The sequence below is a fragment of the Oenanthe melanoleuca genome, chromosome 1 (genome assembly GCF_029582105.1).
Source record: "Oenanthe melanoleuca isolate GR-GAL-2019-014 chromosome 1, OMel1.0, whole genome shotgun sequence".
NCBI classification, from domain to species: Eukaryota; Metazoa; Chordata; class Aves; order Passeriformes; family Muscicapidae; genus Oenanthe; species Oenanthe melanoleuca.
In genome coordinates, this window is record NC_079333.1 from 87,785,670 (window position 1) to 87,929,848 (window position 144,179).

General features: G+C 39.7%; 1 protein-coding gene across 5 annotated transcripts; it reads right to left on the bottom strand.

The window, feature by feature from the left end:
• Positions 1 to 5,918: 5,918 nt before the first annotated feature.
• ARHGEF7 (Rho guanine nucleotide exchange factor 7) lies at positions 5,919 to 117,412 on the bottom strand. Of its 5 annotated transcripts, XM_056488536.1 has the most exons (22): positions 117,065 to 117,412; positions 101,528 to 101,614; positions 71,908 to 71,992; positions 69,398 to 69,528; positions 66,799 to 67,000; positions 57,904 to 57,992; positions 52,236 to 52,330; positions 51,863 to 51,958; positions 46,621 to 46,743; positions 37,199 to 37,337; positions 36,265 to 36,324; positions 34,965 to 35,111; positions 33,051 to 33,137; positions 29,499 to 29,577; positions 28,189 to 28,328; positions 27,337 to 27,561; positions 26,251 to 26,344; positions 23,362 to 23,451; positions 19,990 to 20,166; positions 10,784 to 10,883; positions 10,105 to 10,159; positions 5,919 to 7,012 (listed from the first exon to the last, which is right to left on the bottom strand). In XM_056488536.1, exons 1-22 carry the CDS (start codon positions 117,227 to 117,229, stop codon positions 6,890 to 6,892), a joined length of 2,589 nt encoding a protein of 862 aa, XP_056344511.1. In that variant the 5' UTR covers positions 117,230 to 117,412; the 3' UTR covers positions 5,919 to 6,889. The 5 variants fall into 5 exon arrangements, with proteins under 5 accessions (XP_056344511.1, XP_056344519.1, XP_056344547.1 ...); XM_056488544.1 differs by lacking the exon at positions 19,990 to 20,166; XM_056488572.1 differs by lacking the exons at positions 19,990 to 20,166; positions 117,065 to 117,412 and adding an exon at positions 101,702 to 101,952.
• Positions 117,413 to 144,179: the final 26,767 nt, after the last annotated feature.

The window sequence follows — 144,179 nt, forward strand, 5'->3', positions numbered from 1 at the left end:
TTTAGCAAAGCCTTTGAAACTGTCTCCTGCAGCATTTTCCTGGAGAAATTGGCTGCTCATGGCACAGATGGCTGCACTGTTCCAGGGGTAAAAAATTGGCTGGATGGCCAGGCCCAGAGAATGGTGATGAATGGAGTTAGATCCAGCTGCTGGATGGTCACAGGTGGTGTTCCCCAGGGCTCAGCACTGGGGCCACTTGTGTTTAATATCTTCAACAACCGGGATGAGAGGATCAAGTGCACCCTCAGTCAGTTTGTAGACAACCAGGTTGGGCAGGATATCGATCTGCTGGAGGGCAGGAAGGCTCTGCAGAGAGATCTAGACAGGCTGGCTTGATGGGTCAAGGCCAAGGGTATGAGGTTCTACAAAGCCAAGTGTCAGGTCCTGCCTTTGGGTCACAACAACCCCAGGCAGTGCTACAGGGCAGAGAGGCTGGAAAGGGCCTGGAAGAAAAGGACTGGGAGGGGCTGGTCAACAGCAGCTGAACATGGTCCAGAGTGTGCCCAGGTGGCCAAGAAGGCCAATGGCAGCCTGGCCTGTGTCAGCAATAGTGTGGCCAGCAGGACCAGGGCAGGGATTGTCCCCCTGTACTCAGCACTGATGAGGCCACACCTCAAATCCTGTGTTCAGTTCTGGGCCCCTCACTGCAAGACATTGTGGCACTGGAGCATGTCCAGAGAAGGGCAGTGGAGCTGGTGAAGGGTCTGGAGGATGAATCATAGGAGTGGCTGAGGGAGCTGGAACTGATTAGCCTGGCAAAGAAGGCTCAGTGGGGACCTGACAAGCAAAGATGAGACAGACAGCAGAAGATGCAGGCAGGTCTGGATGCATGGCAGAAATCCTGCTGAAAATCTGGTCATGGCAGGGCAGGGGCACTTTCTTGAACCTATATTTTCAAATGCTTATCTTCAAGCACAGGGAAGTCACCATGCTCCCTCAATGCACAGCTCTTTGCCCTTCCCAGCACTGTTAATAGTCCTGTATCATAAATTCCCAGCAGTGATGAAATCAAATGCAGTGGATGGAGCATGCACTGCATCATCCCAGTGTTTTCTCAGTTCAGTCTCAGAATGAACATTTCATGTATTAGGTGTTGTAGCAGTACATTTTTCTCAGTTCCTCTGAAATTCTGCCTGTTGTAGACAAGACCAGAGGTTCAAATGAGTTAGTGATCACAGACACAGACAGTGATTCCTTGCTTAGTTCTGCCTGACAATAAACCTGATCCTGTGTTACCTCCACATTGCATTATGCTGAAAGAGCCCTTGTGATGCTGAATGTACAGATGCTATAGGAAGTCACATGTGCCATGGGAAAGTGCCAAAAACCCCACACAAATCCCATGGGCACCGCTCTGTCAAATGGTACATAAGCACTTTCAACTCTGTCTGTCTACCTCTGTACTACAGAACAAAAGGTATTTAATAATAGACTGTACTTCCTGGAGCTTGAAAAACTGCTCCAAAATATGCAAAAACCTGATTCCATTTGGTTATAAAAGCATACAAATGTAGAAGTATTAACAAATTCAGGGAAAAGGAGTAGTTTCTGACATAGCAGAAGCTAACACAGTCCCCTGCTGGAAAAATGTTGCAAAAACAAGCTATTTCTGTATTGTTCATATCTGTCTACTGCAAACATACAACTATCATAGGCTGCTTGACTGACAGGAGGTGGCTAGCAATACACTAAGAAAAACAAATTGTTCACACAGAGAAAGGGAATGAGATCAGTGAGAATGTCCAGAACTAATGGGAGCACCTGAGCAAATTCTGGACTGTGAAAATCTGCACTATGTAATTGGTGCCACAGTTATAACTACTCCTGGTATCTTGCAGAACTGTAGCTCTCCTTTCTTCCTAAGGACACAAGAATTAGATTTAGGCCTGGACAGTGGCTTTAAGGCAGCCATCCAAATTATTGGAGAGTTCAGGAGGTTAATTTAGTTCCAAATCCAGGCTCAGCTCCCCTTCCAAGACAGTATTTAACTCATGTATTAAAGAAAACGCTCAAGTGCTGAGCACACAAGGTAAAATATGGCAAGTCTCCATCCCTTTTCCAGATAATGAAACATGTCTTGCAGAGCAAATTCATCTCAAATTTCATCTCAGCATTTTTCCAAAGTGTGAACTCCCCTTTTCTGGGACCCTTCAGCATCAGTAGTGTGGGACTTATGGAGTATCTACAGAGTGACACACACATTAACCCACATCACCCCTGACTATTGTAGGCTTCTCACTCCCATAATCAAGGGTTACATGCTCCTTTTCCCTTCTCATGACCTATCACAGTGAGTGAAGGTGTTCACTGAAAGTGGGTAATGGTAAGTTCTGCACCTGAATTTCTGAGCCTGGTAGGTGTACCAGGTCCAACAAAATGTAATTGAGACATCTCTTGAACAAGCAGGACACAGCTAAGGCCCAGACAGCCTTGAGGAACACCTATTTTAGAGTGCAGCAGTGAGGGAAAATGCAGCACAAAGTCCTATGAACACTGGGGTTGGAGAAGGAGGGGAAAAAGGTGCCCCAGGGGCTGGAGAAGGCTCCCCTGCAGCCTGTGAACACCACAGTGAAGCAGTTTTCCCCTACAGCCCATGGAGGACTCCATACTGCAGCAGATGCACTGAAGGCATCTGCAGTCCATAGTGAGCCCTCAGTGGGGCAGGCTCATTGGCAATGAACTGATGAACCCACCTGGGAGCACATCTATCCTTGCAGGACTGCCAGCCATGGAGAAGACCAACACTGGAGCAGGGGGAGAATGAAGGGGGAGCAGGAAAGAGGAATTTTTATAGACAGACCAAAATCTCCATTCCCACACTCCTGCACTGCTTGGTGGGGGGAGAGGGGAAGACAGAGGCAACAGAAATGGAAGAGTCAAGTTCACCTAAGAAGTGGGGTAAGGGAAAGGTGGCTTAGTTTTTCTGTTTGTTACTGATAAGAAATTAGTGGTTTTTATCTCAATGCACAAGCTCTCCCGTCTTATATCTTCCCCTGTCTCCTGCTGAGGGAGAGGAATAAGAGAGCAGCTTGAGAGTCTGGCAGCCAGCAATGGTCAACCCACCACAATAAAAATCATTCAAAAAGAAAAAAATCCCCATAACACTTCAGGTGACAAGAAAATGACCATTTCAAACTGTGTAAAATACCCATCTTTATACTGACAAACCCAGAGAAAAGCTGGAAAATAAAACTTCTGAGAATAATTACAAACTGCTGCAATTGAAGTCCTCTGTTCTAAGTATATCTCCTTGCTGAACTAAACTGGAATAAATATATCATTTCACACACCCAAGATGTTACTAATCCCTTCAAATGCCTTGTCCAAAGACTGAAACCATCTTTTCAAACAAATGTCTCCCTGCACTTTCCTTAATCCATCCCACCATCTGGCATAAAGCCATACTGATGATTCTGTGACCATAAAAATCATCCCTCTCCCCTTTTTCAGGCAGCACCAACCACAAAAAGTCTCCATGACACACACATCACAAATTTCTGTCTATTGAGATAAATCATCCATATAGACATATTTTACACAACTGATGCAGTTTCTAGTGTTTCTTGCTTTCTTTCCTTTCATTATTTTTTGTCTTTGATCTCCTCCATTTCTTACATTACCTGAGCAGGTCAGGTTGCCAAAGAAAGTGAACATTTCTCAATGTAAGACAGTTAAGATGCTCCTTCTCACCCCTCTAAACAACCCTTGCTTTGTTTGGGTTTTTTTCCAGGCATCAATTTATATTATAAAAGACCATGAAAAAGCTCTTTCAAGATAGTATAGCAGCTACTAAATTGGAGAGGTAGTTATTTATATGAAAGGCAAAAAAAAAAAGAAGAAAAAAAAAAAGAAAAGCAATTTCCCTTCTTTATCTCATAGCCCACATATTAGATGACACTTCACTGGGTAGGGGGAAAAAAAATCATGGTTTAATTACAATGTAGCATAAATGCTTTAGTAGTGGATACCAGGATATTATTATGACATCTAAACTATAGTTCTCCACAGACACTGTAAACAGATACTCTAAATTCCCTAAATGATTTGCATTAAAAAGTTTTATACAAAGGCAGTCAGTTATTCAATCTTTAGGATGTCATGACATGGTGAGACAAACACACATACATCTGTAAGTACAGAGAAACGTTATGCTACATTTTGGACAGTTCAGAACTGAAAGTGCTTCACATCTATAGGATAAGAAATGGCTTCATCTCCTCATCCCTAAATGATGAGAGCAAACAAACAACCCTTTAATAGGTTAAATAAACAGTGCCCCATTTATCCATGCTTATATAAAGTTTCCAACAATTCAGAAGGTCCATGGACATTTACAATCTATATACACTGTAACAAACTGTCAATAAAAACAAGTTCAGGTACTTCTTGGTTCCCAAAAGTCAGAAGCTGCTCTCTGCACTAGAGACAAAAGCTATCTACAACATTAGCTCAGTTTTCCTTTTTGCTTCTTTTTTTCGTGTGTGTGTGTTTGTGCAAAAATTAGTCCTCCCAATCCACCTTGAACAAAATCAGTCTCTAAGTCCTGATCATATTTAACAACTGCTTCATCCCAGTGTTTAAGGCATGTTCATTAGATGTCAATGTAGGAGTACTGCCAGAAATTATAATATCACAGGTACTAAGAGTCAGCAGATTTACATAGCAACACCACTTTTAACAATATAATGGAAAACAAATTGTTATGATGGAAATTGTTCCTGAGTTAAAATTTGCTAAATACTGCTAAGGTTAATGTTTTCCTTTTATACTTCTTCCTCTGGAATGTCCTTTCACATATGCTCAATTGAAAATTAAAAATCACTATGAAAATATCCTGAATGTCAGAAAGTGAAAATGTTAGCAAAATTCTAGTTATAGTGGCTTTCCCAAGTCTAAATTTGGCCATGATAGTATGCATTTGCAGGGGTTAGTATCACTTAGTTTTTAGCAAGGATATTTTCTAAATGCGAAGATAAATACAATGTCAGTCCACAATTCTGTGCAACGGCAAACATCAAGGAAAGATTTTCATATCAAGAATTCACAAATTTAAAGTTCTGTGAATATATATAACTGTGGTAATGTAGATGTTTTAAATTTTTTCCTCCTTTAGAATTAAAGGAAAACATTTTTAAGTTGCAGGAACACAGACACCTACAAATATATTCAGCTTTCTGAAAGAGACAACTTGTCTACTCAGGTTATGAAACATTCATTCTCAGAGAATTGTTTCTCAAATATGTAATCATTGACAGAATTTCCTATTTTAAAAATGCTGTTCTTGACTGAAAAAAGTGGGTAGCCTTAGAAGTAGATCTTCCATTAGATTCAAGATGCAATTTTGACAATTCTTACAACCCAAATCATCCTGGCTCCAACTCACTAAGGTTTGTACAAACATTTGCTTAAATCTGAGCATTACATTTAGCAGGAGTTAAAGGGCAGTAGAAAATCAGAATGACAAAAGCTGTGACTCAAGTTTGTGCTATACCTGCACTTCTGACTCAGCTGAATACAAACCCCTCAGAAAGCTGCACTGTCTGGAATTGAATCCCAAGTTTGATGAAATCCATGAAAACAATGAGCTTTAATGGGATTAGTATTTTAAGTGCTCCATCTGAAGCTCACTGTTTGCAGTGATGTATCATCTCCTATCTTAAATACAAGAAACTGCAGTGATTGCACCTATCAGACTAGGGAATTAATGTTCCTTGATGTATTTAAAAATCTGTCAGCAGTGCAAATTATGAATTACAGTACGATTAAAAAAAATCATCTTACTTCCACATTTCTTTCCATTTAAATCCTAGTAGGACAGAAATCAGCAACATGCAAAGAAAGAGGGTGGGAAAGGAATGACTGCTTCCACAGTATGGGAACCCCAAACAGAGTCTTATATAGTGGTATAGAAACAAAGCTCTGAATGAAGTTTGGCTTAGCCCATGTGTCTTATGCACAAAGGTTAGCCAAAATTTAATTGCTGTGACCATAAAATATAAATAGCAACAATTTATTCACAAAATTCTGGATTAGATTGATTTTTCCTTTAACAAACTGTATGCTCTGTTATTAGCCAGCTGTATGTTTAAGCACAACAATAGAAAATGTAGTACATAAACACCTAAAAATCACAGTCATAAAAAGCAGGCAAGTACATCAGTCTTTTGGTGGCCAAACACAATAGATTAGTCTGCCAAACAAGTGTATGTGAAGGTAAATTGTGGGCATTAGATTTGTTAAAAATTGTTTCTACTGTCAATAAACAAATTCTTGTATTTTAATACTGTTCTTAAGGAACTGTAAACTGTTTAAACTAACAGGTAACAGTAAAGGATTTAAATATAGTGGTAAATAGGAAAAATAGGGGCTTAAATTTGCATGTGTGGTGAGTAGGTAATTTGGAACTAATTCATAATTATCCACAAAGAACTCTGACCTCTCTTAGGTAAGACAGTACTGCCATCATTTCTAACACTTGTGACCATTATAATAACAGAAGAAAAAAACCCCAGAATATCAACCCTGATACATCAATCACATATGCATTCTAAATTACAGCTATTTACATGAAAAATACATATTTAATTAAAAAGCCACTGAAAATCATGGACTTTTAGTCAGGTGCTGCACTTTCTGCAAAATGAGGTAATTTGGATGCAAACAAATTAAGTTTAGTAGAGTTCAGGATCCACAGTCTCCATGCTTAAAGTACAGATTGCTTCAGTAAATGGCTTGACTCTTTCTGTATGTTCAGAACAAGAAATCACTAGATCCAGTTAAATCCTGTTTTATAGTGCTCTTGATGCAACACTGACTAATGTCAGAAGGCTTCCCAGCTCAGTTGTACAACTGGTCTTTCAATAGAAAGAAGAAGGGGGGGAAAAAGTGGTTATAAGTTGGTTTCATCCCAAGATGGATCATTCATGTTCTTTAAAACTTTTCTAACAAGCTTCTCCAAGTCCTTGCGAGCTCTTTGTTCCTCTTCTAATGATTTCTTCATCTTTTTGTTATCCTGTTTAACAGAGACAGAGATATTACTGGTTTGTTTGGGGGGCTTTGAACAGACCTGACTACACACACACTGTCAGTCACAAACTCTGAAGGCTCTTCCCAGTAAAATTGGTATTAGCTGCTCAAAAGCAAAGCTTCTATTAAATCTTCACAATTTACACACAGTTATTTCACACAGTACAAAGGGACACTGAGCTACTTCTTATTTGCACTTTGGGGGCCTTTATACAGCAAGTGCTAGTAACAGATGGCCACTAATCTTGAATTCTTCTGCTCAAATCTGATCAATGAGGGGTAGAATATATTTGTTGCTAATGGAGAAGGGAAATGGAGCAGTAAGCAGACTAAATATCCCCTGTAAGAACCTCCTGTGATTTTAACTGGTTTCAACCTCCAAAAAGCTTCTTAAAATTTAATGCAAATTAACTTGCTTCATTAGGAATGTAAACAGTTGAAAGGAGTATCCTGAAAACCATTACATTCTCTGAAAAGTGTTTTGTGACTAAATTTTAAACTAGACTAATAGCTACCAGCAGTCTAAGAGAAGTCTGAATTTCAAGGAACACCATTTCTCCACATGTATATTAACAAGAGAGTTCTCACTGTTTAGTGCCATCAGGCAATATTGAAATAAATGAACGACAGGACCATAAGGATGACAGGGACCAATCCATAGGAATGCTTACACTACTTAATTCTGTTCAAGTCAAGGTGATGCTGGGAACAGTAGGGAAGCAACCAGAAGGTAAAATAACATTGAAATAAGGCCCCAAGTTAAGTCTAATGGTGTTCAACAAACACAGGCCTTCAATCCAAGGGTCAACTGAACTCCCATTCACTGTCATTTACAGACATTTCAGAAATATGATGGGATCATAAAATCATAGAATATGAGTTGAGTTGGGAGGGACTCATCAAGATCATTAAGTCCATCTCCTGACCTTGCACAGGACACCCAAGAATCACACCATATGCCTGAAAGCATTGTCCAAATGTTTTGTGAATTCAGACAGGCTGGTGTTGCGGCCTGGGGTGCTGGCCTCCCTGGGGAACCTGTTCCAGAGCCCAACTACCCCCTAGTTGAAAAACCTTTTCCTAATACCCAACCTAAACCTTCCCTGACTCAGCTTCATGCTGTTTCCTTGGGTTCTGTCACTGGTCACCAGAGGAGATTGGTACCTCTTACCCTCACAAGGATGTTGTAGACCACAATGGGGTCTCCCCTCAGCCTCCTCTTGTCCAGGCTGAACAAACCAGGTGGCCACAGCCCATACAACTTCCCCTCAAGGCCCTTCACACTCTCCAATAGTTAAAATATCTTTTTATATTGTGTCCCGCAGAGCTGCCCCCAGCCCTGGAGGTGAGGCTGCCCCAGCTCAGAGCAGAGCAGGACAATCCCTCCCTTGCCCAGCTGGCCATGCTGTGCCTGATGCCCCCAGGACAGGGTTGGCTCTCCTGGCTCATGTTCAACTTGCCCCTGACCAGGACCCCCAGGTCCCTTTCCCCCAGGTCCCTTTCCTGCTTTGCAGCTTCTTGTTCCCTAGCCTATACAAAAACCACAGTCTGACACCTCACTAACTCCACTCCCTCCTCAAGTCTGTTGAGAAACTCAGAAAGTTCACTATTTAATGTAAGAACAAATTTAAGTTAATAACTCTGCCAATTCAGGACCATCCAAGTGGAACACCAGCTATGAATAACCAATGGAAGCTGCCATAGGAAGGACCCCACTCTGCAGTCTGGTGTCTCCACCAACCAGGACACTACGTACTCCCAGAAAGCCTTTATCCAAAAAGCCCTTGCCAGCTCAGAGATTATTTCTGCCACTTCTCTGGTTGGCAGCATCGCAGCAGCAGACCAATAAATGCTTTTAAGATGAGATTCCTGAATTCCTGATATGTAAGAAAATGAAATCAGGCTTTAATATGTCTTGGCTTGGAGATGTAAGATTGTGCAGAACATCTATTTGGAAAGGCACCAGAAAAGAGAGCTGTTGCATGAAGCTCAGGAGAAGGTGACTTTTTGTTTAAGGGTCATGGAGATGTGCAGAGCCTCAGTAAGGCTGCACATCTATTCTTTGTACAAGAGCAGGAGGCCACAGGGGTATTAGGGGCTATTACTGCTGCTTTTGTTACATGAATTGTACTTTTTAAAAGACTGCCAAATTCAGATCTAATCTGAGATACTCATTCTTTATATACTGAACATAGCAGAATTTAAGTATGCAACACATCAACTGTCCTATTTCAAGGTATATGCACGGCATCCTTAGAAATACTAGGCATGCTTACAGATGGCAAAAAAAAAAAAAAAAATCACATTTATAGCCCCAGACCTGAAAAAATTTGAATACAAATCCTTTTTACATTAACACAAGATATTTTATCCAACTTCTAGAGTCAGACTGGCAATCAAATTCACACCTTGCATAGTGAGGAAAATCCAATGCTTCTTTTCACCTATACATTAAGCAAAGACTACATGCAGCATCATTAATATGGTTAAAACAAGCTATGTCCTGATAAGATGATATTTTTATTTATTCATGGTGGATATTTAGAACAAGTGACAAAAAAGCACCCAGAGCTACTGTGAAGCCCTCATTTAACAAAAGCCATGTGATAGGCACTGAAAAGGACTCTTGTCTCTGGAAATGAGTAGTTTTAGGAACTGATCCATAAGATGTGTTCAGGTTACTTAAAGATTGTATCATTTTAGAACTATAAATATCTGGTTCTCTTTAAGGCTTTATTAGCATTCTTGAGCAACTACTAATTCTCAGTCTCTGTAAGCTTACTTGTGGTGATACAGCACAACTGAATTTGCTTAACACTTCCACCATTTCAGAAGCTGCAGCATCCAAAACCAGCTTAGTAACTCACTTCAGAGAAGCAATCCTCAATGCTATTCTTAGAAGACTGATGACAATAAGGGAGTGCTTTTTGGCAAATGATATTTGACTTTTAAAAGTAAATCTAGTCCAAAATTCAAGTTCATGACTGTCAAAGTGAACTTGCAAGCCATATTTAGTTTTATAACACGCCTTCCATCTTCTCTTTCTCCATGTTGTTATAAATGTAGCAAGTTACCAACCTGTCTTAACTCCTGTACTTCATCCTTTAGTGCATATACTGTGTCAACAAGGCTTCTAAAATGAAAAAAGAAGGTCATCTGTAACAACAGTTTTCAGAATACACATCTAAATCTATTATTAGACAAAACTGTTTAATGAAATGCAATTAAATAAAAACCACCCCACACCTAATAGCTAAATTCAAACCTGTGTTTAAAAAAAACCTGTCTCTAATCCTGATTTATATTCAGTAAGGCAAGGACCTGTTAACAGCTTCTGTGACAAGAAACACCTCTCAAGCACTTAGGTGCCTCTACTGGTATTTGTATTAGAGCTTTCTACAGCAGAACTGTAGTTTCATTTCCAACATACACTTTACCAAAAAAGTAGAATGACTCCACAGACTAACTAGAAGGATGACACCAACTTAATACTGAAATGTGACAGCACTTGGAAAAATTATTTGTAAGTGAAGCACATCACTTCTTGGCACAGGTGGAGTAGGGTGCACAGCATATAGAAGGAAACCAGACATTCAAATGAAGGCCAACTGCACTCAGAGGACTGGCAGCACACTCCAAATGGCTCTATTCCAACTACAAACACACCATACACATCCTACTATAATGGGAGACAGGAGGAGGAAGAAGGGTGCAAAGTTTACTACTTTAATTCATCATTCATTAAACATTTTCTTACTTCTCTTCTATAACAGTCTGACCATTACTTTTAGTTTCTTCTACAATAATTTTTTCTTCTTCTGGAAGCAGGACTTGAGGAGCTGATTCTTTACGGGAACCTGTTGTAAAAATAAATTACAAAATGAGCAACTTACAAATACCACTGGAGCATTTTAAAGATTATTCATTCATTCACCACATGATACATCCCCATGACCAAGGTATACAACTTTCCATTTCCCCCTTCCCTCCACACATGAGTTACTGACACATTTTTTACTTTTGAAACCACAGCCTTACAATAACAAAAGGTTGTCAGACACCCCTATCCCACTGGTGACATAACTCCTGAGTCACTGACAGGGATGTTACACTGTTCAAGGAACAGTACACTATTCAACCAACAGTAAAAGCTGTGCAAATTCCCAACAGCAGACTGAGAAAGACTTAGCTTGTTTAAGTTACAGCAATTTAAATGTCAAGGACAGATTCTGATCTCACACTGATACAAATCCAAGATGTAATTCTGCTCTAAACCCATTACTCTGTCAGTAAGGAGCAGAATAGTGATTTCAAATGAAACAGCAATTAAAGACAAAAGTAAAAGCCCTTTCCTCCAAAACACTGTTAGCACCACACTTTGTGTGTGCACACATATACATGCAAATACTCTCACAGATAGTATTTAGTCCTACCAAATGACACATGCTCTTTGTATTTAACAGATGTTTTAAAATGTACTTCACGGTTTGATGATAAAAACTCAAAACATTCCAACATCTTCAGAACTTTTTCCACACATTAACAATTTATAACATCAAGATAAATAACATAAGATTATAAAAACGTAGTTCTGACTAAAAAAGCTACTCAGAAATGTGCATCCACCCATAAGTAGGTATTCTATAAACATTATTCAGGCTGCAAGAAATTACAAGGCTGTTTTTTTTTTTTTAAGAAGGTCTGTAAATAAATTAGTGTCTAAACATACATTCAGAATTCAAACACTGCAGATAAAGCACTTAAGTTCTCACATTTTTAACTAAGATGCCTGTTTTAAAAAACAAGGAACATCTGCCCACCAATTCACTGCAGTGAACTTTCATTAACCAGGAATTTCTCAAGTCTCATACAGTTCAAACTGATAACTTGGTACTACAGAGCACATGCCTGTCCAGAGAAATTAGTTACTGAACAGCTGCTTTTGTGCTAACAGTGCTTTTCTCTTATGGTTCATGGTAAAATACATAATATAAACAAATAAATAAAAATGTTGAATAAATCACACTCATTACAAAATACTAACTTCCCAAAGAGCTGCAGTCTTGAGTTCTGAACAGTGAGCTTGTAAGGACCAATCTTAGCTCTACATGTTTAGCTATTTAAACTATCTTAGCAAACAATGACAAATGTCTTTAATGAAGAAAAAAGTTTCCTTAAGCTTACAGTAAAGATCTAACATATCAGTATGTGATTGTCAAAGTTATATAGAATAAAGAGAACAGCAGATTTGAGAAATAATCTTGTTCTTGAAAGCTGTAAGTTCTTCTTACGGAGTGAAGAAATCTTTTAAGGGTTAATACACTTCCACTTATTTTCCAGGAGGAACAACCTATAAAACAAACACATCCAAATTCTGTAGGGAGCTGAAGGACACTTTGTCAATTTCTAACTGTAAAATGCTCTCATGTTTATTTCAGTAAATTTCTTACTGCTCTGCTTTATCAGCCTTGCAGCTAACGCAGAACTGAATTAAATGTTGTGTTAGGAATTAGCTGGCAGCAGCTGCTACCAGATCACTGCATTTTGGGCCTCTGTACTGGTGTGGAGCACAGCTCAAACCAGCCCAGGCCAAGGGAGACACTGACCAAGGGGAGAGAACTGCCAGATGTTTGTCACCCATGACTCCCTCCACCCAAATGGAGCACGTGTTATTTTTCCCTTTGTATGGAGCTGCATCCACCTGTCCGCTGGGCAGGGTAACACAAGTCCTTGCAAAGCACAAATAGCATGGAGGAGACAGCTTGACAGCAAATGTCCCAGCTGTTCATCTATACACACACATGCATGTGATGCAGATGTCTACAGCAGCACATCCTGAGAAATGTACAGCACACAACACTGCAGAGACACAAAGCACTTCAACATTATACAAACAAGGAGACCTCATGCTACACAAACACACACATGGAAATGGAAAACTGCTGCTGTGAACACTGACCTTCCTGTGCAACAGGACAGTAACTACTGTGGAACACAAGATTCACTCTTGCCTTCACTGCTCCAATGCCCTTGGGTCATACAAACTCTTACTTGTATGGTCAGAACTCTTCCTGTTCTTATAGTCTGGACTTATGCAAGACCCCCCACACTTTTTCCTTGATTGTGGTTTGGGTTTTGTGAGCTTTGGAGGGTTTTTCTTTACTATAGATTGTTTTAGATCTAAGTCCCAGAAGGACTTGCTGAGTATCAAAGGTACAAACACACAGCACATCTATCCTGCCACAAAGGATCTGGTCATCAAATGAATACGTGCACAGTAACATCAGACATGAGGTGCCAAGTTCCAAAGGCAAAAGGAAGGGATTTCAAAATGCTGGTTTTCTGCACCATTTATGCCAGCAGCGGTCCCTTTTTCTTTTTTTTTTTTTTAAAGGTGATTTTTTTTGTAATTACATATCTGAAAGTAACTTCAGGCAGAGTCATCACTGGCACTCAGCAATACCCCCTAAGTTCCACCTTGTGCCTTCATCAAGTTCTTTATGCCTACCCTGTGTGTAACTATTTCCTTTTGCAAAAGCTACATCTTTAGGACATGAAAAGAGGGTTGTGTTACAGTACAGTGAGCACTTCCCACTGAATTATTACTGAAAGGACAGTCTAGGACGTTCATACAGCTCAGATAACCCTAAGTACCTTTGAGACATACTCCACATTTTCATGAAATAGGGTGGAAGAACCAAGTTACTTTAGTTTGCCATATCTGCTATTCCTCAATCCTAAGCATGCAAATTTCACACAATGCTATTACAAGACACTATTCCAAGCCAAAAGGGCCAAATGATTGTATTTAAATTGATGTCAAACAACTGCCTAATTCACCTTAAGAAAGCACAGCCACAAGTACTAGTCAGTTAATTTGTTGGGCTTTTTCATGTGGAGATTTGTTGTCGTCATCATTTCTTGTTTTGTTGATTGGTTGGTTTTAGGTGTTTTATTTTTTTTTCTTTAGGACGGACACCCCACGCCCCAAGTTACAGAAAATTGGGTTTCATTTGGTTTGGGTTTTTTTTTGTAGAGGATAGGTATTGAGGGAAGCAGGTAGATGAGACGAGAAAGTTATGTTGGACAAAACCAAATAATTACTTCAAGACTAGCAAACAAATATTAATGCCAAGTAAGTTGCCATAACTTCTCAACAGGAAACTCTTAAATCCAAGGTCTTGGAAGAATGACCCCACTGTTTAGAAGTCTGTTGAATAATTAAGGCAAACAACTGATCACTACAATCAAGATTCAACTAAGTTTCCATAAATTCCATGAAAAAAATAAAAGTATCTATTCACTGTCAATACCTCTGAGCCCTAGAGTGGAGAATCAAGAATTACAATGCTTTTTGACAAAACCACACTCTAAATTACAGGTTTAGCAAGTTTAGCCTCTAGAGTAAAGCCACTAACAACACAGCCCACCTGAAATTCAGACCAGGGCTACAGGCCTTAGCAATACCCCCTACGTAATGTAGAAGAACACCTGAAATACAAGAATATGCCTGGTTTTTGGTTTCAGTGCCTGATCCCCTTCCAGCTAAATCAGTCAGTGAAAAACAAGCAAGCAGTTCTGAGCATTTCCAGAAATAAGGAAAGTTGAAACCTGTTTGGGTATTTACAAGGTTGAAAGTCTTCATAACAAAGGTTCACTTTATACCTGCCTAAAACAGGCAGAGAGTCACTCGTCACCCTGGAGTATGATCTGAACACCAAACTAGTAATATACTATAGCAGAGACTGAAAAGTCACAGAGGTTCTCACTGATGTCTACTTGCAATCCTAACTCACAACCTCAGCCCTTTATTCACTCTCCCCCAAAAGGAGAATGACACCTTACAAAATGGTTGACACAGAGCCAACCCCCTCTGCCCAGCCAGAGACACCTTCCCCCCTAGACCAGGCTGTCCAAAGCCTCACCCAAACAAAATCCTGTTTGGACTGAGCACTCCCAGGGATGGGGCATCCACAACTTCTCTGAGCAACATGCTATTTTTATATGGCACCATCCTGGTTCCTGACAGAAGCCAGGTTTCAGAAAGAGCTGTACTAGTAAATAGTCTGGCCCTTTGTTTTGAATCATTTAGCAGACAAATATGAAGGGAGCTCAGAAGTTTCGCAGGAGGGAAGTCAGAAAAGGGGGATGAAATTCAGAAACCTTTCTACTTTAACTGAATATTAAAACTATGTTCATAGGTCTGTCTGTCCAGGAACCATTTAAGCCAAGAGTAAAATGGATGTGGATATTCACATCATCTGCTTAAAGTAACTAATTTCAGGGCATCAACTCTCCCCAGTCAACCAAGAACAGCTTCCTGGAGCTGGTGAATGGGAGAAGGCTCATAGTCATAGAAGACTATGAGTGTCCTAATTTGAGCTATGGAAGTCAGATATGTGGGGATGGTGGTAATTTCAAGAAGTGCACAGCATTATCTGAGGCCATGAGCAAAGACTCTGTTGCACAGCTTTAAAGTATTGCTGTTTTCTTCACTTCCTAATCACCTTTACTGTGATTAGAAGAGGTAAAGAGGAGAACAAGGCAGGGATAAAGGTCAAAATTTGAAACAGTACTTTTAAATATACAATTCTGTTTTTCACCAACTTTATGAGCTAAGAAGTTCTCAGAAATTAAATTTACTAGAGTTTCAATGAAAGGAGTGTGAAAAACAAGTGTGTACACAAGTGTGTCTAAACACACTGTTTAAATCTACCATTAACCACTGGCATGAACAGACATGTACATTTCCTAGTGAAACAAGTATTAGACAAAAAAATTACTTGTCATTTTAAATACAATTTTAAATATTCAGTGTTTCATTGCATTTGTTATATTAAATATGTTAAAGCAGATGAGGAGACGTGCCAAATTAACGTTCTCCTTTTTAGTAAATTTTTCACAAGGTCCTAATACAAAGAATTTAAAAAAAGGGTATCCTTTGCTATCTTTGTAAAGAAAACACACACCAGAACTCAATTATATCAGCTAAACTTTAGTTCACTGTATAAGATACACCATTGCTTGTAAATTATTAGGAATAATAAAAAACGTTTAGGCATGAAGTTGGTTTCTTTCTTTTTTTTTCTAATAGAGATACACAAACAGGAATAAAACCCCACATGACTCAGATGTGACTGATTTAGGCAGTTTACAGCAATATGCTTAGATGAGTAAAATGGAAACAAAGTGGACTGAAATATAACTTCATATGTAAGTGTTAGTCATGTAAGAACAGGATGAATAGTTTGAAAAGACAGATACACCATCTGAAGACATGGGAGATTCCTAAGACATTTGGAAAGAGCTACTCCACCAAACTGCCTTTTTTTTTTTCTTTCTGCTAACCAATACAAAAGCTTCCAAGCAGATGGCTGCAGGACTAGAGTTGCTACAATCATAACAAAAGAAAGGTTATGACCTTTCAATAGAGAGGGATCATTATTAAATTTATTCTGATGTAAACATTTTAGGATGTATATTAGCTTATTGATTTGCTTAAATTCACTCATATGTAAGAATCTTTTAGTAGAAACACTAAAGATACCTCTTACTTTAAAAAGAAAAATGTTGCAATATTAAATCATGAAAACACATAAGGTTATATATATCCTTAGGATATTCATAAAATTTCTCAGGCAATAGGACCTGCAGAAGTAGGTTTTAGATCATTCCAACAATTCAGCCCATGCTTTTACTGAGAATATACCATTTAAAAAAACAAACAAAAACAAATAAACAAAACAAACAAACAAACCCCCCAACCAAGAAACTCAAAAATTAAAAGGAAGAAAATAAAATTAATTTAACAGAAGAGGAGGGCAACAGAAAAACAATCTATAGATGGCAATGTCTCTGAAATTATTTTTACAAAAAAGAGGATATAGAAGAATACATACTTCACATTACATTGAATTTCCTGTAGATGTCAACTACATTAAACAAAGATTACACACTTATGTCAAAAAAGGTCTTTCACATCAGCATTTGATTCCTCTGGGAAGAAAGGAGAAAGAGAAAGGAGGCATAGGGAGAAGAGGATGTGTTAAGTTACAAGTTCTGCTGTCCTTTTCCCCTGTGTAATAATTAAATATTAAAGTCACAGTCTAGCAAATGCAAAATTTATTTCAACTGTACATAACAGATGTCCTTTTCATATAAAACAAAACACTTAATTGATATATGCAACCACAAACAATATGCATACTGTACAGTACAATGAAACATTCAGATATACATCCATTTTGCATTTTCCAAAGGCAGTCACCTACTAAAGATGGCTTCTCCCATTCACAAATGAAGTGCACAATATATATTATTCTTTCTATGTGTTACGTCACTATATACACATTACTGTGTTTTGGCAAGATTATGCAAAACACCCAATCAATATTGGCTGGCTTCAGTCTATGGTGAGTACTAATTTATATGGAAACACTGCATAAGCCATGAGAAGAGGGCCTGACAATGGCTTGAACCTACCTTCCAATTCAGCTTCTCCATCCTTCCAGTGTATTTGTTACTGTACACATACAATTTACAGAATTGCATAAACAAAAGGTACTGTTATTACCATGACTAAAGTTCCACAAAAATAGAAACACTGAACCTTTGGACTGAATACCACCATTTCCACATTTGCCTTTTTTTTTTCGTTTGTTTCAAGCATTTTGCATTAATACTCCTGATCAGTTCACAATAGTTTACAGCCTGTAACACTGAAGACGTAGAACGGTTTTAAATGTGCTGTGATGTTAATATGAGAATACACAATATGAAAGATAATAATTATGATAGTATTTAATGACTTAAATGCTACAATAATTAATGGTGGTAAACTGTCAAAGCTTTGGTGCATAGAAAGTCAAAATCTTCGGATTGGATAACAAAACTTTCTGTGTGATAAGGAAAGTTCAAATGCAACAACGGTATTACAAACTCATATTTACACTATATAACATGAAACAGACATAAAGGAATTATCATTTATCCAGTGCAGAAAACATTATTCAACTAGAACACCACAGCATAAGAAACAGGGCAATAAACAATCCATACCTTCCATATATGTTAAAAAAACAAACAAAAGAGCTGACTGAAAAGAAGAAGGGAGTGAAGTGGGTTACAAATATGCCGTGAAATGATATGGAGCACATATACTTATCTCGTTTCTCTAAGCAAGACTCCTCCATTTGCATAAGGTTCAACATACACAAGTTCCTGGTCATTACATTAATATTATATGACCAGCAGTGAGATGTACCCCTGAAAACCCTCCTTGGTAAGCACTACTGCTTTTGTTAGTCACATTATAGAACGCCAACAACAGTGAGAGGATAAAGCAGGGGATCAAACAACACTGAATGTAAATTGAAGACATGAACTGCCTTGAAACATCTTCTCCACACTAACCACCTTCTGCAATCATGCGCATCTAGCAATTGCAGCTTTCTGTTCATGTAATCTGCAGAAAGGTATTGATTACCTTTTAAACTGTGTGATCAAGTTCCCAGGCTGCAGTTAAATTTCAGCATGATTACTCTGAACTTGTTCACAGTGAACACTGAACACTGGATAACATGCTTATATGAAAAGTGATAAGGGTGTTGCACTTGGGAACCCCTGCAAAACTGAGATCTGTTTCTGTCCTCAAAACTGAGATCTGTTTCTGTCCTTTCATCACACTTTTCCCTAATGCTCACAAAGATTTCGAAAACATGCCTCTTGTTTTGATGCCAATTACTTTAGCAACAAGACAGAACACACACACACAGTTCACCCCAGCAGTGCCCCAGGTGCAGGTTTGAGACCTTCAGCTGTGCACAGCATGTCACAGTTCTCTGAAAAAGCCAACATGACTGTAAGTGAAGAGCTGCTGCAGAAAACAAACCTGCTTATGAGAGAAGTTACAAGACACAATAAAATCTGTCACAGACATGCTCCAAACAATACAACCCAAAAGCCAAGCATTCTATTATTCAGAACAAGCCAATTTGATCACAGTTGTACCTAGAGTTTCAGATGCTGAACACTGGAGCCTCCATCAGGGGAATCATTTTCCTCTTGTCTTTTCAAGAAGAATGGTCAATTGAGAGTTGACAGTTGTGTATTTTAACAGGCAAGTAAACATCTAAACCCTGCTTTCTGCCACACTACTGCATACAGTAAAGTGACAGTATGACCACAGATAACATGAGAGTACCAAAACACTGCATGTAATGAGCATGGACTGCCAGGTTTTCATGACAATTGCCAGACTGGGGTGGGGAAAGAGCAGTGAGGTCCTTCATATAAACGTTTCAAGCAATAAGCAAAAGACACCAGCATAAAACCAGAAATCTTTATGGATTGCAAATGCTCTTCTAAACAAACAGGCCAGATTCGTGAATACCTGAATGATTGTACAGCTCTTGTACTGCTTATTTTTAAGCTGCATTTCACTTACTCTACCAGCTATGTATTTTGTTAATAATATGTAGAAAATCCAACCACTACCACTAAGGTATTTCCATAGAGCTGGCACTCAGCTTACAAACCAGTATGGTTTCAGTACAAAATATAAAAATGTGCTTATCCCAAATAAAAAAAAAAAAAAAACCCAAAAAAAAGAAAGTAAAGGACCTGTTACTACACTGACCAAGTCGAAAGAAAAAAAGACCATTCAGAGCTACAAATTAACATCTGTCAGTTAAAAAAACCCTCAAGAAGTATCATCCTTAACAGGATATACACTTTTTAGAATGACTTATTTGTATGTGTACTGAATTGACAATAGAGCCTTCCACCAGGTATAACTGAAGTTTCAGGAGTTCCCTCAGAAGTTGTTAAAATACCACATTAAAGAGACAAGGAACAGCAAGAAAACATCTAAGAAAAGCAGGCTGTGATACAACAAGCATTTGTTAAGAAAAAGCTCAGAAGTGCATTAGTTCTGGTGAGAGATATATGAGCAACAGCTCTTACGAGATGTAGACCCCATTCTGTAACTATGGGCTGTCCATATACTGTCATAGTCAGAGTCTTCTGAGAGGTCTGAAGGCTCCAAACGAGAAAGACTACTGCGACGACCCAAGGAGTCTAGACTTGATTGGTCATCATCAGCCAAGACGTGATTATGCATCAGGTCAGTGCCTTGCCATGCTAAGGATGTATAGGTGAAATGAAATGGTGGATGTGGATAGGCAGAGGTGGGATGAGGAGGAGAACGTAAGGAATAGCCACAACCAAACACATGAAATAAAAGCAAAAAGGTGATGGGAAGAGAAGGAAAAGAGAAAATATTGTTAAAAAGGCACCAACGTTGGGTTTTTAAATTTTTTTTAATTTTTTTTTTTTCAAATTTGTTTGGTGTTTAGGTATAAATTACACTCAGCACATAATAATGTTTGAACGGTTACAATACAATTTTGAAGTGGCTTTTAAGTTTCTAGGCAGTCTCAGGTGAGAATTTTGAGTAACAAAATATTGTTTGAAAGTAGAATTTTTTTGAAGAGGAAGTCAGGTTCTTTTGAAATACAAAGTCAGTTTTGGTTTGGGGAGGATTTGACTGGGCACAGAGCAGTAAACAAACACAGTAAGCCAGCATGATCCAGCACCAATGTGAAAAGCAACAGCCCCTTCCCCATCACATATCTGTACCTCATCCTTTCCCTCCCTTGTAATGACACAGTCTTTTGTACAGCTGCTTCATGAGCCAGGTCAGGAAACAGCTTCAGATGAAAAAATCTTTTGTAGGGTTAGTTTTTTATAGCAGGTAATTTTCCCACCAGCTCACAACACAGTCAACAGAAGTGCTTGTGTCACCACTGTGAAGAGGAAAATGAAGGGGGAAAAAGAAAAGCAAAGGTTCTCATGCAGAGCAGGGCTGCTGATTGCTAAATCAGCAGTAACATCTTACACCCATTGAAGGAGGTTGTCAAAGTACATTTTTTTCTGTGCCATACCCCTTGTTATTTATTAAACCATGTGGTAAATTAACTCACAGAAAAACATGGCCAAGAGCCTAACAGGGACAGAACCTAGCCCATTCTGACCCCTCACACACCTCTTCCTACACACCTGAGTCCATTCTCTTATTAAATACTTCCAGATCTCTAGGACAGTAGGTCAAACATAGTGAGGACAGTTTAATTTTTCAAGGACTGAAGTAATGTAAGTGGCCATGTTATGAGTTACCATACACTTGACATTGCAGAGGATTTTAAGTCTTCATTTGAAGCAGGAATGTAAAATAAGCTCAGTGTTCAAAAAGCATGAGAAAGTCAGACTCTGCCCTTTCATTTCCATCTATCTATCTATCTATCCATCCATCCAAATTAAGTCCCATTTCTTTCCCACCCAAACAACTGATAAAAAGCTGCTCTGCTACCTCTAATGCCACACCTTACCAGTCTGCACTGGTGCCATAGGTCTGCTGAACTGACACTGCCAAAAGCAGCAGATTAAAGTGCAGGTAGGGGAATTGCCCAGTGAGTGCTGTGAGGGACAGGCAGAATATTAACAGGGAGGTAAGGATGGAATATGTAAAAAACCAGCATACTTCACAGATGACAGGCAGCTCTCATTCTGTTATTCTATACTGACTATTGCTTCAACAGAAGCAATTCCAGCTTTATTGGTTTTTTCTCCATTTCCAATTCTAGTTTAAAAATGGACCTTCTGAAACCTAGTCTTAGGTGACAACACTACACTTTCCAAAAAAAGCAGCTGCATGCCTAACCAATAAAAAATTGTTTCTTGCTGCAATTAAGAGCAAATAAAAGCTGCTGACTTCTGATGTATGCAATGATACCCACAGCACTATGTATATTTCTTAAATATACATAGACACAAAAAATAGGCAAGCAAAAAAAAATTGTATCCACTTCATATCTGCACACACACAAAGTATTGTGCAAGTGCAAATGTTTTCCCAACCATTTCTTGTCACGTTTTCCTTGGAAATAACGGATCACAGTTGAGGTGTTTAAACAGCAATCATCTCATTTGATTTTGTTTGGAACAACAGTATATCTTCAGAACTTTGAGCTCATTCATTCCCTTTACCCAGTTAAACATACTACTGTAATGACTGTAGGGCTATAAAAAAGACTAGCATTAATAAAAAAATAATAGTAGAAGCTGATTTCATGATCTTGGAGATCTATAGTTCATTAAGCCAGAAAAATTAAAATTAAGACTTTTGTGGTTACTTGAGAAGCTTTTTTTGCAGTCCAATATAAACTGCCATATTCCCATTGTAAGTTACATAGGAATACAAAGTAGCTGTGTTTTTTCCAAGGTGGCAATAGCAAATGAACATGTATTAGCAAAATTCAAGAACTAAGCCTGCAATTGCATTTTAAGACTTCAACTGTCAGCATGAAGTGCTTTTGCTTGGAAGCAAAACAGGCCTAGAGCACTGTAAGCAGCAGTAAAAGTGATTCATATTGAAAATTTAAATAGCTTTAGAGGACAAGAAGTTATGATGTCCAGTCTTCTAGTTCCAGCAAAACCAGCCAAGTACTTCAAGATCGTTATACTGTGTTCCAAGGATCTCCAAATTAAATTTGTATTCAACAGTGCAAAAAGGAACAAACGCAACAGCATTTTCTCCTTCCTTGTGTAAATGGAACACATGCTGGTGGACTCCCCTGCTTTGAGCAATGTTTTACTTACAATACAGAGGAACTCCACATGGCAACCTTGATTTGGATTAAATGAAGTAGGACCCCAGAGGCACGTTACAGGTTTTCAATATGCTAGGTATTGATCTGAGAAACTAAAAATGGCTTTAAGCAACACACATCTGAGAACAATTTCTCCTGAAATTATGAGATGGGATTAAAATTTGTAATTAATATTAAAAACAAATAGTGGCAATGAAATTAAAGAAATTTTTATAGGTCTAAGTTACTTTTCCATGGAAAAAATCTTTGTTGAACAGAACACAACAAAAATACAGTCCTCCAAAATTACAATGACCTCTTCATTCCTCCTACTTACCAGCTTCTTGAAATTTATCCAAAAGCATACTGATTAGCTGTTATATTCAGTTTAGATATCTCTTTTTCATTGGTGAAACTTTAGCACAATTTTAAACCATGACGAGTGGTCACATTTCGGTTTTTGTTGCTTTGGATTTTTTTCAAAATACTGAAAAAATGATAGTTTCTAACCATTGTCCTTGGCATCCAATACATAAACACATGGCACTGATGCTAAACCAGAAACAAGTTATTTTCAGGTCCAAGTTGCTATTTGCAAAGGCTTGAGAATATACAGCACTCTTTTGCAAACTATCTTATTTGTGTTTTAGTTAGCCATTTCTACCCATTTCAGTACTTTCTAACTTACTTGAATTTAGTGTTTGACGTGTTTTGGCACTTGTGCAATATGCTTCAATTACTTTAAGAATCTGAGCATCTTCTTCTAAAGCAGCTGTACCTAGAATCAATGGGAAAAATTGAATTTTAAACATGGCCATTTTCTTAATATAGAAAAGCCTTTACAAGTCAGTACAGTTTGAGTCCAAAGTCCAGCCTAATCAACCCTTTAAAGTTATTTTAATCATACCATTTTAAGAATCAAACTTCAATGAACAAAAGTAACAGTTTAAAAAGACAAACACTATTTTGAAATGCTTAGAAAAAAATGCAATTCAGGGTAACCACCCACATATTCAAAAAATTTTCTGAGCATCTCACGATGTACAGAATGTATTTTGAAGTGTAAAGATTCTGATTCTAATGCAGTCATTTTACTGAAAAACCTTATATACTCAAGTTATTATATAAATATACAATTCAATATGCATACTATTCCATTATTTAATCAAAGAAATCAAGAAACAGAATACTAATTCACAGAAAGCATCTTGAAACCTTTTTGCATTTGTGCATATGTGTATATATATAAAATCAGACTTACCCCTTTCAACAGCACACAATTGAAAATAAAACTCAGAATTAACAGCATTATTTCAGTCCATCATGCAGAAGGAAGGACACTACTATCATGTAAATATACCTGTGAAAAGTGACTACTCTAAACTACTCAGATTTCAACATAGAAACAGCAATACTGAACAAGTTTAACTATTCAAGCTTAACATGGCAACATTTTCCAAACGGTAAAGCTCACTGGGTGACTCAGTGAAAATACTGTCAAATTGTTCACTCAGTGTGAAATTCCAGTCAGAAATCTAGATGTGCCTCTACCATTATTAGTTTAGATGAAACCAGAAGTCTGTGTGCAAGGCAAGACAATTTGTTGTCTTGCATTTTACCTCTTTTCCTCCATGAATAACTAGGTTTGAAGATTTCCTGCTACATGAATCTGAGCAGCCTTCAATAACAAAATGCAGTTGTATTTTCTGCCAGCCAATGCATCCTGTTGGGTTTTGTGATTTATTATTACCAGAACAAAGCCAACTTTCCAAACATTCTTTGGGACCAGCTAGCTACTGCAGAAATTATCTTGACCCAATATAATTTTCCTACAGTTGAAGAGAGCAGGAACTCCAAAGTATGGGTTATCCCTCTTTCAAGGCAGGAAAACAATTGGATTCTGTAGTTAGAATGCAGCACCATATTATTACAGTAGCAGGACAAATACTACACTTGTGAAATAGCATTTTGAGGGCACTCAATTGAAACATCTCCATTGTTATGTCTGTTGAAATGCCAATCTGACACAGCAGCTCTCAAAACATAGCCCACAAATCCTCTGGATTCCTGAGGAGGGAAGTAACAAAGCCCAGACCACTCTCTCAATATGCTTTCAGTTCAATGGAAGTGGGAAACTTTCACAGTTCCACAAACAAGTTGAGAAAGTCGAAGGAACACTAACTGAAGCTTCTATTTACTGATTAGGGAAGATGAATACCAAGAATCTGTAAGAAACACTCTTTGACTAAAAGCTACCAAAAATACCTTTCTATAAAAGTTCTAGAATCAGGAGTAGAACAATGTATTTACAAGCTACAGACCTCTTCTTTCCTCCAAGTAAGAACCCTTAACTCCTCCCATGGAGTTCTCTAATGATTGCTAAACCTGCAAGTTGCTTCACCATCATCATTACAACTATTGAATCTCCATTCTTCAACACCTCAAATGATACTGTATTACAGTACTTCCATTTTTCCAATCTTCCTGTAAGGATAAAATATCCTGAACTACAATATCCACCTGCATATCCATAAATAGAGAAATCACTCTACTCACAACCTTGACCTTTGCCATATGAAATTCACAGAACATTCAGAAGGACTAACACCTCAGACAAACCAAGAGCACCCTGAGGAAAAGTTTTTTCTCTCTAACTCTATATAAGCCTGTGAGAGACAACTGCCACAATAACACACCTCATGCACTGAACCCTCATAGCACAGACTATCTTAAAAAGCCCATAAACAAAGGACAGACACAGAGAAGCAAAAGCTACAGCCAAAGCTGTCCTATAAAGCACCCTGTCTTTTATTGATACAAATAATCAGATTATTCATTCACACGAATTTCTAAGGAAGAATTACAGCAACACTGGCAACTAAGTGAATACTGTGTTTGCTTGATAACAGTAATGCTCCCTCCTTCAAATTATCCCAACATCCAGATTTTGACCTCTCTCTTTCTGTATATTACTCAGTCTCTCTCACACCACTGTTTTTCTTCAGAAAAGGCTTCAGGCAGCCTAAGTATCTGCAATTTATTCACATACAGACACGTGCAAGTGACTTTATTTACAGGAGATAAGAGAAAACTGTTGGATCCTAGAAGGAATGATTGTGGAAGCAACTTGTCTTCAAATCAGCAGCAATAACCAGCTTTCCAACACCTAGGACAACAGAAGCTCCTACAAAAACTAACTTAGGAACATAGCTACAAAGTATTCTGCAAAATTAGTTCAGTATCTTCACCTTGTTCTTTACAGTACTAAAAGACAGGTTTACCTAACTAAACTTCACATGGCTGTCCAGTTAACCTCCCTTCCTTCCATAACAAACAGAAGCAGGAACTTCACAAGCAGACATCCCCTGCAGCAATCAGTACAGCACTACAAAGCAACTAATGCCAACATTGCATAAGATGAATACAACAAATTTTCCTCTGGAGATACCTATCCCTCTCCACTGACATGAGAGAGGAAACCAGGTGACTTGCTATCACTGTACATCTAACTCTTACAGAACTTAAACTGATGTTAATTCCACCCTTTGTATTATGCAGGTATTTAAGTCTCTCTTACTTTTTCTCAGTGCAAACTCTTCATCTGATGGTTTCCGCTCTGGCTTGCGTTTGGGAAGCAGCTTTTTCATGGTTTTAGGGCTTTTACTGAGATCCTGTATAGGAAAAATTAAAAAAATTAGCTCCTAGACAGTATTTCAAGAATTTAACTTCTAAGATGCATACTGGCATTACTAACTAAAAACCTTTTAACAGCACCAATATTCAGATTAGTAATATTTTTTGCCAAGTTCAATTTGCCTGAATTGGCTGATTTCCTCTCTACCCTTCCTCCAGCTATACACACAGCCAAGTATTTTACTGTTCTATTAACAGAAATATACATAAAACCTGTTGCAAAGGCATTCAGCCTGATTGGGAGCTAGAGTGAAGAGGCAGGAATACATTAGCAGGTCCTTTTCCTGAACAGTTGAAGAGAACTCATTTCACTTGTCTACTGGGAAGCAAGTAAAAAAGGACTTAACAAGGAAACTTGGCAGGTATTGTATGCTTCAAAGCCACATTTTTTAAAAGTTTAGGTTTGCTTTAACACAGGTCTACAGGAATAACACAACAAATAAACAAAAACTACAAACAAACAACAAACCCAGCAGGATTTCTGCTCAAAATATGGTCATGGTAATTTACAGGAACAATACTAAGTTTCAGGAACAAAAGGAAGATGCTGGTCTATCCTTTACCTTGAGGATACAATACATCCTCTGTGAAAATACAGAACAAGAAACTAAAAAGGTGACTGAGCAGGACCTATCGAAGGTGATCAAGATAGGTTTTGAACATTGTTTGCTAAACACTATAAAGATAAGTCAAATTTTAATACACTGGAGAAATTAGTGACCTACACATGAAAACAAAAGGATTTTAAGTTCAATTACAAAATAAGCATCCAGTACAGCCTAGTATAAGAACCTCTTACAGCAGCTTAGTCTCAATACAAATCTTGCACTGCAGATCAACCCTCACTTTTTTCCATTGTTGAGATTTACAAAACTAAAGGAAACTCACATACACACACACCACAAAAAGATTTACAGCTTCCTGCTGAAGGCCTGGCACCCTGTTTTTTGCCTTGGCTGCTGCACCTCACCTCTTTGTAGCAGAGAGCTGCCGAGGGCCGCAGGGGAGGCGCGGGCCGCAGGCAGCTCAGGCTCCAGGGCTTGGGCGTCTTGGGGGGCTCCAGCGGCCCCCAGTTTATCGTGGTGTGTGGAGTCCCATGATGGGATGGATGAGGGAGAGTGTGGTAGGCAGGAGTCAGTGGTATTGGCTTGCTGTCTGAATGCTTGCTGGAGGGAGTCACTGGGTGGGAAGGAAGCTGTCAAACGTGATGAGAAAGGAAAGAAAGCATATTATCATAGCTGAGACACTGTCATCAAGGACTGGTGAAATAATCCCACTTGCTATAGCATTTCCATTTATTACAGCTGGCCTTTGAAAAATTGTACACTGAAATATTTCTTGGAAAAAAGGAGCTTAAATTTTTTTTTATTTTCTACCACAGACAGAGCACCAACTAACAGCTACAAGCAGCCCTGCTCCCACTTCTCTCACCACTAAGGGTGGAGTTAAATTTAGAATCATTCATATCCAACAATTCAAATGCAGAACCAAAAGAAATTACTGTTTCTCCACAGCCTGTCAAGTACATCACCAATTACAACCTACTATTCTAAGTATACTTAAAAGAGGGCGGTGTGTGCACTTGGTCAAAACAGAAAAAGTAATGATAATGAACTTTTTTTCACCCCATTAAATTGTTACACTGACTTTTAGGCATTCTATTCTTCACACAATTAAAAACAGAATTATCTTTTTACCTATTAGCCTACAGTGACAAAATTCAGTTCTTATTACTAATGGGTAAAAAAAGCTTTCAATGGTGTTATATTTGCCAGACAACCTAATTCTGCTCATTCACTTGAGTCCAGAAGCTCTTTCTTACCGTGTGAGATGGCACAGAGTGAGGTTTAATGGTGGGATTCCCAACAGTTGTGACTTTGGTTTGCTTCTGCAGGTGATCCACCCATTCATGCAAATCTTGTTGGTTGTTACAAGATACTAATATCCTTTCAATCATATTTCCTAGGTGATAGATACCAGAAAGACATAGGAAAGGAAAAAAGAACAGTTTAGTCGATCTGGCATGATTGAAAAAGACACTAATTTCCTAAAACATTATACCCTCTCAATACTAAGCAAAAATTTAAATCATATTTTCAGTTCAACAGCATCCCACTTTTCCAGGTTGTAACACACATCACCTCCATGTGTTTATTCTTAGGTAGCACAGGAGTTCTACTTTTCCCCCTAGCTCTAGTAATTCAGCACAACCTTAAATGACAAGAGTGGGAGATAGGCCCATCTACCAGCCTTATGCTTCTCCATCTTTCCCAGTAAAGCCAGCACATAACCCTAAAATGTCATTCTTGAGTCTGTACACTACAACACAGGAAAAGTTATAAAATAAAAGTTCACCAGTCTTCTCTCAGAAGAAGGCATAAAATTAAAGCTAAGGCAAAAGTCACTCAGGAATGTAATCTCAATCAAAGATAACTTTCATTCCTGCACTTAACACCATTTAACCCATGACATTCCCCTTGAGGTCAGCTTCATAGCTCTTATTGCAAAAATACCATTTTTTTCCTCAACATAAACAATTTCTTCCCCTGTGACTCACAGCATTGATATCATACTTGAGATAGTTAAAATTAGTTTATTTAAATGCAACCTGCTCTGAGGTAGAACTGACCCAGGAAATGAATGAAGATATGAAACTCCAGCATGGGGACCCTGCACTTTCCTTTAAATTGTCTCAGGACAATGAATGACTAAACAGATAGAAATTACCCAATATAAGCATAATAGCAACAATCATTAACATCAGAAATGCTAAAGGAGCATCTCATTTTCTCAGGAAAGAAGTGGAAAAATTTAAGAAGAAAACTCTTGCTCAAAGCTCTTCCCAAGCCTCTCGAATTCCTATTTTTTCAGTAAATAGTGTACTTTGAACTGCTTCATCACAAAAGATCTTCTCCAAGGCTACTGCCTCCATTCACTAAGATACAGAAATTCCTGGATGAATCCCATGCTTTCTAGTACCTCCAAGGACATCCACTTCACCAGGCACCCTGTGCCAATGCTTGGTCACCCTCACAATGAAAAAGGTTTTTTTCTCTGATCAGAGTGAGCATTTGATGTTTGAAACAGTATATCCTGGAATAACTAGTAAATAAAAATACTAATGGGCAATACCTGATATTTCAAATGCATTTTTATGGTTTTCACTGTCTTCTAGCTTTGTAATAGTCATTCCCGTCATAGGCAGTTTTCCCTTAAAACAAAAACAAAACAAAAAAAAAGATGGTAACCTTGACATTAAATACAAAACACATGAAAACACTACCAATTAAAGAAAATACTAACTTTATAAGGTCTGAAAAATGACATTTATAGTAAAATGGCACATATATCCCGATGGGTTTAAAAATATTTAAAAATCCATACAGATATCTCACAATGGGAGTTTTTCATATGCCCAACTTCTACAAATGACATCTGTGATGCCAGTAAGTCTACCTGATACCTGTTCAGGCTACAAAATCCATACAAATACAAGAGTGATCATTGCTCAGTCTCAGGTTCTTGAAATTGAGACCTTCAGGATCATCTATTTTACATGACTGGAAGCAATAGTGACTCTTCTTTAAACAGATTTGTTTGCAAACTGTTTGATTAGCTCCCAGAATAAGGTCTGTAGAACAAGTACATTTATAAAGCAGTATTTCACTAAATAAATGCATCAGTTATTTACTGAAGATTTATTTCTCTAATAATGCCACTACTAAATTCCCTCATGGAAATACTTTGGGGAGGGGAGGGAGGGGAAGAAAATGGTGAACACCTTCAAATTTGTAAATTTTCTTCAGAAGAACATACTAATTTTGCAGAAGGTCCCATTTTAAACTCAGTCAAGCAGTAAAAAAAAAAAAAAAAAAGCCAGTTTAGGATAACGTTTTGGCCCTTTAAAAACACAGAAGAATAAATAAAATGGAGAATTTTTGGGATGAAAGGCTTTACCGAAAATGAAACTTCAATAAAAGTTCTTTAAGACAGATCCTGTATTCTCCTGCACAGAAACACTATTCAGCAAATACTGGCAAAAGCACAAATACTATGTACTGTGGAATTTTGGCTCTATCAGAGCAAAAAGAATGAAAACCAACTTTATGTTTTCCTCTTTCCTAAAGACAGCAGAATGGACAAAGGTTTCTTAGAAGCCTGAAAACAAAAAAATCACTTGGTATTCTGTAGGCACAGAGCATGCTCAGGAACCAAAATACCAAAGAGAAAGGAGTTCTCTTGTGGCAACTTCCCCACTGAAGGAAAGATGGTGGTCATGCACACTACCCAATGCAGCTAAAATTTGTTCTTTTCCCTTTTTCCCATGTTTGCTGGCTCATGAATAACACAGCATACAACCACAAGAGCAGTGTGCAAGAATTGCTGGCACAGGTGGCGAGGCAATACAGGGGTAGACTGGTGACAGATCACCTGAACACAGCAAGAAAAGTACAAAGTCAGCAATACAGAGACCTGAAGTGAACTTATGGATCACTTATATTTCCCTTCTTTTAACAAACAATTGTGTAGCCCTCCTAAGAAGTATGGTCCTTGCTCCTTGTGACTTCAGCTTACCACTGCTAGAAGTTCTTCCCCATTAGCTCATGTGGTAGATTATCAGCATTATCAACCAGAAAATCTGAATTCTGACAACAGTTGGGCTATTCAGGAATACAGGGAAGGTGTTATGTTGGATGATGCCTGCAGTGGCATAGTTTCCCTGAGAATGACTGAGGGAACTGCATCATCATCTGCCCACATCCATCCCAGTTCTGAGATGGGAACCTTGGAAAAAATACCTAGCAGGCCCATGGAATGCACTCTAGACATGGGCTCTGAGCAACTGTCTTAGACACAAACAGTGATGAAGTAATTTCACCTTGCTGTGAACAGGTAGTCATTAAAATCTGAGACATCCTCAACGGTGGGACTATCACACATGAGACTAAGGGGAAATTAAGAGTTTTGCTTTCAAGAGATGGTTGGATAGTGAACACTAAGAGAGGGCTGTGGCCATTCTCAGTAGAAGCTGAAGACAAATCACAGAAAATTGCTTATTTATTGAGCAATGCTGTGCACCTAGGAGATAAAGTGGATGGGAAGAAGAAATACAAGTGATAGGAGAGGGGAAATAAGGCTTGATGGACTGTTTAATTTCATGTTACTTGTTAAGATACTAAATTTCCAGTCAGCTGCCTTTGTAACCAGTAGAGAAGAATCTATCATCACCAGAAATTCTGAATCTGCCACCTGGAACACAGAACTAACTTGCCTTTTCTAGTATATTTTTCACCAACACTGGCACAAAGTTAAACTTGACTGTCCACTTGAATCACCTAATGCAGCAGCATTTCAGACAAATCCACCTACAATCGTGGCAGGTAAAGTATGAATCCAAACAAATTTTGGAATTTAATCGCTCTTAATTAAAAAAGAAAAAAAGTCAATTTGTGACTGATCATGGTTGATCACACAGGAACACCAAATAACCAACCTTCACCATTCCTCTGAAGCAGGCAAATCACTGCACAGGAGAAAGGAATTAACTATCCAAGTGTCTGTTTTACAGAAGCATTTCTAGTAGGTGAAATCTGACATCTTTTAGAACTTTGTTGCAGTTTTCCCCTGTCTTTTGGTATTTTACTGTGATGCCCCAAGCCTGCACAGCATTACTTGAACATTTATAAGACTTTGGAAGTCATGGATTGCACATTCACCTCTCTCAGGAGTCTTTAACAATATATACCCAAGATGCAAGTGCTTCTCTGAAACAGACACTTGAATGGCTCTAGAATAGCCTAGAGCTACAGGGGAGCCAAACAAATGGCACTGCTGCACTACAGCAGTTGTTCCACCTCTGGAAAAGGCCTGTGGGGCAACAGGCACAAGTACCCAGCCAGGAAACTTGGGAGAGAGCTCAAAAACTGTGTCTACTGGCTGTGAGCAGAGGATTTGAGAAGTGGAACACCTGGTGCTAAGGTCCCTAGGGTCACACTGCATGCATTTCAGGTGGTGCTACACTGGGGAGTCCAAGGCTGGGGCCAGGGACTGAATGTCAGTCCATGTACTTGATCTTTTCCCATAGTAAGAGTATATCAATAATAAATTTGGAGCATGCCTTCCACTTCAGAGGGAATCTAGTTTGTCAGCCCCAAAACAACTCCTACTCTGTGACTCAGTGCTCATTAAAGAGAAAAAACTAAAAGATGAATTTTTAAAATGTGCCACTGATTCCAAGATAAATCACTAATGTGGATGCATCTAAACAAGCTGATGCTAACAGCCTGATTCACACTAACAAAAGCTTGAGGGGGCTGTGCAATTTTGTTAAGTCTCAAGCACCAGATAAAGAGCACTAACAAACCTATGCTGCAACACTGGTTTCCCACAAAGATCTAAAAAGCTACCAATACTTCCTCTCATCAGCTAACTACTAACAAGGTCAAAAAACCATTGTTTCCTTGGTGAGACAACTCTCCTTTTACACAGCTACAAGGAAAATCAAACCCTGGGCTTATAGGCCAGAATTCTATAAGACAGATGACCACTTCTTATTGCAGTTAATAACTTTTATCTTTATAAATGTAGAAGTTTAATAACCCTCCCAAGTTTCCTATGAAATATCATTTGGAAAGAATACAACCCCCAACACATTTTTACACATATGTAAATGTATTACTTTACCTGATAGATAAACCCACTCATTCTTGGGCTGGCAGACAACATAAGCAAAATGTTAGGGAAGAGAAGAAGATACCTTTCATTCTTTTCCTTGTTAAAAGAAGAAAATGAAAAAGTAAATACACCATCACAAGTCCACTCTCCCATTTTTCTATTTCTAAAAGCTATCAACATTACAACTGGATGATTACTCCACAAATATTTGCTCAATGTAAAACTATCTCTCCATTGTATTCAGAAAAAAATTCAAAAGGAAAAAAAGGAAAAAGAAGACAGAATTACTTCTTTTCCATTTGAAAAGTGCTACTAAAACATGCCTATACTTTTTCCAGGAGAGTACAGCCTTGTATTTTAAAACAGGAATTTTTACAGTCTGGGTAAAATACTTGTTTAATATGATAACAACTGTTTGGCCAATTTCAGTAAAACCAAAATTACGTACTGGAGCTATTTCTTCCTATAATTTAGATAGATACTGTTACAGTTGTATCAAGACAGTGGTCTCTCAAATTGGAGATCAGATTTTTAAACACTGGATTATGCCCAGCAGTAGAAAAAGCAAAGGAATAATTACTATAGTCACAACAACAGCACTCATTACTTTTAATTTTCTGGTTCTGTGTCTAAGTTATCCACTGTGGTTTTGTTTTGGGGTATTTTTATGGAAGGAGGAATGAATTTACTCTGAATCTACTGCTATAGACAACAAAAGGGAAAAGCATTAAAGTCTAATATTTTAATGGCAAAGTAAGTGTATCAACTGACAAAGCCTAATTTCAAGCATCTTGGCAAAATTACAAGTCCTAAGCAAGTTTTAATGTTTTTAACTAAACATTTGCAAGTGTCTGTATCATTTTTAGAAAGGCAAAACCAAACCCAGCTGCTGTTGCACAAATGAAGCTGTCCTGTATCTCGCCAAAAAGCTAAAATGCTAAACTGAAACTTCTAAAAGTCCATTATACCTGACATTTTACTTCATGATGAGAGTGGGGGATGGTGATTTGTTTTGCTGGCTTCAAAAAAAGACATGACTGCAGAAGATGCACTATCAGTTCTACTGAATCTTATTTATTTACTTGAACACCTAATAAAATATCTGAGAGGAAAAATATCAAGTGACTAACTTTCAAATATTCAGTTGCATAAACATTTTTCTTTTTCTTTGTATTTATGGAACTCGTTGTTCTAAGGGGGGAAATGGACTGAATGAGGTTGCAAATCAAAAACCCTCAGGTTCAAAGCCTCATTGATTTTTCAGGAGAACAACAAGCAATAAAAACATGTCAGTAACCTGTATAATGTTGCCTGTTAGTGCTTGCTTTTAAGATTATTTTAACATCATTTCTGGCAGGACAAGTTTTTCTTTATGTTTTATTTGCTTCTTTGGTAAAAAAAAAAAATATCAACCCAGTTTGTCACTTTTACCTTTCTAATGTATCATCTTACTCTATTTCTCAAAGAGCATTTGGTACTCAAGCTTGTATTTCAAAATTTATTACTTGATCAATGTGCCCATAACAGCCAAAAAAAAAGTGTGTCTCTGAACACATTACAACATAGAAGTTTAAACCTTTTGCTATTTAAAACACACCATAATAACTGCTATGCACAATGCTCCTGTAACAACACACGGAAAATCTTGTTGAATAATGCACTTTGAAAAAAAGCCCTGCAAAAATCATCTTACAATTTTTATAACTGCTGTATTCAGTCACTTTTCAGTAAATTTTACAGATGAGACCATCTGTCTTCAAGGATTTTTATTTCAGGTTTTGTAAAAAATGCCTTAAATCAACAGAGAAATACTTAAGCTTAGACTACCATCTCTGAATCACTCTCTTTATTTCTGTTATATAATGATTATAACGTATTTTTATTCAAAATTGGAAGTGACAGTAAAGATGAGAAGGACATTACCTCACTTCCAGCACACTGAATCATGACTTGGGACATGTAAATCACATTGCCAAGTGTTTTGATATCCTCTCCCTCCCAACAACGAATAGCTTCTGTCAGTATTTGCAGTTCAAGTTCTTTCCGTTTCCGTACTTCTTGACATTGTGCCTGACAAACAGAGGGAAAAACCTCATTTCTATAAATTCCACCAATTTGGAATGGGTTAAGGGCAGAAATACCACTACAGTTGTATTTACTGCTGCTGTACAAGGAGACAGCACACTACTTGAAGCATTCACATTTAGATGGCTATTACCAATATTTTTTATAAACTAGTTTTACTAAATTAAATATTATGGCTTTTTCATACATTGACTTCAGTTACCATTCCAAATTCAGTCATAGCTCTGTTACTCAATTTTCTCTTTCCTTTATACTTCAAATTTTGGTATGACTAACCAAAAATGGACATGCTCAGCAGCAAAGAGTAACATAGCTGTCAGAAATACACATCTATACAACAAAGCATCATCTTTCAGTAAATAGAGACATGCCACCTGTGCAAACCATGAGTGTTTATAACCTTGTGTTTCTACTTTTAAGTAACTCCAACCTGCTCTACTTTTATTCATTTGAATTTTTCTCAACAGAATTGTTTCCTCTTGTTTGTATTGCACCCAACAGGATGTAATCCACAAACCTCCTCTGAACAATGATAACACAATCTCTGATTTAAAAAATAAAAAGGCGTCAGGTTATCCTCAGCACACATTCCAAATAGGAAGCACAACACATGAAGTTTCGTGAGACTAAATTAATCATTGCTTGCTGAAGTTGAGGAATATTTTTTCATATTCTTTTGTAAAGACAGTAGCAGACAGCTTATCTGTTGAAATTAGCCTCCTGTTCCAATTATTACTACAAGTTTTGCATCTTCACTAGCACTTTCCTCTTCAACCTCTCTCAAATCCAACACCATTCCCTGAGATGGAATGCACATAAAATAAAAATCAGAACATGCACTCATTTGTAAAGAAGCCCTTCTTCAGGACACTAGTCATGCAAGCACTAGTAGAAAGGGAGAGGAAGTATGATGAGAGGGCAGACAAAGGTGCAGAATACTTTGCACAACTCTTACACCAATAGTCTACTTACTACAACTCCCCAGCAAATTACCATCTTCACCTCTGCCCACATACAGCATTGATACCCAGGCTTTTAAAAATTTATGAAAAAGCTTCATTTTTTTAAGCATTAGAGGGAGATACAATTAGAAAACATTCTACTGAAAATATATAATCTATTCTTTCATCACTCTTACAGAAAGATTTTTGAAGGCAGTCATGGACTTCTGAATATCTGGACGATCCGGATGATAATCCTAAAAAACAATGGAGAAAACATAAATAAAAACTTCAGTTCTATCAAAATTAATTTTCAAAAGTGTTACAGGCTTAACTAAAAACAAATAAACAATTCTGCAAAATTGGAGTTGTAGACTGATTTGGTCTCTTCATGGCCTTCCTATATTAAACATTGGTGGGTCTGCCTCATAGTAAAACTGCATCTACTTAGCACAATCCTAGTTATACTTAAAATAGAGCCAAAGAAGTTTTACAAGACCTAGTGGATAAGAGATTTTGAAATCCCAAGAGGAAAGTATTTACAGAGTTTTGTCTGACAGGTTTCCTTTGTCACAAAGATGATTCCATACAGGCTAACTAGCACATTCTGCTGTCACTGGCTGACAAACTAATCTGTGTGACAAGACCCTCACAATTTCTATTTCTCTCTTTTTTCCCCCCCACCTCCAAATATCTACCCTATGAAATGTAAAGGGGAAAAGAGTAGATCCTCAAACACCTTCTCATCCTGTGAAGATCACTTTTGGACAGTGTTCACTAGAAGTCAGAGGGACTCTTTAGCCAATGTGTTTGGCATGCTGAGGTGAAAAGCAGCACTCCCTTCACAAGATAAAATGGTCTCAAATAGTGTGCAGTAGACACATTCAATGTCAAGTCAACTAGAGACTCAGGTAAGACTATTGTAGGAATTAACTTCTCTGAATAGTTTTACTTTAAATGTTTAGCTTTTACTACACTGACTTTTACATAAAGCACTGCAGCCTGTAGTTTAAAGGCTGACAGAAGAGCAAACAAATGCAATTTTGGGTCCCATCATGTTTGACATGTACCTTTAAAATAATTGTTGTCAAATCATCATTAAGCTGGAACATAAATGCTGATAAGATATACCTCCATGTGCCTTTCAAGTTCTTTGAGTAACGTGGGGTATTTATCCAGACGCATAAAAGGTTTGCTGAGGCCCGTGGTCAGTACAAGGATCCCAGGACTGTTTGCACCTTTCATCTCCATGAATTCTCCTAGTTCCTCACTGTGTACACAAGACATTTAAGCAAATTAGGATTAAATTATCAAAACAAATAAATTACATTGGATTCATGATTCAGTCTTTCATCTGCAATGAAGTATGCCAATATAACAGGAGGCCAAATAAAAATGAATCCATGTACAACTTAAGAGCTGTGACCAGTTTGTGTATTGAATAAAATACAGGAACATAGCAATGTGCAGACTTGGAGTCCAACTAGATCACACCCACTGTTCTGGACAACCAGTGCTCAAAGACAGTTCCTAAATCTTGCACCATTCAAGCAACAGTTACAGAATAAAGCTGTATTTTATTACTCAGCTCTTTATTCTAGTAAAATTACATATGACCCTAGAGGTGGTTTACACAAGTAATACACAAGCAGCAGTCAAATGTTTTATATAAAATTTAAAAATAGGTATTTTTATGTTGTCAGAAACTAATGAGAAGTCAGAATATTTCAGAAGCTTTTTCTCTCCCACACTTACATATTTAACGACCTCATCACACATCCAAGGTGTTAATGCCAAAAAAATTACCAACATCCATACAAATGGTAGAAATAATCACAGTGCAGTCTATTCTCTAATGAGCTAGGGTTTCCTTAAGTGTGGACTTATACAACACACTTCTCACAGCAAAGCCACTAAGAAATCCATTTCCATATATCATGGATTGCTGCTTCCCCTCTCCAGATATTTGTTGATATTTAAGTAATTCAGAACTGGCCAGCCCTTCAACTTTTACAGCAAGTCAGTTAAAACATCTAATCTGAGAAATTCAGCTCCCTTTGCTATCAAGGAAACAAAATTGCTACATCTTCTGCTTATAATGCAGAGATTTTAGAGGACTATGGTGGAGGAGTTATCAAGAGTTTTAAGTCACCAGGAACAAAAGAAGCCCTCTCCATTCGGAATGGAAGATATGGCAGTATCTGGGCTGATTGCCAGGCTTCATAAAATACAAGTTGCCAAAGAACATAGAATTCTAAAAGCAAAATTCTAAATAAAAGAAATACACAAAGTCATTTATTAAAAATGTAACATCTTACTGCATTCAAGACACACACACACACTTCTTCCCATTTCAGAACAAGTGACACTGCATATTAGTGCCATTTGTCCAAATAGATAAAGACAACACAACAAGAACACAAATATGGTGCCTAGGGGCGTGGCTTAGTGGTGGACTTAGCAGTGCTGGGTTAACAGTTGGATTCTATCCTGAAGTCTTTTTCAACCTAAATGATTTTACAGTTCTATGAACTGTGACCTTCCCATATATAAGTGTTCTACCCACCATCCCACCTGGATCATTCACCTCCCAGATACCAGTTTCCCCCAGTTCACACAAAAGAAGGTACTTTTCCATACAGTTTACTCCTAGTTTACTTGTCTTCAGATTAGTTAATTGGAATTAACTTACACTACTTTGCTTATGCATATCCAGCACAGTTTCTGAATTGTCAGGTCCAGCATCATTTTGCATCACCCCTTTCAAAAGCTTTCTGTCCCCACACTAAGGAGGCCCAGGCTCCCCTTAGTGTATGTATTTGTGCCATTTTAGCTGCATTTAACTACAGAGTGGAGAAAGAGGGTGAGAGGATTTCTCAACATCTGCTGTGCATTTTAAAGATGCAAAGAGAAGGGCTGGGCACACTTGGGAAAGACCTTGCATTGTTCTTAAGCAGGATGTATCAGCAACTCCAGGCTTTCTAAATCAGCTTGTGACACAAACAGGTTTTAGCTAAAATTGAAACACCTTGAAAAACTTGCTACAATATCTTGCATGAATGGTTATAATAATACAACACAGATGAATCCGAGGACTTTGATCTTAAATTTAAAATTAAGTAAAGCTGGCCAGTTCTGAACACCTAGAGTCTGAAGACCTACTTTGCCTAACACTTGCTTAATCACAGCCAGCCCTTGTTTAGCAAAAAAATCACACCACTTCAGAACCTGACAGCTGACTGCAGTGGCACCCTGAACAAGACTAAAGATTCTGATTTGTAACTAAACTTGGGTTTATCAGTGTTTATGGTGTTATCAGCTACTTTGAGGTCAAGTATTCAGGTAATTCACGGAAATTCAGGACGCATGGCTACAGTGTGGGCACCTCCTCTCCTCCTGACTCAGTTAAAAGGAAAGAAACTGCTTCCAGTAAGTAATAAAGGTATGACACCCACTTTACACAGGAAGCTTTACCAAAGTTCACGCCGTCTGTGGAAGGAAGTCAATGGTTTTAAATTTCAATTCCCTGTGCATATGGCACTGATCACATGGCAAGTCCTTGCTTTTTTCTTTTATCCATTTGTTGCACCTGTAATCACTTCCATCCATTTCAGCATCATAAACTAGCAGGTTACACACAGTACTTGATAATTCATCATACTTCATCTTATTAAAGACATTTCCTACAAGAACCAAGAGGAAGTAGCTGTTTAAACTCATTCTTTCCATTTTGTTTGCTTCAGTCCGACAGAGCCCCCGCTGCCTCATTGTACCAACTCTGCCCTTTTACAGTATCTACTACTCTCCTCCATTTTGGGCAGCACAATCCATAAGTGTATTACACAGATTCTCTTTCATCCCTATGTAGCTGCATTTTCCACAGGACGTGCCAATCTCAAATACCACAGGCCACTCAATTTAACACTGTTCTGAACTGTCCTTATTTTTGCCCTTGGATTGCTAAGGGCCAAAACCCCACATTCCTAATTACTTCAGCCATCTCCATACTGTTGGGTGCATACAAGTACATTATACAAATAATATTTGTCAAGCTATCCACCCAGACAATGCTTGCACTTGCCCATCCCCATTTTTTTTATTTTAATGCTTTTAGTGTAGGAGAAACTGGTTACCATTTCGCCCATATTCACATTTCTAATTTTCATTATCATTGTTCCATTTCTCCAACTTCAGCATTACACAAGAGGTGTGAAAAAACAGGGGAAAATTCACTACAGCTTGAATTAAAATTGACTTCCTGGAAAGCTGGTATTATCTTGTTTTCACTCTCTACTCTGCAATCCCTTTAACCAAACATATTCTGTGCTTATGCCATTCTCTGCTCTAGTGACACTTAGTGTTGATCATCACTTTTTTTTACTTTATCACAATATAGGAATCTATAGAGCAAGTTTAAACCTCAGCTCACTTGAAACCCTGAAAAACAGGCTTAGCAATGGCATCATCAGGAAGCCTTTAACAGGGAGCAGTGTTAATAGGTGCAATTAAAACTGAATGATGTAGTTTTCCTCCCAACATTCCCAGGAGGACAATGTTTTCTTTCATACACTTTATGCTTCCCTCTGACAAGTTTTGACATGCCTGCTTGCTCAAGCTCTAGTCTGAACACAAGCACACATTTCTTTAATGCAATAATACCCAAAATTCTGTCTGAGCAGTTCCATCACGCAGACCACCTCAGCATTCTGGTCATGGCACCTGGCACCTCTGCAGCTTTGTGGACATAAAATATCCATCAAAATGTGGATGCAACTTTTGCTCAATTTGTGTGTCTCTCATCTAGTCACAAAAGACAAATGACAGTACAGGACATAATGGAAGGGTTTACTTTCAAAAACATGTGAGCAGGTTAAAATACTGTTTGAACATAACAACAGCTCACAACTGTTTTTTAATTAATTGCAACATTAAAAAGAGTCTGTGTCAGCTGCTTTGCCAAAGACAATGGCTCTTTCATGTCATAATTTCAATTGATGCCTGTAAGTACCACAGTCTCTTTGGCTGTATATGCTAAATGAAACTCCAGCTAACAGCTAAGAGTATGCTTTAATAAAAAGCTATCATTTAGCTGAACAGGAAAATCTTTTGAACAGTTAAATCAGCAACTCAGTCACAACTGCCTAAGCAAGTAGCTTTTCAGAAAGAGGCAGATGAGACTTTAATTCACTACTTGCGTCACTTGACACAATAAAATGCACAGAAGCATACATAAGTGCTGTGCTTCATTTATTCTGAAATCTCAAGCTGAAAAGTTCTCCCCACTCCAGACTAGAGTTAGTTCACAGCTTGAGAGATTTTAAAGGTCACCATGAAAAGTGTCTTTAAGCCCTAATAATATATTCAAATCTTTCTCAGTACAGCTGCCTCAAAAGCTGCAAATCACACTGAAAGAGAGAAGAACACAAAGTTCAGATGTGCCTACAAGTTACAGAAGGAAAAAAAAAAAAGGCCATTGAACCTTGAGGAAAGCAGATCCAGGATCTAAAAATGCATACATTTAAAATCACAACTTACACTTCTGAAGGAGGTCTCTGTTTGCCATAGATGGAGCACGAGCTGTCGCTGCTGAGGGGTCTGAGGACTGCACACAGGCACCGCATTCTGAGAGCGTTGTGACACAGCCCAGCTCAGCTCAGCACCCCTCAGCTGCAGCTTCTCATTTCCTAGGGCTAAACTTCCCAGGCAAGCTCCTCTCCCAGGGACTGCTGCTCAGCGTATGACATCAGCCTGCACACTTGCAGGCTCAGGGAATCCACCAAAGTGGGGAAGGCACAAAGAGTTTTCTGACTCAAGCTGATCTGTATTCATGCTCCAGTTACTCAGAGTAATTGTGATGTTCCAGCTCCACAAATTTTATCCAGACTGCTAGGTCTGTGATGCAAGTGTAGAATATGTTTGGGACATGTTATCTAAGCAAATAGAAGAATCTAGCAAAATTAATGTTTCAACAAGTAAAGATTTGTGAATACCTTCCATGCTGCTGAGAACTGGCTTGATATTTGCCACTTTGCAAAAAAAAAAAAGCAGGGGTGTGTCAGTAATTTTCAACTGCCTTTTCATCAAATTTAATTTTCTTCTGGTAAGATTTTTCTTCTGTCTGTTTTAAAATATATTGCTGTTTAAACAAAGCAAAAAAGTTTAACACTCCACTCTACCTCTCCTGATGCTGGTTACATTGGGTCTGTACTGTCCATATTTCCTCAAAAGAATTTTTTGTCTACTGACCAGTGGGGCCTGTTGCATATGCTTTTTTAAATTATGTTATCCAACCTTCAGTAAATCCTATACACAAATATCTTTCATCTTCTAATTTTTGGGCACAGTCCATAGGAAGTCCCAGTCCTAGCTTCTGCCTGCTCTTTTGTTTTTTTTTTGCTAGACTTTCTTGTTGAACTGAACTTTGTTGCTTGTGATCTTTCCCAGCTAGGTAACATTTCACATTCCTGGCACTCCTTATCCTGCTGCAATTACCCATTTCTGTACTTTGTATCCAACTGGGTTTGTTAATCTGCAGGAAATTCACTATTTCACGCCTTAGGTTGCTCACTCTGTTCCCTACTGGAAGGCAAGCATATGTTTATGATCAGAAGCAGATACAGGAAAAGTGCTAGTTTGACTAAACTCTACACCCTCAAGGCAGTACTAGTCTCACCAGCAAGCAAAATTAACTCCTAAAATAAGACCATATATAGGAACACCTACCTGTAGACCTGAACTGGGACCTTCAAGCAAAACTGTAAATAGTGGAACCAACCCTGATACAATGAAACCAAAAAGCTGGGACTATTGTGGAATAAAGTAGGTAAAATAGGGAAGGTATACAATGGCACTACAATGAGAACAGATCATGCAAAACTCTGAGCTCTGCCAGAGCACCACCCAACCGTACCCAGAAAACTCCACCTCTTCAGCTCTAGCCAGCAGCTTAAGAAACAATTACAAGATACAATGACAGATCTGAGGAAAAATTACTTAATCCTTTAAAAACCTTGATTCATTAAGCAGAAGGAATTTAAACTCTGGAAAAAAGTATGCAATAGCTCCAAAACAACTCCTGAGACAAAAAGATACCTATCAAATTTGAAGACAGTATAAAAATGGAGACATTATGTTATACACCAACTTTAACACCTGGACAGAACTTTTAAAGCCACAACTGGAACCAATAAAAGAATCTGTTCCCAAACTTAACAGAAAGATTTTGTTGTCACTGTGATTATTAGAGGCAAATAGACCTTCAGAAATACAGCTCTGGAATCTGAACTCATGTATGGGCTGCATTAGGCTCTATTTCCATTTATTCATGTTCACATACACTTATGTGACTTTAACAGTCTTTTAATAGTCTGACTATTAATAATTTAATTTAATGAAATTAAAGATGTTTGTGGCTTTGAAGATTTGAACATGATAAACATCTTATTCTTTAAGTAATGTAACTGACCCCCTTTGGCCCAGACTGTGTATCTAAATAAACATGCACATACATGGACATACATGCATACACAAACCAAACCCTTATTCTGTATTAATTCAATAAAAGCCCCCAGGTTGCTGCTGCATGTGATCAAGAAACAAATGACAAAAGAAAGTGGAATCAGATTTGCAGTCATACTGGATGGCATTTAAAAGAAAGGAAAAAAAAAAAAAAGACAGCCACATTACAATGAAATGCTCCTTTTAAATCTCCAACTCCATCCTTAGGACTGCTATTTAGAATCTACTTCACAAGAATGTTATTCAAAGAAAGCTTTTATCTAGAAGTGCACAATAATTCTGAGCACATTAATATCATGTTTTACCTATATGTACACACAGAGCCTTTACAAGGTGTCAACACCATTTCAACAGTTCTTACAACACTGCTTGAAGAGCACCCTTGATAGCTCAGAAAATTACATATGAAACTCCCATGTGCAATGCTCCACCAAACCAGGCAACTGCTTACAATTTCAATGTAAGTGATCCAATCACTCTGAAGAAAGAATACAGTTAATGCTTCAGCCAATTTCCTTAAAGCACTTTTTTAGCCAGTGACAGTAAAAAAAATAATAGAAGTAGTATATTTCATAATTTTTTAAAAAAATCTTCATCTAGAGCAATTATCTTGATGCTTTTGTTGGTATGAGTTTCCAAAAAAACTAGTAGCCTAATCAACTGAGAAGAATATACTAATTTTGTGATAGAAGAATTTGATATTTACTAGGTCTTTTTATAAAAAGGCTTTCAGAGGTACAGTTATTGTAAATGTGTTCAGTTTATGAACTGCACAGAGCTCATGACAAGAAATAATCTTCTGTATACAATAAGAATTTGTGTTCCAAATCAAACTGCTCCAGAGAATTCCCTTCTCTAAAATGCTACTGAATAAAACAGATGCTACAAACATGACATTAAAGCCCAAGTTTTCCACATACACTTATTTCATTGCCCTATTTTTGCTAGTATTAAAATACATGGGTTTGGACCCTCTTCTAAAATTGTACTGACAAAACAGCCAACTAATATTGCCTTTTCTTAAAAACCTTAAACCTTGGTACCCAGTATAAACTGCACTATAATTGTTTCATGGTTACTACAATTATGGCTATCCTCAAACTTCACAGCAATTTTTAAATTAAGATATATAGGGGATTTTTTATACACTAAAATAATTTCAGCTAAACAGACAAAGAGACAGTTCTGAATATTTTACATTTCTTCATGCCTCCAACCAGTCTGTTATTTCTCTCTTTCCCTCTGGCTTTGAAACAATGTAGTTAAAAGTTTTCTGGCATTCTGAGAGGAAGAGATTCAGAACTGCTTAAAGCCACTTTCTGATTTTTTCATGGCAGCTGTCTCAAGCAGAATATTTAGTCAGGCCACTTGCTACCTACAGTAATTTTGAACAACAAATATTAAGGTATTAGAATAATAAAACTGGGGTAATTAGAAAGAATAGAATGCAATTCTGTTGACTCATGCCTAGTAACACAATAGCACTAAACAGAAAACTGTCTATCTCATACAAACAAACTTCCACAACCAAATTACCAACTCCTCTATGATACTTATATTGTCTCCACCAGGATTTAATGTCAAGCTGCTTCTAGAGACCTGAAGCTGAATTTTCTTAGGATATCTTACACAAAAAGATACATGAAAGAGAAGAAATGCTTCTTTTCTCCATTTGCAGAACAAAGAGCTTTCCTCCCTCACGTTTCTATCACCATTTCTTTGAGTTCTGAGATATCACAGATATCCCCGAATCTAAAGAAATGTAGATGATCACTTTGCTCTCACATGCCATCTTCCATCTATAGGTAAAATCCCAGACTTCTGGGAAAGAGCATAAAGACTCAAACAAAGAAAAGAATTCCAAGCCCAAGAGCATTAAAAGCCATTTACAGAAAGAAGAGGGTCACTTTAAAGAAAGCAAACACACAGGGATTTCATCAGAGAGGCTTAAAAATATTTTTGTCTTGCTGCATTTTAATGACAAAAACGTACCTTCTTTCTGCCTATACTGTAATGTGAATTTGCAACTTGATTTTTCCAGCTGGGGTTGAAATATAGTTACATGTATTAATAACATAAGTGAAAGTTCAGAGTATTTGGTAGCTAAAAGGTTTTTTGTCTTCATAATACTATGAGTAAAGCTCACAAACATGCCACAACATTGCTGTTAAAACAAAATTTGAGCTCCTTAAAGAAACTAAGACTATAGGGAAAAAATCTATTGTGATCCCCTTTGTTTTCTAAGTGTTAAGAGTACAGAATATCTTTACTTTAGTCCAACAGAACAAGACAAAAAGGAGAGGGGTACGTTAAGCAAAAATAACATATCCTGCTAGAATTTGTCCTATAGCTAACCTCCATGGTTCTGTCCTGCACCACAAGCAAGCAAAAATAACAGCTAAAACTAACAGCTGCTTCAGCACAAGGGTCATCAGAATACAACTATATAGCAAAAGCTTGTGAAAACTGACTATTTTTATCAAATTCTGGCCTCATATGATACAGGGCATCTTCTATGCAGATTTAAGCTCTGTCCAAAAGTTGAACAACCTACATCATTCTAAGTAAGCATCCTACTTCTTACAGAAAATAGTAATTTTGTAAAACTCACACTCATATCACTCAAAAGCAAAGCTAAGGGTATAATACATTTTGAAGTTAAGTACACACACCTATTTACAGGGCTAAGTCATGTCAGTCTTGCCATAATTTCACAAACTTGTTTTAAGCTCAACATTTTTCAAACAAAGACAACAGTCAGTAAAGTTTGGTTTACGTATTCAGAGTCCAGCTTGTGTTCTTTCAATGAAAAAGATCCTCAAATAGTTGATAATACACTGCCAAAAGTGACAAGCTGTCCTGATCACATGAAACAGCTTTGTTTTATGGCACATTTTGTCTTTTTTTAAGAAGTGTAATTTTTTTTCCTCAAATAAGTTCTTTTACACCAAACATACCAAAAGAGATGTCACAGCTTTACAACTGAAGTGTATGCATTTTTGTATCAGACACAAAAGACCACAAAGTTAACATACCTGTGTTCTGTAAGAACATTAACTGCTGATGGGTGGTTGGCACAATAAGTAAGGTATAAGCTTTTCATTTGTGGCATCAAGTTTAGAAAACATCCTCCAACCCTCTGCTGAGCTTCAGGCAACCTAAAAACAGAGTAATAAAAACAAAAACACTGTAATACCAACCAGACAGAGAAATAAATAAAGCCCAGAAAATAAGTGTATATTGTGTGCTGGGTTTGGCTGGGGCAGAGTTAATTTTCTTCACAGTGTCTGGTTTGGATTTGTGCAGTAACGTAACAGCAACAGAAGGGACAAAACTCATCTCTACAAAGCAGCTCCCACTTGAAGGACTAAGCCTCTTCAGCAGAAGGCTGTGTGGCCAATCATGTAACCCACACTGAAGCTAACCAGAAGATGGGCCACCAACTTTCATCAGTCCTAGATTTCAAAGTTATTCCTGACACCTTGTCTAAACCACTGTATAACATGTGCAAGATGAAACGTTTCAATTTCTCCATGCACCTGCTCTTCTTCATAAAAGCTGCATTGCCTAACATAAATATGCTGAATTTTTGCTGCCTTGCAAGACATGACAGTGGATTTTACTGTTGTTACTATTAATCTTTTTAGCTACTCCTAAAACCAGTGCTGCACTCTTCACATCAGCTGTAAAGCTAAATGAGCCCTGAGTACTCGAGGCACATATTGTTAGCAGAGTCTAAGAGTTTCATTCTAAGATTACTTCCAACAATTCTTCCCAGAAGAATTTTTTTTTCCTGGAAATAAATTAAGTCAGTATTATCTATAGTTGTCCCAGACATGTACATAAAGTTCCTAAACATTAATATTCAGCATATCCCCTTCAGAAAAAAGTGAGAGATGCTCCAGTGAACTTCAGTAGAAAAGAAACTGTTCAGCTTTCCAGGAAAACCACTCCTGCAAGCAGGGGATGTTCCCATTCTCAAACACAGTCATCGTGTCCCACTCCTTAGGTTTGCTCACAGCAGTCAAAATTCAGAGTTCATCCCGAGAAATTCTCCTCCAAATTCCAAAACAGTAAGTCTGTCTCCTATTAAGCTGTTCAGTCTCCTCTGCATGGGAAGACTACCCAAAATGAAGTAAAAATTGACTGCAGGGGTGTTCCAAATGCTAGTTAGAGAAAACACACTCCCTGATTTGAGAGCAGTGTTCATTACAGACACCCAGAAAATGACAGCTGGATCCCCAGCTAACACATCACACCAGACACATTCAGGTCACAGTATCAACACTCCTTATTTCAAAGGCTAGGGCTCACATTTTAAGCTTGCATCTTTTATTTTTAAAAAGTTTAAATTCTGAAGTCAATAGTGGCTGTTTTTGCAGGTGTTTAAGGGAAAACCAAGGGCATTCCCCAGCATACTGAGGGAATGCTATTCTTACAGCCTTGCCAAGCAGCATTTCCTGCCTAGCAGCTGGCCCCCTTTAATATTAGCATGAGCTAATAATACATTCCTCGAGTAAAGGATGCAGCCAAAGTCTCAAACTCTGAAGACATACTCAAGGCATATAACTCAGTATTAAATACCAAAAGGCTCCAATAAACAGCTGCTGAAAATGGTTAAATTCTTGTTTCATACTGTAGTGATGGGGGTGGAGGGTGAATTATGGCTGCTTGCACCAAGCAGACATCTGTGTCTTCTCAGTCTGCTGTTCTTTTAGCAGAATCAAAGACTGACATTATTCTCTTTCACATGTTGCACATGCATTGCCACTTTATACTGCACATTTTTTTGTTGAAGTAAGATATTTAACAGATTTTGTAAGGGGGTGGTAAATCATCCCCTTTGACTTTTCTAATCCATGCATTTTAGTTGCTCTACTATTTTCAGCAGATAAACTATCTCCTTTACCTGCTGAAAAAGCCAACAATTTAATGCTTATCACCGCATCATATAAACCTTCTAGTAATTAATATGTTCATAAAGATCATAGCGATTTTACAATTTATTCTGAAGTTATCATCCCAATATTCTTCCAAGATTTGCCACTTGAATTAAAAAGGAATCACAAATATTTACACATGTATTTAAGTTACACCAAATTCAGTTTAAAAAAAAAGAAATCCAGATGCACGTTTTAATTCTATTTGCAAATGTAAGCCTCTTCTGTTGTACATATGCTAGAGGAATCACCATGTGACATCTAAACTACATAACACTGTCTGCTTGTTGGAGTTGCATCCATCAGTTCTGTTTTGCCAGACTTACAATGGGCACCAAGTGCATGTTAATGCGAAGAAAGAAATGAAAAGTAAGGGCAATTGAACTCCAAAGGGTGCAATTTGTGAAGAAACTGAACTTATCCACAGTTAACAGGGTTACTGAAAAACGGGGCCACTTTGCAATTTTCTGAGCTACTGTTTGCACAAATTGAGGCACTACTTAACTTATGCACAATCCTCCAGCCTAATTTTCACCCTCTTCACTACCACACCTTTCACTAATTGTCTAATTGTCTTAGCTCTCAGACATCAGTTACAATGCATGTTTGTTTCAGGATATCTAAGGACACTGAGTTCAAATTCCCTCAATATCAATAGCTTTATTTCTGTTGATACTCATGATAACCAAAAGTAAAGGATGATCCTGGGATTTAACAGACTTAATTTGTATCTGCACTCCAAAACCAAACCTGAAATACTAATGAGTTTTGGACTAGATTTAAATAGTCTCTCCCTCACACTCTGACCTTTCCCCTCTGTTTTTGTTGCTTGGGGTTCTTTAAAATTCCATTTTACTTCAGGATTATCCCCAAACATGAAGTATCTGCTTGCACTTAAATACAGAACAAGACAATAGTTATTGTGACTGCAAGAGCAGGCACACGAAGGAAAGAGGACAAACCCCAGCTATGGCTGCTACAGGGCAAGGAGGTAAGCCTGGAAAAGACTTCCATTTGCCACAGAGAAGATCATATCTGGCAGCCCATGTAGGCTGGTGTCACCAGCCAGCCTGTGTGTCATGTGTCCCTCCTTACTGAGAATACAGCCATGGACTGACAGCTTCTACCTCCAGGTGAATGGAAGAATCTTTTCTGGAGCAGGAAATCAAATCAGGTTCATTCTTCTGCTACAAAAATACCCATAGAGCTTCCAATAGAAATCATTTAGATCAGGACAGAGATCACCTGATGGAGCTGACTTTGTTCAGAGAGACTCTTCTGCTGTGTGAACTACTGCAGAAGTGATCTTTGGCACAGGACCATAGACCTGGAATGAGACCTAGAACAGTGGACCACTTTTTGTCTTCAAGAGACCAGAGCACAGAGCACTCTTGCTATGTTTAACTGTCAGAAATCTGCTCTTTCTCAACTTAAAACTCCAACAGCATCTCTCTGCCTTTTCTGTTACAGTCCTTTCCCATCCATGAACCAAGTGCACTGGAAGCTGATCAGCCAAAAAAATCCACCTTTGAAGCCTATCAGCTAGAAGATTCTTACTCAATGCTAGTTATTTATTAATGCTATTTATTTATTCCACACAGTGCCTTTGGTAAATTAAGAAGAGAAGTTACAAAGGTAGAAATAACCCCAACTTGGACAAGTACAAAGACAAACCTTCAACAATGAAGCAGAAGACATTCAAGGCTGTAGGCAGGGTGGGAGCATGGTACACAGCTAAACCCAAACCATATCCAAATAACCATTTTCCCCAAAACACACAAAGAACCCACTACAGCATTATACGTTCTGAAAAACAAATACAAAAAGTTTACCACCACAAGAATTAAATAAGCCTAAGTGGTGCAGGCAGAAGGGAGGAAAGCATAGGAAAGTTTCTGCCACTGAAGTACATGCCAAGATTTGTTAAATGACAAACTGTCTCAAGGTGGGTGTGGAATTGAAAAAATATTTAACTCTCATGCCCAAGAAAAGGAATTTGTCAAGCAAGGTAGGCTGGCAGCATTACAATTGGCAGGATGACAGAATTTGGTCATTCTGATATGTCAAGTTAAAATCAAACAACACACCGGATGCTGCAATATGAAGTGCCTCAATGATGGAACTATGAGCTCTCTGCCAAAAATAAAATAAAATGCTAAATTTATTCTCAGCCTGGGAGCTAGCCTAAGTTTACAGAACAGGTTCACCAGCCAAAAAACATGGCAAAATGACAAAAAAAAAAAAAAAAAAAAAAGAAGTAGAGCAAGCATTCTTCTACATTATGGGAATCATGGATTAGTAGATTAGATTCCAAACAGGAGGATACTGTATGCACAAGTTAATGTGCTATGATGAAAATTAAACTGAAAATACAACTTGGCATGATGACCATATTTATGAAATGAAAATAAGACAAAATGTTTGCAGTAACTCTTCAGTAACTCTAGGGCATCACTTTCTTTGCCCACCTTCTAGTGTCCAGTATGTTCCTAGTTTATTATACAGCAATATTTCACTCAGCAGAAAGAGGAAATAAAGGACATTATGAAAAGGTGCTTTAAAACAGTTTAAGACAAGCAGAGTTATCAATGAAGCTTGAAGCTCCATTATCACATCACATTAACCTACACTGCAGGTTAAAATGAAGTTTGTATTAATATTTGTTTAAAGGTATATACTCTTTTCCTCTCAATTTTATTACACGCCCAAGTGCTCAGGTAACAAGCTGAAAAACACTGAGTTACCACTTCAGCCTAAATTAGGGAAGGAGGACTAGTGTCTTCATGCCCTTGTTTCTGTGCTCCATGCTTCCTATATGGTGCAGGACAAGCATTTGAGGGGTTTTATTTAATTAAGATTGCTCTTTCTGCCCATCCTGCAGACCTCTCCCAGCACACTTGTATGACCACTTCTGTTCAGGCCAGAAGAATACTAAGTACAAGCATTCTCACACAGTGTCCTTCATCCAAGTCACTTACCTCCTTCTCTATTGTTCCACCATCACATAAGGTTCTTTCTTTCTCTCTCTTACTTTGAAGAAAATACTTAAAATTCATGCCCCCAAAACTGCCACTTTCCTACCGGTATGCACTTGCATCATGAAAATTCAAAATTTCTTTTAAACTATATCAAAACTTCTACTTTTGCAATTGCATCCTAGGGCAATACGTATCTGTACAATTAATATATTCTCCAAACATCTATAACTGCATTGCTCTCTCAAGAACTCTTGAAGTAAAAGGGAAAAAATCTGTGCCAAACAAAATATGCAACAAGTAAAGTAACAGAAGATATTTGCATATTAGCATTTCCTCTATCCAGTATGCATGGTACTTACTTGGTGCATTCTTCTAAAGACTGTACAAGCATTTGCTGGAAAGAACTTATTTCTTCCAGGTTTCCCATTAAATATGAAGTATTTGTCAAGGTTAACCTGGAGCCAAAGCAAATAAAACATGTTTAGGCTTGCAGCTATTGACTAATTATGCATGAATACTATCTATTGCATTAAAAGAAAATGCTTACTGGTTCTTAGATCAAGGACCAGACTGTTTCAGTCAGCAAGCAAAATGAATAAAAGCAATCTCTTCCTCAGAATCTCAGTTCACAGAGGTAAATTCACACTGACATCAACATTTTGAACACATTAACCCTCCCCAATACATGAGAGATCTCAAGTTTAATTTGAAACACAGGATAAACTCACATACTTTTCACTGGCTTGCAATGGTCGCAGGTAGTTTGAAAGCATTGTTTGTAGCTCCTTAGCATATTCATTTTCTGTTTCTAATATATTTTGTAGCACCTACAATAAATGACAATTGCTAAGTAGTACTTTTAAAGATATATCAATATCAGTTTTAAAGCATACTAAGATTTATCTAGCATGAGAAAACTTAATGAGAGTTTCTACTTGAAAAATGCAAGTATCAGCAAGAAAACACTGAATATTATATAACTATGAAATTCACAGAAAAAAAATTACACACAAGATGAGCCATCCTTTAGCCACATACAAAAAAATGGTAAACAAACAGGATTATCATTACACATTTTGCTGCAAAATTTGAGTTACATATAGCTTTCTTCCAAAGCCAGGGGTAATTATTCCCTCTATCTACTTCTGAACAGATCATCAGAGGATGGTAAAGCACAATAGAAGCTGCAAGAGAAACAGTGTCATTTTCTCAGTTACAACATATTACAACTAACGTCGCTAGTGGAGTGTTCAGATACACTAAATAATGTTCTAGAACACCTGAACATTAACAGATTTACAAAGATCAAATAATTTCCAACTTCACTTACCAATACAATTAGCACCATTACATTATTTTTAAATAGTGCTTCCTAACCTTACACTCTGAGTACACCACCATAAGAAAACTACAATAGACTGATGCAAAACCAGGTAGCACACACTTAAGTTTTGGCTGAATAAAAATCAAACAACTAGAATAACCCCAAGTATGGTAAAGGAAAACATTTCAGTGGGCCATTTCTTGGGAGCCTGCTTTAGGATATCCTGCAATATAATCATATCAGATTCCACTGTGCTTTTAGAAAGCAACTTATTTTTTGCCTCCAAAAAGTTATTTAGCAAGAGAATCATCAGAATTAAATGCAGTTTAGTAAACAGAGCTGAACTTTGAAAACTTACTGCTATTCATTGGTCATAAGGCACACCACAAACCTCATTTTGTTACATGCCATATTTATCAAGCCTACAGTAATATCTCATTTCAGCATTTATAGGAACGACTGTAATTGAGTGCATTATTCACTGTTGTAGTCAATACTCCTTCTTAGGAAATAAAAAAAGCCATTCATTCCTAAATGCAAACCTGATGAAATAACTTTAAATAGTTCAGTATGTCAATGAAGAATTCACTGTTCCTTTCATTGGTGTCACTGATTCTGCTTATTCCTTGAATGCTTCTATTCATTTGGGGAGAGAGAGAGAGAAACCATTTTTGAGTCCATTCTTTTGTTGCAAGTCTGAATCCTGAACTGAAGATTAAAATGTCTCCATTCTCTGCTAAACACTGTGACAGAAGAATGTCACAGGGAAAGTTATGGCTACTAACTGGGAAATTACAGCATAAAGTACAATATGGGCACACAAATTTTAAAAAAGCTAAGGGTTTTTTTGACTATTTAGACCAGAGAAATAAAATATCTCTGCCAATCATAGTACTAACTAACCCCCATATTCTCTTTTAGACACATAAAACAAAGAAAGCAAATTGTCGAAATATAAAAGTACCTTGAACCTCCATGAGGTTCAAAACTAAGTGCAAAACCAATCTTTTTCAAAATGGCTTTTCCCACAAAATCTCCCAGCTCAAAGTCATTACATTGGCAGGAAAAATTAGTAGAGAAAGGAGATTGAAAGCCAGAGACAAAAATACAGTGTCCTGTTGAAGAACCAAACAGTATTAAAAGAAAGTTAGAGATAAAAATCAACAAATTTGCTAAACATCTTGAAATACTGAACCACTATCCCATGTTCTCAAAGACTACTTCCATTCTGTGCTATAAACAGCTCTCTGAAAAGCTTGACATAAAACTAGCTTTGTGTTGGACACACTTCATTATTTTCCTCATGCTGGTTTGGATTTTTCTTTGGGGATTTTCTTTGCCATATGGAGAACTTAGGATTAGAGGAAAACGACATAAAAGTGCAGGGGGAGGTAATAACAAGAAAGCTTAAAAACTAGAATTAGTAACCTGACAATTAGTGGAAAAAGGAAAATTAATGCCACTGTAAATAAAACTATGCTACAAAACCTGTGCAGAGTACCAGATGCACTTACATATCTTTTTATTCTAGTAGCTCACGTGTTATACAATATTTGAGATATACAGTTTCAAGAGTCCCTGGAATACATTAAATCCATTACCCTTTCTTTTTAACAAGTACAGTTTTCACTGCATACAACATTTTTTCTTTTTTTTTTACTTTGAATATATTTTTAAAGAATAATCTTGCTTACATAGCTCTAAAACACAATTTCTGTGATATCTTGCATTCTTCCAGCTTGACTTACCTACCTCACTGAGAAGCTATGAGGATTAAACTCTTGGACTGTGCTTTGAAGTGACAAGTAGTCATTACTGCAACTCAGGATTTTGGCACCAGAAATCCCTTACATTCCTCATATCCACATCTCGTCCGCATGATCTAATAATCACCTTTCTTCCCTTTCCTGCTTTCTGAGCATTCTGGCTGCTGCAAGACCCCATGAGACCTCGAAGACCTTGTTTCCACAACTCCACCACAACATGTGCACAGATCCGACCGAGTACCAGAAGAGCAGCATTGGAGTGGCACAGCCTCGGCAGCCCTAACACTGCTGAATGGCAGGCACAGACAACTGAGCTCACACAGCACCAGCTCTCTCAATCACATGGCACTCAAAATACAAGCACGGTTAACAATTCTGTCACACTAAACCTCAGCCTTCTCCCTAAGGCTATAACTACCACCCAAAAACGGATTTAAAATTACCTACATGAAGATGATCACCTTCCAAATTGGTGAGAGAAAAGGCAGAGTTCAGAGATGCTACAGGATCATGCCCAAGTGTATGTTCATATTTTATTATAGTAGTATGGCACTTAACAAAAATATCATATAGCTGAGCAAAATCGTGATCAGTATTTCATTTTCCTGGATCATGAGAATTTGCACAATGAACTCCTTAAAACAGGCCCTTGAGAGGGGCAATGTAAAGCACTGCACAAGTACACTATATCTTGAGGGTCCTCAAAAACTTCTATGGACTTCTATAGACAACTTGATCCAAATTTAAAAGCGTGGCCACAAAAGAAGTGTTTATTTGCTACTATTTCTCAAACACTTAAAAAGAAACAAGGTCACCCAAATAAAATTGGAGAAAATTGCCCATTTCTTCACCTGCATTTAGAACAGCTACCTAAACTCAAAGTAACTGTAAATAGAGAGAACCTGATTTTATTCTGGATACAAAGTTATAAACTCTCAAGGGATCTGAAGTAAAAATAAAACTCAGAGTAACTCCTGCTTTGTCTTCAGGGAATAACATGCAACAATACACCCACTTCTTCAGTAACAGAATACTAAATTACTCCTACATGAAAAATGCTTCATCACAAGTCTGGTTCACATTACACACTACTATAGACTTGCACCATTTTATGGAGGACAAAATCTCAGCATTCCCTACTAAACTGAATTCCTGAGCCAGGCCAAACATACATACATAACAAATTTTAACATTTACTCCTTCACTTGAGCTACATCCTTTCAGCACCAGAAGTTTTTTTGGAGCTCTTTTTCCTCAATTTTATTATCAGTACAGACTGATAATACATAGCACAGGGATGTCCCATGTCTGCAGCTTAGGTATTAAGACAGAACAAAAATTCAACTCAGAAGTTCACTCCAGTGAACGGGTTTGCTGTTTGTCTTATCTACACGTAAAACATGTAAAAATCATACATATTTAATAATAATTGATAATGTTTTATGGACATATTGTCATCAGAAGCACAGAATGTATTTCAAGAAAATCTAAATGTCAACATGTCTAATTTAGGTTTCAGACACAGCAGTACAGTCTTACTTCTCTAAAACAGCCTCTAATTTTCTAAACCAGAAGAAAAAAAAGTTTAAAAAAAAAAAAAAAAAAGTAGGGGTATTTGCCACACTGTGGAAAAATGTGAAAACAAGGCAATTATCCAACTCATTGCAGACAGACTTAAGAACAGCAGTCTGGGATCAGTGCTGTCATTTACAACATACCTGTATATTATTATAAACAGGTGATTTTCATCCCCTACAATGTAATCAACAGTTATTAAGTAACTAGCAGTCAAAACAGTTGCCATCTCATAACATCAGGTTAATTGTACCAAGAAAGTTGCACCTGAGCAAAACAAAAAATAAACTAATCCTAAGAGTAGCTATATGATGGTCACTAGGGTTTGGGGTTTTATTTATTGTTTGTTTTATAATTAAACTACTTTAAAAGCCAGCCACAGCTATATTTCCCAAAGTATAGTAGCTTGAATCTCCACAATTAGAACAGGTTATCCAGGGAACAATTATACAAACCAAAGGTGATATATCAAAATTGTATGGTATAACTTAGGTGCCTGAACAAATTCAACATTTACATTCTCTTATTTTCACTTAAGTAAGCTTCCACCTCTCAAATTTGCATCCACAGACCACAATAATTAAAAAAAAAAAACAAAACAAAACACTATAAAGAGATACAATGAAAACAAAAAGAAATTAAATCAATCAATATATGTTTTGTCACATATACCACAGCATGATCATTACTTCCTGCAGTTTGAGGGAAGGGGTTGCCTGCACAGATACTTTCCGTTGTGACCAGCAGTTGTGGGATGCAGTAGACAAAGAACTGCAGCCACTGACAGAGGCAGGAACAGAGCCAGATGGAGGAGCAGGAGGTTGCTTCATAGCTTTCAATTAGAGACTAAAGACAAAACACCTCTGCTCTTCCAGGTGCTATTTATGCCACAACCACACAAGATAAAAACATAAAATGATGCTTTATGATCCTTTTTAAAAACTGATATACAAAATGAAAACTTAAAATGAAACAGCTGCTTGGAAGAAAAGGGAAAGAAAGGTTGTGGTTTGGTTTTACACCAGCAGGGAGCAGTGCTTAACAAAAACAATAAGATGCTTTTTTGCTTCCCAATGTATCTACTCAATAAATAAATTATTCTTAACATGGCTACAACATGCTTAAAGGAGCTGGGTATGTTTCTTACACACATCTAAAAAAAGTGATCTGAGTACCAGGTCAACAATTCCTGAGAATGAGATAAAGGCTCACTGCCTGTACTGCCTTGCTATGAAATCTATCCAGCAGTGTAAGGGAGAGGTTCCTTAAGTCAAGAACAGAGCTGCTTTACAAGCATGAGTACAAAGCAAGCAAATTGAATGTTTTGAAACCATTTCTTATTCAACAAAATGGACAAAAAGATACTTAATTTAACACAGCAGAATTTCAGAATTTCATAGAGATTGGGAAATATTGACGGCACACGTGGAGGGATGGGAAAGAGAAAAAGGAAATCAACAACTAGCAAAACAAGTAAAATTAGCATAATATTACATAAATGGCAATTATTCACTTACTTTAGACTATAATTTTTGCACCACGTTTAAGAATCCACATATGTGATACTCTGTTAAACTAATAATGATCTTGTTTATTTGAAATCCATCAATACCTCACCTAGTTTTGGTACCTCCTGGCAAGACTGCTTTTTTTTTTTTTGTGGAGATAAGAGCATTTAGTGAAATGACATTCTACTGCACATAACAGCTCACACGGAGGAAAAAAGATCACTCACCACATTGTAATAACTTTTGTTAATTGCAGATGTATCAAAGCCTTTAGGTGGACTCTTCAATGTACCTGATTTGGGTGAGACTGGTTTTTCTGAAATATAAGATATTTTGAGGTCAATAGGGTGCAATTTCACAGCTCAACACTAGAGGTCAAACAAACTGCTTTAAAATATTTATCAAGATACAGTGAAAATGGTGATTCACTGAGAAACATATATAATTGTACTTGAAATTACTGGTAAAGAATCAATATGTTCACAATGAATGAAACCTTAGCCTCACTGAAGGAAAGCAGAAAAACTCCCATTCTTTTTCCTGGAATCAGAATGTCAGTTAATAAAATTTGCTTTTCCAAAAATATTTTTAAAAAACAAGATGTTGTCATAGACTGCAATTAAAAAAAAAAACAAAAAAAGCAAAATATCAGTAACAGGCATTTCCAAACCATGTACACACTTTCAAACAAAAAGAGTGCTAAGTTTTAATATCAATTTAATGAATTCAGGGAAAGCAAGTGACCAATCAAAAGCTGAACACTCCAGAGGTGAGACATGACATTCAGTCTCAAAGTAAAGATTCAAAACACTATACTACTGAAGTGACTTACCTTATGCCCAGAAAATTACCTTCTAAAATAAATTATCTTTTGCTATTAATGAAGTATAGGATAAAATGCTTATGCACTTGATAACAGGGCTCTTCATAACAATAAATCCTTCCTATAACCCATAGGGAATCTATTCCTCAGTAATGCATGCTCTTTCTAAAAGGACAACATTAATCTGCAAGATCAAAACAACAGCCCTGAGAGTTACCCAGGTGCTGGCCCAGAACACAGGCAGAGAAAACACACTCCTAAAGCCTTCCTTCTCACCACTACCACTTCACTAAGTCAACCACACAGGGGCAAACACGAGGTGAGAGACAATCAAAAGCAACAATGCTGCATGCTGCAGAAAGAGCAAATAAGATTTACAGCATCTCTTTTTGATCTCTCACACTTGACTGTGCACTCAACCAACTGAGAATGCTTGTGAAACTATGTTTATCAGGATATTTTAGTTTGTCTATTTTTGTATGTTTTTAAATAAACAGGCTTGCCTAATAAGCAAATGTCAAATAAGCATTTGAGTAATTTGCATCCAAGCTATAAAACAGCAAATTGTCAACTGAGCTGCCCCAAACAAAATCACAGAAGCATTACCAAAACATACCTACTGAAGGCTCTACCTTTATTTTAAAAGCAAGCTCCTGTTTCAAACACATTTTAATAAAGATACATGAATAATTTAACTCTAGTTTACCTGATACCTCAGGCTAAGAATAAATTATGCAAGTCTCAAACACTTTTCCAGGAGAAGGCCAGTCAGCCAAGCTAAGAGCCAGCTATGGAAAATTCCCATGGACAGCAGAGCTGAGCAGGGAAGCACCTTCATAAGCAGAACACTCCCTGGGGTACCAGCCTCTCCTGAGCAATTTAGGGCTTCCTCAGGCTCCCAGCTGCAGCCCATGGATGATGCCATCCCAAGCAAGCTGACTCCAGGTGCAGGTCACCCTTTCATCTCCAGTATCAGGACAGCCTGGCAGGCTAGAGGTAACATGAGCTAACAGCCCATGAAGAGCAGCTCAGGCCCCATGAGCACACAAACACAAGTATCTTTAAGGGGATTTGCTCTGTATTGCACTGGAGCTTCCTTCAAAGAAGCTAATCTAAAAATAAAATATAGTCTTAAAACTGCAAAACATGAGCTAAGAATAAAATATTCTCCTTACCAGATTCAGGGATGACAGTAAAACCCTTTTGGTTAATATCCCCTGCCTACCCACCCCATGTCAGATCTAAGCTGACACACAGCACAAAAACTATTAGACCCAGAAGTTATCCAGCTGGGAACACTGATCTCTCAGCCACCAGGCCTGCAATACATACATGTTCTGCTATACAGCCAAGTAATTCCAAATGACAGGACTCCTCCCACCTCCTTAGAACGAAGCTGTAAACTCAAGCAGATTTGCCATCAAACACTCAGTGTGAAAAAAACCTAAAATCATGTCATATGTATGGTTATTCATTTATATATTCATCTATAATGCTACTCTATATGGGACAATTAAAATTCTTTTATTTGTATTGAATGATGAAAATATGTCATTCCAACAAACTTGGTAATTTGCCTTCATTCTCTGTGCAAGCTCTTGGACTTATCCTAAAATTTATAGTGACTTATAAGTTCACTCAATGCCTAAATGTTTATTAATCATGCACCAAAAAGGATGAAAGGAGAAACCAGAGTTATTTAAGGATAAAAGTAAATACTTGCCACTGAATTTATCATAATACATATGTCTTGAAAGGAGGAACAAATTAATTAAGGATAAAGGTAAATACTTGTCACTGAATTTATCATAATACAGATAGATGACCATTGTTAAGCTGGCTGATCATGGAATTCTGGTTCTTTGTTACCTTAAAGGCTGAAAAAATACCTCTCTTCCCTTAAGCTGCAGAAGAAACTGGGAGATGTTTTTGCTGAAACATACAGAGTCATTTATATTGCCAGCTGTTCAGCTGATTCAGTTATCCATCAGAGACAGTCACATGTCCAAATTCAGATTTAAAGACAGGACAGAAAAAAAGAATCACACATTCTGATCATTTTGCCTGAACAGTCATAATCAACATTTAGCTTTTAAAATGTAAAGGCCATTCCCTATTGCAGAAACACAGAATCAGACACAGCAAATTAGTCCAGCTGTCTATCATGTCTGGTATTCTGCCTCCAAGCAGTGCCTTGCTGCATAAGAAGGAATAAGAAACAGTCTTGTTGCAATTAGCTTATTGCACAATGCATTACACAGAAGAAAATCCTGATCTTGCACATAAGAAATCACTTTCTTTGTTTATGCCAAGTTAAGTGTCATTTATTATCCTTGGTAATAGAACATTAGAATATTTTGCAAACAGAGCATATTTTATTAAACATTTCAAGGAGGTACCACCCCCATTCAGCACACTACATCTTTAAAAGTCCACAGGTTTTTGAAACATCAGCAAAGCCCTGGCACTTTGCCCACTCCACAGAGGCTTTATTTCTCAAAGCCCTGGAGGAGAGTGACCTGAGCCAGACATCAGCTTTTTCCACACAGAAGATTTTTGCATCGCCCCACTTTTCTCTCAGCCACAATGTATGTCCCTTATATGAACACTGAAAGCAGTATGAAAATGGCTTAGCATATGATTAAATCCAAAGCTGACAGGCATCTGCTCAAGCAGGGAAAGAGATGGTATCCTGCTGGTGACTGAAACCAGGAGCTAAGTTACCAGTGTCCATCTCTGTGATCAAAGCATTGCATTCAGCTGCCCTCAGCCACACTTGATAATGCACTGTCTAGAGGCTAATGAAGAACGAGATGGACTTCACTTAACAGATCATCTTTGGGTGGAGAATAAGGGTAGTACAGGCTTTTTAACATTACTCTTCCAGCAAATAATTACTCTCAGTGGAAGCAATTGCTTTTATAACCTTTCCCTAAGTAGCACATAAGATACCACAAACTCCCTAAAATGAAGTTAGCTTATTCTTTACAAATGTCTATTGTCTGTAAAAAGGCAATTTACCCAATCCTTCCCAATACTTTGTTTCTTTCTATTTTAACTTACATGCCCTCAAATTACTTGACATTCCCACATTCTCTCTCTCCTGTCATGTCTTCAGTTTATGCCATATTCATTTTCATGCAACACTCTACTTCGTGCTACTCCACAGAGTATTTATTCCTTTCTGAACAAACTTTACTAAAGCACTTGACTCTACTGCTACAAGAACACCCCTGCATGTTTCTGCCATTACTGCAGCGTGGGGTAGATAAAAAGATGTGATTTGGGCTATTTCATCCTACTTTAGGGGAGGAAAGATGAACAAGAACACCAAAAGCTACATGGTCCCTATCAGTGAAGTGCTACAAGCAACCAGTTCAAGCCCAGCATCAGGAGAGCAGACCTAAATCTGTTGCCACCTCTCAAGATGGCTCAGGCACTGCTGCAATGTTCCACTCTGCAATACCAACACTTCTGCTCCAAAAGTATTCTCTGGTTCCAGCCTCTATTTTATTTATGTCTGCAGAGTTACACTTGACAAGAGAACACAATACTCCTCTGAGTGTACATGGTTGGGGAGAGAAAAACTAATATTCTTCACAGCGTTTTAGTTATTTTTTCCTTTTCTTTTTTTTTTTAATCAGAGCCATAAGTGTAATTTCTCCTTCCCTTATGCACCACAGGATGGAAACAGCTGACATTCTACTCCTCCACTATATTCTGACCTTTTCTCCACAATGATTTTGGTTTTTTAGCATCCAACCAAAAGAAACATTATCACTGTAATTTGCACTGGGCCTGATACCAACACCTGTCAAAAAAGCATAATAGAGGCTAGGGCAGTAATGATACATTAATTTCTGCAAAGAATTAGAATAAGTTTGTGACATATCAAATGTAGTTTTTACAAAGCTACATTCCCTCCTGTGTAACCTCATGCCATTTAAAGGGATTATGCTTGGATAAAACACAGTAACCAACCATGTGATTTTTTTAAAAATCTGATTAACATCTGACAGTAGCTAAGCAAGTGCATCCCATTCTGGCTAGCCACTCTTCTTTTCATTGCAAGGGAACCCTCAAAACTAGGTATCCAAATCTCTCTAACCACTGTGTGAGACAGAAGCAGCACTGTAAGAGACAAGACTCCACCTACACCTTCATCCCTTCCTGTTCCATTTTATGTAAGAAAAAACAACCTCAATAAGGTCACACTGCCAAGTACCTTAACAAGTTTACACATTATTTTTTACCCTCTGTCATGTGTAACAGTAAGGCAGGATAAAAACAAAATCTTTTCACTTCAAAGTGCTTCCTGACTAGTGATCAAAGAACATTCAAAAACTTAAGATGCTACAGGGTTTAAAAAGAGAAACGAAAACATAGGCACAGAGGGGAGGGAGAGAGAAATGGACCATTTTTTTAAAGTTCACAGTGTAGGCATGTATCTGTATAGAAAATAGTATTTTTTTTTCTTTTTTTGTTTTTAATATTTACATGTTTGATTATAACTATCACACCTTAAAACAAATTATCTTTTTCCCCTTGGGTCAGGGAGGGGGACAAAATAAATACACACTCAAAAGCAAAACAGTTTTCCACCTCAATCAAATTTATTTTCCCCCAAAATAGTCATTGTGCAGCCTAAGAAAATTAAATGCTGTGCTTTGCTCAATTTCAGTGTGTGTCCCACAACCACTCATAGCTCACCTCATGCATGTATTAGCATGGTGTGCTTACTGTAATCACTCAGGCACAGCTAAACAAACAAGTTACAACCAGGGCACAACCACTGTGAGATACCTTATCACATGATATGCTCTGCTGGCGTAATATATGTAACACAGATTATTTTTCTTCTCAACTCTCTAAGAAATCCATGTGGGTAAAGGCAGTTCCATTGCCACACATCACTTTCTTCCCATCCTTGAATATATAACTTCAGAGCCACTATAAAAGCTAAGATTACATATCTATGGGGTTTTTTACACTAGAGAATTTTAATTTAGAACAAAAATTCATTTATCTAAACATCTAATGCCTATGAAGTTTGTGAGAATTAAAACAAAAACACACATGCCTAAATAACTTCATTCATTTCTTCTACTCAATTTGCAGAAGTCAAGTTCCAGCAGACTGAGAGGATTTAATTTAGCGAAACCCAGGAGCTTATTTAGTCATGTCCTGGGAGCTCTCCATAGAATGCATCATCCTATACAGAATTTCTAACAACTTACAGTATTTTCAGCTACACTTCAGAGAAGAAAGAAGCATAGAGTCATATTGCCAATGCCAGAACATTTTACAGAGTATTCTGAAGACAGATGAAATGTTCAGGATGAATTTTTATAGAGACCTTAATCAAGAGCGTGTATCTCAACAATCCTATCTGGCTATTTTTTTTAAAATCAATCTGTTGTAACACTGACAGAAAACACATTTTGAATTTGAGCTAGTAAGGCTACAAATTCTCCTAACTACTTTTAAAATACATAAGGCAAAAAAAAGAGTACTTTTATATGCTTAAGGCATAAGGGCACTTAAAACAGTTCTGAGTTAGGAAAATCCTAAAGTGAGATATATATAGTTACTGGGAAGTCAAGAAAAATGGACTGTAAGATTATCAACTCAAGAAATGTCAACCCCCCTTATGAAGATGAACTAAGAAGAGCAGGGAAGGTGACAGAAATTACATTATAACCTAAATGAAGCTTCTCATGAACACCCACCTATTCAAATAACTTCAGAGCTTTACAGCATTATATCCTTGTTTCAAAAAGGGCAGCAGAACAAAGTCCAGCAACAGGACACAGTGAGATACAGAAGGGAAGAGAATTCCACAAAAGCCCTCTCTCTAGCACCTTCAACAATATCCATAAAGCAAAACTCAGTTGAGAACAGAAGTATTCATAACAAGTTTCACGGAAGCAACCAATAAAATAAAAAAAACAGTGTAGCAAAATTGCAACAACGGACTTCAAATAAGAAGAATTCAGTAAACTTAAAAATATGGGTAAAAAAAGAAGTCCCACTAGTAACAATATAAGCAGAAAAGACTCACAAGAATGATAATTCCTTTAAAAATCAGCAGCATGTCAAAGAAAGAACAAAAAAGTGGATGCAAACTGACACGGAGCTAACATCACAAATATATACACTGACCACAAACACACAAAAAGAAGCAAAAGTAAGCAGGAGAAGTCAGGTCACCATTTAAAATACAACTAACACATCATGAGGGTAGTGGCAGCAAAGCAATCCACAGCATGCATACATACATGAAGGAGTAAAGCTAATCTGCAACTACACAGTTACTAACACACTAAGAAGCTCTTGGTATTCTACCCCCCCAACTTCCTCATAAAAAAGTCAACTTCAGACAACTCAAACATATACCTACAAATGCATAAAAGCAGGTTAAAATTACTATTTTGATAAATTGCACAGTACCTGTTGTGCTGATTTGATAGTAAGAGAACTAGCTATATCCATATCTGAAACCAGAGAGGACAAGTGAAGTTCCATAAAGTACTGGAAAAAGCCAAACACAGTAATTTTAAAATGGAGGAGGAAAACAGAGAAAGCTATTGAGCTACACCTCAGTCATTACAGCTTTGCAGTACTCAATGAACAAAGCTTTCTGAGAACAGAAAAGCATGGGCACAAACAGAAGAAACTTCCATAGACAAAACTGAACATAGGAGACAGCAGTCTGAGAATGCAAGAAGTCTTGCAGAAGCCAGAAGGGATAAACTGCTGTGGCAGAGAGAATACACCTATAAGGTGGAGGGAAAAGAACTTGAGAGAAAATTCTTCTGAGGGCAAGGAGTGAAAGTAAAAACTGTGTCAGCCCCAGTGATCAGTCAAGGGTTGCAAGGAGCCACAAGTATCAGACTGCACCTTGGCACTACAGCTTGCCTCTTTCCTCCTTGTCTCTCCCTCCTTAGAGTTACTTCACACAAGTGCAGTATTCTTAATATAACAAGAACCACTTAATTCTGGTTCTTGCATGTTCCCACTGAAAGCCTTTCTATTCTGGAGCTTAATTGCCTACCCAGGTTTTAGGAGTTGGAAGAGGTCAAAACTGATTAAATCCAAACAAAATCTCTACAGCAATGATTTAAATGAATTAGAGGGTCATCATGGCTACAACATTACAGACCAAAAACAGGTTTCAAGTATTGTTTCTCAGGATAAGCTGCATCTGAGAGATCTCTAAAGAACTATGACTATGTCTGACAGAAGCTGGTTACAAAGGACAATAAAGTTACAGATCTAAGACTAGCATTTTGCAGCAACAGACTGGAGATATTAAATCAAGAAAGAAAAATAAGAGGATGTAACTGAAGGAGAATAGATAAGTTTAAAAATCGACTTTTGCTCCCACAATCTTACTGCAACCAGGCATCTGAATAGCTGCCTCATAATGGGGGGGAAAAAAAAAGCCATGCTAAAGACTTTAGCATGACCCCAAAGGATGTGTGTTTTCACTGGAGCTGTAAAAAAGGAAACTGTGGCAAAGCCTTCCAGAGACCCTGGGTAATTTTATCCTACCAGGCTTATCCCTAATCTCTGAAAATAAGCCAAGGAAAGACATGGGGTAAAAAAAGGAAATAAAGGAGACAGAGAAATTATGTCACCCACAGCAATGTCCTAGTTGATTTTAAAAAGGAATGTTACTTTTGATATTCAGATGACATTTACAGAAGGCGCTTTGACTGTGTAAGGTTCAAAATAAAACTTCAGCAGAAGGATGAAGCCTGTAGGAAGAAAAGCTGAAGGCACATGAGCAAGAAAGAAAGAAAAATCACAAATACATTATCTTTCAAAAGTAGATTTTTATAGAAGTGGGTTTCTTTCCTTCAGTTGTTTACTTCTAAGTAACAGGACGTGTTGAGTAAATTTTTGTTTGGTTTGGGGTTTTTTTCTTGTTCATTTTCTTGTAGGAAATCTCTCATTATTTATAACACAAAGCACCAATTCAAAGTCAGCATGGGAGTCAAAATCCCATATTCTAGGAATTCAGACCAAGGAAGTGAGAGCACCCCAAATGTGACAGACAAGCAAACAGAATAGGGAGTTTTCTGCACACTTACTGCTAATTCAGAAGCCAGTCTATACAATGAACTGGAGTGGGGAAGTGTGAGCTTCTGAGCATTAATCATTGCTGTGAAGGATGTTCAGTAAATAAAATCAAGCTTAAACAAAAAGCATTAGAACTTATAATGAATCAACCAACCATCAATCTATAACCCAAGGCAAGATATTCTGCAAATACACCCTCTCCTTCAAAACTCACCATTTGATTTAATTTCTCGTACGTAGTTACTTGGAAACCACCCTGTTTTTCCATTTAAAGTTCCTTCCCACCAGCCTCCTTCTTCCACTCTTGTAACATGAATAATGTCGCCTTTTGAAAAAGAAAGTTCATCTTCATTTGTCTGTTGAAAATTAAATTTGGCTCTCACCACCAACTGATGGTTGCCGTTATCTGTCATGTCCTAGTAAATGAAAACAAAGAATAAAATTATCGTTGGAGATTTAAAGAATATTTTCATGAGCAAAACAGAAATGTCCATAAAATTGAAATAGCCTTTCCTCCACACAAACAGTACCCACACATTTTTACTCAAAAGCCTTTATAAGGAGCGATTTAGCATTTCCAGTATTTGTCATTTTTAATCTATAGGGTTTTATCACACATGAGAGTATATATTTTTACTTATTACAGCCCCTTCAAATCAGAAGGGGCTAACAGAACTAAAATGAGAATAATTATTGCTCTCTAAAACAATAAAAAACATACATTTTCTATAATTTGCATAAATCGAAACTGCCTTTGATAACTGCAAAGAAACAAGGCTTTACATTAGAGAGTTTTTTCCTAAAATTCTCTGTGCTGCAAGGAGGGAGAAACTGAGTTTGGTTTAATTTAATTTTGGATCTACTGAGAGTTTGCTGATCAAAACCTTTTCCTTTTACTTTTTCCTGTAACAGATCAGGTCAGTGGCTTCCACAGCTTAAGGTACAAATCTCAATGGCCTGCCAATAAAAGTGTTCTTTCAAAAAACCTATGAAAGATTAATGCAACTTACCTTAAATAAGTACTCCCAAATAATTTCCCTCAAGGTTAGCAAAGCTGGAAGCCTGAAGCTGTGCTGGAAGTCAGACTTGCAGCTGTCCATACACACTGTGTATGCATGCTCATTCCCTACCACAGATGGTAGATTATCACTCTGTCCTAACATCTGAATGCTCTTAGAAGTAACTAATAAGTCTTTTGAATTAATGATTTTCAAATTCAGCATTTTGTCCTTGGATGTCAATTTTGGCTATCTGCACCATTCAAGCATTTCATGAGAGTTTGGGTAAACCTCTAGGCTAAAAAAGTGCAATATTTGGACAACTTTAAAAACACTGCACTGGAACTGAGAGATCAGATTGCACTGAACTACAAATCATGTTTGTCTCTATCATAACTAAGGATCAATACCTGTACAGCTAAAAAAATAGCTTAGTGAGAAAATGACTGTGTAAACAGTCCTAGTCAGTTATCCAGGTCGAAGACTTTCTACATGTTGCTTGTATAGTTGAGGTGATGAAAAGACTGCATGTTGTCACTAGGATCTTACAGCATGTCAGCTAAATTCATAAATCCAGCAATCATGTTATTGTATCACAACTCAATATGACCTTCATCAGAGTTAGCAGCTGAGAAGCTGTAGGAAAATGAGGACATACACAACTTTGAAAACATGCAGAAAGCCCCAAAATCATCTAAGTCCAAGTGTCTCTGCCTTAGTCCTCTGCTTGTACATTATGTGCTTTCATCCTCTCTGCTCAACAAGAGAAAATGTTTCGGTAGAGTAAACGGTAAAAAGCCACAAAATAAGCAGAAACATTGCACAGTGATATCAACTACAAACCCTTGGCCCTGCCAGTACAGCTTTCCAGCAGAGGAAATGAGTACAAACTTGGTGAGAATGGTTCCAAACAGATCATATACACCAACAAAACTAAACAAGGAATTTCCTGGATTTGGCCACTCACTCTTTTGCCCTCCTTCTTTGCACTTCTCTGGTCTAACTTTGCACAGAGTAACTCAGATCACCAAAGTGACAGAAACACTGAAAACTCTGATTACTTCAGCGATCCAGCTAACAGCTAGTCCCACCAACTGCTGCATCTGCAAAACTGAGTGGGCTGTGAACAGCAGAAAGGGAGTTCGAGTTAGTGACCTAGGGCACATCTTGCACAGGCTCTGCTACTAGAGAAAACACATTACACCACACCTACGAAAGTCATGGATAAAGCAGCTTTCATTAGGGATATGAACCCTCCTTGCAAACCTTCAGTGACTAAAAATATGTCTTATCACAATTTCCATGAGGTATGCAACCCTGATTTCAGCTGTCCTATAAAACAATGGCCCCATACGACTCAGGAGGCAAGTTGAAGGATCAACCTTGAAACATAACAGAAAACAGAACAACTATCACTACTGCCAACATTAAAATTATCACCTTCACAGAGGTTTGAATAACCTTCAATCATCACCACTAAACTCAGAGAGAAAATGAGATTTTTGCCTTTGGAAAAGCAAGACCTTACAGTGAAAAAGAAAACAAATCCAGGAAGATACTGTCTATGCAGACAATATGGAACACTAAAAGAGGAAAAAATAGTTCTAAGTTCACAAAAAGCTGCATGTATTTTGAAACAACATATGAAAAGCTGCAAAAACAAACTCACAGGCTAAAAATACAGAACTGAAAGAGAGGAAACAGTTACTTTGCTGCACTATAATTTACTTACAAAACTCATTAAAAACAGAAAGAGGAAAAGAAAGGGGGGAAAATATATCACACCACAGCATGTTTCATTGATCCAGAACTTACCAAACTCCGATACTGTCCCTGAAAGAGTTTTGAAGTTCTGCTGTGTGAAGACTGGGATCCCAAAGAATCAAAGGATTTTATCCGATGAGATGAAGGACGTGCACATACAGAGTCACTGCCCAGCCCTATGTCTGTGAGAGGGTGGGAAAAAAAGTAAATATTAGATACCTCTGTAAAATTCACGTGCTTAAAGCAGATTTGAGGTATCTGCAGTTACTCAGTAATTCAAGATTTCAAAAATGATAGCAATAAATAATCTGAAATCCTGAGACACTGACAATTTCATCTCCACACAGACAAGAAAACAACTTGGCCTGTTTAGAAAAAGGAGGGTTAGGGTTGTATTTCTCTATTCCTACTCACTACCAGCCTATTTAAAGGTAATTAGCCAGCATCATTTTAGCTAGTAGCCAAGAATTTTGAATGCATAAAACTTGCTTGAAGTGAATCCAGCCACATCTGTTTCTTAGCTCTTCCCACAGCCCCCCATCCCCTTTCTCAATTAAAACATTCCTTCCACTGTCTTTTTTCCTACATTCCTTAGCCTCATCTTATTTTTTTTTTGCCAACTAAGCTATTTTTCCTCCCTTAGAGGGAGGACTAGGAATAGAAGAAAGGAAAATGCTGCTTCTCAAGTAAACAACACCCTCCCAAAACATTTCCCTTTGTCTCTCCTCTGAGAAGCACACCCATGTGAAATGTTCACCTGATGGGTTGTGTGCCACCAGGGGGTCCCTTGAGGGCTGGGAGGCACTGAGGGAGCAGCAGGACAGGGCTCATCCCACCATCCCAGCCAGAGTGGGGCAGCTGGGGGCACCAGGGCAGCCCCAGCCCTGGACACTGGGCTGGCACCTCCCTGGGATGGGATGCTGCCAGCCAACAAGGGGCTTAGGGAGCCACAGCCAGCCAGGGGCTGCACCAAAAGCAGCTCCCAAGATCCAGGTTCAGTGCTGGCTGCAGCCTCCTTCCTTGATCCCACCACTCCAGACATTAATAGTTCCATGGAGTGAAAACCCACCCAAGTCTTTCATCAGTAACCATGCCCATTACTCACGTGCCCCATATTGTAGGAAGGCCTATCTCAGAAGAAACTGTGTAGGTATGCCTGAAATTTTTGCAGACCCACATGGAGATCTGAAAGCTATCTTCCAATACTAGAGCACAGAGAGAGTCTAAAACTCCTGCTACACAATTACCCAGTTAATCAAAATTGTTTGGAAGAACAAGAAGGTTTATGCTTGCTCCTAGGAATGAGACAACACCACAGCTTGCATGTGGTTTTGATTTTTGGTTTCCATACCACCACCATGACAAGGATCAGCCCAGGTACCTTCTAAGCAGCTGCAGTTGTGGCTTTTGGACATACACATTAATCCACAGACATCTGGACAAAACAGCCACACTTTTTCTCACCTGAACAACAGCAAAGGCAGCAATGGCCAGTGTAGAGCAGTTTTACACTACACTGGTTTGCATCTGCACTTACACTTGAGATGAGGGGCAGTATCTCTGACTGGTCTAAACAGCTTCAAAAAAGTAAATGATATTACTCCATACCCATTTATTAAAACTAAGATTTGGTTGCAAAACTTAATTTTAAGGGGTGCTTTCTAATGCAAGGAACAAAATAAGCCACCAAAACCACAAAATCTCTTGAAACAGACTAGAGAGATTGTAAATGTGACAAGATACCTACCTCATTAGTATTAAATCAAATAACACTTATGCATCACTGACTTTTCTATCACCTTCCTTTTCTTCCTCTCACAAAAATTGACACATATGGTTCAATTTTTAGACTCTCTCAGACTCTTGATGACCAGTACTGAAACTTACTGGTGATGGTGGAACAGGAAGAAACCAAAAGGGCCAATGTTAACAATTCTTGACTGTTCCAGGGTCCAGTTGGCATAATTTACAATTTTCAAGTTTACATCCTAAAATGATGGATGTACACCTCTTACCTGTCTTATTTCTACAGCTCTCTCCCCCACTCCCACCAAAAAACTTGAGGTGAGTGGTTCATGACTCTTAACTGCTAAATGAATTAAAAAAGTGGCTTAAGAGATCAAAGACGTTGGACATCCTTTTGTTATTGGCAAGAAAGGATAGCACTGGGAAATGCAGGCTGGGGAAGGCAAAAATGTTGCCAAGCTGTTCAAACAGGAGAATGACAGAATGAAGCAAAAGTCAACTTTAGTATTTCAAACTTGCAGGAAAATAAAATAAAATTTAAAAAAACCTTTTTAGGGTTTTTTTAAGCCCTTTTCCTAAATTGCTTACCAGCTTAAAGGCTCAGCCTTAAGCTCTACCACAAAGCTTCCTTCTGCAGAAGACACAACTAGAGAACCCAGAGTCACTGCAAAGTTTTAAAAACATGAACTTCAACAAAAGTTCTTTTAAAATGCTGCATATGTTCACCTCACCATGGGTACAGCACAGGTATAAACATACACTGATGCAAGGAGAAAGCAGCAGTAAGCCAGCACAAGACAGGGCAGTCTACTTACCTGCAGTCACCTTATTTAAAGCCACAAGAGAGCTAAGAACTTTGCTGAAATTCTGTCCCTGATACAGGTCATTTGCATCAAAAGTCTGAAAAAGAACAAAAAACACATAGTTTAGTCACAGAAACAAGCCTTCAAGCTTGTACATACAAACCACGATTGCACTATCAAGGTATCAGTCTCTTACTGGCTGTACCAGTAAAACTGTGGGGTCTTAAAAAAAAGTAAAAAAATCACAACAAACTATGGCACTTTTAAATGGAAAGACAATATAGCAAAAGCTGCCTTTGAAAAAAACTGAAGAACAGAGAAAGTAAAAAAAAAAAAAAAAAGAAAAAGAAAAAAAAAAATCAAGTATCATGCAAGTTACAAGAAAGTTGAATAAAACAAGTATCAGAAGAAGTAGTTTTCCTAAGACATTTTGGACAAAACAAAATTACTGGGTATTATTACTCCTGGCATACTCTTCTTTTTCTGTAGCAGTGCAAGGCATTGATTTTTCATAATGTACTTTGAAAATAACTACAAATACTTTAAGAAGTACTACAACCTACATGCTATCTCTTTACAAGACACAGAGGAAAGCAGCATTCCTGAACTTTAATGAATTTTAAAAATAATTAAATTGCTGGATAGGTTAGATCAAGTATGAGGTTTGGGGAGGGGACAGATGAAAGGAGAGGTTTATTTTATTTTTATTTTTTAACTGTGGTAATGCGATCCAAACTTGAACTATCTTGCAGAAAACACTCCAGCAACTTTCAAGCACTGGGTGAAGACATTAAACATCTGGATTTTTTGGGGAAAAGTGGACATTTTTCAAGAAAAGGAAAAAACCCCACAAACCCATATTTGCCTTAGGTCATGGAAACACTCATCCAAAGTCTCATGAAAATACCTCTTGCAACAGATTCTGCATAGGTTGAAAGGACTCACAGTACTCCTTTGTGCAAGACTAGAAAGCTGACAATAAAAGACAGCTGCTACAGTTCTTCCAACTGATTTAAGAAACAGAAAGAGATTTTGTTTTCTGCAATGGAGCAGTTTTTATCTAAAAAGTCAACAAAAACCTGTTCACTTTCCTGATAACAGACCCATCCCACAGACACTATCAGAAAGTCCTTACCCCAGAAAACAGCCTTCATAGACAGGAGAGGAAAAACTCATAATCCCAGGGGAGAAGCAAGAAAGGAACAAAGAAAGGCTAGTTTAACCCAAGAGAAGTGAAAATGTTAACAAAAGCTATGAAAGTAACCACAGAAGGGGCTGCCAGACCAGTTCTGACTGGTGATGTAATATCACAGGAAAGGTAGAACAGATTTAGGAAACATTTAATGACCGTGTTAGTCAATAAAACAAAAAAAAAAAACCACACCAAAACCTCCCAATGCATCCACTGCACACATAAACATGCTCAGTTCCCCCTCCTCAGACTGAGGATCATCTCTGGTCCCAGAAAGCAGCAGTTCTGTCTGAGTTCTACAGTTCAACATCTCTCAAGCTCAAGTAGCATTTGCACAGCTCAGAAAAGCAATGCCACAAATACACACAGCATCAAGCAGGCAGAAACACACACCAGTATACTCCAAGCAGTTACTGCTCACATAAATTATGTCAAATAGCTATTTCAATAGCTATATTCTAGTTTCACTAGACTACAGATAATTTTAAAACCTTCTCTTAGTTATTTGAAGCTGTAAGGAAAAGCACCAGGGGATTGCCTAGATGTGAATTTTCCTCAAACACAAGGAGTATTAAAAGACAGTGTACAAAAAAAAGGCATTAAGGAAATAAAAAAAATCTGATTTAACAAAAAGACATGATAGATTTTATTAACAGCATAATTTATAGTCAAAACCAGGCTGGAGATCAGCTTAACCACTATTCAAATTGGGGGAAAAATGAAGCTGCTATGGAACAAGAAAGTATTAAGAGTGTGAAACTTCCATTGTTACTACATGCTTACTGTGGTAGTTTTTTAACAAGTAAACTTGCAATGTGAACAGAATCACAAAAGCCTACCTCTGATCCTAAAAAAATTAAATTCACGAGACAGGTGCTCATACAGAAATCAGAACTGGATCAGAAAGGGACAACAAAGGGGAAAGAGAATGACTAAGAAAGGGAACATTTAAAGAAAAAAAAGGTTAAAAATTATAGCTTAAACTTACAAAAACTTAAAAACAACCCAACCCTAAATCCATTTTAAGCTCACCTTCATTCTGGATTCTGACAGAGCCAAGAGCTCTCCAAAGTCAGGCTAACTTGAGAACAAAAGGTTGAAAGGAAGCTCATTTCCTGCTATGCTCAGACTATAGGGGATACCAAGAACAATTTGATTGGATCATCCCAACACGTATGGTGCCATAAAAAAACCTGTATCCAGGACATGCACCCAGTCTGCTCCACAGGAAACAACACAATGGGAGGATGCAAGGAACATTTGCTTCCTTGTGATTTTACATGAAGCAATCCTGACAGGAAGCCACCCTCAGCAGCTCATGGCCAGTATGTTCAGCCTACAATAAAGGGGGAGGGGGACATGACACCCTCCAGAGGGATCTTCTCCTAACACAGCAAATGTTCAAGAAATAACTAACCTAGAGAGGTAAAAGTTGAGGGAAATAACATAAGTTTTGAGGATAGTTCTTGATTATAAGCCCCTTGTCTCAAAAAAAAAAAAAAAAAAGAAAAAAAAAAAAGAAAAAGACACCACCAAAACAAAACAAAACAAAAAACCTCTGCCTACACCCTTCTTCCATGTTAGTGGAGGTTTGCTCATTTCACAATATATTTGAAAATTCTGAGTGAGAATATCAAGTAGGCAGAGAAAACAGTCTACTCCAGGTTCTCAAGAGAAGTCTGACTTGCATGTGGCCTTTAATCCTCATTCTGGTAATTATGGACAAATCAGCTGTGTAACTGATTCTCAAAATTTATCATGATGTTGAAAAGAGTAACTTTTCATTCAGTGTCACTGCATGACAAACAACCCCTCTCCACCATCCAGTACTCCCAATTCTTCAGTTGCAAAAATCAAACCTGAATTTTGAGATCCAAGTATCAAGCAAAACTGTTTTTATAACACAATATGTTACCAAATAATAAGGTCTGCATGCTAAATTGCCTTCTATAATACTGGCATAACCCCACTTTCTAATCACAGCAGAAGTACAACATGAATTCAAACTTGTACAACCTTACAGCTCTTTAAACCTAAAAACAAACACTTACAAAGGTATTACTTTGTAAATATTAATATTTGTCTTTTGAACAGTATGCAACAGGTATATATGGACATTAAACAAGGCTTTATAGAAAAAAATATTTCCAATATGCCCTCGACTTCCAGGCACACAAAATGTATAAGTCTGTAAAGACTCCACTTGTGATGAAATTCATCCTCTTGTTCATTCAATCCTTACCTTCCACCAAGAGTCAGATTAAACATCAGTAGGAATACAAGAATAAAACTGTAATATATCAGTTCAGGTGGAGACCCAGCTAAGCCAAATCTTTTGAACAAACTATTTAACTGTTTTTAAATACCACAGGATTGCCCACATGCACATACACCTTACATGAGCATCAAGATGAGAGGAGGAGAATGGGGTGATGCTCAGAGTGATGGTGTTTGTCTTCCCAGGTCACCACTTGGTGATGTGCCAGCAGTGATGTAGCCTGGCTTTCCTGGAGATAGCTGAACATCCATCTGCCTACCCATGGGAACTAATTCCTTGTTGTGCTTTGCTGGCATGCACAGCTTCAGCTGTGCCCACTACACTGCCTTTATCTCAACTGGTGAGTTCTTTCTCACTTTTACCATTCCAAATCTCTCCCCACCCCACCAGGGAAGAGTGAGAGTGCAGCTGCCTGGGGCTGCACTGCTGGATGGGGTTGAACCACAACAATATCCCAGATGGATGCTGTGTTCCAAAGGCAGACCAGGTCAGGCTAACAGTGACCTATAAAGAACACTATGCATAGCACTCAAGAGCTCTCTGGCACTTTTAGTCACTGACTGCCAAGGCTTGCCAACTGATCCTGGCTTCCCTTTCCCACACACCACGCTAATTCCAAACACAACAAGCCTGGTTTTCCACAACTTTATATGCATTTTCTGCCCCCAGATTTCAACTGGCTACACACTTTATTCATGACAATTTTATGACCTCTTCCAGGTCATTAATGCAATGTTACACAATGTGGTCGAGTAGCAATGGCAGCAAAACCCCTACAGCAAAATATACACTGGATGGTCATTCTGCATTTGGTATCATAATGAAGTTTATTAACAAGCCAGTTTTTTAACTCACTTCATGAGAGCCATTTTCATTTTCCATCACTGACATTTCTTTAGCACCAAACAAAACGCCTTAGAGATTGATTTCATCCACATACTGGCACTTCAACTACCACATCCACCCTCTGATTTTAAACAGGACTAAACTCTGCACGGATCTGCTTAAACTCCATAACATTCAAAATTAACTGAATGTATTATTAGGGCCATTTTAAGTCATCTAAATCACTAACCCTCAGTGGATGGAGGCTTCTGGTCAGTTTTCCCCATCTAATAGGAATAAGGAAATAAAACTAACACAACAATGCTTATCCCTTGTAGCCCAGTACCTACCAAAAGGAAAAAACACTACCAGAGAACTTGATGAAAGAAAAAGGAAATGAGAAAATAAAGTTGAAAATATACCTGGTGAAAGCAGATTACAGCATTCAGTAAGCCTGAAGCAAGGTTTTTTTGTTCAAATCAGTCCATTTTAAGGCCTCATGTAACCTTCACACTATTTCCCCCTTCTAGACCTTAAAGTCAGAATCCAGTTATGGAGGAAGTATTTTTAAAATAAAGGTATTTCACCTGATAAATAAAGGTCTACAACTGGAGAAGGGAAAAAAAAAAAAAAAATCTGGGTAGATCTGACACACACTTTCTTCAAATAGGTCTTCTAGGAACCTTAACTTGCGTGTATCCTTAAACCAGCAGAGCATCAGTAAGGTGCTATTTAACAGTCATAGCAAGAACAGTTCACATACTGGTTAAGAGTTAAATAGAGTAAAATAGAAATGTTTCTCCTTGCTAAGCTACTGCCTTGAACGTACATAGGCACATTGCTCTCAGTGAGTATTGCCACTTAAATCATCTGACAAAAATAGGTGACAGCTCTCTTTACAGCACTGCATCACCAACTGCAGCAGCTGAGGAGCACTGTGCAGCACAGATAGGGCAGCTGGGCTAACCTCACCAGCCAGCCCCCAAAAAAGCTGTGACCCTGGGCTGTGTGTACTGGACCAGCTCAGCTCTGCAGCCTCGGGCCCCTCGCACACAAGATGAGAAGGTTGGCTGGCTCACCGCAGGAAATGGGAGGAAATGAGCAGAGTGCCTCGACAAAGCACAGCGGGACATGACAACGTGTCACTCCACCTGCTCCCCTGCACACACTGCAGTGCTTTAGGACACAGGAGCATGAATAAAGAAGTGGCAGGGAAAAAAAACAACTCAAGATTAGAAACAGGTGATAGAAAAAAAAACACTAGGAATCCCAACACCTGGCTTTGTTGTGCCACCACCCCCAGTGTGGCACAATCCTTGGAGCAGCTGGCAAGAGGAAGCCACAGAGGCCATCCACAGTTCACCTTCCAGTGATGACACCTAATACACCCAAGCTGGAAAAAAAATCCTGTAGGTAAGCCCACATGCAAATCACAGATTTGTTCATTTAGTCTCACGTTAGGTCAGCTCTAAGTGGCACTGCAGCTATTATGCAGCAGCTGCTGCTCGAGCTGTGCATTATCATCTGAAAGCTGCAGCAGTAAAAGGAGAGATAAGAAAAGCAGGGAACTATGACAACTGAGAGGAAAGGAAGGGGTGAGGGGAGAAGAGATGATTACAAATGTTCTGGAAATCTCTATGAAGCATCCTGTTGCCCAAATGTAGCACTGCACAGCACAAAGGAGAGCTAAAAAAAAAAAAAATCAGTTCTGTCTCAAAAATTAAGAGTAAGATAAAAGGAAAGGTTTGAAAATAACAGACCTGCAGTACATTATTTCTGTAACATTTGGTAACATTTCACAGGAGAAACATCAGTGGTAAAGAATAAATAAAACTTAAGAGGTGGTCTGGAACAAATTTTGCTGCTCATATAAGCCTGTTCCTCAAAAATAAGAACCTAACTGTACTAAAAACACATCACCTAGAAAGCTTCAATTCCTGCAACTGGCAATACTTTTAAGACATAATATGTTATCTACAAAAACAAGCAGAACCAGCTGTAAAAATGTATATGGGAGTTTGTAGCGTCTGTGTGCACATCTGTGTGTGCATGCATCCAGATACATATTTAAAACACAAATCCAAAGAGGACAAAGGTTAAAAAAACCAGTTTAGAGTCCTAAAGCTTTCCAGCTCCAAGAATTTTTGCCCAAACCAGACACATCAAAGCACTACAGATTCTAGAGAGCATTAATTTCAAATACTAAACAACATTGTACCTAAGAAAGTGTTTCAAAGTAAACTTTAAACATTGCCAAAACTAAACATACACAGCATATTTTTCATCAACACAAGCAAAAATATCATTTAAAAAATAAACACAAAGAAATGCTACGTTTCCTTTTGGAGATGAACTGTACAATTTCTTAAGCTTTCCAAATCTGTTTTTAGAATGTAACTGCAAGTTAGCATCCTCAAATGCATTCTTTTGTAAGAAGTCATAAAATTTAGTATTTTTGAGCATAAACACCTAGTAGTAGCAAAGCAAGATGTAATTTAAAAAGGAGAAATAGAAAGATTAGCACTGCCTACACTTGTGTAAGTAAGAAAGCATAAGAACAAGCCTGTTCCAAATCTCTACCTGCACAGCAAAACAAAAACAAAACTACATTTATCACACCTTCATGCCAAAACACTTTCAAATTGCTTTGTAAGTTTTGGTTTAGAGATGATATCAAAGTGATAACCTCAGCTGACACAGAGAAAGACATTCAGTAGCACACAATATTAATACACAATTGAGTACCAAGCCCACACTCCTGGAACTACAGTCAAAAATAAAAGTTATTGGATTAAATTACCAAAGAAAAAAAAAAACTGAAGTTGAGCTGCCTCAACTCTTGCCAGTGGAACAGGTTACACCTACATGCTTGGCTGAAACACAGCAATTGCATAAGCACCTTCTAGTGCCAATGAAGGCACCTAAACAGGAAAATTGGCCAGAAACATACCCTGAGAAAGATTCAGCTCAGCAAAACCCACCTCTCTTCCTGATACACACAGACAACTATGTAAGCTACTCTCCTAAAATGAATGAGGAAACACAGCTGTGGAAATCCAGGCCAAAATGCAAAGGGAAACTATGTCCAAGTAAGAAGACACACAGCATTGAGAAAAAGAAAAAACAAGTATACATTTGGAAATACAGACAGCTCTGCTAACAAGCAGAGTAAGCAGTCAATGACAAAAATGGCAAAACTTAATTTTCACTAGTAACTGCACAAGGCAGACACTCCCAGCACATTTCATAAACAAGAACATGGTTAAATAGTCATTTTCTTGGAAAAAAATCACATGAGCAAGGTAAAGGATTTTCCCAAATGAAATAGACCGCAGAGAAGGAAAGCTGCTTCTAGATCTCACTGCTCTCCCCACAGCCCCCCATCACAAGAACAAAGCTAACATCTACTCCAGGACTGTGATGCTGATTCTGAGAGTAGACACATCTATTTCATTAAACCAGTGCCTTCTTGTATGAATAGTTCATTAAAGATCAATGTCACAGGAAAAATCCTTAGAAGTCAGTTTTTAGGGCTGCTCACAAGTCAGATGCTGGTAATCTGTTTGAGTAAAGTCTGTCAATAACTTGCAATTACAAAAAAACAGAAGATCTGGCAGATTTTTGCCTTCCATATCCATGTGATGTCTGTAACACAATCAACTGGGCACCATCCCAAGCCTGCAATTCCTCTTTGACATGAACAACTGCAAGTACTGAGAGTAGCTGGTCCCTTGAGTGGCCACACTGCTTTTTAAATCATAGTATTAGACTATGATTTTGGGAAGCTGCTCCTTCATTCCACAGCTTCTGCTACTTCAGACTCTGTTGGGCACCTATCTTTTTAACAACCCCATTCAACACTGATATGATGGAGCAGCATGAAGAACATAAGCCTTCCTTAGTTTCTAGGTACTAGATGACAGTAGTGTCCCACCTTCTCTTCCATAATCAAAGTCAAACTTTCAAGTAAGGTTACTGCAATTTCTTCCTGACTTTTTTTTTTTTTTCCTCAGTAATAAACTAAAAAGAAACAAGTAGTGAAAAAGCTGTAACGAAAGGACAATCTAAAATGAGGCACAAACTCCTGACCAACACTTTATGCTAATTAAAAGTACTGGAAGCACTGAAAAGGAAAAATGACCTGAAATAGATCAGTCAGCCAGAGTAGAAATCAAAATAACATGAAAGCAACAATGACAGTGATTAAGGCTACCAAAACAGGATGCCCAAAGGGCTTGGCCAGGATCTGGAAGTTACTGAACATAAGCACTCAATGAAACCATCTCTTTCCCAATGGCTGAACTGAGTAGTGACACAAATATTTTAAGTTTCTAAGAAAGAGGAAGTTGATATATTCAGGAAATTTTCAACTAGGTTTCAAATGTTACAAAGGGAGAGTCTGCTTCTGGCATACTTGAATCGTAGATTTGTTTTCTAAAATAAAAAACAAGTACACATCAGCTAAACTGTGAACATCTCCATACTCTTACCTAAAAACACAGGAAAGATGGCTTGCTACAACTGATTTCAGATCCCTTCTGTCTAGATGTATGTTCTGCCAACATTTCTCAACTAATTTCTGAAATATCAGCTTAGTTTCAAAAGTCATGCTGTGTGGAGAGATGAAGAAAGGCCCCTATAATGAAGCAAAAAGCTTAATTTATATAATGAAAATCTTTGAGAGAAAAAATAAATAAAAACTAGGAAAACCTGCTTTCAAAATAGGGATTGTTACCTGCAATCCAAATCTCCATTTGCAAAACAAATGGAGATCTCCATGAAGTCCAAGTACCACAGGCACACAGTAGGATTGCTGAGACAGACTTGTTTCAGAACAGCAGAGATCAGAGACACAGGCATGCCCAGAGCATGTCAGGGAGCAAGGGCTGGAGGTGGTGAAAGGAAGCATCTTATTGCAAAAGATTCTGTACTACATGAGGTTATCATCTCCTTCCTAAAATAGTCTGCTGGCTGCTTTACTACACTACCACGTGCTCCAACCACAACTTAAATGCCATCACATGCTCTCATTTCATCTGGAACAAATGTGTGCAGCCAAGTGATCAGATGATGCACAGATTCAGCATCAATGGAGAATGAACTACAGAGCATGAGCCAGAAGCACAGACTCACTGACCTCAAGCACACTTATTTCCCCCACTGTTTATCAGCTTGGAAGTCTCATTTTGCTGTGTGCACACATACTTCTTAAAATAAATATATTAACAAAAGAAACAGGAAAATCCTTGTATCATTAAATATGTACTAGTAGCAAAGAAGAAGACTGAAGGGGAATTGATATTCTGAAAATAGTCAGAATTTGACTAAGTGTGATTAAACAAGTTGGGGGTGGGGGGGGAAGTGAGAGAGGGGAATAAAGAGGGGAATAAAGAAATTCAAGAATTAAAGGGGGAAAAAAAGGAAAGGAAAACAGAAATGTTGCACCCTTCCGGTAAGAAGGGATTTAATCAGAAATCTCAATTGCTTCCTTAACTGTGGGAAGTGCCAAAAAATAAGAATAAAGGCTTTCTCTATTTTCATACAGCTTGTTGAAACTTTCATTTAATTTAGAACCACAAAATGGAAAAAAAGTAATTCTCAGGGAGCTAGCAGAAATGAACAAGCCTCAAAACCTACACTTCAGGTTTCAACTAAATTCATTTCAATACTTCCCTTTCAATATATTGGTTGAAGAACACAAAGCTGTACACAAATCTCTGAGCTACAGCTCCCCCCAGGCACACCCTTCTCGATCCACAGTTTACCATTATAACTCCAGCCAGTACAAATACTCTCAAAAGGGGCTAGGGCAAGATTTCAGGAGTAAAATCTCCCAGACTCTCTCTCACACCTCCTTATACTCTTTTCACTCAGGGGGCCATTAAAGTGAAAACTAATCCAGCAAGTGGAAAGCTTACTGCAAATTTCATGAGTTAAACTAATCCAGTATCAGACAAGGCCAGCACCTGAGCCAATGCATGGGAGAGAAATATCCTGACAGGGGGAAAAACAAACAAAACAAAAAATCCACCAAAAAACCCCTCCCACACACTTAAACTACAGTCCAGCCACAGCCAGTCATTCAGCATCATTCAGCAGTAAGTTTCTGTAAGAAATCCAAACTTAACATTTATGGGAATATCTATAAAAATTTCCACATTCCAAACTAATAAAATGCCTCTAACAGGTTACAAGCAGCCACAAAAATTCAATCCACACCAATTCTGCTTATTCATAGTAATGTCCAGGAATCCAATCAGAAAGAAATAAAGATAGTTCCTTGAAGGAAGTTATCTATTGCAAGAATTTGACAGCTCTGATTCATCAGGTGATATTCTATCTGATGGGCTTGGGTAGCCAAGCTGACAAGGACAGCTAGGGGTGATACTGTGAGCAGTCAGGCCCAACAGTTTATCTTAATTCCTTCTTAACAATCCCATCTCCACAGTCCAGGGTTCCTCCAGCCTCGTCACCTCCCCCATTGCCAGTGCCTTAACTTTAATGCCCTTTCCAAAACATGGTGTGAGCTCTTTGCTGATGGAACTGCTGCTCCTGGACAGGAGGAATTTATTTCTAGCAGAGGGCCATACACTCCTCCAGGCAGCAGCTAGGGATGCCATCTGTAGAACCAGTACAAGCACTTAAGAAAAATCAGTGACAGCCTATGCAGGCCCAAAACCTGCATCTCAGATTTGCCAATAGGGAAGAATAGAGAAAACCAAATATAACATAGCAATACTCCACAAAGGTTTTTGCCAACAGTTTGTCTCAGGGACTATCTGCATCTAAAGGTTTTTAATGGATTTTTTAGACTTCCTTATTCACTTCATAAAAGATACAATTTCAACTTCTACAGAAATCACTTGCACAGCTTAGTTACAGGGTGAAGAATCACTTCCATTCATTTGTTATAACCTTGCCAATTGCTTTTTTTTTTCTGAGTAACCCTTAGTTCCTGTGCAAAATAGAAATAGAAAGAAAACCTTTCTACTTTCTCCATGCTACCAAGATCCCACTGACCTTGCATACTCATCTCTTCTGTTGACAGAAGAGTCTATTTATCTGCACCTCACACAGACTCAATTGCTGCATTTTCTTGTAACAAGTTCTGTTAAGTTTTGAAATGGCAGACTATTCCATTTCCTTTAAATACAGCATTTCTACCAGGCACTGATGTAAATATAATTCATCTTGATGCTAAAAATCACAGAATAGTGAGTGACCAAGCACAGCATCTTTGTGATTTGCAATACTCCATGACACATGTCAGTAAAATAACTCAGACATTAAATTGAAATTTTAGCAACATAATACTTGGCACAGCCTCAGCTGCAGAGGAATGGGAGGCAGCCAACATGAGCAAAGTCTTTAAAGATCAAGGAAGGAAAGAAGGAAAGAGATCCAGAGATCTATAGGTCAGTAAAGCAAATGCTTAAGCCTGGTAAATTGATAAAAAATGTAACATAAAAAAAAAAAAGCAAAAACAAACAAACAAAAAAAACACAAACAAAAAAAATAATAATAATAAAAACAAACCACAGAATTTGTGAGGTTTGCATAAATAGGGAAATAGAAAAGAATTAACATTGCCTTGGTAGAAGGAAGGAGCCCTTCCAAAACACTTCTATGCATCTTAAAGCAGTAAGTCAAATAAAGGGTAGTTCAGTTAATACATCATATCTGAATATCCTTGGAAAAAGCAACACAACAAGGGTTAGTTTTATTTTAAACAAAGGTAATTTGAGCTAAAAGACTCCTCTTAAAGATTCAGAAGTGCTACAGAAGAAGCAAACAACAGCTGTATAGAAACAATGGGGTTTCACTATGAAGGGAGTATCAAAAGTGACCCACAGAGATCTAACTTGGGAGCCACATCACTCAACACAATGTACCTGCAATTTCACAAAAGACATGAAGAGAGAATTTTGATGAGGATATGAAATCATCTGAATCAGTCAAAACTTGAGCTCAGAGAACAGCCACCATACAATGCTGTCAACAGCCAAACATTAAAGCAGGGGGTGAAATCCAGTGCCAGCAACTGCAAAAATCTACCCCAAGGCAAAAAAAACAGAAAAAAAACACCCCAAATTCCATCATTATACCTGTGCAGAAATGAGTTCTCAATTAGCTATTTACACCAACAGGTAAAAGATGACAGTGGGGTAACAATCTCAGGTCATTAACCAGCTAAGTCGTGAAGTCAAAGAAAAACAATACTGGAAATTAAACAAGGCAGCAGACAGACTTTACTATTTCCACAGTATTTGTATGTAGCCCAAATACAGCTGTGGTCCACTGTGATACTACAAAACAAGAAAGGATACAGAGATACAAACTGTTTAAACCAACTGAACTAATGAAATTGTATTCACATGAGGAAAAAGGAAACTGAATGTGTTCATCCTGGAAAGAGATGGGATGTAATGCAGCACCCTAATGCCATATGAACTCACACATAGCATGAAGAACATCTCTGACACAAAAACAAAGGCACCCACTGCCACCAGCTGCAGCAGCTGAACAAACAAAGGAAATTATTAAAATATGCATAATTTAGACATGGAATTTACCACCATAGGATGCTGTGAAGGTAAAGAGAGCTCAAAATAGCTTTAGAAAGCTGTTTAAATAAGTCATAGGAGGAATTCCACTGAGCTGTTAAATATAAAGGGATACATCTCTGACTTCACAAAAAGCTCCTCAGCTATGGGCTGTCAGAAGCTGGAAAGATTTAACAGCAGGTATCATGCTCTATTTTTACCATTTACATTTTGTTTGGGTTTTTTATCTTTTCTTCCAAGCAACTACTGCAGACCCACATCTAACAAGATAAGGTAAGCTAGTCTTTGATCTGAACTTGCATAGTTAACCTTAGGTCACTGAAGACAGTAAGATTATTTCTACATCTTTAATGTCCAAAACCAAGTTAGGTAAAAAGTTTTCTATGCTAGTGTAAATACTACAAAAAAAAGCCTCTATAAAACATTGCTTGAGTAACAGTGATTAAAATTTATTCCCCAAATTCCAAAAATCATACATCAAATTTTGTTTCACAGCTTTTACAGGATTTAAAAGTTGAGCTAAGCAATAAATTGTCATATTGGAAGATACAGAAATATTATGACAGGAGTTACCTCTGAGAAGACAGAGAACATTGTACCTAGCTCAGTCTAGCTGCACCCTGTTACTCCAGTGGCCAGTGCTGACTCAATGCCTCCCACAAGTGTGCCCCTCACACCTCTCCAGTGTGGGATTTGGTCACAGATCATAGAATCATGGGGTGAGTCACAGAAAGTGGCAGGGCTGTGGCTGAGACTGTGGACTATTGGGATTACCCAATTTCACACTAGCAGTCCATAGCCACAGCAAAAGATGGGCAGCAAACCTTGTTCACCACTAAGAGAGGTAAACACTGTAATGCTAATACCACTAAATGCACCACCTAAACATTGACATAACTCTGCACCACTTCAAAATTAGCTAGCAATTATATCTGGGCTTAAATGATAGCAAGAAGAAACTGCTCCAAATATTCCTATACCAATATGTTAAAGTCATGGCACAGAAGTAGCATTTTGTTATAAAAATTTCATGTGATACATTAACATGTGGGAGTTTTCTCCCCACTTAATCTTTGCTATTTAAATACCACAAAAAAGTCAGCCTTAGTCTAGAAGAACAAGTTATGGATTATTATACTGACCCATCTTCACAGTTGATACTGTGGAGTTGAAGTTGATACTAATGGGACTTCTGTGGGAGGCTCATCATTTTCTAATATGCAAAGGAAAGTTTGTTGAGTTAATGATGAGGCTTCAATTACAACTGAAACCTCTATAGGGAAGCATTTAAAAATAAAGCCATGATTTACATAATACTTTCAGATAAAAGAATACCAACCAAACCACATGGATCCACAGCATCCTCAGAAACACAACTCATCACTGTAAAGCCATAAATGGTTGTAACACTGGCATTTAGCACAAGTCTCCGGAAAAGCCTAACTAAAAGCACATAAAAACCCTTTTCAGATTATCATTATTTCCATTCCACTCCCCAAAAATCCCATGTAGAATTCCTGCTGAGATCACTAATGTGACTAACATCAGTTCTCAAAACATCAACCTTTTAGCTGTGACACCAAAGCAGAGATCCAGTTATAACCAGAGTCATGCAGCACTGGAAATCTAACTTGTACAAGACATGCAGACTGCAAAACATACTGATTTATTAACACAGAATATGCCAATGCAATGAAGTAGAAAAGCAAAAGGTCATGTATTAAAAACAGTAACCAGGGCAGTGATCACACAGATCCAGCCTCAGAGGAGCACACTCAGAGGTGTTTTGTGAGTGGCAAAAGGAAGCATCACATCCTGTGTGGATAATGGAACACAACATGCCATTCTAGAAATAGGTTAAAACATTAAGCAAATCTTTCAACTGGATGCTCCAGAAGCATTTAAAAATGCAAACACATGGTTACAACAAAGTGGAATTTGCTTAAAAATCTTTGGCAAAGTTATCTCAAAATGTTACTGCTACTCAAGATGGTGCTGCCAGTATCTTATCTTTATGGATGACATCATCAACAAAGTGACTTGTGCTCCAAAAAAACAAACAAAAAATTTCACCTTCTGTGGCTGAGAAACTCTTTCAAATACACTGCAAGAAACAATGCAAAGCAAACAAAGCACAAGTTAGGACAATATTGAAGTTTTCCAGCAGATCACAACTCCTAGTGAACAACATCAAGAGAACACTCATTTAACCCTCTAATTAGAAATAGTAGCTCTGGAAATAAACACAGTTTTAAAAAATCTGACACAAAGCACTATTAAAAAAGCACTTCTCATTTGTTTGGAACTGACTGGATATGCTTGTTCAGTACTACCAATCTGCCAAGCAGAATTTGTTTTGCCCAAGCCTTTGCCAGGCTTCTGGAAGAGCCTGCCTTATTTTGCATGATTGGACTGTTGCTCAATACAATACATCTGATAAAACAATACACATACTGTACAGGTACAGTACATACTCCTCATATTTGTGCCCTGCAACATACTTAATTTTAGTGTACCCCAGCAATAAATCCACCCACGAAGACTGTTCAAAGTTTGAAGCAGTAGTTTCCACACTACCTTTTACAAGCAATTCCTTTCAGACAGGCATTGAAACCATAATTCCAAATTTCATGTCATCTTTTAAAATGGAGTTTAGCCACAATGTAGTATCTGGATTGTACCACAGCAATTCACCAGCCTAAACTCCATGATTCTAGTGCATTCTGAGCAATTTAAGTTCCAAGTACTAGAAGCCACTGGGTCTTCCAGAGATAAGACTATCTCCTCCTAAGTGCCACCCTGCCACCCCAACTAATGGCCAAAGTATTCTGTTAAAAACTCTTCAAGCCATGAGAGCAGGTGAACAGCCTGTGCTCTCCCCAAGTTGCTTGAGAGCAAGTTCTCTGAATGTCAAACAAGCTCACAGCCTGTGAGGAGGCTGCATCTGCTTGCATAAATTCCCTCAGAGAGGCTTTTTAAAAGGCATGGAAACAAAGAGGAGAGAGTTTCATGCTGTGATTTCACATCCTTCATTAACTCACAAGAAGGGCATCCAAGGCTTCCTCTTCTGGACTACAAAGCCTCCCTATTCTACAGAAGAAAAAGAAATACACAAAGATGAAAAAGTTGTCTTAATATTAAAATCAGGATTATTTCAAACAAACCTCAATATATCTCACTTCAAGCGTCACCACAGTTACCTGAGGATAGACACTGCCATGAAAATATAATTATTTCCCTGGGTCATTTATCTAGTGAAACTATTAGTATTCAGTAGGTAGTGATGACACTCCTTGATGAGACCTGCCTTAACTTTCACCAAGAATAGACTGAACTTGAGAGCAATTACAGGCAGCAATTAGATAGAACTCAATCCAGCTTCAGCATCTGCAGTAGAGAAGTAAAACAATCAAGACCATATTTGAAGGGCTGAGCATTACTACAGTCAAAGTTTCTTAAGAGGCAGGAGTAAAGGTCTGACAAGCTTTACCTCCAATAGAAAGCAACTGCCAATTAAAACAATGCAAAATAAAAGCTACATCCAGAAATGAGGAGGGGGAGCATGACAGACAAAGAATGACCCTGCCAGCAGTAAGTTTCACCTAAATTTAGGAAAGTATTTTTCAGATGTCTGGGTCAATGCTGTCTTCTTTTGCATCCCTAAAGACTTGATCCCACCCACCTCAGGTTATCCTCCGGAGAGGCTTCAGCTGTGGACTATAGCAGGAAGCCTCTCTGTAATGAACTTTAGCTGGGATCCATGAGACAGCTCTGAAGCCAAGGGGGGAAAGGGTAGTGTTACAGACACCTGCAGCCTTTGCAAAACCCACTTGCTTTAACTGCACTCTCACAAAGTTGCACTCTCCCATTCCCACTAGTTTTTGAGCCCATCACTCCCTTGCTGTTAACAAAAAGATTGGCTGAAAACTAAATCGATCCAGTTTGGGTTTTTTTTCCTGGAGTAGTTCCTGGCATTTCAAGCACCTGACCAGCTTCAGAGAGGGTCTACAGTAAGCAGTTGCAGCAGATTGAAAAATACTTGTCTCTTCGACCAGAGACAACATCAGAAATCAGGGTTAGACAGCTGATGCTAAGCCAGGAATGACAGGAATGAGGAAACAGAGGCAAGTCACCTAGGAAAACATTGCAGAAAGGGAAGATCAGAACTCAAAACACAAGTAGAAAAACAGAGCCAACAAGAAAGAGAATGGGAGAGGAGAAACAGTTACTAAGAACTTGGTGTAGGAGCCAAGTCATATCATCCCTCTGCTATCAACACTTGGAAAACACAGCAGTTGAGAACATGCCCATCTCTTCCCAGCTCAGCACAAAGCAGAAACCTGAGCTTACCACCACTGGCAGATAAGCTGACAGCTCAGGTGCAGAGGCTGAGATGGAGACACAGCAGATCTCCCACACATCACCAAGCTGCCACAAAGAACTTTTTCTCTCTGTTTTTCCTGAAGTCTAGGATCACCTGAAGATGATCCACATATTCCCAGCACAATAATCTATCCTCCCACTTCGTGCCAGCCCCAGCTCCTCCTTGACCTCCACAAGGTCACTTTGGCAGGAAAGAAAGCAGGTTAGCAGGGTTACTTCTACCAGCTACCTTCCTGCACCATCTCACCTTGGAGCCTGCCAAGCATCCATGCCAGGCAATGGATGCCAATAAATAAGTGACAGCAGTGTCAGTGCTGCTCTACTGCCACAATGGTTTACCTGCCCTAGGACCAGAGGCTCCAGCCTGCTCTGTGTCATGCTCTGCACTCACAGCTCCAGCTGGGCCCAGGGGTGCTGTGTCAAACCACAGACACTCCAGGCTGCAGCTCAAGCACCACAGAACAAGGGTAATGTCACTCCTTCAGAAACCAAACCAAAGAAGTATTGTGGAAGCACTACCTTCATACAGCAGCTACTAATTCTGCCTCCAAACTCACACTTAAATCCAAGTCTGAGACCATCCAATGAACACCTTTCCAGCTGGAACCAGGCAAGGTTCCTAGAAAAAGCTGAGCAATTACCTATTTAGCACAATGCACATACAGAGGGGGCCCAGTCATGCTTTTTGGGTTTGACATAGCAATTTCTTTGGTCAAACAGGCCAAATTTCTTCAGGAACATCCACATCAAAAATGGAACTGAGGACAATGTGGTGTGCAAAAGTTAAACATACAGTTGTTCTAGTCTTGCAATGCTTTTACAACACAAAGATAAGTATACAACTCACCTATTTTAAACTAAAGTTATACAAAAGCTGATTTATTTATACCTGTGCAAAACAACCCCAAATGATACGCTTTTGGGTGTGTCAATTGAGGATACCAGACAGCAGCATTCTGAGTTACAACAGTCTCATTTCTGTCTCAAAGTGTATTTTCCCAAGACCTGAGATTTTTTTTGAGTGCTATAAAGGCACATGTACATTATTTTCACTTGCTGACAACAGCTATAAATAAAATTACACTCATTGACTTCATTTTGAATGTTATAGTGACATTTAAAACACCTCTAGCAAGAAATATTAACCAAAAAAAAAAAAAAAAAAAAAAAAAGAGATAAGCCATCTTAACAAGCAAGTACAGGCAGGAAAGAAAACAACTAGCTGACTGGCATCCTCAAAACTGCTGAGTCCTCCAAGCCAACTAATTAACTTAGGCCATAAATAATACGTAGATGTGGTCAATTTAACTATCAGCAGTTTACAATATCAAGGTCAGGTAATTACTACAACTTTGTATTTTAACAATGAAGAATTCTCTTCCAGTTCTACTGCCAAGTACAGAAAATAACTTTAGCTGCATTTATCCATGAAATTCATCTTTTGCAAAATGTTCATGTGACACCAGGATGAAGAACTAGCCTAAGGCAAAGGGTGTGAAAATGCATTTTCTTGTAATTTACTTTATGCTGCTCACAGGCCCACAGGGTGGATGGATTTAAATGGCCTATTCAAATAATGATTAGATTAGTATAGATTAACATCCTGTTCCATGTTTGTAATTCAAACACTTTCCTAAACATTTGGCATCAATCTTTAGGGGAAAAAGTGAGTGATTACTCTATCTCCCCATGCTTAAATGCTTTAACATGATTTAAATGCTTTAACAACAAAGACTTTGATCGAACAACAAAATATGATGAACTATGTCATGACTTCTGCAGAGGCTTGCTTTTAGACAAAACATGGTAATTGCCTAAAGTGCACATTTTGAGGGCATTATGAAGCTAACAAACATATAGAGCATGCAAAAAAAAAAAAAAAAAGGTACTTCAGTATGTTTTGAACAGGAAACCAGTTAATTTGACAAGAAGGAATCTTTGTGCCTGATGATTTAAAACCAAGTGCTTCCAGGCACTTTCTGCTAAGAGTCTTAAGAATTCAGAACTGTCTTTTTCTTACATCATTTTTATCCATTAATTAAATGAACAAGTGGGGGGGTGTGATAAAGTCCACCCTCTCTTCCTGTCTCTTTGCTTTGTACTGACTGAACAAACCTCAAACATTTGAAGAATAGGCTGCTCCAGTTAAACAGTATGTAAAAGTCTATTTATTTTAGATTGGGTTGCTTCTGTCAAAAGAGTATGTCCCAGACTCCTCCCTTCTCCACTCTGTCCTCTGTGCCAACCACTCAACCGATCCAGTTACAACTGGAAGAAAAATCTAATACACAGATTGGCAGGGAAGCAATGAACTGTTCACTGGGAGTCTGCCAGATCATCTAAAAACAAAGCAAGATGTTCTTCTACTCTCATTTCTTTAGAAATAATCATGAAACACAATGTCAACTCATCTAGATGATGTAAAAATAATACACAGACAACACACACTTGCTGACAGAGTTTACAACTCTGTTAGGCATGTAAAATATGGAACTGACTGATACCTTGCTAGGGGTGCTTCCATTGCAACCTACATTGATCTAAACCAGTGTGCCCTTCTCTGCCACGCTCAGTCACTGCCAGGCAGGTGGGCAACAAGAAAACAGATATCCAGAGCACCCATTCTTGAAATTTTTCAGAGGGGAACTTACAGAAGTGGGGAGGGGGTAAGAAAAAGGAGAGATAATTTAATTAAAATTAGAGCAGTGGTTTGGTTTTCAGCAGTACTTGCCTAGGAGAACTGCTTTTGCTGGCACTTCCAGCCAACACTCTCCCAAAAACTGTGCAAAACAGCCTAGGGATTGCTGTGAAGCAAGAGTGGACATCACATTGAGAAGACTTGATCAGGCAGGAATTCTGCAAGTTATTTAACAAGTATATATCTGGCAAAACTATTAAGCATATCATCATCACCACATTCTCACTAACCATCACTAGTCCTCTCTCTGATAACAAGTCTTCCACCATCCTCCAGGAAAACATGTCGGGGTAGTGGGTAGGAAATAAGAGTGGAGAACACGGGAATAATTTTTTTAAATCTAGATATTAAAAAAACACTACTAGCAGGAGTGGATCAGTGAAGATACCCTCACATCAGCTAGTAATAGCACATATTTGGTTTTAGGTTCCCCCACCTCAAGTTTTTCCTTTATTATTTCACAGCCTAAGGCAGCTGCATGAATACCTCTCATAGGGCTGGTGAAGCAAGTACCATTGAGGATTTGTAACAAGGAGCTTGGCTCAGTGTTTAATGTTTTATTTGTAATTGGACTCAAAAGCAACTGCTCCTTAACAGTCTCTAAACACACCATTCAAAGAAGCTTGGCCAACAACAGTCAAAAAACTGGAAGAAGTCTGTGACTTCTGAAGTTTGGGGGGAAAAGAATTAATCAGGATTTTATCTGCTAAACATCAGCCTCTAGCCCCAGCGCTTCAGAAAACAAAGGGCACCCCAAGAATGCTTCACCCTCTCCCTGCTGGCCCCAGAAGTAAAGAGGGCAGCTGCTGGGCTGCCCAGCCAAAGCTGCCAGCAGGGCAGAGCCACCTCAGGACACCACTCAGGCAGACAGCCCTGCACCAGAAGGAATACCCCTCTTCTTTCCAAGGCACCAGTGCTCAGGCCCCTGTATTTACACTTGGCCCACAAGATGGCACTGACAGAAAAACTTTGTTCCCTCTTTTTTGCTCTGTCACCAGGCTCACCACTGACCCTGCAGTGATTCAGAGAAGGACTGCCACCTACTGCAAACACCACATCATTTTCCCACATAGCTGAAATCTCCCTCCTCACCTGCCTCCAAGTTTCCCAAACAGCTGGATCCTGCTGACTTCATCCCAGAGGCAGAGTATGAGGCATGCAGCTGAAGGCAGCTTTTTTCAGTAACAAGAGTCCAAGTTTTTTCAGCACTACAATCTTCCCCACTACCTAGAATTTTTCAGTGTTTCCTGAAAAAAAGAAAAACCTGGGAAAATCTAGAAGTGTCAAAAAACCATGCTGCTCTTCACATAGACAAACTCCAGCTCTCAGTAATACTGACATGATCAGCCCAGCATCTGATGAGACATCTAAACACAGTTAACTACAGTGAAATAGAGGGCTCAAGCTGAAACATGCAAGTGCTAGAGCCATTTGTGTATTCAGCTGAGCACACTAAGGTAACTCCCCTCAAGGAAATGGAGAAATCATCATATTCTAATATTTATTTTCCTTTTAATTAGAGCAAGGTGCTTTTCTCCTCTCATCAACAGCATCTTTCAAAATCAAGCCTGTGAAAACTACTCTCCACAGCAGAATGCAGATCACCTTTCCCGCACATGCCAGAATATTTACATGCAAGCAGAAGTCAGAAACACTTGCAAAGCTGGAAGCACTTAAAATCAGAGCAACTCACAAAAGATCTAGATTTGGTACTCCATCATTTAGAGATAACTGAAGTGATTTACGTCGACTCTTAAGTTCAAAGTAAAATCAAAATATTCTGGCGAGATGACAGTAAACAAAAGCAGCAGCCTGCTTTGCCAGGCTGGACTCTCTTCTGCACAGTCCTCATTTGAGGTAGGCTTCAAAGCAACTGTTCTGCCAGAATTCCTCCTTTGCCAAAATGATGTAATACAGTCATTTTTAAAAGAGGAGAAAGCTTTCCAGGTTCCTGGAGAGACAGAGCGCTATCATTTCACATACTGCAGGATGCACTTCAGCTCTGAGAACCTTCTCAGTCCACATGCATGTGTTAAGAAAGCATAATGTTACATCATTAAGGTCTGCAGGTACTCAAGTTTTCTTCACACAATATATCACCACCCATAACCTACTTCACTTATTTTTCAGTTTTCCTCTGTCACACACACTCTTGGGAAATAATTTGACACATAAAAACAATGTAACTGTGTTCAGTATATACAATTGTAGTTGGATGGTGCAAGATGTATCTACATTTGTATTTTTAGTAGTTTGCCAGCTAAAAAAATCCCTTCAAAACTATTCAAGAGAAAAGCTGTGTGTAGGGAGGGAGTCTGAGGCTTCATAAGTCAAATTTCACAAGGCATTCATAAAAACCACAACAGCAGCTATAGCCATCCTCTGGGAAGTAAAAAGGCAGGCAGGTCCTGACAGGAACAAGACCTGACTTCTGAAAAGCACTTCTCTGCCGAGCACTGGGCTCACTGCAGTGCCACACTGTCCTGATGCCATCTCCATTCCTCTCTCTACTGTCCCTGCTGTTCTCCTGCTGAGAGGGAAGAGCAGCTCACTGCTCTCCTCCCAAGACCTGCTCTCACACCTGGCATCCCCAGCACCTCCTCTCAGCTCGCTCCCTGCTCAGGGCTAATCACAAGGGCTCCCCTCCCACAGCTCCCACCCTTCAGAAAACCAGATGAGCCCTTCCTCACTGTGCTTCACAACAAAGGGGGGCACGAGAGGGATAAGAAATCAGAGCCTCTGACAAGTCAGGAGAACAGTGTACAAATCAGGAAGCAGACTCTTCTCCCTTTTTAAGCCTTAAGGACTCAGAGGTTCTGCTCAAAACCCTCCAATTCTCTCTACCCACCCATTTCTCCCAACTCTCCTAGTTTCCACACCTTCCCTCAGACGATTAACTGCTCTTCTATCAAAGAAGCAATGAAATCCTCCTGTGAAAACAGTTTGCTATATTTGAGCAATTGAAATCTTCTGTGCATTCTCAATTAATAGTGCAATATATTTTAATTGCTAGATGAAGGTTCATTTTATTCTCAAGATCTAAACAAACACCACAAATGAAGCAGTTACACAGAAGCCTCTCCCAAACCACAGAGCAAATCATTTGCAAAAGTCCTCTGAACAGATCTATACCAGTGCTGTGGTTTAACCTGGCAGGCAGCTAAAGACCACTGAGCCATTCACTCACTCATCCCCCTGCCCAGAAACAACTAGAACAGTGAGGAGCAAACTAAAACAACTAACACTTATTAATAGTAAGCATTAAAACACTAAAACATTCTAAATCCAAACTTCAGCACTATACCAGCTTCTAGGAATAACATGAACTCAATCCCAGCCAAAACCGGGAAGACTAGTTAATATTTACCATTTCACTACAACTTTCCTTTTACATGCTGAGCCCCAAGACATGACTGAACATTTTGGATATATTCTGACATGCTAAACTCACCCTCACATATGCTTCATGCAGCAAAGAAGGGAATCTGCACCCACGATAGATCCATTGGGCCAGACTCCACATGCACACTGTCTTCCATGGTTGTGTTCAAAGTAACAAATCGTGCAATACAAAAGAATTGGCAGGAATTAAAATATTCATGGTCTAATTCAAAATTTCAATATTATTTTTTACTTGGACTAGATCTAAAAGCAGAAAAAAAAACAAAACAAAAACTAGCACATTCCCCAGGTATTTGTTACATTATTTGTTACAAAAACATACTTGTAATCCTCCTTTGTTACTTGATAGCTTTTTTCTAAGTCTTTTTTAAATTATGGTATATGAGGTGCTTTTGAATATGTACCCCAAAAAGGAGGTTCATTCCTCCTCTTTAATGAAAGCCACTGGACTAATTTTAGTCAAGAGGTGATAGCACAATACCATGCTACTGCAGATGCAACAAGCTCACACAAGGCAGAATCACAAGAAATAAATTCTCACAGAAAGAGAAGGAAGGTTTAAGTGAAAAGGGAACCATGTAAGGATTTAAAAAGTTACCATGCACAATTGTGCTATAGACTGGGTTTTACTAAATTAAACTGTAACAGTTTCTGATATTGCAAGTCTTCCCTGTCCAATGCCATATGTTCCTGCCTCTCTGCGTCACCTTCTCAGCTAGCATGACATGCACAAATGGTATACAAGATGAGACACTGGCTTAATCTCAGGGAAAAAATGTTTTTCCACCATTCTATCTGTAAGACACCCTTACAGTAATATTCAAAGGCTTCCCTTCAATAGGAATTCAAAGGATTGGTAAACACATGAAACAGTCTCAGTCCTAGGCCTCCTAGTCTGTGCACCATAAAAATTCTTCATATCACAAGAAGCCATTCTTATGAAAATAATGTAAGTAAATCAAGCAACAGCATCTCCCTGTCTTAAAAACATATATTTACACTTGAGAAAAAGGATAGAAATTGAGGGTGTGAGGGAGAGAGTATTCACATGTTGGAGGTCTGTATGTATAAGACAAGTTGCAGTGACACACTACATTTCACTGTACAAAATATCTAAAATATATTCAGAATAGTTTTGTGAACAAGCAGAAATCAGGGTGGGAGTTAGGGGAAGGAATACAGTAGACACATCTTAATTAAAAGATACAACTTTTCACCTTTGAAAAATATACCAGTAAGATCTCAGCCTCAAAATAAAACTTCACAATGTGTGGTCTGTAAGCAAAGAGCAGTAACTTTAAAACATTGAAATTCTGGAAAAAGTTTATGACATTTAAGAATCATGAAGGCATTTGGCAGAAAACTTTCTGGGTTAGAAAGACATTGTGTTGGAATAAACCCAGGAGCAAATCTAAGGAATATTGTTCTTGGCAAAATAAAGATGATAGACCGAACAAGGGCTGAAAGGAATAAGTAGATGATTTAATTTCTGTATCACCGTCCTAAGACTGGCATAAAGCTCTTCAGTACTAGAAACCTATTTATTCCTAATTCACTGACAAGTGAATGTCAGCCAAGTCCATCCACACAAGCACACCTTCCTGATACAAATAGGTCTTTAAAAGTCAGCTGGCAGAACACCTTTCCAAGTCCATGCTGGTAGTAGGATTGCAGCCATGATGATCTAAAGAAGTGGGCAAGGCTCAGGGGAAAGAAGCATCATCTAACAGATGAACTGCTGTGTTAGGGGTGGGTGTGAGGGAAGAACACAGACAGGTACCCTCGCTCCCAAAAGATTACCTGCTCCAACAGAGTGACACTGGCACCCCTTACAAACTTTTCCCCAAGGCCAGAGCTCCATTATAGACATTCATAGGCATTTATGTATCTTGATTAAATCTTGAGTGCTATGAATTATATTTTACAAATTTGCATGCAGTGTTCTGAACCTTAAGGGCAAATCTCTCCTGCACAAGAGGTTGTATAATATATAAACTCAGGATCTCCTTACACTGTCTTACACAGTGTAAGATTGCCAGTTAGTTTACTATAGAAATAAAGTCCTGGGTTTGGCATTGCTGCCTCTGTAATAAAATGACCATACTTGATTCCTAGAGGCAAGCAGGTCTCTTGGCAGGTAGAGAAAAGGTTCTTAGATCTATGGGTTGTCTTTTTCCACTAAGCAGTTGCTATCTTAGCCATCAGCATAAAAGTCAGAAATGCAAAATATTTTTGAGCTCAAGAAACCTGTTAACATTAGATATTTGAAGATAAGCAAGCATTAATCTTTTATTTGATGAAAATCCTGTAAGATACCACTGACAGAATTTGATCACACAAACCATGACATTGTTCACAGAACACATCAAGCATTCTGCCCTTTAAACAGCAGATACTAACATGGCTTTCCATTAACCTATTTTTGTTTATTATTCTACATCCAGCTGCTCCCCCAACAAACTTCACTGCTGTTGAACTACACAGTGATTTTTCCAGGACTTGTTTTTGGTCCTGTGAGTTGTCAAACAGCTCTAGTCAAAGAATAAGAAAAGACAGCATTAGATTCAGGAATCTCAAGATGCATTGAAAGAGAATAAAAGTTACTAGAGTAACATGACACAGATAATCACAATGGCAAAACTTGCTAGGGCTCTGTAGAAATAAGCCATCACTTTTTTTTTCTTCTTTGCCAGACTTCTGCAGAAAATACACCTGCAGTGAGTTCCTTCTCAACTACACACATCCAACCATATTCTTCTAGAACAGAGTCCCTCACATACAACAAGTATCTAGGACCCTGTTTCAAAAAGCAGGTCATGCACCTCAGAAAGGAGTACATTAAATGTCTTCCCACCCAAAGAGAAAACTGGGTGAGAAAACAGCCTTTAAAGCAAAAATGGCAAGAACAGTATATAGCAAATATTCTATCTGCCTAAGGAAAAGGTGCACAGTAAGATGTGAACTGACAACACAGGTAGCTATTCTACAGTCCTCTCCATCTATACAGACATTCAGCAACAGCACTGAAGGCTCAAAGTAGAATAAATTACTCAACACCACAATTATTCTAAGGAAGCACTAATGACTTTCAGAAGGGAAAAAAAATGGAAATTCAGTCCCTGCTGGAGGTCTTAGGAACATTTTTTCATTAATAGGTCTCAGTTCCTTGTATCCGCATACAAGAAAACTGTATTAAAAATAATTTTAAAAACCCAGTACTTGCAGCACATTCTTCTGGTTATTTCTGGAATCATGCTTTACTTAATTTGGAGCTTGCAGCAATCTTCGTAAAGCATTCTCATTTTCTCTGGAACACTTAAACACCAAAAAATACTGGGGGGTGTGGGAAGCAACCATTGGTTTCCTCTGAGGAACAGCAATCCTCCTCATTAGAATTTGAAATACCCTTTGTGAATGTTTTATTATCTAACCACCCAAACTTACTGGGAAACAAGAGGAAGAAAATAAGAACAACTTTCAGACACCAGCACTTTTCCAAACCAACAGATTTTCTCATCTCTGCCTCTCATCTTACATGTAGGAAAAACAACCAAAGTTATCATGTCCTCCAATAAAAGGATCCACAGATGAAAGTATCTCTAAGAAGTCATCTACTGCTGTGCAACTTTCTGTTAATCACAGCAGTTTATCAAATTCTCAAACATACTGCACCAAAGCTGGAGACTAGAGAGATCCAGTAAGGCAAGGAGCTCTGACATGGCTTTGTAAAAATGCAACACCACTGCTTCCAAGAGAAGTTTCAGATTTGGGAGCAAAAGGTGCTTGTGCAATGCTGATCTTAGGCTAATCAAACCACTACCATGCTTTCACCAGACTCACAAAACTGCACACAGAGAAATCATCTAATCCAACTATATAATTCACATTCAATTAAGGCTCAAGCACAACCCTTATAGGTCACAGAAAACTCCACACTATGGAATACTTACTAGGAAAAGCACCACATTAGTGCACAGAATAACATCACATCTCCCCACACCACCCTAGAGCTTCCTCTGATATGGGTATCACTGTCCAAATGTTTCTATTATTTAAGGTATCACATACACATCCACATCCACCCCTTTGTAAAATATTTGTACTCACCACTAACTCCTTGTTAGCTCATCTGCCCCCTCTGAAATTATCCCCCAAAGCGGTTCCAGAGATGCTCCTCACGCTCCTTGCTCAAAGCAATCTCTAAACCTTGACTGCAGCTCAGGAAGCATCACACAGATCCTGCACAGGGGAGTCATGGCATCTCCCCAGCTCCCACAGTGAGGAAGGCACAGATTCTCCAGGGCTGACTCACACCTTGCTAACAGAGGGAGAGGAAAGAGCCCAGGGGTAGCAGATGGCCAAGGGGCCCCTGCCAGCTACTCCCTGCTGGAATCCAGGCTGCCATTGCTCCCATCTTTGGCCCCAGGTAGGGGGTTGGAAAAATTAATGAGAAAACAACAGGGAATAGAAAATGTACAGACCATAAATACATGCACAGGAGCTCCATAAGCCCAAGCACTTGTGCCCTTTCTTGCCAGCCTCTGAACTCTCTGGTAGCTCGGGAGTTATTCCTGTTCCAACATGCTCAGCTGGAAGCTACTGCTGCCAGTTACCTCCACGTAAGAAAGGTGTTTCCGGCAGTCTTGCTGAGAAACCCCTCAGGCCAGGTTAACAATTTCACTATTCCCAAAAATATCTGGGCTCTCAGACCAAGGCCAAAGTTATCTTTTCTTTCAATCATTTTTCTTCATTTTCTCATCACCCCAAGGAAAAGAGCTGACAAAAGCTTTCTGCAACTAGAAGAGGGTCCAAGCTGCAGCACTGTAACTATTCTCTGCCTGTCACAATTGCAGTAGCTTCAAGCTTTGTGAAAGACCTGATGAAGGAAATTAGTAAAGGGGAGGGGACAATAGTAATGCTATTTTACCTCTCTTTTATACCACTCAATTTATTTCTGCATTGAGATCTGAAGTACCTCCTTCCTTAGCCCTCCCCAGTTCTTTAAAGTCTACCATTTGAAGTTTGAAGTTTTCATGTTTTGAACATTCATGTGTGTGAGTAGATGCAATGTGGCCCTAGAAAAAACAAATGGCAGTGGCAGCTGCTCCAAAACAAAAAGTAATGCTTGACACAATGCACTGTTCACCCCTGGTTTCTGAGTATTTCAGAACTTAATTCGGTTTTTCTCCCAAGAAATTCTAAGGGACTTTCTGTGTCTCTACTGGAGGGGAGATAAGAAGGCAGCTAAAAATGTAAGGACTTATTCACAAGAGGAGTGCTAAAAGCAGTCTTAATTTCCATCTTTATCCATGAGGGAACCTAAGATTAAGAGCAAGTCCTGCAAGTATCATTCATTTCACTAATGTTACTTCACTGTTTAGAGGCCTCAGGAAAGCAATCAGAGTCTTCTTTAACGACATTTGGTTACTGCCTGGCAAAATCACAGGCAAGACCAGAGGTACCATAAGACCCTGTGAATTAATTAAGGCAACACTACATTAATTTAAGTTCAGAAGCACTAGAAACCAATTTTTCCAACCCAAAAAAAAAATGTCTCCAAGAAATGAAACTACTTTCCAATGCAGAGAAGCTGAAACCTGTTTTTAATCTCATCAGCTCCTTCCCACACACCAACATCAAGTAAACTCGACAGCAGTATGTACTTGCTATAGCTAAATATACCAGCAATATTCGAGAACCTAATTTGCAACCCTGCGAACACACGTTCGGAAAAGATGGCAGTTTGCTGGGCTTTTATGTAACGCAAATTTAAATAGAAGAAACAGCACCTGCCATTTTCTTCAATTAGCATTTCACTCGGCTCTAGGCAACTTAATTTCTCTTAAGCCGCCCGCTGCGCTTCCAAAGCGATTCCACGAACAAACCGGACACAATTGATACGTACCGAGAATTCACCGGGACAGAGCAGCAGCGGTTTTAGCCTCCCCGGGGCCGGGCAAAGCCGGTCCCGGCACTCGGTGTCTGCAGTGACAGAGGGACGGGGCGCGCCCTGCCCGCCCGGCATTGCCCGAGGAGCGGCGCGGCCCTTCCCATTCCCGTTCCCGTTCCCGTTCCCATTGCCCGCGGAACCGGCACGCCCGCCGGCAGAGCCGCATCGGCGGTGCCGAGGCAATGCCGGGCGGACGGCGGCGGCTTCCCCGCAGCCCCCGGGCCCGCAGCCAGGGGAGGGGCGGCCGCCACCATCTTGTCAGCCGCGTCCCCCGGCACAAAGGGAGGGCGAGGAACCCCCCGCCCCCGGCACCGAGCGGGCGCCGCCAGCCCCGACTCACCTCCAGGCGCAGGGAAGCGCCGCAGCCCCGCAGGAACTCGCGGATGTTGCTCAGGCACTCGCCCTCGGTGCGCGGCTCCGGGTACACCTGCAAGAGAGGAGGCGGGCGGCTCAGCGCGGGCGGAGCGGGACCGCAGCGCCCCGGAGCGCGGCCCCCGCCCGCCGCTCCCCTCACCTCCCGCTCCCCGCGGGCAGCGGCGCCGGGCGCTCGCACTGAGCCTTGAACCGGGAAGTAAACACGGAGCACAGGAAATGGCGTGCGAGGGCGGGGGGCGGCGGCGCGGGCAGGGGAGCCCGGCCAGGCGCGGAGCGGGCGGCTCTGCCCGGCGGGGCGGGCGGAGGGAAGGACGGACGGACAGACGGAGGGACGGACGGAGAGAGGCAGGGAAGGAGGGAGGGAGGGAGGCGCGGCCGCGCTCGGCCCTCCCCAGCCCCGCCCCGGCCGTGGGAGCGGCCCCGGCCTCGCCGCACCGTGCTTCTCATTTTGTCAAAACGCTGCCACACGGAGCCCGGTGCCGCGGCGGGCTCGGCCGCAGCGCGGAGCGGCCCGGGGACGGCCCGGGGACGGCCCCCGCCGGGACCAGCAGTGACCGCGCCGCGGCTGGCCGTGTCGCCAGCGGGGCTCGTCCGTGCCCTCGTTCTGACTCCGGTCCACCCTTGCGGACCGGTTTTCCAACGAGGAAATACATCAGAAATGTCCCGAAGACCTCCGCGGAAAATACCAGCACCCGGAGTTAATAATCTACCAATTCCAGGGTCTGATGTTAACGACCTTTACCTGTAGTTTATTAAACAGCCCTTTCCTACTCCAGGAGAAACAAACCACTTCACAAAGAGGAAAACCTTGGCTGAATCTGAGGCAGGTTTTTGGCAAGGCAGCCATCTGCTCTCTGCAGCCGCACTCACGCTTCTTCAGCTCAACCTCTGTCTACCCCGAAAGCAAAGTGCAGCCCTTCCAGGGAAAAGCTGCCAACCCCAAGAGCTGCAGGGACATGGCTTAACTTACCAGAGCTTAACTAAATTCTGTGTGCACAACAGCATCGCTTCACAATAAATTCACTGATTTCTGTGAAGGAGTTTAGCAAACAAATCCTTGCCCAAACTGGACACCTCGTTCTGTCAGAAGGGGAAAGCCTGGCACAGAAGTGCATTGGCACCAGAAACCAAGGTGTTGCAAGACAGTGTCATGGCCTTTGATCGTGCATCACACTCAGAGAAGATTTTGTTAAACTCACATGCGTGTCAAGGTTACACAAACCCACAGCATAATCCACCTGCATAGCACTGGGAACTTCACATAAGGTTGATTCCAAATATTCTGTCAAGCTGAAAACAAGGTAGTGCTTTCCAACATGATTATAAGAAATTAAGGATTCCTCTGACCCCATGATACGACAAAAATTAACAAATGTGATAGCATGACAGGGTGAACCTGGCACAAAGAAATCTAAAACACAAGTCACTATCATTTTCTAAACAAATTTCGGATGACTCTTAAATGAAAGCCACTAGTCTGTAATACAAAGAATTTGGTAACAACATGAGTTGAAAAATTTTCCTTTCCTCAAGGAGCGCACGCATACACACACCCCTCCAAACTCCTCTGATTGTTTGGCACTACAATAAATCACTGTAGGTTAAGAATAACCCTTTACTACACTAAAACATAAAGGGAATCCTAAGGGAGCCCTATGGAAGTGTTATGGCCCAAAGGATAAATTCAGTAAGTTTGAAGGACACAAGAGGTGAGAGAGCCCTCATGAAAACAGCACAACCTTCATGTCTCTTGCTTGGAAAACTTTTTGATTACTCTATTAATTTATTTCTTAATTCTAATAAAGAGATCTAAACCTATCATGCCAACATCCTTTGTTGGAATAAGATGCTGGGTATTTTTTCAGTGTTGGTGCTTCTAGTATGCACTCTCCTATATGTTGTTAATATTCACACACAACAATGATATAGCTGTAATTTATAATTGTTTTATCTTAAACTATTTGCATAATAACAGGTTTATCTCCTTTCACACGTCCTACTTCCTTGTCTCTTTTTTGTACCCACCAGTTTCTTTTTCATCTGCTTTGTTCATCAAGGCCTCTTTTCATTCTGAGAAACCTTAACATTACTTCTGCTCTTCAAAAACAACTAACATCTCCCAAGAAATCATAATGAATCCAGGTTTCCCTTAAAAGAAGCAAATGTCTTGTCTCATAATGTAATCCACATAAACACAAAATGTCCCAAAGTCTCCAACACATTAAACTCAGTAATTCTAAGAAACCCAGACATACTACCATTTCACAAAAGGCTGCATATAATTCATAAAAGTCTGAACAATAACTGGAAAGAGACCAAAAAAAAATTTTTAAAAAATTAAAAATATAAGAAAGAAAGGACAGAGGGTAAGGAGAGAATTATAGAAAGGCAAAAACTTTCATTTGAAGATTAAACAAACAACAAGCGAAGAAAATCCAGACCCTGCAAATTGTTCCCTGTCCAGTCTGGAAGCTTAAAATACTTGCCAAATACACAACTGAGACCACCTTAGCCCCTCCAGCACTCTAATCCATGTTTCCAGTTAAAAGTCATCTTCTCAAAACAATAAAATAGGTTACAGTAAATCTTTAGAAATATTGTTTCTTCCTTCAAAACTAGAGAAAAGACTTCAGAGTGATAAAAGAAGCAGGGTACATTTTCTCAGCTCTGTGGATGCAGTGGAATTTTTATACAACAGAAGACAGAAGCATATGGGTAAAGAATTTAAAAATATCTTAGCATTTGCATCCTGCTAGAAATGTAAAGCATTAATGATTCCATAAAATGGAGCAAATCCATTATTTACCTGGAAAATTGTAATGTGATTCTGGCAACCTGCTCCTACAGACAGCTGAGAAACACAGTAAGGGACCTGAAGAACAAAGTCAGCCCTGTAACAGAATGTTGAAGTGCAGTTATGTGGGCCAGGCCCATGATAAAATCACACATATGGTACATGATATCCTTTACAGTTACAGGAAGCTCAGGAGCATGACCTTTCACACAGATTGCATTTATAGCCTCACAGACTATTCAAAATGTATCAGAACATCATGCAAGCAGACCACAGGCAGGTAAGTCCTAGTACTCCTGAAAGAATACAGCAAATACATTCAGAGACAAAGGATAAACAAAATAAAAGTAGGGTCATATTCCCAAATTACTTAGCTTAATGAAAAGTAGGTTGCATGTACATAAAACCAGTGGAATAAAGAAGTCATGTATTTTCCTCTCCAGTATTTGTTCATCCTTTTCCTATCATAGACCAACACCATTAGTTCATAAATGGGGGTTGTCCACTTCTTATATGTACACACAGCTCTTAGTACAAATATGCCTCAGTGTCCAACTGGAACTTCTGTGTGCTCTAGTAATATAAATAAAAAAGGTTAATAGTAATTAGAAAAGACAAGGATTCCAGAGGGATATGACAGATTCTTAATTAGGGACCAGGGTGGCACGGTGGAATCCAGAGAGACAAGAGGAAGGTAATATGCAGAGCAGCCACTGTTGAAACCACTTCTTTGTGGTTCAGGGACAGGTTCTGATTAAGATTTAATCTCTCGGGGAGCAGTGCTAGTAACCACAGCTAGTTCAATGAGGACACCTCCATGATACGCTGCAGCTATCAAGGAGCAAAGTACATTTCCCACCATCCAAAAAAGGTGGGGAACAATGTACAATGCAAACAGATGGTCCCTAGCTGAATGTTTCATCCCTCTAGATCAGTTTAAATCTACGGTTTTAAACAACATAAGTAGTGAATAAAAATGAGCAATCAAGAAAAGGTGTCACAGGGATAGTCTTAGAAAAAGTGAAAAAGGCTGCTACTAGTTCATTTGGACAGGGAAGTTATACAAGGAAAATAAGCAAGGAATGTGTGTAGCAATGAATTTTTAAAAAAAAAATTAAAATAATAAAAAAACAAACCCAGAGTTCTTTGATTGCAATCTCAAGTAAACATGAGGTATTAATAAGAAGTAGGAGACATCTTCAGCTATATGTATGGGAAATTAGCAGTTTACTTGCATTCATCTGCTGAACAAGTTGACAAACTGGGTCAGAGTGAAGTGTACAAGATCTTCATATAGAAACTGGAATCTACTAGATAGACTGAGTAATAACGCAGTTCCTACATGCAAGTTACATCCCTCATTTATCTAGCACAACATGTAACAAATACAACACGGTTTACTATGTAAGAAGACTATCTCAGGTACTAGAAAGCAGAAACTAATATGGCATGTGACACTAGCTGCAAACTAGTAGCCAAGTTCAGCAGACACTTAAAAACATCCTGTTCAGGTGTATGGCTGCTCCAGCCTGAAGTTCAAAGCTCAAGCTGCTAAGTAGGGGGAAATCCTATTCATCCTGCCTGGAGGTTTTTACATCAGATTCCCCTTGCAGCACAAAACAGTTTTCTCCCCATGTTTCAGAACACCTTGTGCACACAGAGCATTACTGCAATCTAATCAGTAAAAACACCAGAATTGCACAATGCAGCAAAGCTAACAAAAAGCTATTGATCACATTCAGTCCCACAGCAGCTGTGTTTCCCTTGCTTCCAGCCCCTTTGACTGGCCAAGGGCAACTAATCTTCCAATGGGGCAAACACCTCCTGCACAAGCACTAGAGGCAGAGATCTGTTGCCAGAGTATGTGTTTGGGGATAAAAACAAGACTAAAAACATCATGAGGAGGAAGCCTGGCCATTCTCACACCAGCCTGGGTGGTGAAGCTGCAGGCGATTCACTGTCCATCAGGTCCTGCAGGTTCCCTCCCCAGCCCTCCCAGCTGTTGCCTCCTGCCTGCACCTGCACCCATGCCCACAGGGGCCATCCCTTTCAGCATTGGGGTTTCCTGCTCTGTCCCAGACCACCAGCCCTCACAAATTGCACCCAGCTGGGATGGAAAAGAAAGAGTGGCTACACAGCTACAGAGAAGGACATCCTCTGCTTCTCGAGGAAGCGTGCACTGCTAGGGACCAATGGCAGGTGCAGCACTTCCCCCACAGTCAGTGAGCAGTTGGGCTGAGAGGACTGCAGATGGAGCCCCGTGCTCCTCCCAGGACAGCAGGAGGCACAGCTGCACTTCAGAGGATCACATCTTCCACATCTCTGAGTAAGGAGCACTGCAGTTGAGCCCAGCCACTTACAGGATTGCACTTTGCACTGATGGCACATTAGATAAACATCAGTTTAGCTATAACTAAACTAAACGCACAGATCAGGAATCTTAACAAAGTGCAGTTTTGTTTTAAAATGATGTGTCTTGACAGAGCACCAAACCTTAACATGATACAGTTTCTGCAGTACTGTAGTTCTTTAGCATTGATTTTTCCTACCCTATAAAACCTGTGACCCACAAACTTTTCAATAGCAATCTGCACAGCAGTCAGCATGGGTTAGACACCTGTATTTTGGCTTGAAGGAACCCATGCTCTGAAAGAACAGCAGCAGGCAGTCAGAAAGATAGTCACATAGACAGTAAGAGCTAGATCCAGCAAAAGACTGAAGCTCCTACAGGTCATGCACTAAGATGCCAACATTTTACATTTCCACAACTCACCTAGGCTCTGCATACAGTACAAAGAGGAAGGAAGGTGCCTTACAATATGCCCTAAAATTCTTATTTGCTGAAAAGGATGCCCAGCCAGGAAGTTAATTAAGACAAAGGTAAAAGTAGGTCTCTACTTAGTGTACCAAACTCCAGACATCTCCGAGGCTTCCCAGAGCCCTTTGAGTGTCATTTGGAAGAACTCTCTGAAAAGTGGTTAGTGTCCATCTTTTATTAACAATAGAGCATAAAGGTTCCCAAACCTCTCACCCTTGGACATCACTATTGGTGACAGCCACAGAAGCAGCTCTTAGACCCCATTGCCTCACTCCAAAGCCATCAGCATGACTAACCTCACATCTGACACTCCTCTGCTTTACATCCTATATCCCCACACCAGTCCCTGTGTTCCATCTTTCCATCTCTTCACCTCAGACCACACACTACCCCCTTGCAAACCAGCAAATCCCACATTAAGCCACACAAATGTAACCCACCATCTTTTCTTTACTGTCCCACAGTAAATAAAATTGTCCACACCAACTCATCAGCCAACACTCTGTGCTCACTCAACCTCCACTTTGCTATGCTAGCTGAAACCAGGAGCACTTTTAGCTGGCTGAAGACTCCTCTAGCTCTTGATTTCTTCCTCTGCACATGTTCAGAAATGCTCCTCTGCCTGGCTAGCCATCATTAACAGTGACCTACATTCAAACACACCAATGTTCTGCTTTAGCTGCTTCAGTTCTTTAGTGAAACAGCCCTTAAAACCTAAGTTCAGTTAAGTCTGCAAATGAAATGTACAGTTTGGCTAAAATGTCAGCCAGGTCTTGTGGCAGCCTTTATAAGCAGCACCTTATGCCAAAATCAGAGCTGCTTTTTTCCATTAATCTGCCCTCCAAAAATTACTCTGTAAAACTGATTCAGCTGTTTGAGTTCATCTTTTCAAGATATATACCCGAATTAAACAATATTCAGGAAAGTAGTACTTTTTTTTGCAGTAGAAGTACTGTACTTTTGCCACTTCCCTTGGACTCTTATTAAATTCACATCGATGTACATAGGCTCAAGTAGCATCAGGGAAGGTTCAGGTTGGACATTAGGAGGCTTTTCTTCACAGAAAGGGTGATGATACTTTAGAATGGGCTGTCCAGGAGGGTGGTGATGTGACACTTAGTGCCAAGGTCTAGTTAACAAGCTGGTGTTCAGACTTTATGATCTCAGAGGTCTTTTCCAACCTAATTGATTCTGTGATTTTGTAGAAGTCTATAAACTGACTCCCATGAGGCAGGTTTTAACCCAGCCCTAAAATATAAACACTGTAGTCTAAGGGCACCAGGGCAGTCCATACAGTACTTTTGTTTTCTCAAGTTTCCATTTTTATGTTTCATACGAAACATAGGTTCACACAGCATTAAGAAAATGAGAATGCCATCCAAGTAAAACTTACAAGATGTCTTTGCAACTCCTATTAGGATCCTTGCAGGCCCCCTCGTGACCTGATCCAGGCAGGAGTCCTACCAGAACACATGCACAGGAGTGTGCCTGAAGGATGTGATATACACACATAAAAGAGTCTGGTTGCAGCTGCAGCAGTAATCTGCTTTCCCTTCCTTCCTAAAAGCTAAGAACTAATATTCCTAATTCCTGTGGTTTTGCTTATTTTCCTGCTATTTTAAAGAAAAGGAGGAAATCAGCTAGCATGCAACTGACCCCAACCCCAAGCAGCATCATCAGCCCCAGGCTGCAGAGCTCCAGGGCTGCCAGCATTAAGCATCCACAGGAAGATGTGTATTTCCCTGAAGTCAGTGCCTGGAAAAAGCCTGATGAAGTGCAGCTCCAGGTGTGGGCTTGGCAGGAACAGAGCCAAAGAGACTGCCCTGTGGAGGAAGGCTGATGGGGAAGGATTTTGCACCCCTTGCCACGTAAACCCTGCAGCGTTTGCTGCGAAGCATCGCTGTTTGGATGCAGCGCAGGCTCAGGCTTCAGGAGTCCAATCACTCAGGGTTTGTTTACTCTGGGAGAGCTCTGCTGCTAGATATGCTGGCATCGCTCCTCAGTGTGGATGTAACATATGCCAGAGAGGGAATTCCTCTGCCAGTCTAACGGTACCACTTCCCCCAGTGACATTAACAAAGCCAACAAAAGCACTTCTCTGACAGCACAGCTGCACCAGTGGGGGGTATACGATTTTTGCTGCTTTCCCCCTCCCCCCACTCCATGAAAATATTCCATAGGACTACCAAAGCCCTACAGAAGGGATGGATTCTCTTCTGGGCAAGCTGCCAACATCATCCAATAGCACTCACTGCAGAGCAGGAAAATGGAGACCCGTATTAAATGCACTTAGACCCAAGCAGTGTTTCATCAGCCAAGAAGGGACAGGGGCCTCTGCCCACAGGGTGTCAGTGATCCGTGATAGGGAGCAGCACGAAGGAAACTTCTTGCAGATGGAGCTGGCCACCCCTGCTCAACTCCCCACCACGATTGCAGTGCTGGGGCACTGGAACAGGTTGCCCAGATAAGTCATAGCCTCATCCCTGGAAGTGTTCAAGGCCAGGCTGGATGGGGTTTTGAACAACCTGGTCTAGTGGAAGGTGTCCCAGGGCAGGGGTGCTGGAACTAGATGATCTTTAAGGTCCCTTTCCAACCCAAACCATTCTATGGTTCTATTATTCTGGTGGTAGGTAATGGCAGCAACCACATCACACTGAGAGATGTGGAGAGAAAATGGCTTTGCTCTAGGCAGGAAAGTGAGGGACAGGGCAGAGATGTCACACTGGCTGAGGATCAGGGAGTAAAGCTCAGCCAGCCAAGGTGCAAGACAGTGCTTCCATGCTGCCAGCTCACAGTATTTTTTTGCAAGCCCTGTCATGCTTGAAATGTTTTAAGGTTCCAGCTCTTCAAATCACAGCCACTGGATAACTAATTAAAATTGTTATTTAAGGAAGATATACATTGAATTCCCCTCAGTGATTCATAGCCATATTTTAATAATATATATGCATATCATATATAATATATAAATATATATGTGTGTGTATGTATAAATACAATTACATACATACCCTTCAAACTTCAATTTTAAGGCCAGACTTAAAGTTTTCTAAGGCTGGAATTACAATCCTAAACACTCAGCTGAACAATGTGGTGCCATCAGCCACTAGCATGCAGTGTAACCAGAGGGGAGAGTGCTGGTGGCATCCCCACAGTTCTTTCCTTTCTCCACACAGACACAGCATTTGGAGGATAGTCTGGGTAGCAGTAGGGCACTTCAGGGCTAAAAGAATCACTTTTTCTGTTTTCTATATTGTACAGGCATAGGAAGAATGTATATAAAAACTGTGGAAAAGACATTAATGAGAGTAAGACCAGCAGAACTACATTATTTTTCCATGTTTTCTCACAAAAAACAATTTAATCACCAACGGTTTCCTTAACTGCTCCCTCTTCTCAGGATCTGGCACGCTCTTATTTAACTCAGTCTACATCTTTATGTATTGACAGGATCTGGTTTTCAAGGAAAAAAGCAGAGCACAGAGATACAAGTCCTCTGCTTCCTCAATGAGCACAGGCAGACCATATTTCTTTGGATAATAATCACCAGAATTACAGAGCCAGTGCATAGAGAGGAAAAGCAAAGGCATTTTCTTTCAAAGCACATCCCTGTTCTCACAAGGCTGTAGGAATAACACAGTCAATGGTAAGCCTGTAATAGGACCAAAAAATCCTACAAAGCTCACAGTATCACTGATGAGAACAGCATGTATTCAGGGAAAAGGCACTCCAGTGACTTTCTTTGGGATAACTTTTCCCAGGCTCTTGGCTTGTCCTTGCAGCACTTCCACCTTGGAGTAACAGCATTCACACACACATCAGCATTCCCGAGCACCCAGGCACAGCAGACACACCTGTCCAGCACGGATTGTTCTTGCCAGAAGCACCATCATCTCCCTGGGAGGACTGTTGCTGAAGGAAGAGAGCATATGCACATTAAAATGCAGATTTTGCTTCCTGCCTCCCAGATCTAGTCCTGTGATGAACTTCTGCTGCTGCAATACCAGCAACCACAATACCTTCCCAGTATTTCAGTGAGCAAAAGCAGGACAGTCTTTGGGGTCAGCCAGGCAGACCCCAACAGCCTCACCAAGGCTTCAGGGTGAGAACATCCTGCCAGAAGAACTTCCTAAATGGAGGTTGCTCGGGGCCAAGTAGCACCTGGAAATTTCCACCTTAGGAATAACATCTGCACTCCTGGTGGGATGTCCTCAAGCTCTGTCTGGGCTCCACATTCAGCTCACAGCCTGCATTGCACCCTCTACAATGATACTGGCTTACAAAAATTGCTACTCGTTGTTAACTCTGGGTCCAAAACCCCTTTCCTTTCTTCTTCCTTTGCAACACATGAAAGACCACGTTCAGGTCACATCTTGTCACAACAGGAGAGAAGTGTACTTAGCCCCAGTATTGATGTGTGAAATCAGAGATAAGTGAGCATAAATCTCCCTTTGCCCGAGCCATAGGCACACGCACTCATCGTGGGGACAAGGCTGGTGACATGGCTGACATGGTGACATGCCAGCCCAAGCCCTCCTTTTGGATACTCTCAGTGCTTGTGCTCATACACAGCAATTCATTTGCCATGTGAATCACAAAGGGTTAATGTATTTCTAAATTACAATTCAGAATGCCTCATTTAGCCAAAGACCTCTCTCATTAAAGAGAGAATCATACAGATGTACAGTGTTTGTACAAAGATCTTCATCTTTGCTGCCATCAGTCCCAATTAATAACCAAATTAATGTCAGCACCAGTACCCAGTCCTGCCCAGGGAACAGGAATGACGTTTCCTTCAGCCATGCACGAGTCTCATCCCACAAGAGAGAGCTGTGTCTGTTTTCCCGGGCCAGCCCCGTCTCCCGCCTCAGCCATGCGGGAGCAGCCAGAGGAAGCGGCTGTGTTTTGGATCAGCCTCCCACACGCAGCAGAGCAGCTTCTGGGCTGTTCAGTCCTACGCTCAGTGAACGCCTGGGGATGGTCCATGCGATGGAGGGGAGCCAGGGCGTGCGAGACCAGCCCCATCCCCCGGCTGCACACTGCTCTGCCGTGCCCTCCAGGAGCCCCGACAGGAGGGGGGTGTCAGATGGCTGCTGCATCACATTCCCTGAGGAGCCTTCCCTATTCTCCCCAAAAAGAACAAAGTTGTCCTCAAAACGACTGTCGAACAGCTTTCTGTCGAACAGCTGACCAAAGATGAAAGTACAAACAGAACTTAATGGAGCGCGAAGCCTCATATGACAAGGAAAATTCCCGCTCCAATTCTGATCTCTGTTTACAACGTTGAAAGTGGGTCAAACTGGTCTGCGATGGAGGAATCTGTTTGGAAAATGATCTCTGAGAGGAAAAGCATCTAAGCTGCAGACAACTGCACTGCAATGCTTCCACGGGGGTCCCTTCCCTGCCATCAAAGTGATTCAGTTTTACCACGCAGGGTTGAAATCCCATAACTTGAAATTATGGCGTCTTATTCAAATTACCTAAATTTAGCCATTCTCTATCTTTTGGAGCAAACCAACTAATCATGTTTCAGCACTGATCTCCATGCTTTAAAAAACTAAGACATGGCTAGATTTGTACAGGGTGGAGGAAGCTTATGTTGGTTTTGCATTGTTTTTTTTTAATAATTGCCCCCACTTTTGTTCATTTCCTGTGTTCAGGACAAGGTTATTGTGCAGTACCATTGCACTGCCTAACCCAGCTATTTTGTTTTACCCTGTCATGGTCTCTTTCAAAATGCAAAGCAATGATTATGACATTAAATGGGAGCCCAAAAATAAGAAACAGTCTGTAACAGCATTACTTTCCAAGGTATTTTCATTCTGACTTCCAGAAATCCAGTCAACTTAATATCTGTTCTTTCCTGTTCAAGACAGAAAATGATAGTAATGTAAACAAATTCAGCCAAAACTTTCTGGCAAGAAGCTCTGTAGGTTGTTCTGCACACAGCAATCTAAAGAAAGAATATACTAACCAACCTTGAAACCCACTAATTTGTTTTATCGACTTATGAAAATTCTGTTCTTTGACCTTCAAGTGCTTGATTCCTTTTATGCTCGTACAATCTTTATTTATTAAAAATCTCCTACTAATTACTCTCAGGGTACCCAGAGACTTTAAAAAGCACAAAATGCCAAAAAATGCATTACTACATTCCTGCATATATTGAATCCTCTTTCCAATCTGTTTTTGAAAGAAAGACATACATTTATAGGATTTTCTAGAAAACATCTTTAAAAGCACTCCAAGCTGATAAACACTCCTTTGTATTTATAATTAATTTTTTTTTAATGTTCTCTTTGGTTTTGGTTACTATTTTGTATTTACAGAAAAATGAGCTCTGTGAGTCTTCAAAGTGTCTGCTAATGTCAGATATTTATAGAAAGTTATGATCTCAAATGATTTTAAGAACTGAATCAGTGGGACAAACCTTGCATCTTTTAGACTTTGAAAATGTCCAGTTTTAACTGGAGACTTTCAGGGCAAATAAAGAACAAAAATTATCATATTTTAAATGCACTCAGTATAAAAAAAGTAACGAACAGTAGCAGCCGAAAAGACTTGGAAAAAATACCATGGCAGGGGAAAGGATGTAAATTTTATATCTGTTTACTAACAAACAAAGAAAAATAATAAAGTAACAGGGAAACAGCTCAGACATAACATAGATGAGAACGTGAAAGAGGTATGGGGGTATAAACTCTGAGCCTCCATAAAAAGAATATTTACAAAGTTAGATGGAAAAATGAGTTTGTGAGTCTCTCAGACACATCTCTGAATTAGAAAGTGCTTTGTGAATGGCCCATGGAAATAAATAGTTACTCTCACAAAACCAAAGATTCCCCTAAAAATTTTTTTTAAGGGCTATTTCTCCCCAGACTTACAACTAAATCAGAACCGGAGGAGACAGAGGGTCAGCAGGGCCATCTGTCCCAGAGCCCAGCTCGAGTGGGGTGAGCTGGGGAGGGGGAGGCTGCGAGGCGCCAGCGTTCCTGCCGCCCGGGCTGCGGTCCCAGCCCGCACAGCACCCTCTGCAATCCCGAGCTATCATCCCAGCCCGCACAGCACCCTCTGCAATCCCGAGCTATCATCCCAGCCCGCACAGCACCCTCTGCAATCCCGAGCTATCATCCCAGCCCGCACAGCACCTTCTGAGATCCCGAGCTATCATCCCAGCCCGCACAGCACCCGCTGAGATCCCGAACTATCATCCCAGCCCGCACAGCACCCTCTGCAATCCCGAGCTATCATCCCAGCCCGCACAGCACCCTCTGCAATCCCGAGCTATCATCCCAGCCCGCACAGCACCCGCTGAGATCCCGAGCTATCATCCCAGCCCGCACAGCACCCTCTGCAATCCCGAGCTATCATCCCAGCCCGCACAGCACCCGCTGAGATCCCGAGCTATCATCCCAGCCCGCACAGCACCCTCTGCAATCCCGAGCTATCATCCCAGCCCGCACAGCACCCTCTGCAATCCCGAGCTATCATCCCAGCCCGCACAGCACCCGCTGAGATCCCGAGCTATCATCCCAGCCCGCACAGCACCCGCTGAGATCCCGAGCTATCATCCCAGCCCGCACAGCACCCTCTGCAATCCCGAGCTATCATCCCAGCCCGCACAGCACCCTCTGAGATCCGGAGCTATCATCCCAGCCCGCACAGCACCCGCTGAGATCCCGAGCTATCATCCCAGCCCGCACAGCACCCTCTGCAATCCCGAGCTATCATCCCAGCCCGCACAGCACCCTCTGCAATCCCGAGCTATCATCCCAGCACGCACAGGACCCGCTGAGATCCCGAGCTATCATCCCAGCCCGCACAGCACCCGCTGCAATCCCGAGTTGCACCCCGGGCTCCACGCTCAGCCCCGCTGACAGCTCCCTGCACGCCGGGCTGGGGCCGCTGCTGGCTTGGGGAGCTGTGCGCCTCTGCAAACCCACCCTGCGGGTTTGCTGCGAAGGGACCCCCACCCGAACACGAGAGGGGTTTGCTCCTCCGAGGTAAAGAGAGAGCCTTTCGTTCACTAACCGAGCTGTCCCCAACTATACTGCAACAGAAAAGCACATTAAGTTGGTAAGCACTCTTGTAACACTTATTTCTGTTATGCTTTTTTGTTTATTTTGTTTTTCAGTAAAGCTTCTTTCCCAAATTGAGTGCAGGACCTCATTTGCACAGACTTGACATCTACACAAAGGGGAAAGACCTTTTCTACCCTAAAGCTCAGAACCCGAACTCCAAGAGGTGCTCAGGGAGCGTGCCTGGAGCAGCAGCGCGGGACAGGCTACCAAAACTCCCCCCGGGTTTGGTGCCACCGGGCAAAAGCGCCTGGGGACAAGGAGGCATGGGCAGAGCCTGTCAGAGCCCGTGGACAGTGAGGTGGAGGAGCCCCGCCTGCCCCCAGCCCCACATCACACGTGTCACCCCGGATGGCAGAACAGGACCTTCACCTGCTCTGGAGCCACTCGGCAGCCCAGTGCACTGGACAGTTTGCACCTCGTGTACAACCTCCACAAAGCTGCAGCCCCTTGGGTGCAAGAACATCCTCTTCAGCTCTACTCCCTGAACAGCCACTTAGGGGAAAATGGTGGTGGGGAAAGCTGGCAGCAGCAGTGGGAAGCGCTTCAGCTGTCCCAGCTAGCCCCACTGGCCACCATGGCGGTCCCCGAGATACCCACGGTCACACGGCCACCAACACATTGTGCTTGCTCTCATCACTTCCCCACCATTAGCACTGCGGGCTCCTGTGGGGTTTCCATGTTCCCCTACCACCTCCTCATGTACCTGTGAATTTGGGATGCAGGAATGATCGACTACATCTGCAGAATGGGACTCCAGTCCAGAGCGAAGACCTCCATGCTACAGTTCAACACAAAACAGTAACAACCCCAGCGGCTGGCAAACTGAAGAACCTAAGGGGGACAGCCCAGCCCAGTGTCCTGCTGAGGTCAAGGCACTGGTTTCAACTTCGTGGCTCTGAGAACTACTTGAAATCGAGCCACCAAAGGTAACAAAAGCCGGCTTTTGTTAGCTGGCTCCAACGAGTGGAGTGCTCTGCCAACTGCAAAAGGTGAAAAATACGGTGTTATTTTCAAGCAAGGAGTCATCCCATCATCATAGCAGATGGCCTTCATCAATCTTCTCTTCACCACCTTGGACTGGCACACAAGGAAAGTTTTTTGCCAATACGTGGATCTCTGCGCGCACTAGGTTACTGAACATCAGGTGAGACTGTCCCAAGTTTCGGGCACAACCAAACCCTCTCCCTCTAGATGAGCTACGACGGGAATTACGTACGCGCACAGGACACATAAAAGTTACCTGACAGAGCACATTTTCTTCAAACACAACGCCGATTAGAGCTGTAAAGCGTTTTTTCAGCCCTCTCCAAAAAAGATGAGATTTGTTTTTCCACAGGCTACCGAACAGTAAAGGACCCAAATACCGCTAAAACAGCCTTCAAGAAAACTAAGCATCAAACGCTAAAATGTCCTTCAGAGGCTGGAAGGGATGAGCTGAATCACCTCCCAAGCGAGGTGAGGCACCGGCTGTTCAGCAGTTGCGTAGATAAGTTTGCAGCCGGCTCGTGGCACGCAAGAAAGGGTCCATAGTCCACCCCCAAAATTAATGCATCTCCCGTGCACAGCCGGGACTCCGCTTCGAGGAGCGGAGCGTTTGTGAAACACTCGCAGAACAGCGGCCCCTCGGCGGGGAAGCCCCTCCAGCCCGGCTGCCGCTCCCCGCTCTCCCCGGCCCCGCTCCGCCCCCCGCGCCCCCCGCGCCCTCCCCGGGCCCGGGTCCCCCCTCCGGCGGGGGCGGCGCGGGCGGGGCCGGGGGCGGCGGGCCCGGCCGCACAAAGGGCGGCGGGGCGGGGGGCGCGGGGCACTTACTTTGTCTATGGTGCCCGGCAGCAGGCGGTCGAGCAGGCGGCACAGCACCACGCCGTCCTTCAGCGAGGACTGGAGGAAGCCCTCGGGGTCGGAGATGGTCTTTTTGGGCGACTCCAGCACGCCCAGGGCGATCAGCCACGTAACGGTCTGCTCCGCCGAATTCATGGCGATGGCGGCGGCGGGCGGGGGTCGCGGCGCCCCGCGCCTCGCGTGGGTTTTGTGTCTCCCCCGGCGGGGGCTTCAGGCGGAGGCCGGCGGCGCCGCCCCCATGTGAATGCAGATGACGACGCCCCGGCCCCGCCGCTACAGACACATGCAGCTGCAGTGCCGCCTCCTCCCCGCCCCCCCGCCCCGCCGCCGCCGCCGCCGCCGCCGCCGCCGCCGCCCCATGACATCACTGGCAGCGGCGGCGGGCGGGGGCCGCGCGCCCGCGGAGACCCGCGCACCGCTCCGCGCCCGCCGCGCGCGCCCCGCCCGCCGCGCGCCCCCTGCCGGCCGCGCCTCCGCGGGCGCGCAAAGCAGCGACAGCGACAGCGGCAGCGGGATCTGCGATCCGCCGGGCAGCGCCGGCCGCGGGAAAAGTTCGGGATCCCCCGGCCCCTCGTTTCCTCCTCGGACGGCGCCGCCGCGCAGGGAGCGAGCCCCCGCAAGCCCTCGGCGCCAGGCTCGGGGAGGCTGGTTTCGGACCATCCGCCTCTGGGAGCGCGGGCTGCGGGTTCCGGCCGCGTTAACGCCATCTCTGCCTTTGCCCGCCGTTCCCTTGCGCAGGGAAGCCCGCTCGGGAGCCTCGGCCCAGCGGCCGGGTCGCGGGCTCGCCCCGGTGCGCGCCATCCCTGCCGGGATGCTCCATCCCGGAGCGCCTCCCGCCAGCGGCCATCCACCGCGATGGGCTGCGGCACCGCCTGGGGAGACAATGTAAATGCTCACAAGGACTGCCAAGGCTAACCTGAAACAGAGCCTTGCTTTGCCTTTTATTCTCACAGAAGCCATTCCTCAAGGCTTTGCTTGGCCAGGACACTGTGAGCAATCGGTATTTCTTGTTAGGAGCTGGCTGCTGTGGCCTCCCAGGGTCCCTCTGTTGCCATTAGCCTCCCTGATGAGCACACACTCCGGGAGAGGCGATACCACCACAGCCCCTGCGCTCCCTTCTCGCCCCACCTGACCCCCTCGAGGGGCAAAACGCCCTCAAGGCAGAGGTAGAGGGAGTAATGCCAACCCAAACTCATCATCTCTGCTGTTCTGCTTCCAGCCGGGCGTACTGCATCCACCGCCATCACAGTCCCTGAGCAGCATCTCCGGCAGGTTCTTCTGACCCAGAATCTCCTCCCAAACCAGCGGCCAGCCCGGAAAGACAGAGATGCTTTTCGATTTGAGACAAGATAATCTAATTTCAACATTCAATCTCCTTCTAACCCATAAAAAGTGCAAATTTTCTTAAATTCTAACACTTGAGGTAGATACCTCTTCCAAAATTTGTTTTTCCTTTTGCTCCTTGTTTTGGTCGAGGTGAGAGCAGCAGCCTGGCCTCTCTAGTATTAATGCCCACCCAGACTCATGCAGGATGGGATAAACAAGTACAATGCACACAGCAATGGTCAGAGGGCATTTATTACCTCGGCATCCCCAGCAGGGGTTCCCCAGTAACTTCCCGATCAAGGTAAGCAGCAAGTGGGGACATTCCTGGCACTGGCTCATGGTAGAAAACAATGGACATGAGTTTATGAAGCTTTTTATGTGAGAGAGTGTGTGATGAGTACATGAGCAAGGTGAAAAGAGCATGGCTGATTACAGTAGAGAGCATGTTGTGGGAAAACCTATCCAAAGGCAATGGAAGCAACAACATATTACAACACAGAATAGTGATCTTAACATACAGGACTTCATTATAAGCAATATCTGGATTATCACTTGCTGACATCCATCAGCTATCTCCTCACCATTCTTTGCACTTAACTGTACACCCTTCCACATTTATTTTGAGCAACAGCTTCTGATCCAATAATTTGCCAGCCATGAGGAACACAAACATGGCAATTCTTTGCCTTTGGAAAGCTGTGTGGATAGATTGCCTGGAGACTTCTGAAAGAAACTTGACACAGGTCAGATCTTTAAAGGAAAAAAAAGGAACTGCCCAAAAGATTTAGGAGCTGTCTTCCTTTCTTGTCAGACTTTCCCCTACGAAGTATTTATTGCAAAGCACCTGAACTCTCTGCACAGCTCCCTTGTTTTATTGTTTGCTCCTTCCCAATACTGTCCATTTATAATGCAACATTGTAGGACAAACAAATATTTTGCATTTGCACTGTCTGGCGAGTGGAGCCCATGCCATATAGGAGTTTTGAAGTAACAAACAATGAAACATACAATTATTGCAAGTCTCTGCTCCTGCTTCTTTGTTTCACAATTAAATATGTTCTGATTCTCTTATGTCCTGACTCTGGTCCACTGTTGCTTCTAAATCATAAACTCATGACATCTTTATTCAAGCATCCATTCTGGTAGTATTTAAGTAATCTAAATTATTTCTGAAGGCATAGTAGAGGGATGATTTTAACCACTTTTTTTCTGCAAAACATTTTAAATTTATGCAAAGCTGAAAAAGTGATTTTGGTACTGACTCTCATAAACAAAGGATAGATATAGTGCATGTGTATAGGTAACTTCCAGGCCTTAAATCTCTCAATCTTTTCACACCAGCAAAAAGATTCTTACATTTTGGGAGGAGGGGAGGAGAGAGGGGAAGTGTCTCAGTTTAGTAATATCTGGACCTCTTTTGAAAAAGAAAGAAATCAATGTTCTATGAAATACATCAGGCAGCTTTGGCAGAGATCTACACATCATTTTCTATAAATAAAGATTAAGCAGTTGACAATTTATTTGGTCTTTTCCAAGCTTTTGCCATATTCTTATGAGAAGTTACTAAGGAAACCAGGTAGGCACAAGGTAGAAGGTAAATTTCTGCCATGGATTAGCGAGTGGTTGAAAGACAAAACAGCAGGAATAAATTGCCAGTTTGCAATTTGACCAATAAGTTACCAGTAGAGATACTTTCTCTATTCTGTGGTATGAATTAACTGCAAGTCTCCAAAACATGATTATACTTCTGTGGGTTTTATTTATTCTTTTAACTTGAGAAATTGGTTTTGGAGGAGAGAGAGCAGGAGAGGAAGGAAAGAGCAGGGTAGAGAAAGCTACACTTTCATTCTAGACTTTCAATTGTTGTTTTCCATTTTCAGATGTCAATACCTTGTCTACCTGCCCCTGGGCAGAAATGAGATGCTTTGGCCAGATACAAAAGTCTCTGTTTCCCCTGTGCCAAGCCAAGGTCAGGATTTCAGTGCAGAAGTGACTAATTAATTATCAGTCCAGCTTGAACAGAAATTGCCTTGACAATGTGTAATTACCTATATAGGGGCCATACTGGATCAATTGCTGTGCTGGGGTTCCCATGCTATATGTAACTATCTCTGTAGTTTTAGCTTAGAGAGGTTTACATCTCTCTGTAGTAAAAGATTCACCCCAACAAAGCACATTTCTGTGTTAAACTCAGAGATGTATTTCCATGTCATTTAAACCTACCTTTCAAAAGAATCTTGAGGCTCTCAGAGAAGCTAGTCTTTTGCAGTTCCTGAAACCAGCTATCACAAGTTCAATATCACCAGCTCTCTCTGCTGTTGATTGACTACCTGTCAGCTGAAGGTGTCAGTTAAAGCCCATACACCAAAGATCGTGTTGGTGAACTCGGGAAGCAGATCAATGAGCTCTGTGGTGCTGGCACAAGTGCCAATGAATTAAACAAAAAAGCAAAGCAAAACAAAACAAAAAAATCCCAACAAAACAAAATAAAACAAAACAAACTAACAAACAAAATCAAAACAAAAACACAAAAAAAAAAAAAAAACAAAAAAAAAGAAACAAAAACAAAAACAAAACAAAAAAAAAAAAAAGACAAAACAAAAAAACCACACACACACACAAAAAGCCCCAAACCACAATTATTTCATTATCTTCCAAGTTGTAAAGTATTTTAATAGGCAGATGCAAAGTTTTTTGTCCTGACAGGCCTGTCAGTCAAGCATAAATGAGTACCATACAGAGAGCAGCTAAAGCGCTGATGGAAAAACACGAATCCAGGACTCTGAGAGCAGGTGTTTGATGGAGGGTGACCCCAGCATGATGCTTGGGACTGCAGTGCTCAGCTCCAGGGCAGCACAAGGCTTGGGCCTCTCAAACAGGAATCACAGAATGCAGTGTGCTGAATACACCAAGGCCCAAGCCATCCCCAAAAAGGAAAGAAGAACAAAGAAAAAAAGGTGCTTTTAAACCTTTTCCTTTCTTGGAGGTCACAGGCACCTGCTGCAGAATTTGAGGGAAAACAAGGATGCTTAGCATCGTGAGAGCTTTTAGCTAGGAGAGAGATGCCCTGGAGATCAAGTCCCTCATTTATTTTTTCCAGTCACAGATCTCAAATCTCTCAAGGATCTAGTGCACTTGCTCTACTGCCTCTTGTGCAAGTACCTTTGAGTAGGGCCTACTCAAAAGCAGAAATACTATCTCCATGCCTTTACTTTAAATCAATACAGCCTATTGACACTGTACTCTGATAGAGCTGAGTCCAGGCTGCTGCCAAGCCTTTGACTATCTTAATCCTAGCAGTCAAAATTTTTGTTAGCATTGGCTTGATTTGATGAGGCAATCCTGTGCTACAAGCTTTATCACAGTCACTCGTGCTTTTGTAGCTTTTACCCTGGCTATGATCTCCGGGTGGAAATACACAGAGTCATCTGGCAAGTGTGCAGTAGCCCAAAACGTAGCTCTGCTTCTGCACTCCCAAGAGCATCAATTCAAGAGCTGCCTTTGTCTTCTAAGTGCAATTCAAGATAATGGCATTGATCCACTGCATTCTTTATACTTTCAGAAACCAGTAAGTGTCTCTGCTTTCGGCAGAGATGAATATAAAACGAAAGTCCTTGCCACGAAGGGCTTAGTCTAAATCACAGATGTTGGAAGATGAAGGATAGACCTGAGAAAGGAAGAAATGAAGCAGCACAATAGGAGGCAGCCCAGTCACACTTAGGCTCTCTCCACTGGAAGAAACCTATTTTAATTGCCATTTCAAAAGTTTTATTCACATTTAAAGAAAGGAATGAAAGATGAGAATTGAACGGCGAGAAATCAAAATTACTAAAATGAATTAAAATGTTTTGAATTTAAACAAATAGAGAAAGGAGCAGAGATTCTTGGATCTTTTTAAACAAATGAATAATGAATGAACAGTATTTTCCAAATTTTGCCTCATTTTTTGTTAGTATGAGTTGGAGTAAGTGCTTTTTTAACATTGCAGGCTGGACAGAAGCAAATCAGTGGTTCCCCTGTGGAAGGACTTGGGGGAGGGGAGTTGGCAGTGAGCTCCACCATTTCAGGCCAGACGCAGAGAAAGCTGTCCTGCAAGCTGAAATATCAGATGCAGATCCCCAGCTGGTGGAAGTTGTCACGGCTGCCTTAAAGTTGATGAATCTATGACATTTTTAAACAGCGAGCTCAACAATTTGTAAAGAGCTCTGATCACAGGGGACTGACAGGACCATCCATAAAAAAGGCTAATTGGATTCTAAATTGTATCTGATGAAGAATTTTGGGCAGAGTAAATGTAAGAATGTTACTGAGTCATCAGTAGAAACTCGTTTGGATTATAGCACAGAAACTTGGACACTTGCTCTCTGGAAAAACTAAATCACACAGCAATAGAGTCATCAGAAGACTGACAGTGATCTTATGGGAACTCAGCTTGTTTGCCCTGGTGAAACAAAGCCTGAGAAAGGGTACAGGAGGGCCATCTATAAATACACCCGTGGGTAAATATCACAGATAGGCATGCAGCTATTTAAGCTCAGGACAATGCTAGCACCAGAGCAAATGAGTATAAACAGGCCCTGAATAAATTTATGCTGGAAATCAGAAAAATATATTTGCTTCTTCTAACCATAAAAATTTTCAATGCTGATAAGAAAGATCAGAGCAAATAACCCAGCTGCTTTTAGAGGGGTGTATAACGTGCAGGTTAAAGTGATTCTATGGTTTGAGGGCAGCAGCAGGGACTGGACATTGCCCAGGCTCTTCTCCCCAGCAGACTGTGCCTTATGCCTACCAGAATCAAAGTGGGCCAAGCATTCATCATGATGGTTAAGGTTTAGTGAGAGAAGTCAAATAAGCAGAACCACAGTCAAAGCCATTCTCTCACTCTGAGTGAATGCTAATGACACTCGTTCAGTGCCTCTTGGAAAATACACTTAGTAAACTAGGTTAATGGAAGAAAACCCTCTTCTCTGAGATATAGGCTCACAGAGTTGGAAGCTACACATAGTGACTCTTGGATGTTTTTTCAGAGCCCTTTTGTATTCAAATTTTTCAATCTTATAGAAGTTTGCTATAGATCTATGCCACTTTTATTTTTAAACACACAGCAATTGCCAGAGTGAAGTAGCATTCTGCTACTCCACTGCCTGCCCTCCACTTTACTCCAAAATCCCTGGCAGTAGACAGACAGTTTTGAAAACATTTTTGAAGTGTGGGAGGATGCAAGGGCAGCACAGGGAGTGAGAGAGAGAAGAGGACACAGGTGATAGAAGCTCTTAGTCAATGCATTGAGCATCAAAATATACAGCTCTTCCATCAGTATATTTATGACAAGATTTCCACACTTTGCTCAGGTAAAGAGAAAGATAACTGATTTTGTTGGGATTGCTTTGCTGGTGAGGTTTGCAAGAGGATTCTTATTTTCAATTGTATGAGTGGTCAAATACTGGATACATTTGATAAAAATATAAAACTGGATTACTCCCCATTCACAGGGGATATTGCTGTGTCCCTGTAGCACAGCAAGTGTCACCATCTGCTGGGTCATCCTCGTGCTTTTTTGGGTGTGGGTCATGACAGCAGGGCATGCTCAGGGGAGGGTTTTGGGAACCTGCTCCCCTGGCACCTGGCCAGAGCCCCAGCCTGTCGAGCTGGGCAGAACATCTATGGCTGGATCAGGCTTTCAAGAGCTCTCTGAGCTGCTTCTGCAAGAGGCCACGTGAGCTGATGGAGCTGCTATTTTTAGTCTTACAGTACTATTTGTTGACTATGGATGTTTCCTATGCAGTAGATACTGAAGGGCCAAGGCACTAGAAGCCTTCTAATGATCCATCAATAAATGTTACAGTCAATAAATGTCACCATCTGCCTTACAGTTAGCATCTGCACTCTTCCAGCCTGTATTTATATTATAATAATTATATTAATTTAGGTTATAGACCTTTGTATCATCACCAGCTTATTTCAGATTTATTTGTGACACTCTCAATCAGTAGTAAGATGGTCTTCTAGTGCTCCTTTTGAAAAAAAACTAAATACTAAGTCTTTATTCTAATACTAATGCTGAAGGCTTACCTAGCTTATGGGAGCCTCATCTCCCTACACTATAGGGTTTTCAGGTACCAGGAGGAGGATGGAGGGCCAGTTGTGGAAGCTGCTCAGGCAGAATATATAGAGGTGGCAACAGCTGAAATCTTGTGCTTTGCTCCAGAGTCTCTGGGCACCTCAGGCTACTTTCTTTTTTGCTGATTAAAACTACATTCCCCAACAAATATGGATTATGATTATTTGGCTTAGCTTTCTACCATTTCCTCTTTAAGCTCCCAGCATTTAAGGACATTAATCTTGTGTATTTTCCTTGGTTTTTATAGTCCTGTTGGCAGTGATTATAACTCTCACTGCTCTTAATTTTGGCCAAATAAAACTAATCAGTATGCTCTGATAAATTAGTAGTCACTTGACAAGCATCTTACCAAACAAAGTCTTCCACAGGGCTTGAATCCTAAAGATCTACAGTGTTATAAAAGCCAAGGTTCACAAACAGTTATACCAGAGCTGATTAGAAAGGAGAAATAAGTATCACTGGCATGCTGAATTTCCTAGAGTTCTCAAGCTGAGGTGGAACCATCATTTAGCAAACAAACTCTTTGTATGATCTACCCTCATAGGCCATATTCTCCCATACCATATTCTCCTTGCAATCTTTCCTATCTGAATTGGAACAGGCTACCTGGGGAAGTGGTGGAGTCACTATTCCTGGAAATGTTCAAAAAACAAGTAATCATGGCACTTCACAATATAGTTTAGTGGGCACGGTGGTATTCAGTCCAAGGTTGGACTTGATGATCTTGGAGGTCTTTTCCAAGCATAATGATTTCATGATTCTAGGATTCTAGGTGTAATCCCACCGAAGTTGTTACCCCATATAAAAATGCCCCTTATAAGGAGAGCACCTGGTTTCCATTACTTGATGGCCTTGTATTAAATCTTATGTTTCCAACCAAGTGATGGGATATTCCTGCTTTTAAACACAGGAACAGGAACATTGGAAGAACCCTAGGGTGAAGATGCCTGAAATTTTTGTGTCCTTTTTCTTTGTACACGTTTTCAATGCTCCCAATGGAGAGTTTCTATGTTCATGTAAAGCCTATTTTGAAGACAGCTCTGCAGCCATTGCTGCCACAGGTTTCAGCCAATTTCCAGAATGCATGTTCCAGCTATTTATCAGATATAGCTACAGAAAGAAACAACATCACATAGGTAAGACAAAATATTTTTTAAATTAAACAAAGTAAGATTTTCAGTGTTTACCTTGAATTTTCTAGGGCACCTTCAAAGAACTGCAGATCTCTGTATTTTCAGCATGTTACATGTGATGTCTTGATGTGATGATATTTATAAACCTGTACTAGATTAATCAGTAATCAATATAATGGATTGACTCTATACCTAGTTATCTTTCAACCTGAAGAATACTCAATCCCATCTCTGTCAAGAATCTCTATCTTATCAGTGAAACAGACCATGATAAAAGCTGTGTAAAAAAGCCTCCTTCTTTACTAATTGGACTGGACTTGGAAACCAGAGGTTTCCTGGGAGCATTGCCTATTTTCCTCATAATTATTTGCATATTCAGTTCAACAGCAAAACAAGTCTGTAATTGTTCATTTCAGAAATTAAAATCTCCTTATCCTGTATGTCAGTCAGAAGAAAATGTGCAATCACTGCATCAATGCCAAATAGCACTAAATCGGTAGGACCTGCACTAATTTAGGATTAGGAAGTGTATTAAACAATAACTTAAGAAGCAAAGGATGTTAAGGGAAGGAAATTTGCTGGAGACATTGTTTAATGTATCCTTGTTAGTACAAGGAAGAATTTTTCTACTGCTCAACATGTAAATTATATTCACGGTCTAATTACACCAATTGAGGCAATCTGAGGTAGTTTAACATTAAGAAATGTTTTGTAACCAATTTATATTTTATGTTTAACTCACAACAGTATCGACATAATCTTAAAATTTAATAATATGGGTGGGATCAGATGTAAATATGAGCCTTCTGCTTTGATGTCTGACAAAAGTAATGTACGCAAGAGATGTTCAAATGCTGTGTTGCTGTGCTGCTGTGGCATGAATATCACAGATTAATGTCAGTGGGAAGAAATAACTTGATCCACCTATTTAACCTTCCAAATATATACTAGGAAATGGGATAAAGCTTAAAAAAAAAAGGTTGGTGTGGAGGTTAAAAAAAAAGCACCTGAAATAGGGTGCAGTTCTCACCATTAAAACCTGCATTGTTTTCTCATGATTTTGTTCCACCTAAACTAACAAAGCTATTTGGACCAATAATGATTAGTGTTACACCACTACATTACATTATAAAGATTTCTGTCTACTGGTCAAGTCCTTCTTGAAAATAGGATTATTTAATTCACTGACACAGAAGTCAAAACATCAAAGCTCATGCTCAAGCAAATTTGTACAAAGTAAAATGAGTTTTACGTGAGGAAGAAGTAACAAAAAAATTCAAAGCCTACTTCTGGCTTTTTTCCTACAAAAATCTCAGCACAAAACAAAGGAAAAATACTCTCCTAAACGTGAAGTATAAAATCTCATATTATTGTTTATTCAAAAGATGTTACTTCAGTAGAGAAATTTCAACTGTAGCAACTTGTGTGGATGAGAATAAATCAACATATAAAACTTGTAGCTGAATAATATTTAAAAAGCAATTTTCTTGGGTGCAGTTTTCCTGGCTAAGGATTTGATCATATAAACCTGTATGGAATGAGCAGACAAACTTTCACCAGCTCTATTCCACCTTTGATTTCAAGCTGAGACAACTCATATGGCACAGATGAGGCTGAGGCACCAGAAAGCAGGTCTTTCACAAATAGGGTCCCCTGTGAAGGTTCAACACTTTGTTCTTGACAAGAAAGCTGTTCAGAAGTTAACTCCAAGTTTGGAGTTGTTTTCTAAACCAGCAGGGAGAAAAATGCCATTGGCTACTGTCACGCCTGTACAACTGTACTATTTTTGCTCAAATATAAAAATAGTATTTTAAACAAAACTTTCATACATATATGAAATATTTCAAAGGAAAAGGCAAACATTGCTGTTTCCTGCCGTTCATACAGCTCTGAAACAGATAAAGAGAAGTTAGAGACACCATTCACTGCTGCTGTTGCCTGAAAAGAGGAACTGGACTGTTTGCCAGTGCCAGTAAAGAGGGATCCATGAGGGATGCTCCTCTGTTGCTACAGAAGACTGCTCATACATCACCAAACAACTGGATTATCCTGAACTGTAGAAGAACTGCACAAGAACGAGAGAAACATGGATACAGGAAGACTGTACATTTGCCAAGCTTCATAGCTCATTATGTTGAATACCAAGTTTCCTTTTTGCCAAATTAAAAGGCAATGGAGAGAACCCTGACAGGACCTGTATAGAGATTTTCCATCTTTACTCTCTCCTATTGTCTTTAATGCATGAAGAAGTAATTCATGTCTGGGGAAATTTGTTCTGAATTTCTCTGGATTTTGAATACTGATGTAAACAAAGGTTAGTCTTTATGCAGAAGTTGTAACAAATTTGGAATTAATTAATGCAACATTGTGTTCAAACCATAGCTAAAGGTCACGCATGTGTAAAAAATAAGTGAAAGTAATAAAGTGATGAATTCTGCAAGTACTTGAGGTCTTTATCTATCTCTTCCAGCTAGTATCCAAGTTGATTCAAAGGAAAAGAGTAAGCCTTTGAAGACTCCAGCTGGAGAGAATTATGAATCAAGTAGTTCAACACCATATATACTTATTTAAACATTACAAAAACCAGACTGTAATGTATTTGATTTAAGCAATAGCAGCCACAAAGTGATCCCATATTTTTTATTCAGTCCATGACAAACACACTGAGATCTTTGCCTTAATAACTCTAAAAGCAGATACTCTGTAGTAGTCATGAAACATAATTAAATGTTGTGTGACAAAGCTGGGGTAGTCTTATTCACATGGAGATGGGCTTTACTCCTCAAAGAGACACAGCAGGACTGTTTGAGGGGCAGATACTGTTCCACAAAATAATGAGATCAAAATTTGAGCTCAATACACTTTTATTTAAGACTTGGTTTGTACCTTTTAATGTGCAAAGCACATTAATGTATTTATTAAATGGTAAAAATTATCTGAAATACACATATTTTTACTTTTAATTTACAGCCAAATAACCTAATGAAATGGGAAAGATAAACAAAGGCACATCATGCCTGCCAGACTACAAAGCTGGCTATAATTTAGCTTCCTTTTCCAAAACAAAAATAAATACTAAGCAAACAAACTTTGAAAGATTTCCACTTTTTGTGGTCAAATATTTTTCTTTTACAGGTTTGTAAACACGAGAATCTCACATAAGCAAATTTAGCTTCCACAAAGGCATTTAATTGTTCATTGCAAATTACAACTATATATATTTTTGATCACCATTCAAGCCAAGAGGAATCCTGTTTCAAGTTAAGAGACCTAAAAATGACTGCCACAAAATATTCACTTTTAGACCATGAACTTTGACACAGCCCTCTAGCCATAAGTCTAAAAATAAATTTTAAAACCCCAATGTGCTACAACTGCACTTCCTGTAACATATGTTCGTGATTGAGTTATCTCACTTGCACAGGATGTGCTCAGATGAAATGGAAACTGTCCCTCCATGACAGCCAGTTGAGTTCCCAAAATAAGAGTGAGTTTGTTGATCACAGCACAATTGAACCTCAGCTTTCTACCCAGGCAGGGAGGTATAAATACACTGACAGCAGGAATGTTGCAAATATTCTGAATATTTAGTTAATAATATTGAAACTTGTTCTAGAAACAAATGAGATGTGCAGACAGCATTTCCTTTAAAGGTTTTGGAAAATGCAAGCCTACAAATGGATCCATGCCCCACCTGGTACCCTCATTAGGTACCATGATCTATTTAAACATACAGGAAACATGAGGGACTGGTAGTAAGAGGAAGTGGAAAAGACTTTTTGAGAAAGGCATTCAAAATGATGCTGAACTCTAAATACAAGCTACATATATGGGGACTAAGCAGAAATATTGTTTTGAAGAAAACTCATAAGCAGCCTGAAGCAAAAGGGAAAAAAATTAAAACTTTTAAATACATACAGAAATTTGATCTCATCTACATCAATCCCCTGTTGCCTTGAGCACTGAGAGAGGAGCCAGTTGGCCAAGAGAGGTGGTTTCCTCCTCTCTTGCAAGATCCTTATTCCCACTGGAGGGTCTTCCCCTGGAGGAGTACCTCCTGTTCTGGGCCCCCAGTACTTGCTGGCAGTCTGGAGCCAGTCTAGCACAGGGCCACAGAGATGATCCAGGGATGAAGAACCATCCAAAAGGAGAGGCTGGAAAGCTGGGCTCACTCCACCTGGGAGACAGCTGGCTCTGCTATCTCAGTAGAGGAGACCAAGACACATGCTTGTATTTACTCAAAGCTCAACTAGAAAAAGTCCTTTATAAGCCTTGCTGGACTGGAGGCTGGATTAGAGACCTCCAGGGTTTACTTCTGACCTAAATTATTCTGTGATGCTCTAGGATTATGTGAGGTGAAATGACCCAGGTTTGTCTTGAAGGGAGCACAAACATTTCATGGTGGGAAGCTGGGCATGGAAGGCAAATAGTATTGCCCTACAAGAGCTGTCTTCCAGGGACAGACTACACAGACTCTCCCCCAGCTGGTAGCACAGACTGCCTAGCTAATTCAAAGGTAAAGTTTCTGAGGGGCAAGATACATAGCCCTGCTGCACAAGGCTGTTTCTACAGAAGGAATGGCAGCTGCATGAAATAATCTGCTCTAACATCCTGTAAACAGAAGCAAGTACAAGGGATACCTGTACCTACTTGCTTACCATTCTGGAGAGCTGACAATGGAAATCACTCTTTAGAAAACATCAAAATAAAACATTTAAGTTCCAATGACTTAGCAAAATTTTTTTGTTGTACTGACCTTAGAAATCTTGTGTCTTTACCAGGGAATAAAATAGATAAAATATAAAAGCAAATTTTGATGTTTCATTATCAAGAAGTTACTCATTGTGAAGATCCTAACTCCAAGTACTTGAGGCAAAAATGAAAGAACTGTAAGAATAACAATAGATACATGTGCTAATGAAGCTACTGATAATAGCAAGGGGAAAGTGAGAATGCAAGGCAGGAACAATAGCACAGTACTCAAAATATATGAGCTATGAAAAATATGGAACATATCTTCAGATATATAGAAGAAGTATTGCAAACCATATGGAAATAATATGTTTTTCATGTCTGTGGTACATGCAATGAAAAGGAACTGCAGCAAGGCAAATTCAGATTCGACATGGGGAAAAGTCCTTACAGGTTTTCTGGAGAGATGCCATAACCTTAGCATTGTTAGCAACCTGTAAGAAAACGCCAGACCAGTATCTGTCAAAAGGGATATATCTACAAATGTTCCTGCCTGGCAACAGAAAGATGCACTAGATGAACTTTGATATCCTTTCAAACCAAATTATTTCATACAGTAACTTCTATATATCAAAAAATCAAAAAACCCTCAAAAAATCCCCTAATTCTAAATTACATTCTAGAATACAATCTGAACTAGAATTAAGCTATAAGTTAAAGATCAGAAATCAATGCATTTTAGAGAAAACAGCAAGTCTTTTGTTGTGATAGAATTTGCTTGTGGGAATTCATACCAATCACCTTGACATTAAAAAAAAAAACCCATACAGGAATAAGCTCAAGGCATTTTAATACTCAGTATTGAATAAGCAAATGAGACAGCATCCCCCTATCGAGCAGAACCTCCATGACTCTGACTTGAGACGTGACCTGTGTTGTGGAGAATGTCAGGCTAAATAATCATCATTTTCACTTCTGGTCTTAAAATTCAGGCATAAAACAAGCTTTCTCTTTGGTCACCAAAGACCAGGAAGACTGAAACAGTTATGATGATTGCATATGATTTTCCAAGACAAGAAGTTGCATCCACAAGAACGTCTCTGATCTACTCTTCAAGAATATGCAAGGAAAGAAAAGAAAAGAAAACAAACAAAATCCCAATTTTTAACATATCCTTCATGATAAAGAAAAGAGCAACTCAAAATGAACCTCTTGTTAGCAAGAGACTATAGGATTTCTTCAGCAGGATGATGTTGGGCAACCAGCATCTTTTTTCCCTTCTCTTCCGCTCAGCTATTTCAAGAGGTTACCTCATCCAGATATCTAATAAAATCACAAAAGCTGAAAAGCATAGTTTGCTGAGCTCAGTGATGCTCTTAGCAGTGGCTCTTAATAGTTACTCTTACAGTGCCTCCCCTTACCAGTAAGATGAGCTCAATGAACAGGAATTAATTTCATCATGTGTCTCTGCCAGAAGCAGCTTTTCCTTCCTGTCACATTCTGGCAATGAAAGGCTCTCCCCAACTGCAGAGTTCACACTGCTCAATACATGCAAATTTTCTTCAGGAAGAATGAATTCTGTCCACACTGATTTTACACACACATGTGTGCAACAGTAGCTCAAAATAGTACAACCACTGCAAGATTCTCTTATTTTGTTAGAGTGTAATTGTCCTCCTCTACTTTAGCAGTGGAAAAAGGCATTTTTGCAAGCAGTTAAAAATAAGTGTATTTGAAGGCTAACCTATCTAAATAATTAGTAATTAAACAAAACCTATTTACATGAAAATCTTAAAAAAATAATAGCATAACTAACAATCAAATAAACCTACTGATTTTGTAATTGCTAAAATAAAATTGATAAAAAGAATAATCTTCTCAAGACTTACTGTAAGTGGTATATGAATAAACATTATTTTAAACTTCCAGAAAAGAAAAAAGTCCACTCTATGTTGACTTTTCCCTAGACTTTAGCTATATAAATAGCAGTACTCTTTGCACACATAAAGTAGTCTAAGTGGAAAATATTACCTGTATTTGCATAATCAGGATCAATTTTTGAAAATATAAAAGCCCATAGAGTTATAGCAAGTTCATTGAAAAACACAAATGGATGATGGCTTCCTTAAGTATACTCTGTCTTATGTATAGGTATTAATTACTTTTATTTAGCTGGAAAGTAGCATGGTATATATGATATATATAAACTGTCTTAGATGTCTTACTCAGCATCAGTGCTAGGCACCAAAATCAGTAAATTAAGAGAAGGTTCAAGCTCAAATCCTAGGCCTGAGGATCCCAGAATAATCCCCAAGAATAATCATTTTCACTCTGACTCCAGTCATATGGTACATTATTTCCTGCTCTCTCTTGGTGTTCTCTCCCTCCTCTGTATACACTTTACTTACCCTCTGTGGGTTTTTTCCTCTTTTTCTTTTGTCATTTCTGGTAGTTACTGTTGAGACATAACCTCTGCCCAGAGGAATTTGACTGCACATGCACATGGAAATCAGTAGTTTGTACTGTCCAAACCATTTCTGTAACCAGAGTTTAGACAAACTCAGGATTTTAAGGGATACAGAACGCTAAAATGGATCAAATGCTAGTGAATGCCGTGGCCACTTCTATATAATATTTTTAATCTCTCTTCAAAAAGAAATTTTATGTTTTGGTGGGCAAAAAACCTTATTTGGCCTGCTTTTGAAAAATGTGCTAGTATGGGTAGAACTATCTTCTGGTGGAAAAGTGTGACATTGACCACATACAAATTTGCTTGGAAATCGTCTTTCTAACAAAAAATAGTAGAAGTTTTTAAAATTTTCCTTCAGTTTTCAAATGAAAATACTTTGTCTTTCTCAACAAATAAGCCAGAATCCAGGGACTTTTTTGAAGCAAAAATTTTATTATTTTGTAGTGCACCATGCCTTTTAGGGACAAGATTTACTCAGATGTGTTTTCCAGTTTACTCCTGTCCTTTTATCCCTGATTTCCAGCTGTGTGGTTTCTGCCAGGGATTGCTAACTACATTCACAGTAGTTCACTGGCCTGAACAGTCATTCAGACAATTTCCAAAGTGTAAAGGCTCTCTACCAACTAGAGAAAATAACCCCAGCCACCTGTTCCAAAGGTAAATATTAGCTCACGGGTTACAGATTGGGAATCTGTGCTGCAGCACGGACACGCTGAATCAGCACATCCCTCACCTGCCTTGACCACAGCCCCAGGTCCTGAGCACTGGCAGAGCCTTCATAGCAAGAGTGTGCCAAGTGGCTCCATGCCAGGCCAGCTCCCCTGCAGACAGGCTGTACATCCCTGGAACCTCTGCTCAGGAAGGCTGATACTGGTTATGCCTCAATGTGCCCCAAATTCTTCAAATAAGCAGCAAGGCCAATGTAGGACAGAGGACTGGAGGGCACATTTTCTGTGTAATGAAGCAAGGACCAGCCAGAGAAGAGGGAACAGAGACAGCAACTGCAGTTTAAAAAAAGAAAGGTCTTGTGATCACTGCTATGTGGGCTCCACACCCAGACAGGGATGTCTGAGTTTGATTCACCATTGAGGCTCTAGGGTGTCAGCATAAAATAGTATATGATCAACACAACCCAAGCAGGCAACATGTATGTTATACAAATAGCTGAAAATAATAACAAAAATCTGTCAGTGTTGATAGCTGCCTATTTCACAGCTTAGAAACATCATGAATGACTTCACAAATTGCTGCTCAGATATAGTGACAGCATTCAGCTGTCTAGGTCACTCAACTGGACATTTAGCACCATCCTTCAAGAGAGTAACATGAACCTGCTACTAAATATGGTCCTGAAGTGCCAGCAGTCAAAATAAAATGCTCCTTTTGTTACACTTCAGGAGCTTCACATTTGATTGGAAATATTATACAGATAAAAAAACATCTGCAAAGTGAAGATGCATAGGCATGTGGATTATTTGAAATAACATATAAATCAGGATTTTTAGGAAGCTTGTTCTGTCTTGCTTCATGATAGCTTTCCAGTCGTGTAACATGATGTAAAATAGCAGAGAACACAAAGTCTTCCATGTAGGGTAGTGACCCTTTTAAAGTGGCATAATAAATTCTACACCACCTTATTACATCCACTGACCTGTTTAGAATTTTTTAACCTATGTATACTTGTATCTCAGTCCTCCAAATAATTCTATAGCACGCAGCATTTGTCATTTTCAGGGTACAATTTTATAAAATCTACCAAGATAAATTTTCCTAGTTTGCAAAACATGACAGAAGTAATATCAGCACTTCTATGAACAGGCAGATTCTTTGACCTAGATATAAGACTTAGCAGAACATAGAAAATCCTGGTCAGCAGATTAGGAGTAATAAAATATATTTCTCTGGAGGAATGGGAGATGAAGAAATCATTAGTATTCACAAATCTTGCTTCAAATCTTCATAAGAAATGAAAAAAAAGCTTAAAAAGTAATGAGATTTGCTGAAAAATCATGAGATATGATATACAAATAAATTTGGGGTAATTTATCTGCCATTGAAATTTTGAGCCTCTAGAGTGTGCTCCAGCCATATTTTCAAGCATTTCCTCAGAAACTGAAACGTGTAGATACCTCATGTCCAGTGAAAGCTGAGAGGTAGTAATTCAAAATAGACGAATGTGATTTCTTAAAAAATTTGAACATTTGAAAAATATTTTTAAAAATTAATAAGATTACATAATTAGTAATGCAGTAGAAATTAGAAATATAATAGAGGAGGAGATAATTACACTGATGGCAGAAGGCCTGGAAATGCAAAAGCATTTCTGAAGAAAGGAATAAAAACTTCTTCTGATGCTAAGGAACATAAACTCTAGAATTTAGAGAGTAGCTTGGCAAACCACTTGGGGTACCAGTTCAGGTATCTGAATAAGCACTAATCTCTCAATAAGCATTAATCTCTCAATAAGGATTAATACCAACTGCAGCAAAGAGAGACTTTTCACAATATTAAATACTCTATGCCTTTACAAGTTCTGAACTGATTCCTCAAACATAAAGAGGATTGGCTTGCAAAAAGTTTCAGATTTGCTTTACAACAATTCCTTTTCAGCTGTTTTTATTTGCCTTCCAAGGCCCTTATCACATTATTTTTAACATTTCAAGACACTGCAATATCTAAGGCTAAAAAGATTGCTTTAATTTAAAAGAAAACAGGTCTTTATACGATAATGGAATCACAAAGCATCCCACATTAGAAGTGACCTCAAAATATTGACTGGCCCAACCTTTAATGATAGAAGGGAGCCTTGATGAGATTAACTAGCACCCTGTCCAATGGCATCCTGAAAATCCCCAGTGGTGGGGATTCCAATACAGGAGAAATTGTTCAGGTGAATGATTGTTATCCCCGTAAAAAATTTCTCTCTTATACAGAGATGAAACCTCTCCTGGTGCAGCTTTTACTGGAATACTGTGATGATGTGCCCCCCCTTCTCCAGGGAGATCTGACTCCTTCAGTCCTTCCTTGCTGGGCAGGCTGTCCAGCCTTTGATCACCTTTGTGGTCCTCCTTTGGACCCTCTCCAGTTGTCTGCCGTTTTCTGGAACTGTGGGGACGAGAACTGAACACAGCACTGCAGGTGGAGCCAGACAAATGCTAAGTGGAACGGAATGATCACATCCCTGTCTCTGTCAGTCACAGCCCTGCAGATACAGCCCAGGATCCGAGGTGCCTTGGCTGCTGCAGCAGCACACTGCCAACTCCTGTTCAGCTTGTGTGCACCAGCAGCCCAGGGGTCTCTCAGCAAGGCTGATCTCCAGCCACACTTCATTAAACTTCACACCATTCTTGCTTGCCTACTCTTGCAGCCTGGCCAAGTCCCTGTGTGACATGGTTCTCCCTTCTGACATGTCCATCTCAACCACCCAGGTTGGTGTCACCAGCAAACTTGGTGAGGCTGATTTCAACCCCATCATCCAGATCATTTATGAAGATGTTGAATAGCATGCAGCCCTGTATTCATCCCTGGGGAATTCTACTTGTGGCAGGCTTTCAGCCTGACTACAAACCATTGATCACTACCCTGTGAGTGCCTCCTCCTTTCATACCCATCTCTCAGACCACCTGTGCAGTCACTTGCCACTTTGTGCAGGAGAAGGCTGAAGGAAACCATGTTGAACCTGTTGCTGAAGTCCGATAAAAGCTGAAATCTTAAGGAAAATGCCAGTCATTGCACCAGAACCATGAAGCACTAGCAACCCTGCATCCTCTAACTCAAGCATTTACTAGAGACCAAACTAATGTGACATGGCAGTTCCTGTTGGCTCTATCAAGTTCACATGAAGTCCCAACTGTTCTGTTCACAAATGAGAAAGCAAAATTCTGTATTATGCATTAGATGTGGAATACAAACCAACCATGCCAATAATATTCTAATTTTGCCAGCAGTTCTGCAACAAGGATGTAGAATTAACCATGGTAACAGGCATAAGTGCATTCAATTAATATTTGTTCACGGACATGACACATTTGCTCACTGAATGCCTGCATGATAATTTGATAAGCTTGAAGCTTTTAAGTGGGGAAATGAGGTAGGGATCTGCTCCTACATATTCAGACTCAGATGATCAGTTTATTTGCTATGTAGAAGTCATGTAAATTTGAACCCAATATTCCATTTTTCCTACTGCTCCCAAGTTGAAGATGCAGTACTCTTTAAGCTTCCCATGTCACACATTGGCCAAGCTCCAACCAGAGCAATGAATTCTTTTGCTCTCAACTCATCCTATACTCAGTGGCTAAAGCACCCCTACAGGCACAGATGGACATCAGACTTCTCTGCAGCTTGTGATATATGTGCTGTAAGTACTAAAAATCAATAGAGTGCTTCTGTTGACCAGGCAATAGTATGAAGAGCTATCAGAGTAATTTTCCTGTAACTTAAACCTATGAATTTCTTTATTAATGATGGTAGTATTTATGTTAGATTGGTAAATGAGGATGAAAAGGTCTTCCTTTCTGGCTTAACAAAAAAGAATAAAAATTTAACACACCTTAAAAGCTGTATGGATTCAGATCTGGTAGCAGGTAATTGTTGAATTGTGAAATACGGCTCCGTAATCATCTGATTTGTCACTCAGCCCTCACCCAGGTAACACACACATAATTTACTCTGGAGATTTACTTTAGCACTCACTTTGGTATTCATGTGTACACACTTCACTCTGCAAAGCCATGCTCCCAAGCAGGCTGGAACACAGCCAGATTTCCTCATACAGCAGGGAGAGACAGATTTCCTGAGGGAGAAAAACTACTGTCCAGAGTCTGACAAACAGTTCCAGATGCATAAAGCGGTTCAAAAGCACACAGGTGCAGCATGTGGGCCAGGAGAGGATAATGAATAAAGGATGGTGAAAATATCTTGGCAGAGACTTGGTCAGGAAACAAACCCACATGACAGTAGCAATTCAGGGTGCGTGGCAATCGCTAATAGATTCTTGTACAAAAAAAAAAATTAACAGGAACTGGCATTGGCCACCATTTTCCTATTCATACCCTGTGCAGGGCTCCATCAGAATAGCAAACACAATGCCTCAGCTATAAACCAGTACACAATAGCCCCATGCCAGGCCTGTGGATCACAGAGAGTCTTTAGCTTCTGCAGTCTCTTGATTAGGTCCCTGATTGGGCCTTTTTCACTGTGCTAACACAAAGACGTAGTTTTCTACCCAGTGAGTTAGGCTCTGTCCTCCCATTTCTTACACCTGCTGTGTGTGCTTCAAATATTAGAAAGACAAGGAGCTTGAAAATACTTCTGAAGCAAGCACTACAATTCAACCCCATTGTGAATTTCATTATTTAAATAAAATTCTTGCTATTACTAAGCAAATCTCATGTTGCTCATGAGATTGTGCATCAGCTAGTAATCACAGCAATTTTTAGCTGAGCTAAAAGAATAGAAAACAGGCTGGTAAATACAAGAAAGCTGGTACTGAGTTCATGGGGCACTTCACTCCAGTACAATGTACAAAGAACTGAAAAAACCCTATGCTTTTATGAACCAACTAATGAGGAGTGCTACTGAATGCACACTGCTAGTGAGCTCGCTCAGGGATTGACCTTATAATCATCAGCTATAGAAACGTGTATGCAATGAAATAACACATCCTTAGAGAATCAATATTAAAAAAACCTGAAAGCATATGATTTTGGCCACTCTAAAAATGAAAGAATTTAAAACATCATGAATTATAACAAAGAAGTGTAAGGAGGAATCAATGTGATAGCAGGATGCAATTGAACCCAAAAAGTATGGTTAAATGACAATGAGACTTGTTATCCCTCAGTCACCAAAACAGTTTTGATAGTGAGTGAAAATTATTATTACCTGATAGCTGTGTATTATGACTTTTAAGTGAACAATTCCAACAGTCCCTAGACAAGCCTCCATGGGAATGAGCGTATACTACCAAATTCTTGTTGCATTTGGTCTCATTTCTCCCTAGAGACAAGCTTTCCTTTTTGCCACAACAAAGGCAATCTTCAGAAGCCTGGATGCACTGATGGTGAGGAGTGCAGACTGCCTGTTGCCTCTCTTCATGGTCCAAGGCATGCAAGCACCTGTAACTTTCTTCTCAGGGCACAGCAAACAAGAAGGCAGCTCCTTCAGTTTCTCATCTGTGTCCCTCACAGTTCTTTAGTACCTGCCTCTGTTTTCCTTCAAAGCTGAAGTCAGCTCTTCCCTTACAATCATACAAGAAACATATGAATTCTGCAGCTGAGTTGCTTTGACTCAGGTGAATCTCCACCAATTTCTCAATATTACCCAGTAAATTTCTCGTGTTTATCACAGTTTGCTATTCCTTCATCTAGCATGCCAGGCAACTGATTTAAACCTGATCAATTTTTAAGTTCAGATGGGTAAGGATTCAACACCCACAAATAAAGACAAATCATGTGTACAGTACAGTCTGTATATTAGTGTTTCTAGTCACAGGAAAATGTAAGGCCAAACCCTTGACCTAATTATGTGTATCTATGTTTGTTGCAATACACATTTCCTGGCCCAACTACAGTAGCATAGGTCACTGCCCTCCCCCTAAAAACCTAAGAACCAGCAAGGTTCCTAAGCATAACTATAAGAAGCCACACAAACTTCTCGCTGATCCATGTGAGAACTTCTGTATTTTGCAAGATGGTTTTGTGACATCAAAAATATCCCTGATTTTCAAAATTGTTGGCAAACATGACAAAGTCATAAGAAATCAGTTTAGACTTTCTGTTAAAACACATCTGAAATTCTGTTCTAAGGCTACCTAATTTTATTTGAGTGACTATGACAGATTTTCCCAATTTCTGAACTAATTCTGTGAAACTCAGCTGAATCAGAAACACTGCATTTTGGTCTCTTACTGGGTATTCCCAATAGAAAGAAGCCACAAATGGAATCAGTCTTCTAATATGCTGATTACTTCATGATCTCCTTCTCCCAAACCCTCCTGTAACAATCATGTGCTCTAAACACTGGAGCAGCCATATGCTGATGCAGAATATTCTTTTGTTAAAAAGCTCTCCTTTTCTCCAGACTGGCTGCAGGCACAGAAGTTCAGACTAAAAAAGCTCATTCGACATTTGTGTCTGGACATAAACTCTTCAACATATTCCTGGTTCATAGATGGGCTTTAGGCTCTCCACACCCCTCACCATCTGTTGGAGGGCAGGATGCCCACTGATGTTAGCCAGAATCTGTGCCAGTTTCCAAAAGAAAGGGATATATAGTGCTTCAAGTGACATCTGTTTCACCAAAAACCCTTTTCTCCCTGAACAATGTTTCACTTTAATCTCAGGCACATTTATTAAGAACAGCATTAAAAAGACAAAATAATAAAAAACCCTGGAGAGTATTGAAAGGGAAGGGAAACATAACGATGGTCAGCATAAGGGTATATTTCATAGATCAATGGAGAATTCTTTTAGTATTAAAATGGTGGGAATATCAGAAGAAAATTGTAGGTGCTCTGGCTATATGGACAACCTCATGGCAGATGAAGTCACAAGGGATAAGAGTAACCACAAAGGACTCGGTGTAATTTACCCCAAGACAACAGCTGTGCTGTTAAAGAGAACACTGGAGGAAAAGGCACAACTGAATGTTTAAAAGATAATGCCTTTTCACAAGACAGAAGAATGAACAAGGCATTATGCACCCTTAATCAAATCTTATTGATTCAGTGAGACACACGGCAGTTTGTGTGAGAGCAGGGACACCAAATTATCAGGTTGTCTGTCTTCTGTTTGTAGCCCTATTGACACATCTAGAAGTTAAGTCCATAATGCAGAGCAAACACTATTCAATCTACTTGCATGACATTTCTGCAAGAGAACACAAAGTCTCTGGCAGTTACATCCCAAACAGACTCTAGAAGTATTACCAACAAATGGAGCAGGGGAAAATAGATGAAGAAAAGAGGGAGAGATCATTGAGGAGTCATTAGTACTTATAGAAACAGAGAGATGAATATGGTACAGGATTGTTTCTGGAATGGTGAATGAAAGGAGAGGATACAATCCAGCAGGATACAAAACTCATCTCAGAGACCTATTGACTGCATTCACTGAATCTTTTGTGCGTTAAACACATACATCACATGTAGAAATCTACACTGTAGACATCTAAACTGAGCTCTGAGTCTGGAGCTGACTCCTGCCCTAGGAGCTCTCATTCAAGATCAATGATGACTTGTCCTGGATGTGTACTTCACTGGAATATGGAGCTGGGTTAAGGCTAAGGCATGTACCCACACCAAAGAGCCTGGAAATGCTCCTGAGCTTCTCTACACAGAATAATGTTATAATCGTTTTTTCCATCCAACAATTTGAGTCCAGTGGGGACCTTGATAAAAGTCATCCCCCCCATTCCCCCAAGATTTTTGTTCTGTTGCAACTGTGCCTCAGCTGGAAAACTGTTGCTGAAGTACTACTGTTGGTGGAACAGTTTAAGTTTTAATTTAGTTTAGTTTTAAGGTAAGGCAAAAATTATTTGGGCTTACCTTGGTATGCTTGGCTGCAAATTAAAGAAATTCAGCAGCCACTACATTGAACAGCTGAACCATCCTTGCACTGAGGGTGGAAAACCACATGTCATGGGATGGAAAGGACAGCTGGGAGCAGGAAGTGTCACAGCCATCACTAGATAAGCCTCACCACTTGTGATTCAGCATCCTCACTGCTCCTATTCTTAACACACTGCTCTTACAAATATGTAGTTCTGAACAACAGGCTTTTCCATTTACATTCCCAGCAGTATGTTATCTGTATAACAGTAACTGCAGAGTCTAGGTGACACTAGAACACCTATATTGTGCAAGAATTACATCAGGATTAGAAAAAACATCATAAAGCATCATAGGAACTCTTGGCAGTTATTGGTTCTTTCCCATAATATAAAACACAGGGGAAAACTGAGTTACTTTCAGTTAAACTGCCTGGCAGTAAAACCATGGAAAATCTGAATAAAATTGAGCTAACGCTTCTAAGAAATAGCTAAGTATTTCCCAAATCTAAACTGCTGGATTAAACTCAAATAATGGAATTTATTACATAAGACCTACCCTGGCAGAGCTCTTTAGCATTTGGTCACAATAGCCCAAAGAGGGGGCTAGAGGTAAGAAATATAAAGTCAGGCTGAAAAAAATCATTAGCATTTTCCTTCCTGATTTTCATCTTCAGGAGACATCCTATATGCTTGAGACTCCAGCACTGTGCCCATTCCCAAATTGTCTGCTAGCTATATCTCCTTTTAGAAGCTCTACTCCTAAATTCACTATAGACCTGATCAGCAACCATCTTTATGATTCCCCAGCAACTTTATGGACTCATATTCCTATTTGAGTTAGGCTTTTTCCCAAAACTGAAAAGTTTAAATATACTTTCTTTTCATCTTAAGCACTATGCATTTTGAAAAGTATGCAGACTCCCAGATAAGGTTCCAAATACACATGGTACATGGTACATGCATAACTTTAACTTCCAAGGTCACACATTTCAGCACGTTTAGTCCAGAATATTAAACAGTGGTAAGCATCCTCTTTTTTTTTTTTTTTTTTCTTTTTTTTTTTACTTTTTTTTTGTTTGGTTGGTTGGTTTTGTGGGGTTTTTTTGTGGTTTTTTTTTGTTTTGTTTTGGTTTTTTTTGGGTTTTTTTGTTTTCATCAAAACTGAAGGTAGACCAGACATTGCCAATGAATCATAAAGATTCTGGTCTTTGGTCAAGGCTAAAACAGACTGGCAGGGCAGTTTTCAACACTGTCATTTTGCTTCTGCCTTTACCATATGTCTTGTTCTACAAGGGATGAACTTGATTCCTCAGTGTAGTACCATCAAAAACCTTATACACTTGTTCTAAAAAATGCATTATATGGAGCACTACAGCATCTAATCTTTGATGTTTTCATACCTAAACAGGTGCCTTGGCTCCTGTATAGTGCAGGTTTGAATGGAGGGCTAACCCAAGTCAGAATCAGCAGTTTAAAACAGCAGATTTGTTCCTTGCCTTTCCATGAGAATGGTTATGGATCCATTATGCTGAATTCACCTCAACAAGCCAGGAGGTGCTGGGGCAAAGAGCATCACATATCTTATTATATATGTACCTTATAAGTTGATGGGCCTTAACCTAGGCTCCAATGAGGTGAGTGCTAATTAGTCACCTACATTGCTCCCTTCAAAAGGCAGCAGAAATAGCTCCAGAAGAGGCAGAAACATACCAGTGCTTCCTGTCCTTTGGAAAAAAGATATCACCTTGTGAGAGAGCAGGAATCCACAAGTCCAAGTTCATACAGTAAAAAAAAAACAACTAGAAACTATTTTTAAAAGTGAAAAATACTCCTGCTTGATTCTGATGTACAGATGAACAAATAATTGTTTAGGTTATGATTTATGTAACTTAAATACAAATCACACAATTAAACTAAGAAAATACGTTAATAAATGTGTGGGAAAAAGATCATGTAATGATACATATACAGAAAGCAAAAAACTATTGTTCTGCATAACTATATATCACAACAGCCTGGAATTCTTTCAATACTAATTTGCTTACAGCACCAAATTTTGGGGTTATTTGAGCCAAATGGCTCTTATCCACACACAGGGCTTTATTTTCCTACCATTTCATTGAGGGAAAAAACCCAAAGCATTTCCCAAAAGTTTTATAGCTTGTACTTTTGGGGTTTTGTTTGGTTTGTTTGGGTTTTTTCCCAGTGGTAACATGCCTTTTGATATAAATTTATTGCAGCTTTAGTATCAAAGATTTTTTCATAAGTTATGTATTATAGAAACTTGTAAGCTTTTGTTTATGTATTTCTATTTCTGTGTCCTTGGTAGTAGCTCAAGACTTTACACAAATTATACTTAGCCTCACAAACCTTGTGGAAAAATGGAGTTCCAGCAGTTCTCCCAGACTATTTTCCCAATGAGCATGGACCTAGGTGCAAATCCATGGAAAGTTTTAAGGAGGTAACTGCTATTTAAAGAGGGTTTCAGCTTGCTAAATGGGAGCAAGAGTCTTTTTAAGTCTGTACCAGTATGTCTTATCTGGGACAACATAAGTAATCCCCAGTAGTGGATAAACCAAACCTGTTCTACCACAATGCAGACTGGTATCCAAACTGCTTGGATGTTCCTCAGCTTCTCAAATGCTTGAAAGTCAAGGCAGATTTGCAAGTTTGGTCACTCATTTCATTACTGTGATTAGCAGACAATTATTCCCCAAGCAGAGAGAATATGTGTGTTTAAAAAAATTTAATGCATTTTAATATGGTACCATCCATCATTTCAAAACC

Excerpts from the sequence above, each read along its gene's own strand:
- ARHGEF7 (XM_056488536.1), bottom strand. The coding sequence starts at position 117,229 with ATGAATTCGGCGGAGCAGACCGTTACGTGGCTGATCGCCCTGGGCGTG. Across the intron at positions 69,529-71,907 it reads TTTAAATAAGGTGACTGCAG|ACATAGGGCTGGGCAGTGAC; the intron begins GTAAGTAGACTG and ends ACCCTCTCACAG. Across the intron at positions 26,345-27,336 it reads CAGCTCTCTGCTACAAAGAG|GATCTCAGTAAAAGCCCTAA; the intron begins GTGAGGTGCAGC and ends TTTCCTATACAG.